Below are 136,756 nucleotides of genomic sequence, written 5' to 3'. Positions count from 1 at the left end.
ATGGATGATTGGGTGGATGAATGGATGGGTGGATGGATGGATGAATCAATGGGTGAATGGATGGATGGATAACTGGAAGATAGATAAATGAATGGATAAATGGATAGGAGGATAGAGGGGTGAATCAATAAGTAAGTGAGTGGATGGATGGATGGATGGATGGATGGATGGGTGGATGGGTGAGTGGATGGATGGATGGATAAATGGCTAGAAGGATAGATAAGTGAATGGATGGATGGGTAGGAGGATGGACGGGTGAATCAATGAGTGGGTGAGTGGATGGATGGATGAATGAGGCATGGGGTTCATTGGTGAATGTATGGCTTGTTGACTGTGGGTGGATGGCTAAATGGACCAGCGTCTTGGTGAAAAGGCAGATGGCCGGGCGGGTTGGTGAGTGAATCAGTGGGTAGTTGGATGGATGAATACATGGACAGACACGTTGGTGAACGGGTGGAATAGTGGGCATACAGGCGGGCAAAGGGACTTAAGTGGGATTATTTTGCACAGGTTACTGTACAGCCCCTAAGCTTTCTGGAACTCTCTTTCCTAGTATTTATTGTGCCTGCACAGGTGCTGTGCGAGGAAACCTCGGGCTGGCTCAGGGGCGACCAGGTTCTCTGCGGAGGAGGCACACGGGGTGGGGGGGAGGGAGGGGGACCTACAGGACGGTCTCAGGAGAAGCCGAAATAGCCACTGGACTTGGAGCCTGCACCAGGCACAGGCCTGGGGGGCGAAGAGCAGGATTCCAGGCACCGAGGGACCCTTGGAGGGGTAGGAAGCCCCTAGACCCAGCCGGGGCTCCTTCCTGAGGACCGGCTAACACCTGGAGCTGGCCCCCCACCTTCCAGGGCTCCAATGGCCTCTGCGCACCCCCACCGCCCCCAGCCCGTCCACGCTCTGCCCGCGCTGACCCTCCTCCCCTCCCTGACCCTGTCTGCGCCCACCCACCGGCCCCCAGTCCTTCTCTGTGCGGTTGCTGGAGGAGAGGGAGGCTCCGTGCGGGGTGCTGGGGTGCAGAGCCCGGCAGCACGAGCTGTCAGCGGCAGATCTCGGGGAGGGGCGCCTCCGCCCGAGGTCGATGGGAGCGGGGGCCCAGGCTGCGGTTTATACTGAATCCACGAAAATCACCAAAGCTTGAAAAGTGCTCGATACGCCATCGATCGCTCTCTGCTGATCGCAGCCGCGCGCAGCCGGCTGGAAGAAGGGCCCGCGTCCCCGCCCCCCGTGCGCCCCACGCGGGGCACCGCAGCGCACCTGCCCCGCCCACCCGGGCTCCAGCCCCGGGGCCAGGGGAGGGCATCCCCCTGCGGGGGGCAGACCCGGCTCCTCCTCCTCTGCCAAAAGCCCCCCAAACCACCCCCCAGGGCCCTCCGGGTTTGCTGTGTGGCCCTCGGCCTTCAAAATCCTTCCGCGGCTGTTGTGGGTGACATGGAATTAAGACAGACAACCTGGCTTGGGAAAACAGGGAGCATCCACGGCCGGGCTGTGTGACCCTGCGTGCGTCTCTTAACCTCTCTGGGCCTCCGTTGTCTTCTCTGTCAAATGGGTACGGTAACACAGGTAACCACGTCAGGAATTCTTGGCTTCCCTAGCGTCTCCCAGTTCTGCATTTTCTTCCATCTTTTGGGGGCCTCCCCTTTCCTTCTCAGCTGGGGGAAAGGGTTTCAGGCAGACGGAACAGCATGTGCAAAGGCTTGGAGGCTGGACACACATGGGGCATTCAGGCTGTGACCCCTCTTTGAAAGGACCATGAGCGAGGAGGGGTGAGGTTGGCGAGCACCTTCTAGCGCAGCTTGGGTTTTTAATCCCCCGGGGGTAATAGGGAGCCAGGGGAGGATTTGGAGTAACATAACTGGGTTAGCATTTTCCCCCTAAAGCTGTGCCTGGGGCCTGGCGGGGCCTGGCCTCATCCGCGCAACCCCCAGGTCCCAGTGGTCCCCACTTCCTGCCCTTCTCCCTGGCTGACACCACACTGGCTCCCAGGTCCTTTCAAGCCCAGATCTGAACTCGCCCCTCCCCTGCTCTAAGCCCTCCCATAGCTCCCCATCGCCAGTTCGGGTACCTTGGCCTGAGGCTCTACGCAGCCTGTGACCTGTCCAACTGCGCGTCTAGCCACACAGCCTGCCCTGCTCTGCCTCACGCTCTGGCACAGCCCAGCTGTTATCACTCATGTTCCCACCCCACCAGGCCCTCGTCCACCTGCCTGGGTTCCGCCCCCACCCAGCAGGCCTGCTAAGTCCCTCCTCGCCCTCCAAACCCCCACCGCAGCGCCCGCCCAGGCAGAGTCTCCCAGACGCCCCCCGCCCTGGGGCCTCCTCTGGGCCGTGTCTGCTTCTGTGTCCTCAGCCTGCGACTGGGGGGCCCTCTGGGGGGCTTGGCATCATCCTCCATGGGGTTGGGCATGTGGGGGTCAGCTGTGAGTTTCAGGATAAACAAACAGGTAGAAGGAGGAGGCAATGGTAGCAGAGATGGGAGGGGGGCTTTGGGGACAGAGAACCAGAACCTTCCTCCAACAGCCGGGGAAACTGAGGTCCAGCTGGGGGGTCCTGCCCCGCTCAGCTCTCTTTTGCTTTTGAGCCCAGCCCCCAGCCCTCACCCAGCATGAGCCCCCACCCCCTACCAGTTCCCGAGAGAGAGAAAAGCGAAGTGAGACCAGTGGCTTCCTTTCCCCACTCCTTTCACCGGAACCCTCCTTCTGGACTCTTCGGGGGGACTCCTCCCCTCAGGCGCCCTGGAGTCCCAGCCGCCACCCCGGGACCCCCATCTGACCTCTGCCGGAGCAGGGGCCGCCCCCTCCCCGTCCCTCCCGTCTTTCTCCCCAAAGGTCAGCAAGCTAATTCCGTTCCTGTGTCTCTCTCACACCTCGATGATTAATAATTGAAGAAAATGCATTTCTTCAGGGGCCCCGGATAAATCAGAAATAGCTACGGCCTCTAAATGCCGCCGGAGGGCTGGGGACGCCGGTGAGGAGGGGAAGCCCCGAGAGGGGGTGCGGCCTTCTGGGGGTCTAGCAGCCACAGTAATACTGAAGAATCGTTTCAAAATCATACAATGGCGGCAGCAGGATTCACTCACTGAGGACTCGATCTGCATCTCGGAGGCACTTGCTCAGGCTTTTGGAGTCGTCCATCTCACTGCCTTCATTTTATAGATGAGGAAACCGAGGCCCAAGTCCGGGGCAGTGAGTTGCCCAAGGTCGCACAGCTGGGATTCAAACTCAGGTGGGGCGCGTCCCACACCTGGGACTCTGCCCAGGACCCCTCCTGGCATCTTCCCTTCAATTGAGATCTCGAGGCACGGTCCCATGCGTGTGGGACCGGGGGTGTTTGACCCCACGTGGGGCTCGTTCACTGCCTAGGATCTGCTTCACGGAAACTGACGAGGTCGAAAGTCCCTGAGGTACGCCGGTGTTCACAACAGCGCAATTCACAACAGCAAAGGGTGGAAACAACCCGTGTCCATCAGCTGATGAGGGATCCACACAACGTATCCACCCACACACTGGAATATTATTAAGCCATGAAGAGGAGTGAAGCCCTGACACAGCCACACCGTGGACGGACCTTGAACACACGATGCTCAGTGAGAGAACCAGACACAGAAGGACACACGGTGTGTGATTTCATTGATGTGAGATGTCCAGAACAGGCACATCCACAGACAGAACGTGGGTTTGTGGTTGTCAGGGGCTGGGGGAGGGGATGGGGAGTGACTGCTGATGGGGACGGGGTTTTATTTTGGGGAGATGAAAGTGTTTTGGAACTAGGTAATGGTAGTGATTGCACAACCTCGAGTGTGTACTAAATACCACTGAATTGTACACTTTAAAATGGTGAATTTTAGGGCCGGCCCCGTGGCTTGGTGGTTAAGTGAGTGCGCTCCCCTGCTGGCGACCCGGGTTCGGATCCCGGGCGCGCACCAACGCACCGCTTCTCCGGCCATGCTGAGGCCGCGTCCCACATACAGCAACTAGAAGGATGTGCAGCTATGACATACAACTATCTACTGGGGCTTTGGGGGGAAAAAATAAATAAATAAAATCTTTAAAATGGTGAATTTTATGTTATATGAATTTCAGCTCAATTAAAAAGAAAAACATAAGACGAGGGCAGCCCTTCCCAGTCTCTGAGCATCTGTCTGTGTCTGGGGGATGCTGGCTTCCCACGAGGTGGGGTAACAAGCTTTCAATGCTCCTTGTCCAGTTTAAGACATACAAGGGTGGGAGTCTTTCTTACCCACGTTCTCAACCCCAGTTGATTTCAACCTGTCCCGCTTACCCTATGATATTTTGCCATTTGCCAGAACAAAATGTGCCAGGACTAACCTTGCTGCCCAAGCAATGGGGATTGATAAACAGTGGATGTCTCGTCCGTGGGTGGAATGCTGGGTGGCTGTTAAAGGCGATGGAGGAGGAGACATCATAATGACATACTCCATGTGATACAGTGAAAGTCACAGACTCACATGAGCCCCAGGCCTCTTTCAGCATTTTCCCAGGGTCCTAGCCCAGAGCCATTTATACCCAGCAATTCCTGGGACCCTGGAGAAGAGCATCCTCATATCCCCTCCCTCTATGCCCACTTGTGGTGAATTGACTAGTGTCCCCTCCAAAAACCATGTCCACCTGGAACCTCATAATGGGGACTTATTTGGAAATACAGTCTTTGCAGATGTAACCACGTTAAGATGAGGTCATCCTGCATCAGGGTGGCCCCTAAATCCAATAACTGGTGTCCTTATAAGAAGAGAAGAGGGAGGCCGGCCCCGTGGCATAGCGGTTAAGTGCACGTGCTCCGCTGCTGGCGGCCCGGGTTTGGAACCCCAGGCATGCACCGACGCACCACTTGTCAGGCCGCCATGCTGTGGCGGCGTCCCACATAAAGTGGAGGAAGATGGGCACGGATGTTAGCCCAGGGCCAGTCTTCCTCAGCAAAAAGAGGAGGATTGGCATGGATGTTATCTCAGGGCTGATCTTCCTCACAAAATAAAAAAGAGAGAGAGAGAAAGAAGAGGACACGCAGAGACAGAGAGAAGGTGGCGATGGGATGCGGTGAGGCAGGGATTGGGGTGATGCATCTATGGGAACGCCAAGGATTGCCGATAACTCTCAGAAGCTGGGAGAGGCGGGAAGGACCCTCCCCTGGAGCCTCCGGCGGGAGCATGGCCGTCACACCTTGATTTCAGACTTCTGGCCCCCAGAATCGGAGGAGAATAAATCTCTGTTTTAAGCCCTCCAGTTTGTGGTACTTTGTTACGCTGGCCCCAGGACACTCACCCACCACCAACCTTGGAAAAAGGAAGAGAAGCGCAGAGGAGTGCTAGGGGGGCTGGGCCTCTTATGTTTCCCACCGCATTCTCGCCTCCTCAGGACCCCTCATCCGACAGGCATTGCCCCTGTTTTTAAAGACGGGCGGCTCAGACAGGGCAGGTCAGCGGCTCAAAGCCACACAGCAGGCTGGGTGCAGGGTCGGAGGACCTTTGTGATGGCGGGGAGTGGGGGGATCAGGGGCCTCCAGGACAATCAAGGTCCAAGGAAGCATCAACAGACCCTGCATCTCCTCCCCGTGTGAGGTAGGGTTGTCCCCTCCTGCCCGGCCTCAGCGCCCCCCCATCTGAGGCTGACCGGCATCTGACCCAGGGTTCAAAGACCTCCATTTTTATGCCAGTCTCTGGAAAACCTCTTGGCTTTAAAACCAGACAACTCAGTGGAATGAGGAGGAGACAGGAGATGGAGGGAGGAGGGAACAAGTGAGAAAGAGTGAGGAGGGAAAAGGCTGGGAAGAAAACAGGAGAGAGCGGAGGAGGAGAAGGTGGGAAGCAAGAAGAGAAGGGCCTCTCTCATACTGGACATGCTAGCCTCGTTCCTCCTGTGTCCTCATCTGGAAAATGGGGACAGCTTACCCAATGCTGGGGATTTCGAAGACCCAGTGCATTAAATAATTTAGCCCAGGGCCTCGCTCACTGCATATGCTCCATAAATATTATGAAGACGGTGAATCCCAGGCAGAGCAAGGCGGGAAGGAGCGGGAGGAGTGGGGACCGCCCTGTCTCTGTAACAGCTGCAGTCTCTGAGCCGGTGACATTCCCCCCTCCCGGCCTCAGCATCCCATCTGAGAACAAAACATGGCTGATGCCCACTGAGATGTGACACCTCACTGAATCCTCACAAAAGCCCTGCAGGGCAGGTACCGTCTGTACCCTCCATTGTGGGGGGGAACCCCAAGGCTCAGAGAGACTCGCCCGCATGCCCGAGGCCACTCAGCTGGTGGGTGGTGGGCACAGGGTGCAAATTAGGGGAATTTGGCCCCTGCGTCCACCTCCGGGAGGAAGCCAGAAACCAGCTGACCCCTCGGCTGGGATGTTGGGAGATTTTAAGTGGATGGTCCAGCGAGCAGGCAGCTCTGGATGAATGTGCGCTGCCGCTGATGCTGTTGTTGTTATTATTATTAAAAGGAGCAGGAGGGGAGGTGATGGCGGGTGGCGGGGCACCCAGGCCCCTCCCTTAAGCCCTTCTCCGAGCTTATTAAGCGCCTCGGGCCGTGGCGATCGATGGCCACTGGGCGCCGGCTGCAGCATCCCTCCCGGCCCCGGGCCGCGCATGCGCCGGATTGATCGCAGCATCTCCGATCCATCGCCGCGCCGGCCCCGCCCCTCCTCCCCGGCCCGCGTTGCCCGGCAACCGCGGCTCGGCGCGCTCCCATTGGCCGGCGGCCGGCCGGGCTCCCGGGCGGCGCGTGGTCAGTTGGTCAGCGCGGCCGCGGCGTGGCCGGGGGCCTGGCTCCGGGCGCGGGTCGATGCCGCCTCCCATCTGACCTTTCCTGGCGCGGGGAGGGGGCTGCGGCCGGGAAGGGGGCCGGGGAGGATGGAGCAACCCGGTCCGTCTTGGAAAAAAGTTTATTGACCCGTTTCTTATCTCGGGGACGCACGGCTTCCTGCGGTGGGGGCGATGGAGGGGCCGGGGTGGGAGTGAGGAGGTGGCGAGGACCCCTCCAGCTCTCCCCGTCCCCGACATGCACACACGGGGCGCATCCACAAGCTGTACCTGGCCACCTCCCTGGGCTGGCTGGCCCCATTCCCTCGATGGGAGAACAAGGCTTGGAAGGGCTCAGCGGCTTGCCAAGTCACAGATTTATAAGGTGGAGGTGGGCCTGGTACCCAGAAAGTGTGGCCCAAGAGCCTCGGATTTTCTCTGCCATTCCTGGGTGACCACTACACCCCCCAAAGAAGGCCAGAACATTTATCCCGTGCTCACTGGGCTCCACCACTCGCTGCCTATAGCCCACGAGGCTGTGAGGAGGAACAGTGATTTAAATTAAAATGTCGTGCTGAAATCAAGGGCTCAGGGGTGTTGTGGGGTCTTCGGGCCTAAACAGCAGCCCCCTCTCACAGAAGTCCAAGGAGGCAGGACCCTGGCCAAGACTTCAGAAAAGACACTGGTGGTTTTGAAGGGGGTGTGGGGTGCCCTAAATCTTCCAGCTCAGTAAAAAAACCAAATCCCTAAGCCCCCGACGAGGGATTGGGCTTATTAAAATGAACAACTAGATTTTGTCAAAAGAGGGTCTACTGTGAAAATGCAGATGCTATAATAACATGGTAGAGTTTCCTGTGTGGGGAGAAAAATATTCCTTCTTTGAGGGTGAAAAACAGGATTGTGTGATTTTTAAAAAATTTTAGCATACATGATAGTTTTAATTTTTTTTCCCCCAAAGCCCCAGTAGATAGTTGTATGTCATAGCTGCACATCCTTCTAGTTGCTGTATGTGGGACGCGGCCTCAGCATGGCCGGAGAAGCGGTGCGTTGGTGCGCGCCCGGGATCCGAACCAGGGCTGCCAGCAGCGGAGCGCGCGCACTTAACCGCTAAGCCACAGGGCCAGCCCAACATGATAGTTTTAATATGCGTGCTGTGGCAAGTCCAGTGCTAAGAGATTTATTTAAATGGTCTCAATTAATCTCCCCCCACAACACCCCCAAATCGGCGAGGCTTTACAGAGGAGGAAATTCTCAAGGCAATTCTATAGAAAAGGACAAAACCATGGGCCACAGGCGCAGCCATCTAAAACCAGTCTGGTCCTTTTGCTCAGGTGTCCCGGCCTCTGTGCCCTGCACGGACAGGCGTTACAGAGCTGCCGTCTTCGGGTCACCCCCCGCCCTAAATGTGCGCATTCATTTTACTTTATTTTTCGCATAATGCTGCGCTCGAGTCTCCAGTCTCCTTCCCCGGCCTTTGCATTTCCAATTCTTAACAGCTGAGGAAGGTTGCATTGACTGGTGGATTGTGTGGTGGTTATTTTTGCAAGCAGATGCTGGAATTCAATTTTTATTTTAACCTGGTTATTGAGTGGGGAGGGGGAGGGAGGCGGAGGTTGGCCGATTGGCGCTCGAGATGAAAAAGCTGGATTTTATCAAGGGATGAGCTGTTCCAAAAATGGCTGCCTGGGTTTGTGAGGGATGGAGGGTTTGGGGGCAGCCCTGAAGGAGAGTGTGTGAGCGTGGGCGAGCATGCGACTCCGTGTGCGTGTTAGTGTCTGAGTGTGCGAGCGAAGGTGTGAGAGCATGGGCGTGTACATGTGCGTGTGAGTGTGTGCGTGGGTGCATGTGATTGGCTTACTTTGTGGGTGTGTGTGCGCGAGTGGGTGGTGCGAGGGCGTGAGGAGAGGGAGGGAGGCGAGGCTATATGTGATTGTGCGTAATTTCAGTGTGTGTGCAAGTGTGTAAGTGTGCAATGCATTAGTGTGTGAGCATGTGGTGTGGGTGCAGGCATATGTGTATTTTTGTGTGTGAGCATGTACGTGTATGTGTGCATGAGTGTGAGCACATGTGTATGGGTTCATACATATGATGCATGCCTGTGTATATTGGTGTGTGCCTATGAGCATGTGCACTGTTTTGCACACGTGTGAGGATACGCATGGGTGTTGCGTGTGTTCATGCGTGTGCACAGGTGTGTGCCGGTGTGCGTGAGGGTGCATGTCTGAACTTCCACCCCCGGACCTTCCTCTCTCGCCCAAGCTCGGCTCCCAACTTTCTGCGGCCGCTCTGGCCCTGCCTGGCCTCCCTGCTGTCACCACTCTGTCCTCGCCTCAGGGACTCTGGTTCATCCGCTCCCCTGCTGACCCTGCTCCTCAAGGCTCCCTTCATGCCACCTGCCAGGTCCTCCCAGGTCCGCCAGCCCCGGTGCCTCGCTTGGGAGAACATGCCGGCAACTCTACGTACGCACGCATCCCATAAGTGTTGGCCTTCCTTGGGCGGCTGGGGGCAGAGCCTGTGTCTTGAGCTTTGCTCTGTCCCCAGAGCCCAGGACAGAGCGACTGGAGGAGAATGTGACAGTCATAGGTGTGTGGCCCAGGCCGTATGTGGCCGGCACACTGGTGCCATTGCCGGCATGGAAGCCCCCTTTATAGATGGAGAGGCTGAGGCCCAAACAACAGCTCCCCCAACCCCAGGATGTGCCCGCCACCCCTCCGAGCACCCTCCCCAATGGGCATCAGGTGTCCTGGAATGCTGGCCCCGTTGGACGTGGCCAGGCGCATGGATTTCCAGAGCCGTCTCTCCATCTGGCAGCTTTATTAACCCAATTCGACCGATTGACTGACTGACGTGTTTGCTTATCGGCTCTCCCGCCTCTCCGGGGACCCGGGCCAGGTGCCCCCGCCTCCATCTCCACTGGCCCAAGAGGAGAGGGGACACCAGGACCCCCTCGCAGCCCCATCTCACACACACACTCACGATTACTGACACTTACACACTTTTAGTGATCAGGTCAATTTCAGTGGATCTTTCTGGAAGGCGGTGCGCCAACGTCTAACAAAATCAAAAAGACAAATTTAAAATTCTAGATTGGTGAGAACAAGAACTTTTACCTGTCACCTTCCCCGCTGAGTCCCGGGCCCCTTAAAACCATGCCCAGTGCATAGTAGACACTCAAAAAATGGTAAATAAATTTCCAGGGCCCCTGTGTCCCCCTGGAAATGTATCCCAGGGGTATACGTGCAAAAGTGTGGCAACGTTCTCATCAGAGTATGCTCTCAGCAACACTCTCCGTTCCAGCAAGAATCTGGAAACCATGTAAATACTCAACGTGGGATGCTGGTTAAACGAGTCACAGGCCACCCTCACCACAGGGCGCCACGCAGCTGCCCGAAAGAAGGGCGCTCTCCAGGGAGTGGCATCGAATATTCCTGAGATATATTCGGGGAAAAGGCTAGCGGCCCCAAAGGAGTTTGCAGCCCGCGTCCACACACGATCCTGCACGCGGACACGCACAGCGGCTTCATTCATAACCGCCCAGCCTGGAGCCGCCGAGACGCCCTGCCGTGGGGGATGGACAAACAGACCGTAGTCCGTCCAGACTATGGGACGTTATTCAACACTAAACAGAAATGAGGCTTCAAGCCACGAAAAGACACGGAGGAGACTTAAATGCATATGACTGAGTGAAGGAAGCCAGGCTGAGAAGGCTACACGCTGTGATTGCAACTACAGGACGTTCTGGAAAAGACGAAACTGTGGAGACACTAAAAAGATCCGTGGTTGCCAAGAGGTGGGGGGAGGTGAATAGTGGGGCACAGGGGATGTTTAGGGCAGTGACACTGCTCTGTGTGGCACTGTGACCGTGGATGTGTGATATGATGCAATTAAACCCACAGAACGCACAGCACAGAGGGAATCGTGATCTAAGTTGTGGACTTCAGTTCACGTGTGAATGTCCTGGGGCTGCCATAACAACGGACGTCAAACCCAGTGGCTTAAACAACAGAAGTTTATTGTCTCCGATTCTGGAGGCTGGAAGTCTGGGATCAAGGTGCCGGCGGGGCTGGTTCCTTCTGAGGCAGTGAGGGAGGGTCTGTCCCATGTCTCTCCAGCTTCTGGGGGTCGCTGGCAATCCTTGGTGTTCTGTGGCTTGTAGAAGCATCACGCCGATCTCTGCCTCTGTCTTCATATGGCCTCCTCCCTGCGTGTCTGTGTCCAAATGTCCCCTTCTTATAAGGACACCAGTGACATTAGATTATGACCCACCTAATGACCTCATCTTAGCTTGATCATCTGCAAAGACCCTGCTTCTAGGGTCCCATTCACAGGGCCTGGAGGTAACAACTTCAACATCCTTTGGGGGGACACAATTCAACTGGTGACAATGAATAACAATGTACTAATATTGGTTCATTGTGTAACAAATGCAACACACTGATGTTAATAATAGAAGAAACTGTGTATGGGGGTGGGTACAGGAATTCCCTAGACGCTGCTCAGTTTTTCTGTAAATCTAAAACTATTCTAAAAAGCAGAGTCTATTATTTAAAAAAAAAAAAAAAAAAGCAAGGTGCCCAGCAGTGAGTAGAGAAAGCTCACATTTGAGTAAAGAAATGAGACTGTCCGCCCATGCACGCTCGCCCCCTGTACAAACACGGACCCGGGGAACAGAGGTGCCGTGCAGACGGGGACGGGGCGGGGCAGGAGGGTGGGACGGAGAAGGGGTTATTCGTCACTGTATAACGGACGTGTTGCTGTTTCTCAATTCTGTCCCCAGTGCAGACATTACTTCCTCAGAAACAGGGGTAGAGCCCTATTTTGTAACTTGGCTTTTCTGAAATTGGCCTTCACCCTCCCGCCCGTCTCCTGTTCAGACGACTCTGTCCCACAGTCTCTCTCCCCCTGGGAGCCAGCTCTGTCCCCCGTGATCCCTGTCTGTGGCCCCCAGTCCTCCCAGCTCACCAGCGCCGGGCCGGCAGGAGGCGGGGTGGCTCATCTCTACATAACTCAGTTCTCCTACAAAATGAGAAAACCTCACCAGCTTATCCTGAAAACGGTGCTTGTTTTCATTTAAAAAAAATAAGAATCCAATCATACCCCATTTCTGCTTTAGCCCCTCCCCACAGGCCTTGCCTGATCCAGCCTCTCATAACCCCACGCTCCTCTGACCCCAAAGCCTTTGCCTCTGCTGTTCCCACTGCCTGGAATGCTGTTCCCACTTCACTTAATTAACGCCTGCTCCAACTACAGCTTTCAGGGCAAATGTCACCTTCTCGGGGAAGCCCCCAGGCCACCCGTCTGGCCCCCCTTACTCTGGATCATGCTTGAAGGTCTGGCACCCCCAGACTGGCAGCTCCCCGGCCTCCCGCCCCCAGCTCGAGGCCCAGCACATGGTAGGTGCCAGAAAGATCCTTGGGGCCATTGCACAAATGAGGCATAGTCTGTGGGATTAAAATAAATGGAGACTCGCAGCCGCGTGCAGCAGGAACTCAGCAAATGGGATCACACTGGAAAGGTTATTAGCAGCCGTCTGGAGCCCCCCCTTTCCTGAGCCCCCCAAGCCTGGGGGGCACAGAGGACCCTTTAAGGGTCCAACGCCACCTTTTTTTCTCGGCCCGCCAGGCACCCACCCACCTGAGTGAGGCTCAAGTAGCCCATTAAGCGATTTTTTCCCTCCACTTACAGCTCGCGGCATCGACAGGGGTACTCAATATCTGAGGGGCCGCTGGCCTTGGAAGAGAGCGATCGAGAACCATTGCAGCCGCCTCGATAAAATATTCCCTCTTGTCAGCGCCTCCCGCCCGCCGAGCCACGTGGCAGATGCCCTCCCCTAATGGGCCCGGGTCTCTCCCCTCCCGGCGGGTGAGACGCTGCACCCCCAGCCTTTCAAGCTCATCTCGGCTGAGATGCAAGGGTTGGGGGGTGGGTGGAAGGAGAGCTGTGCCCACCTCCCACCTGTCCAGGTTCTGGTGGGGTCACCTCCCCCGGGAAGTCCTCCCAGACCACTCGAGCCCTGGCCCCGGGTTCCTGCAGCCCTGATGGCCTCATGCTGTGGGGTGGGGGGCTGGGGTACATGGAGGGACTGGCTCATGTGGGGTCACACGGCCGTGTCCAGATATCGAGACTCTCATCTGTCCGTTCGTTCAACAGAAGGGGAGGCAGAGCTGGGTGCTGGTACTCACAGCCCTGAGGGGCCAACATGAGCAGGATGGGGTGGGGGCACAGGAGATGTTGGAGGGGGGACGAGACAGTGTGCAGGGCTGGAGGGAGGCCCGTCAGGATGCCATGGTGGCCAATGAGGGCGGACAGACCCAAGGGGACTGGACGGGGCTCGTCCAGCCTGCCTGGGGAGGGGGGACATGGGGTCTGACCCTTGTGGCATGGGAGGGGACTCCAATGGCCCGGCTGGGACGGAAGCCCCCTCCCCAGACCAGAAGCTCCAGTTCTGGCTTCAGCACCAAGAACAGCTCCCTGCTCCTCTCTGGAAGGCAAGGGGTCCCCACTAGTCAGAGCATCCCTAGCCAGGGACCCCACGACAGGTGCCCCCAGATAGACCCAACTGCCTCCTGGTGGGGCCGTGGGGGCCCCCCGGGACCTCCTAGGGCCTCAGTGTCCTCAATAAAAGAATAATGCCTCGCCCCGGGGTGGGGAGGATGGGGGAGCTGCAGAGGTCACCGCTGTTTGCAAACTACGAGTTCCTGGGCACTTCAGCATCTAGAACATCACAGGTCTTCACACAGAAGGGGCTGGGTGAGTGTCAGGGGAACGAATGAGTAAATGAATGGTTCCAAAATTTAAAATTTTGCTCTGCTTACAAAAAAGGAAACAGACCTAAGATGAATAGGGCTTTGCCCCTCCTCCCCAGACAGATTCCGGAATCTTCTCTCCAGGCCTAAGGGGCTAATGGGCAGAGGAGGCAAGGAGGGAAGAGGGCCTCCATGGGGGGGAGTCCCGCCCACGAAAAAATGAGCTGTGTTCATTGTCCAAATACTGATCTGCCGTGTGGGGCAAGACTGAGGTCCCGGAGGGCCAGCTCTGGCTCGGCTCTCGGGAAGACCCCAGGCTGGGGGGAAGATGGGGGGGACACTGGGTGGGCCAGAGGGAGGGCCCAGGGCTGAGGAGTCCCTCAGGGGGAGGGGAATGAGGGTGCTGGGGTTGGAGGGTGGGAAGGGCAGTGAGGGTTCTGTCTCAGAGGGGAGGGGAAGTTGTATAGAGGAGGGGGCATTGGAGCTGGGCTTTGCAGGTAGAGTAGGGGTTTTCTAGGGAGAGCAGAGGAACAAGGGAACAGCAGAAGCACAGGCCCATTTGGGGGAGCTGGGAGCGGCTCAGCTGGGGAGCACGCCTCCTTCCAGAGGAGAGGACGGAGGTGGATTGGGGGGCCAGGCTTGCAGCTGGAGGCCTGCCAGGGGCTCGGCCAGGACGGGGAGCAGGTGGGGGCGAATCCGAGGTGGGCTGGGGTGGGGGCCCTTGTCAGAGGGACCCACCGGGGGCAGAGCAAAGCCTCCCCGCCCCCCACTTGCCAGACATCAAACCCAGCCTCCCCCTCTTCCAGGTTATTAATTTTTCAGAGAAGAAAATGCTTTTTGTATTTTTTCCAGGCAAAATATTGATAATGGGCTTAAAGTGCCTATGCTGCTTTTGTGTGTCGAGAGGGCTCTTCCGTCCTGGTTCTGCAGAGGCTGCACAGCCCCCCCCACCCCGCAGCCCCCCATCGGCAGCCCCGTGCCTGGCTGCCAAGACGGGGCTCTGCAGAGACGCCGGGAGCGGGCGGGGAGGGTTTTGATCGGCAGAGCAGGTTGGCGCAGCCCGAGCCCCCCACCCCCGCCTCCACAAAGCCAGATACGCCCGCCCTGTGGCGGGTCGATGCTCCCTGCCAGGGGAGCTGGTGTGTCCGCCGCTCCAGGCTGAGTTAAGTCTTGGAGTTGTTTGAAATATGCCTTCCTTTCTCTCCTGGCGACAAGAAGCAGAAAGGTAGGGAGGTCGTTCATTTCTTCATTCATTCATCCATCCATCCATCCATCCATTCACTCATTCACTCACCCAGTTACTATGTACCTGCTGGCTGGGTGCTGGAGCCACAGGACCACCAGGGCTGACCCTGGCCCTGGCCTCCTCGGAGTTCACAGTCTGGCAGGAGGGAAGCGTATTAAGCAAAAAATTCCAGGGAAAAATATCACGACGAGTCATGAGAAAGCCCCTGTAAGAGAGACACGGAGCGTGACATGGGGAAACAGGGAGGGGCTGATGGAGTCTGGGGGACGGGGGGTTTCCCTGTGGCGGTGACACCAGCTGAGACCTGACCAGGAGGAGTGGCCTCTGCAAAGAGGGACAGTGAGGAGCTCGGCCTTCCTCTGGAGGGAGCAGCCCGTGCAAAGGCCCAGGGGCACAAAATAGCGGAATCTGCTCTCTCAGTGGTTCTCAAACGTAAGCGTTTGTCAGGATCCCCTGGAGGGCTCATTGAAGCCCAGATGGCCAGCCCCCACCTCTGGAGGCTCCCCACATATGGAGGCCCCTCACATCTGGGGGCACTGACTCAGCAGGTGGGGCCTGCATGCTGAGAGCCACTGTGCCAGGGAAAGAGCCAGTAGCTTGGTGAGATGAAGACACAGGCCAGGGCCGGCCCCGTGGCTTAGCGGTTGAGTGTGCGTGCTCCGCTACTGGAGGCCCGGGTTCGGATCCCGGGTGCACACCGATGCACCGCTTCTCCAGCCATGCTGAGGCCGCGTCCCACATACAGCAACTAGAAGGATGTGCAGCTATGACATACAACTATCCACTGGGGCTTTGGAGGAAAAAAAAGGAGGAGGATTGGCAATAGATGTTAGCTCAGAGCCAGTCTTCCTCAGCAAAAAAAAAAAAGAGGAGGATTAGCACAGATGTTAGCTCAGGGCTGGTCTTTCTCACACACACACAAAAAAAGACACGGGCCAAACCTGGGGGGCAGGCAAAGGGGGGTGCTGGAGCCAGACAACCCCAGAGCCCCTACTTACCCTCTGTGCACTCTGGGAGAGCTCACTTAAGCCTCCAGGCCTCGGTTTCCCCATCAGGAGAATGGGCGTGACAAGTTTCCTGCAACTGGGATGCAACAAGACAACTGAGGGCAAATGCTTAGCACAGAGCTTGGCACACAGTCAGTGCTCAATAAATGCGGGCACCAATGATGGCTGTGTGCACAATTGACTGAAGAGCAGATGGCCTTTCCTGAGTTGTCAGCAGATCCAAATGCAGAAAGCAAGTGCGTGTCACCCATGTATTAGTCAGCTATCACCACGTAACAAATCATCCCCAATCCACCAGCCTCGAACAACACGCATCTATTATCTCTTGGTTTCCATGGGGCAGGAGTCCGGGCATGGCTTAACGGGATCCTCTGCTCGGGTCCCGCCAGGCTGCAGTCAAGGTGAGCCAGGCTGAGCTCCTTTCTAGGTTCAAGGTCCTCTTCCAAGCTTACACGGTTGTCAAGTCCTTGTGGTTATAGGACTGAAGTCCCCGTTTCCTTTCTGGCTGTCCGCCAGGGGCCACTCTCAGTGACTAGAGCATGCCGGCTGTTTCTCAACATATGGCCCCCTTCATGGCCACAAAAGTGCAAGTGGCCATAGATAGGTACATACGTGCAAGTGTTTCTCTTTTTGCTTTGCCTGCTGGGGAGCTCAGAGCCAAAACTGTGGCGCACCTGTGGCGAGGGTGTAGAACCACCTGACGTCGGTTTTGCAGACAACTTCCCTTCTAGCTGCAGCTTCTCTCGACATCGCTTCTATCTTCTCTGGCCACCTTGCCTCTCTCTAACCCCCTCCACCCCAACCTTCTGGACCCCAAACAGGCTGATAAGGACAGAAGCTCCCGTCTGTCAGTGTTTGGGCACCATTCTAAGGGCTTTCCGTAAATTCTCTCATTTCATCCTTGCAAACCTCCTCCTCGTGCTGACGAGGGAAATGCGGCACAGGGAGGTTGTGAGAACCGGCCTGAGAACACCAGCTAGGAAATGGATTGGAGAATCTGGATTAAAGCTGGGCTCAATTCCAGGCGGTCAGGGGTGAGAGCTGGGGCTACACGCACCCTTAAATGAAAACACACACACAGGGGCAGCCTCTGAGCGCCTGAATCCGCCAGCATGGTAGCGACCTCCTCCCCTGATCTTGAACCCAGAGTTGGAAGGCGGGGCTGCCCGGGGCATAAATAACCATCTACACAGGCACCTCCACCTGTACATGGATCTGTGGCAGGACAGACAGTGCTGCTTCAAAGAAACTCGGTCACTCGGGCAGTGTGAAGTCCACGCGCCAGACCTGCCTGGGACCCCCTCCAGCCACCGGACCAGGGCCCAGCTCGGCCCCACACCCCTCCAAGAGGCCCCCAGAGGGAAGATGAGGGGCTCGGGGCCGAGGTGGCTGCCTCCTCGCACTACCCGCTTAGCTGTCATCATGACCTGGCCAGGCCCGACCCGACGCTTCACGTGCAGTGAACAGACCTCTGGGGCACGGGTCCATCCTGTGTATCTCCCGGCCTGAGCCGGGCGATGGGGACACCAGGGCCCCCCAAACTCTGTTTGTGCCTTCCAGGGACTCCTAGGGCGGGGAGAGAGGCGACAGACACAGGCAGAGCAGCCCGCAGTGCTGGGAGCAGAGAAGATCCTACAGGACATGGTGGGACCACAGTCGGACCCTGGAGGGGGTTGTCCTTGGAGTCCCCATCCCCCATCCAGCCACCTTCTGTCCCTGCCTCTCTGTGGCTTTGCTCAGCTCTGGGTTCTGAACACAGACCCGAGTTTGCACCCGGCCACCCCACGTCAGAACAACCACGCACCAGGGCCCAGTCCAGGCCCCTGGCTTGTATCCATTCACAATTATTCCACGTGATCCCCATTTTACAGAAGGGGAAACTGAGGCACGACAAATTGGGTGCGTCACCCAGAGTCCATCCACCGGGGGCCCGAGTCCACGCCCCAGTTCTGTGATCGTCAAGGTAGCCAGGGAGCTGGAGCCCCAGTTCGCTCACCCAGAAAATGGGGGTGATCACCGGGGCCTCACCTACCTGCCGGGTTGGGGAAGGGAGGTAAACTGAGGCAGCCACTCTGAGGATGCCTCAGGATGCTGAACCCAGGCGCCTCCATCCCGGCCCCAGTCATCTCTGCCCCATGGAGAGGAACCAGAAAAAGCCCCAGGCCTGGGAAGGTCGAGGAACATAAAATCAGAAGCTTGGTGCACAGAGGCAAACCCACAAGACCCCGGCTGGCGAACCCAAGGCCGCCTGAATCCGTCCGCCACGGCCCCGGGCCGCCTCCTCCAGAACCTCCTGGGAGGGGGTCTGCACTGTCCAGCTCACAGGGTTCCCCTGGGGGGAAGCGAGGAGCCTCCTCTGCCCTCCTCTCCGGCCTCCTCTGGGCTCCAGCTCCCCAGCATCAATCCTCTGGGCCCTGGCTTGGGTCCTTCCCGCTCAGTCCGGGGTGTGGACACGGCCTGGTGGCTGCACCTGTCACAAGCATTTTCTGAGCATCTGCCAGGTGCCCTCGAGTCTGCAGTGTGTGTTTTATGCCCATTGCACAGATGAGCAAAGCGAGCTCCCGAAAGGGGCAGTGACCTGGGTAGGGGGCAGCGGGGTTCGAATCCAGAACCCACCCTTGATCTTGCAGGGGTGACATCCGTGGCATCAAGGAGGCGCCCCGGGGGACGCTCCTCTTCATCCCTTGGCAACAAGGCACCCACCGGGGCCAGCTCCCCAGAGAGCAGCCAGCACGAGGCCCAGTCTCCCACCCGGGAAATGGGCGAGGGAAGGAAGTTGCCGTCGGAGGGGCTGAGTCAGCCGCGGCGGCTGAGCTGGGGCCCCACATCCACCCGCACCCCATCATTATTCTGCTTCTGGGATCTGAAAGGCTGATTTTCCCAGGCAGCTAAGAGGCACCGGCTCTGGGAGGTTCCCCACCCAGAAAATAAGCAAGGGGTGGACAGACGACCCTCAGCCCTCCCCACCCCCCCTTACTGTGGGGGCTGCGACCCCAGGGAGCCCCCGGTCCCCCAGGGCTGGCAGCCCCCCGGGGACCCTCCTGATGGGCCTGTGATGGAAGGACGCGTCCCTGTTTGTCACTCCGCCTGGCCCCCACCCTCCCGTCTCACCCCTCCAGGCAGAGGGCCGGTGAGGAGGGGCTGGAGCAGGCGCTCCCCTCAATTCCCCGGCAGACGCTGCCGCCCATGGGGGCCTGTCTTCTCACCTGCCGATGCCCGGGGAGTTCAGCAATAACAGAAATGTTGTGTTGTTTGTTTGTTTTAAGTGAGGAGGAGGGAGAGAGGGATGCCCAGCGATTCCCACAACAAAGTGCGGGATTTATTACGAGGCGATTACAGAGGGGGCCGTGGGGACTGCTCCCCGCCTGGGTGCTTGTTAGGGAGGGGGGCTAACCAGCGGTTACAGCTGTTCACAGCGGAGGGGAGGGCCAGGGAGGGGAGAGGGGAGGGAGGAGGGGGGAGATGAGCTTCAAGACCCACCCCTCCTTCCCAGTGGGAGAAACTGAGGCCGCTCTCAGCCTCCCGGGCTCCAGAGTGTGCAGGTGTCTGTGCTAGGCTCTGCGCATCCCCCGCCGGCCTGGGGGTTCCCCGAGGGTCAGGCTCGGGAGCTCAAGGTATGGAGCGCAGCATCTCTTTTCTAGGAGGAGCCCGCTGACCCTTCCCCTCCCGGATTCCTATAATGATTAACTGGCCAGGTGGGTCGCAGTCCCAGGAGGAAGATGCAGAGACTTGCGCCCAGATCTCCCCACACCTTCATCCCCCACTCCGGGCTGCCAGCGTAGGGGACCCCTCTCAAGTGCAGGTGGACTGTCCCTCCCCGTCTCCTGGCCATTGTCCCCCCCAAATGCCAGAGTCGGGGCATCCTGTGTTCCCGGGATTGTCCAAAGGGCTGGTTGGAAGGAGGGGCCCTGGGCAGGGGCGTTCTGCGTGGCTGGACCCCACGCCCCACAAATTCGGCCAGGGCTTTCCAGAGACCAACCCTATCGCTGGCTGGACACGCTGACGCATCCACAGAACACTCGCAAATTGGATGCACGCTGGGACTCAGCTCGAGGCACCCAGTCCTGCGGACCTGGGGTCAACTCACCAGCTTGGGGCCGCGGGCAAATTCTGGGACCCCCTCATGCCTCATTTCCTCATCTGAAAAATGGGGATAATTAGAGTCGCTCCCCCACAGTCTCACCTCCCCAAGCTCACAGCAGGGGGCAGGCACAACCCGGGTTCTGCTGGGTGCATCACCCCCCAGGGAATTGGGGACCCCCACCCCTGGGAAGGGAGGAAGTGGGTGGCTGTTGATTGAAGGATGGAGAAAAGAGTTTCCAGCCTCACAGTGACTCACCTGCTGAGCTCAGGAACAAATAGCCCTCCCTCCCCCCCACAGCACTGGGGGAGGGGCTGAGTCATTCCCCCCCACCGTATGTAAGACAACCCCCTTTGTGCAGACCCACGCTGGAGGGATTTGTTCTAAAGGCCGCCTGGGACCCTCTCCTGCTGGCCTCCCAGCTGAGGAGAGAAAACCCCACTCCCCCTTGGCCTGGCATTCAAGGCCTAGTCTGACACCCCACACACACACACTCCCGACCATTCCCAGCTTTATCTCATTGACTCATTCAACAAATATTTCCTTACTGAAGTCCTGTGAGGTCCCCAGGACTGGGCTCAGGCAACCTCCTGCCCCTGCTCTGCCTGCTTCTTCCCCAAATTATAAGGGGCCTTTTCAAGCCTTGACTCACCCACCTGACCCAAACTCCTACACATCCCACATAACCCAGGCTCAAGGTCCTCTCCTTGCTTGGGGAAGTCTGCTCTCCCCAGTTCAGTCCTGACACAGGGGAGTGAGCGAGTGTGTAGTCTGTCTCCCCCTCCACAAGCACAGAGGCTACACCGGGAGGGCAGGGGCTGAGGCCTCAGCTCTGGGGTGGAGGCCTCACAAGGAGGTTTGTTATATCAAGTGAATGGCCTAGCTCCTTCCTGAATCCTGGACTTGTAGATTCCGCCTGGTGGGGCTTTCACCCCTTGCCCCAGTCTCAGCTTCTCTCAAAGAGGTCTCTTGGGCGCCCTCGCCCCGGAGGTACAGGCAGGGAGACAGATGTAGAGGGCAGCAAGGGGGTGGGGGGTCAGCCTTGCCGGGATGGTGGGGACGAGCCTCCTCGGCCTCGGCCTCCCCTCCCTCCTTCCTGGCCGAGCGGAAAGGGCGCGGGTGTGTTCAGATAAATGGCGCGTTAATGGGGCGCCAGGCCAGGGCGAGGCTCCCCAGCCGGATGCCGCCCCGGGGAACCCACCTGGGGCGGAGGTGCGGGGTGGGGGTGGGGAGTGGAGACGTCGGACCCTCCCGGAGCGGGGGGGGGGGGGGGGGGCGGGGGGGCGGTCCTCGCTCCCAGCTCCGTGTCTGGAGAGTGGGCACTCCCCCAGGCCTGTCCTCCCCGCCCCTGTCGCCGCGTCCTGGGCTCTCGGGGCCCAGGGCCCGACACTCTGGGTGTCGCAGCCGGCGTGCAGGGCCAGCGGCCGCGACCCAGCCAAGGCGGCTCCTGGAGGCGCCCCGAGGGCAGCCTCGCCCGGATCCCCCAGCCTGTAGCCTCCGCGCACCGACCGCAGGCCGCCTTTCTGCAAGGAAGACAGCTTCGTGGATTAAATATATAGATATTTACATTTTTAATTGTCGAAGGAGCCTCCCTTTCCGGAAGGGCCAGAGGGCGCTCGGGGGGCAAGCGGGCGGGGGTCTCGCTCGGCCGCTGGGGCGCCGGGGCTTCGCGGCGAGGGTGACGCGTGGGCCCCTCCGGAACGCGGCGTCTGACGCGGGTTTCGTTGCGCCGGGGACGTCCGCGGCCTGCCGTGTGCGGGCCCCGCGCGGTCAGCCGAGTTGGGTCGCGGGGTGCCCTCGAGCTCCCCAGCCCGCCCTGTCCCCTCCCCATCCTCCGGGAGGCTGCAGCCCGCGCCCTGCCTGGCCTGGCCTCAGTTTCCCCGACTGCAAACTGGTGGACAGACCCGTAGTGGCGGGAGGGGGAGGTGATCTCGACGAAGTCGAGAGAGAAGGGGTCCGGGCTGGAGGTAGAGGGGCGCATTTGCGTCCCCAGCCCCTTCTGGCTGCGCCTCCATCTGGGCCTCACCGTATTTACAACCTCGGCGTCCGAGGCTCCAGCCTGCAGCTCGGCTCCGGGACCCGCGGCGCGTGGAGGAAGCGAAAGCCGGCGAGGGGGCGGGAGGATCCCCCAGCCCCTGCGTGTCACTCTCCGGATGGGGAAACTGAGGCGCAGGCCGTGCTGAGCAGGCCGAAGCCCCGCAGTCTGGGCGCCCCCGGTGCCTGCCCCTGCCCGGCCGCGACCACCCTCCCCCGAGTAGTAGACGCTGGGGAGTGTGGGGAATTCTCTCCGCTAACTGTGCCCCTCGAAATCCCAGGCTGGCGGAGGCCGAGCTGCGGTGGCGGGGGGGAGAGGACGCGGGGCCCCAGGGACACCCCCAGCCCCCGTGCCCGGCGCAAACATTCGCCGTGTTTGCCGAGCGCGCGGCGGGCGGCGCGGTCCGGGACCGATGAGTATTCGATGGAGCCGCGCGCGGCGGCGGGGGCGACGGAGCCCGGGCGGGCGCGGGGATCGATCGGGCGCAGCTGTCGCCAACACGCCCGCGGGAGCATCCACCCCGCGGGGCAGCGCGACCGGGCGCCCCCCGATCGCGGGCAGGAAGCTCGGCACGTCAGGCCCGCCAGGGGCGAAACCCCAACGTCGCGGCGCCCCAGGTTCGGAGTGTCCGCGCGCCCAACGTCGGAGAGTGGCAACTTCGGGCGCCGAGCGCGCAGCCCCGCCGGGGGGCCCTCGCCCGGCCGGAAAAGCCTAGCACCCGTCCCCCAAATTCTAAATAAAGTCCTCGGACCCCGCCGGAACGAAGGCGCAGGAGTCGGGCGGGAGGACTCCGGCCCGCCAGGTGCGCGCGGGCGCCCGCAGGTTTGGGGGCTGGAGGTGGGGCCGGTGGGGATCTCTTCACTCCGGCGGGGCTGGAGGGGAACATTAATCACCACTGTTTATTAAAATCTCGCTCTAATAAAAGGAGGGGTGCCCAGCGGCGGGTGATTTTCATTTCCATGGGGGACAAATCGAATCACAGAATCAGCCCCCGACGGTGGAGGGGCCTAGAGGAGGCCCAGAAAGGGGAAACTTTGGGTATATTCCTCCCCTCCCCCAATATTTTTAGCTGCGATGCGGGAGCCAGAACAGGGAAGGCTGCCTGTCTCAGAAGAGGGGAGGTGGAGGGGGCCGCTTACAGGGGAGATTTGAGCTTGGCGGGGGAGGTGATGGCCTTTGAAGCTGCAGAGATGACCCGGCCCCCAGGGCCAGCGAGGAGGAGGCCCGAATCCCAGCCTGTCCTGCCCAAGGCTCTCTGGACGCTTCCAGCCCCTGGGTTAGCGGGCCCTGAGGCTGTGCCTCTTGGCTTCTCCCAGGCCGGGACTGGGCACAGAGAGGGTGGGTGTCGGCCTGGGGGCAGCCCAGCGCATGCCAAAGGATCTTGAGGCGCAGACTCCGGCTCCAGAGGTCAAACTCCAATTTTCCTAGAGGGGATACTGAGGCCGGAGATCTTCCGTGACGTGGCCAAGGTCCCTGCAGGGGTGAGGATGGGGGGCACCCTGCCCCGCATCCAGCCCACCCCTCCCCCACCGGCAATTTGCCTAATGACCCAAGATCGATCAGGGCCTGAGCCGCCAGCCCGCCTCCTCGTGGCCGGCTCAATTCTATTTTACTAATTACTGAAAGGCTGCTGGTGGGGGAAGCCAGTTCCGGGGCTCCAAGGGGCCACCCTCCCTCTCTGGATACTTGTTTGTTCAATCTCCCAGTGGGAGCGAGGTCCCCATCCCTGGAGAAGTCCAAGTCCCGGGACTAAGGGGGTGGGGGTCTGCGTGCCCCTGGATACGTTTGGCCGAACCAGGCCAGGAGGCCCCTACCAGTCAGTGTGCAGAGCTTGGCGTGCCCTGGGGCAGCGCGGGGAGGGATCTTCTTCATCTCACAGCCCCTGGTCAGCCTCTTCCTTCAAAATGGATGCTTTCCCATCAGAAAAGCCACACATGCTTGTTATAAAAATGAAAATAGTCAAGCAGGAGGAAATACAGAATTCATGACCCCGACGCCCACGGAGCACCCCTCGGTTAACATTTGGGGGGGACTCCCTTCCACCCTTGTTCTCCCACCCACAAGATCCCCCAGCTGCCGCCTGATCAGAGCTCCTTGGGCCTGCGATGCAATCAATTGATTTTTAGATCCCACGATTATTTTTAATTATCTGTGATTGTTGGTGGGTGGGATTGGGGGGCCCAGGCGGGGGCTCAGCGCAGCCAGAACCTGCTTTCCAGACCCGGAACCTGCACGGGGAGGGGGACACTCAGGTGTCCGGACCTGCCCCTCTCTCCCAGCTCCGTTATCCCACCTGGAAGATGCGTGGAATGACAAACAACCTAAAATTACATATAAACCCTGGACATCCGGGAGGACGTGGACAGAACACAGGACCCAAGGCGGCGCCCAGCCGGCCGCCCCCCTCTACCTTGGGCCTGAGGCAGATGGAGAAGAAGGGTGTGACTCAACTCCCCTCAGGGTTGGGTGAGGAGGGTGTGTGTGCCTGGGAAACAGTAGGCAGCTACTAAATGCTGAGTCTGAAGCACAAAGCACTAACAGGGCCGCTCTTTAGCCCCATCCCACCCCAGGCCACTCTACTGTCAGATCCCCCAAGCTGGGGGTTGGGTCCTCCAGGCACCCCAAGTCCCTCGCCCTCAGAGACAGCCGCCCTCCCTCTCCGGCGATGGTGGTCAGCACGGAAGCGTCTCTGCTCTCAGCTGGCCAGACAGGAAGGCACCCTCCTCCCCATCACAGAAGGGGAGACTGAGGCACAGAAGGCCCTGGCGCAGAGTCGCGGTTCAGAGAGTCATCTCCCCGATACACAGCCACATCTGCAGGGGCCGGGCAGGTGGGGGTGGAGAGGGAGCTGCCAGACTGTTTGCAGGGAAGGGGGTGGCTTCCCAACAGGGTCTTCCGGGTCCTCCCCACTGAGATGGGGTGACCAGGGGCTGCAGCAGAGGCCTGGACAGCCCCACCCTCCCTCTACGCTTCTGGAAAATGGGCAAAGGTTACCCTGGGGCAGATGTCATGGGGGAGAAGCAAGGGGCGGGCTGATTTGGGGCTTCCCTCCGAACCAGACACTCTGGCCTTGCGATGGGGACCGGGCTGGCCACTCCGGAGCCCCCTCCCTGACCTTCGTCTTACCCCACTGGAGGGATCCACGGGAGTCCCTCTCACCCATTTCCCCCAGTTCCTGGGGATCACTGGTCCTCACCCGTCTCCAGGTGGTGAGGAAAAGGAACACCTTCGCTCCCCCCACCCAAAAGAGAAACTGGGCTGGAGGGTGGTTTGAAGCAGGGGCTCCTTGGGAAGCAGAGAGGATGTGTCCTCTGCCTGCCTGCTCTGGAGGGATCGTGGGTTCTTTAAAGGTCACCCCCAAGCTGGAGACGGAGGAAACTAGAAGGACCTGGGATTGGGAGGGGCGTTTGGCACCCCTGAGGCCAGGTGCTTCATTGTACAGCTGGGGAAACTGAGGCCCTGGTGCCCACACATGGGAGCAGACTCAGACAGGCCTGACCAAGCCTGGGGACCCCCCTTTCTGCACCACTCCCCCCAGAGAGGTCGTGTAGGGGGCTGGGACTCCCTGCCCACGCTTCGGTAGAGGGAGCTGAGCCTGCAGAGGGGCCAACGTCCTGGGGTCTGTGTGTGCGCCTGGGGGGAACAGGTGGATCACAGGCCCCCAAGCAGCCGCACTCCCACACACTCCCTGGAGATGGACCCAGGGGCGCCAGGCAGGGAAGTAACCTTGTGACCCTCCGGGGAGAGACACGGAATCGGAGGTGCAGAGACAATGCCCCCAGCTCCACCTCGGCGGAATCTGTCCTCGGACTCCCGTCTGTCGTCCCCGGGTACAGCCGGCCCCCGGGGGGCCCGGGAGGGCGCAGAGGCAGGGGACCCCAGAAGCCTCGAGTCTGGCCCACTCCGGCCTGCCTGGCGCTCGAGGGGGCCGGGGAGGGCGGAGAGAAAGCCGACGGGAGGCGGCGGCGAGGGGAGCGGGTGGGCGGGGGCGCTGACGTCAGACCCGGGCCCGGGCGCCGGCGGCCGCTCCCCCGCCACATCCTGGTGGCCGCGCTCGCAGCCGGGCCGGGCCGTGTGCCGCGCAGCCGGGCAGCCTCGCGCGCAGCCACCGGGGAGCGGGCGGGGGCCATGCGGCGGCTTTGAGCGCGCCGGGCCGGCGCCGAGGAGCGCGCGCGGCGGGCGGGCGGCCGAGCCAGCGAGGGGCCCGCGCGCGGCGGGCGAGCATGGAGCTGAGGCTGGAGAGCCTGGGGGGTCTGCACGGCGTGGCCCACGCGCAGGCGGGCGAGCTGCTGAGCCCGGGCCACGCGCGCTCGGCGGCGGCGCAGCACCGAGGCCTGGTGGCGCCCGGGCGCCCGGGCCTGGTGGCCGGCATGGCGAGCCTGCTGGACGGCGGCGGCGGCGGTGGGGGCGCCGGGGGCGCGGGCGGCGCAGGCGGCGCGGGCGGCGGCACCGACTTCCGCGGGGAGCTGGCGGGCCCGCTGCACCCGGCCATGGGCATGGCCTGCGAGGCTCCTGGCCTGGGCGGCACCTACACGACGCTCACGCCCCTGCAGCACCTGCCGCCCCTCGCGGCCGTGGCCGACAAGTTCCACCAGCACGCGGCGGCTGCGGCCGTGGCCGGGGCGCACAGCGGCCACCCCCACGCGCACCCGCACCCGGCGGCCGCGCCGCCCCCGCCGCCCCCTCCGCAGCGCCTGGCGGCCAGCGTGAGCGGCAGCTTCACCCTCATGCGCGACGAGCGCGCAGCGCTCGCCTCCGTGGGCCACCTCTACGGGCCCTACGGCAAGGAGCTGCCCGCCATGGGATCGCCGCTGTCGCCGCTGCCCAACGCGCTGCCGCCCGCGCTGCACGGCGCCCCGCAGCCCCCGCCGCCGCCGCCGCCCCCGCCGCTGGCCGCCTACGGCACGCCGAGTCACCTGGCCGGGGACAAGCTGCTGCCGCCCGCAGCCTTCGAGCCGCACGCCGCGCTGCTGGGGCGCGCCGAGGACGCGCTGGCCCGCGGGCTGCCCGGAGGCGGCGGCGGCGGCGGCGGCGCGGGCGGCGGGGGCACCGCGGGGCTGCTGGCGCCGCTGGGCGGGCTGGCGGCGGCCGGGACGCACGGGCCACACGCGGGCGGCGGCGGCGGCCCCGGGGCGGGCGCGGCGGCGGAGGAGATCAACACGAAGGAGGTGGCGCAGCGCATCACGGCGGAGCTGAAGCGTTACAGCATCCCGCAGGCGATCTTCGCGCAGCGCGTCCTGTGCCGCTCTCAGGGCACGCTCTCCGACCTGCTGCGCAACCCCAAGCCGTGGGGCAAGCTCAAGTCGGGCCGCGAGACCTTCCGCAGGATGTGGAAGTGGCTGCAGGAGCCCGAGTTCCAGCGCATGTCGGCGCTGCGCCTCGCAGGTAGGAGCGCGGCGCACACCGCCCGGCCCTGGGGCGCCGGCCTGGGGCTCCCCAGCACCAAGCAGGGCGGTAGCGGGGCGACCCGGCCCCCTCCCCATACCGCGGCGGCGCGCCCCGCCAGCTGGCTGGGGACTCCCTTGCAGGAGACTAGAGCGTGATCTGCGCCCCTGGCCATCTGTACCGTCGCGAGAAGGGGGAAAGGGATTGTGCCGCCTTCCCCCCATGGCCGCCCACCCGGCCCCTCTGGAACGGAGAGGGAGTCCCTGGGTCCTTTTAGACAGCTGGGAGGGTCCCCGAAGCGGCCTGCAGGGTCGCTCATTGTGTGTGTGATGGGGGGGGGGCGGCGGTGGGGGTGCTGTGCCCCAGACGCGCCGCTGCTGTCAGCTCGGGGTGCCACTCCCCCCTCCCGAACAGCCCCTCGCTGCGCCTCCAGCCCCGGGGCAGAGAGCCGGGACCGTGCACCGGGCGCCGGCGCCGTGGCGACCAGGGCCGGGCCCGCGCTCAGCCCCCGGGCCCCAGCGCGCGCTTCTTTGTAGCTCGGCCTCCACGATCGATAGCCCCCTCCCCCTCTCCGGCCGCTGGCAAAGGTCACCCGAGAACGGGCGGGGGAGGGGCGGCCCGGGGGACCCTCGGACCGCGCTGGCCCGGAGGCCTTCACACCCCGGCCGGCCCCGCGCGTTTGCTCCTGGCTCGGGCGCGCGCACCCCTGCGGCCTCGCTTCGTCGTCTCTCTCGGTTCCACCTCTCCTCTCTCTGTCGGGGCAAACTGACATCTATTTATTTTTCGCTTGCTTTCCGTTTTCCTACTGTTCCTCCTTATCTTTTCTCCTCTCTGTGGCTCTCTTTTCCCGTCTCTCTCTGCCTCTGTGTCTCTGTCTCTCTGGTTCACACTGACACAGGCCCCCACCCCCTGGGGACCCCACTCCCTCCTCCCTCCCTCCTCCCTCCCAGCTGACAACAGCTGGGTCCACACCTGCCCCAAGCCAGGTGGCCTTGCCAGGCCCCCTTCTTCTGGGTGGGTATGGGGCGCAGGAGAGCCCCTGACACTGTCACCTCGGCAGGCTTGGCTTGGGTGGGGGTGTCTTTCCCTGGCCACACTGGGGAGGGGGCTGCAGCCGCCCCAGCCGCGGGGACAATAGCTGCCGCGGGCGCCTGATCGATCGCTTCTCCGCGCACAGGGGCGAGCGGGGCTGGAGGGAGTGCGCTGGGGCTCAGACTAGTGCCGGGAGCAGGAGGCAGGGAGGGACGTGGGGGGCTTAGAGGAGGGTGTGCCGGTTGGGGGACTGAGAGGGGTCCTGTGTTCTTTCCTCTCCTCCTCCCCCAGGCGTACTGGACAACCCAGGGAGGCTGCAGTGACACACGGGCCTCAGTTTCCCCTTCTGCAGAGTGAGGTGCCTGGCTGAGGCTCCTGTGGCCTTCTTCGATTCTCCACTTTGGGAAACGGGGAAATAAATTCTCCTCCATATGTCACAGGTGACCAAGCACACAGAGAGGTCGTTGTGACATGTTGGAAATGGCGTTAGGAACCTGGACAGCTCTGTGTAAGGGCAGGCCCCGCTCTGTCCTGCTCCCCAGACACACGCAGGGACATGGGTGTGCTCGCAGGGGACACAGTCATAACAAACGGCCATGGCCGGCCGTGTGCAACATGGGTGACCTCAGGTAGGGAGCACACCCCACACGCTCTGGCCAACGGCGTGGCGCTGAGGCCTTTGACAATGAGTGGCATTCGTCAGACTTGGAGACACGTGGCCTTTGACCTATCGCCATAGCGGCCACCTTCCACCTCCTACCCCATGCATATATTTGGGGGGACTTTGTGTCCAGCATGGGTATACCCCAAAGAACACGCACCACTTTCCATTTCTCTGTCACCTTACGTAACTAAGATGGCCAGTTAGTGGTATTTGAATTACAAATTTCTTGGCCACCCGAAAGATGGGTCAGAGTGTCACAGAAGGACAAACCAAAGTGGAGAGGTCCCCGTGGTGAGTCGCCCAGCCCAGCCGGGCAGGATGTGGGGGCTTGCATAGTCGGGGCTTCCCTTCGGGATGCTAGTATAATTACAGGTGGGGAAACTGAGGCCAAGTTTGCATCCCAGCCCGGCTTCCCTGGCTTCTGTGGCTCTAGCGAGCAGCCTCAGGTCTCCGAGCCTCGGTTTCCCCTTTTGGGAAATGGGAGTCAGAACAGTGGCCGCTTCAGTGGCCCCAGGGCCTGGCACGAGCTGGAGTCCTGGGGACAATGACCAGGGACCACCAGCCTGTCCCCATCCTCCCCACCGCTGCCCACGCCGTGACCCTGCCAACCCGCCTGGTCCGCGCGCCGGGCCCTGGGCCCCCGCTGCACCTGGGGCGCGCTCGGAGCGCGTCTACACCGCGGGCTCGGCCTGGGATGTTAGAGGCCGCCGGGCCGAGGGCAGCGGGATAATTAGGCGCCGGCCGAGAGGCCTTTAGTTCCGGTCGCTGCGCAAATGAAAAGCGGTTAAGTGGCGGCAAATCGCGGCGCTTAGGGGGCGGCGGGGCGCGTCTCCCTCCCGAACGAGCCGAGCACGCGACCGCCCGAGGCGCCTCCAGGTGCCCGACCGGCTCCCCCTCCGCATGATGCAAGCCCGGCGGGAGAACTCGCCGCCCTCCCTCCTCCCCCGGCTCCGTCCCGGGCCCAGCGAAGCCGCCGGCTCTGCGCCCCAGTCCGGCCCGCGCGCCACGGGCTCCCCGCTCGGTCCCGTCCGAGTGTCCGCCCGGGCGCTGGGGTCAGGGAAGAGAAAGCGACGAGAGGGAGGAAGACTCACACGCAGAGACGGGGAGAGACACAGAGACAGGCAGGGAGAGACCGACGAAAACAGAGAGAGAAAGAAAATGGAGAGACCGAAGTGGAGAGAAAGACAGACAAACAGAAACAGAGAAAGACAGACAATAAGAGAAAGGGGGAGACTGACAGGGGCGGGGAGAGCTCCCTCACCGTGCCTGGGGCCACTCCGCCCGGGTCTCTCTGGCACCCATCCCTCCAGCTCTCCCCTCCTCCCCTTCCCGGATCTTTGTTTCTTCCAACCACCTGAGAAATCTGTCCAGGTAGACCTCAGGGTTCCCCACTCCGTCGCCGCACACCCGCCTGCTCTGCGTGCCTCGGTTTACCCATCTGTAAAATGTGTGTGCACTGGGGGATCCCGGTTCTGGGTCTGACAGTCTGAGGTTCTGGTAAGGCCCGTCCTGCAGCTCCCCAACCCCACTGCCAGCGGGGCCTCGCCCCACCCCACCCCACGCCACCCCAGGGCCCGCAGCTGCCCAGCCGCCTCCTCTTTGAAGCCCTCCCCGGCCGCGTCTCCAACAGTAATTACGGGAGAGGGGCGGGGGGAGGGGCCGGCGGGCTCCTCGGCTGGGCCGGGGCGGTCGATGAATTCGAATTACCGTCTCTAATTCATCAGCGACCCCCGGTCGATGGCTTTGGCCGTCCTCAAATATTGTTTAAATTGCAACTCCGGAGAAAAAGTGTTTTTTGTAACTGATCAGAAAAAATATATATAAAATAAAATATCAGAGGGAGGCGATGGAAGGAAGGGCCCTCTCCCCCTCCTCACCCACTGGGGAGCTTTGAGCCCAGCATCCCTGAGGGATGAGGGCAACCAGAGTACGGGGAAACTGAGGCAGGGAGGGAGCCTTTTATGGAACCAATTTTGTGATGCGGGCAGCGGTGCTGGCGGACTGCAGGGTTGGCGGTGGGTGGGCAGCAGTGGCCAGGGGCTGGGGGTGCTGATGGAAAGGGAAAACGCAAGCCAGCTCCCCCCACCTTGAAGACAGACCCCAGGGTGCCTGCTCCCCACCTCTCCTCCCACTCTGCAGCCACCATGCCAGACAGGAGGTGCATGGGGGGGGCGGTCCTGAGGCTGAAGGGACCCAGCCCACAAGGTCCAATCCGGGGGTCCAACTTGGAGGGATGGCTGTCCATCCCCCCACAAGCACTCAGGACAGCCCCCTGGACCAAAACCTCTGCACCTTCTGGAGGAACCTCACCTAGAACCACAAGAGGTCCATGCCTCTTACAGACCACTCCCCACATCCCAGCAGAGAACTAGAAGATGTGGGCCTCACCTGGGCTCCGTCGCTGACGACCGTTGGTGAGGTCTGAGCCTCAGTTTCCTCATCTGAGAAAGGGGCAGAATCAGGTGCCACCTGGCAGGCGCTGGCTGGGTTTATTATCAACCCTGCTCCCCCCACAGAGACCCTCAGTGCAATCACAGACCTGCACCTGAGGCCACATTGCTTAATCGCCTCCAGGCACCCTCTTCTCATCTTAGGGAGGAGACCTGGGGTCACCCCGAGGCAGCCTGTGTTCCGTGGGACCCACGGAGGCAGTCTGGGAGGGATCTAGGGTCTGGATGGGACGCTGTAGGCCCCCACAGGGATGCACGGAGTGGGGGAAAAGTGTCTGGGGCTGTGTGTGCCAGAGCCACGCGGGGCTGTGCACGGGGTCCAGGGTGAGCAGCTGCCTCCTTCCAGACCACAGGACCCAGGTCGGGGCAGCCCCAGCACCCTGCCCAGGGTCAATGATTCTGGTTGCCCCCATGCACAGGGGGAGGGAGAGGAGGGGCAGGCTCTGAGATAGGAGGGGCCAGCTGGGGTGCCCGAAGCCACCCCCCTCCTGGTTCAACCCCTAGGAATGAGAGATGGAATCATCCAGAATGGCCTTGTAAGCCGGCGTGGCACCCACTTTACGGAACCCCAAGCTGAGGCTGAGAAGAAGGAAGGCGGGCGCTCACCAAAGCCACAAGCCCAGAGTGAAGTGGCCCGGGTTCCCCAGCAGGAAATGGGGGCCGGGGTGCAGCCCCCTGACCCGGCTTAAGATGCTCAGGCTCCCACCTCCTGCAGAAATGGGGGCTGTTCCAGGCAGGTGGCCCAGAGAGGACAAAGGCTGGGAGTGGGGAGCTCAGTGGATTGAGATGAGGGACAGCGGAGTGGCTCTCAAGGTCACGGCACGCCCCAGCCCTCACGCAGCCTGGGGGACCCTGGGGCGAGTGGACGGTGGGGCTGGAGAGGCCTGCGCTTCTCTTCCGGCTCCTCCAGGGGCGACAGGATTATGGCCCCTTTGTGAACCCCCCGGGGACCACCAGAGACCCTCAGGGAGGGCATGTGGGGACCAGGTCCCAGCTTCCTCCGTCCGACTCCAAGCCACCAGGACCCCCGCTTCCATGCTATTCCTGGCGAACAGCCCCCTCCTGGACGCCGGCTCTCAGGGTGAGCCTGGGCCCATAATCCCTCCTTGCCTGAGTGACAGGATGGTCACCCCCACTTCACAGATGAGCACACAGGTGCTGGCCTTTGCTCCTTTATTCTTTTTTTTTTAATAATTTTATTTTATTTATTTTTCCCCCAAAGCCCCAACAGATAGTTGCATGTCATAGTTGCACATCATTCTAGCTGCTGTATGTGGGACGCGGCCTCAGCATGGCCGGAGAAGCGGTGGGTGCATCGGTGCGCGCCCGGGATCCGAACCCGGGCCGCCAGCAGCGGAGTGCGCGCACTTAACCGCTAAGCCATGGGGCCAGCCCTGCTCCTTTATTCTGAAGTCTCCTTGGCCTAAAACCCTGGAACTAACCAAGACCTGACCATTCTCCTCCCTAATCTCTCTCCCGTTCTCTGCTTCACCCCTATCAACCATCACCACTCTAGTCTGAGCGACCCACTTCCTCTAGTCTGGCCGCCTCTTCCTCCTTGCTGGTCTCCAGGCTCCCCGCCCACCCCTGGTGTCCTCCCCCCAGAAGCTGGAGGGGGCTTTTGAGGGTCACCTTGGAGCCCGTCCCTCCTCTGGTTAGTGTCCTGCCGTGTGACTCCCCAGAGCCCTTAAGACATAGAGGAAGCGCCCAGGATGCCCTGACTTTCTGTCCTGTGGGGATGGGGAAGGGGGCCCTTTGGCTCTGGGTGGAAACCCGAGGACAAAGGCTGGGAGGTGGGAAAGCCCAGAGCCACTGTAAAGAGTGCGTCCCGGCCCCTGCTGCCGGCATCTTTGTGTGTAGCCAAGAGCCGGCTTAACCAGGGGAGCACAAGCCGTTTTGAATCGTTTTTTGTTTTTTTTTTAAAGATTTTATTTATTTATTTTTTCCCCCAAAGCCCCAGCAGATAGTTGTATGTCATAGCTGCACATCCTTCTAGTTGCTGTATGTGGGACGCGGCCTCAGCATGGCCGGAGAAGCGGTGCGTCGGTGCACGCCCGGGATCCGAACCTGGGCCGCCAGCAGCGGAGCGCGTGCACTTAACCACTAAGCCACCAGGCCGGCCCTGAATCAAGTTTTTAATTAAATATGGCCCTTGATCAATAAGGAAGGCAGTGCTAGTGGAGGAGGGAAGAGGCTGGGCAGGAGCCAGGGATGGCCTGGGAGACCCACATGACCTCAGGCAGTGCCAGTGCACCTGCGGCCTCAGTTTCCCCTCTGCCAAACGGGTGTAGACATGAGTAGGGCTAGGAACTGGGGCCCACCTGCCACTGAGTCTCACCCCATGGGCAGATAGGGGGGTGGCTCAGTCCTGCCAAGTCACAGGCACAAAGCCACGGATTCACAGCAGATGGAGACAGGGACAAGGAGAGGCGTCCACGACTGGCCCAGGCTGTGGAGAGATGTGCAGGGGACGCAGGTGTAGACCAGCACAGGGACGTACAGTTGACACCCACATTCACCTAGGACAAGCGTGCAGACTCCGCCTCAGGACCCGCATCCGCCTTCGGCCCGGGTCTGGCGTATTCGAGGCGCACCGGGCGCGGGCGCATCAGGAAGAACATCCGTCTCCTCTGCTTAGGGGCTGGGGGTCATCCGTGCGCTCCCAGCTGGACCCGCCGACCACCTCTCCTCCGCATCCGGGCGGATGCTGTCCGCCCCTACTTCCTAGCTCTGGGGGATTGGGAGAGGGTCGCATCCGCCCACTGAGACGAGGGTGGGTGAATAGGGGTCAGAGTGCGGGGACAGCAGGGTCCGAGCGTCTCCAAGCGCCCTTGCGCATCCGCGCGCGCTGCGGAAGATGTGAGTGCCTCAGTTTCTCCCACTAGGCGGACGCCGCCCCGCAGTGCCTCGTCTGTCCTTGGGGGGATGGGGTGGGGTGGTGGTGCTCTGAACCCGAACGTATCCAGCGCGCGCCCGCCATCCGCAGCCTGGCGGGCCGTGCGCGCACGCAGCCGGTATAGGGAGACCCGGAGCCCAGCACTGCACACCCGCGGCCTTCGAGCCTCAGGGTACCAGCGCGCGCTCGACGGGAGAGCGCAGCCCCCAACAGGCTCCCGCATCCCACCTGTGGGAAATCACAGCCGCCTTTGGGCCCCTCCCTCCTGGCTGAACGCCCCGGGGCGCCGGCGGGCTTGGTGCGCTCGGAGCGGCGGGGTCGCATGGCCAGGAGCGCAGTCGGCGGAGCGCGGGGTCCTCGGGACGGACTGCGGGGGACGGGGGCGCTCAGGGAAGGATGAGCGGGGTGGCCGCTCAGGCCGGTGACCATGGACAAGTCGCTTTCCCCCCGCGCACCTCCGCTTCCCCAAATGGAGACAAGAATCTCCAGCCCAGCGAGGGCAAAGTGGATAAAGAGAAAGGCTCCAGCGCGCAGTTGGAGCGGAGCGACGACGCTCGGCAGCCTCGAGTGCTCTCTCCCTCCCCCTCCCTTTGTTCCCCTTTCTTAAAAAACATTGCATTATTTTTTAAATGGTTGACACTTTTGCCAGGTTCCAAATTTAAGTGGAACAAGAGGGCGTCCTCCATTCTCCTCCTTTCTGCAAACCACACTTTGTGTGTGTGTGTGAGGAAGATCAGCCCTGAGCTAATATCCGTGCTAATCCTCCTCTTTTTGCTGAGGAAGACCGGCTCTGAGCTAACATCTGTTGCCAATCCTCCTCCTTTTTTTCTTCCCCAAAGCCCCAGTGGATAGTTGTATGTCATAGTTGCACATCCTTCTAGTTGCTGTATGTGGGACGCGGCCTCAGCATGGCCCCAGAAGCGGTGCGTGTGTGCGCGCCCGGGATCTGAACCCCGGTCGCCAGCAGCGGAGCGCGCGCACTTAACCGCTCAGCCACCGGCTGGCCCCATGCAAACCACACTTTCTATTTCTCCTTCTAGAGAGAGGTTCCACTTAATCCAGCAGCTAGAAGTGCACGTTGTTTTTGTGAAAAAAAAAAACACGCAATGGAGAGGTCCCAGTGGAACCCGTGAGAACATTCCACATCAGGAAAGAGAGAGCCTGCTAGGTCATTTTTGCCGGCTGTGTAGTATTCATCCCTTTGGTCGTTTCCTTCTCTCTTCAACCACCTCCCCGCCCGGCGGACATTTAGGCTGTTTCAGACGGTTTGTGGTCACCCTCCGCGGCCGCAGGGAATACGTCAGGGACGGACCATGTTGCGTGTGAGTTTATCTGTGGATTAATTTCCCGATCATTGAGGTCCTGGGTCACTCCCCCTTTTCTGCACTGGCCTCTGCTCTTTTTCTTATCGCTGGTTCCTTTCCTGTCATCTTTTTCAAATCCATTTCCAATTGTCAGCTTCTGTGACTTCTTAACATTTTTTTAAAAAATAAAAGCCCTGTGCTTGCACGTGTGTGCGCGCGCGCGCGCGTGTGCTGGGGCGGTTTGCCCCCGTGAGAAGGTGCCTGAAGTGGGGGGCCTCTTCGTGGCTGAAGCTGCCCCTGGACCCGGGTTCCCCGCCACAGGCGCTGCGCCTTTCAGATGGGCCCCCAGGAGGGGCGGCCGGAGTCCACGTGGAAAGCACGTTTCCCTGATAAGACTTTGAAAGGCTCGGAACTAATTTGAAAATGCGGCCATTAAAATCCCATCAGGGGGAGCGGGGAGGGAGGAGGCAGGGGCCTCTCTGGAAGGCTGGGCACCGGACAAGGTGGTACGGGGGCAGGGAGCAGAGGTGCAGGCCGGGCGGGCTGGGAGGGGGGGAGGGGGCTGGGGGGGAGGGGGCCTAGTGGAGGGGCATCAGGAACACGTGACGACAGATGGAGGGCTGCTGAGGCCTCCGGGAGTCCTCCCTGGAGACGGCTCCGTGCCCCCCCACCCATGGGACCCCTGTCCCAGCTCCCTCAGTGGTGCAGGGTGTGGATAAAGAGGGTCCACGTGCGTTCTCCAGGTCCCCCTCAGAGTGACTCGCTGTGTGACCTTGGGCAAGTCCCCCACCATCTATGGGCTGGGGAGGCCATCGGGTGATGCTCAGGACAGCTCAGCCCAGTGGGGACGAGCCACCAGGCCGGGGGCGTTTATGTTCCCCACATCCAGGGCTGGGCAGGTGGTGGCCAGGGTGGGATGCGTCGCCAAGGAAACAGGTCATCATCCCAGCCGGAGACCAGGCTCCGTATCAATTGTCTGCTCATGGAAGCCGGAGCCAAGTGCAGGAGGTGGCCAGAGGGGAGGGGAGGGGACAGCCGGCTGCCGCTCTGGTTCCCACACGCGCACCCCACGCCCAGGTGGACAGACACTGTGGGGGGGTAGGTACAGGCGCATGGGTGGGGGGATGCAGACAAGAGTGGCTTGGTGGCACAGACAGTGAGACACAGAGGGACGAGGGCAATCACTGAGCTGCCCCCATCGCTGAATTCTGGGGCCATCGTCCAGCTGTTGTCCTTCCCTGTCACACCCAGCCTTCTTGGGATGGGGGTTCGCCTTCCTGGCGCCACTCTGGCTCGGGCCTCTTCTGTCTTCTTTCACTGTCCCCGACACCCGGGCTCGGTCTCCAGTCCGCCCTCCATGCCCAGGTCTGTCCCCACATGGAGGCCTCATGGACCCCAGCTGGGCTCACATCTTCCCCTGACAAACACCCCACCCATATGCACCTCCATCCCCCACCTCCAACCAGCAGCCCTGTTTTGGAACAAAGTCAGGCGTCACCGTCCAGGATCTGTGTGATGGTCAGAGGAACGTGTCTTCCGAGCCAGATGTGGCTCCGGGAGGTGGGGGCTGCGTCTGTCTTGTGCCCAGCTGTCCCCAGCCGCACTACGCACACAGTAGGTGCTAGATAAACATATGAAGGAAGGGAGGGAGGGACATATGGGTGGCAGGGTCCCCTTTGGCGTTCATTCAGAGCTTGCTTCACAGCCTGTCACCTCCACTCACAGACAAGGACATCAGGATCACGGGTCACTGTGTCCACTTGATAAACCAGGAAACCGATGTCCACAGAGTGTGTGCTCGAGGCCACTGTGGAGCCCAGGCCCAGCGTTCCCGCTGACGGGAATGGCGGGGGTCGGGTGGGCAGCCAGCCCGGGGTCAGGTAGGCAGACGGGAGCCGTCCTGGGGTCTGGATGGACACACTGGCTTCTGTGGGGCGCCAGCCACACTCGCTGTCACACCCAGCCAGCCACTGACGTCCTCAGTTCTTCACTCTGCGTCCTCCTGTTTTGCATCCACACTCGTGTCCCCTGCACGCCCACAGCCAGCTGCAAGCAGATGTTAGCGGAGGTCTGCTGGCCCCTGGGCCCCCCACCACCCATCACATCCTCTGGGCCTCTCCTCCTCTGCCCTCCAGGCCCCCCGCCTGTCACACGGGTGGCTCTTGCTGCCGTCGCAGGTTGTGCCTGTTACACGTGTGTGGTTTGATCGTACGTGGACGCCCCCCCCTCATTGTATCAGGCGCACCGCGCACACCACATGCCCGCACACTGCCCTCCACTGGCCAGGCGCTGCTGCAGCCCCACTCGGGCACACCCAGCGGAGGGGGACAGACGGACGCCTGTGTGGTTATCTCGCTTGAGGCCAGGGATGCTCCAGGACGGGCGCAACATCGGCACTCGTCCCCCCTGCCCCCGGCACCCAAGGCCACCCGCACAGCCGCTGACCAGCTCTTGGACCCGGGGGGAGACAGATGCCGCCACCTACTGGCGCCCCCCTTACATGCCCGACCACAGCGGGCCTCTGGGGGTGGGGGAGGGAGGAGGGGGAGAGGATGAAGAGGAACAGGAGGGGGGAAGGGGAGACAGAGCGGGGGAAGGAGGGAGAGGGTGGAGAGGAGAGGGAGAGGGGGATGGGGGAGGGGGAGGGGAAGGAGAAGAGGGGGTGGGGGAGGAGGGGGAAGGAGCCGGATGTCTATCAGAAGATGACTGGGGGGGCGTGAACAGGTGCGATCCCAGTGTCCTCCCTCCCGTGTAGACCCGATTCTCTTGGATCCACTGAGGGGTGATGGCTCCCTGGCTGACTCAGACAGGGTGCTCCCTGCTGAGGGCGCTCCCCGGGGACCCACTGCCCTGCCTAGCCTCCCAGGGCAGTGGCCAGCTGGGTGTCTCCCAGCAGGGTCTTCTAGTCTGGGCTGAGTCCCGTCGCTGCCCCATCACCCACACAGGGGGTCACCAGGGGCATCAGTCATTGGATAGATACACCCAGCCAGCAGCCTCCTGTGGACCCACAACAGAGGGGTCTCAGGCCAGGCCTGGCACCACGAGATTAGGGCTGGAGGTCACACAGGAGGCAGCTGGGGCTCTGCTGGGGGTGAAGGGAAGAGCTTCCTGGGGGAAGGGCCACTGCTGCTGGGCCTTGAGGGATGTGTAGGAGTTCTTTGGCGGGGGCAACCCAACTCCGTACTCCTGACCTCAGTTTCTCCATCCCTCCCCTCTCCAGGAAGATTCCAGGAGAGATGTGGAGGCTTGAGGCCTGCCCTGAGAGAGGGAGAAACCTCACAGTCACGCAGCAAGTGGGTCCAGAGCCAAGCTCGCCCCAGGGACCCCAGCTCGGACCTCATCCCAGCCCCACCATCGTATTCAGGACTTTCCTGGCTAAACCCCTTTCCACAGCCTGCAAGGCAGAGACCATGATTAAGCCCATGTTCCAGTTGAGGAGAGTGAGGCTCAGAGGGCCAACGCCACGCCATAATGAACAGGACAGTGAGGTCTGACTACCCTCTTGGGCCCCGGGAGGGGTCCTGGTGGCAGGGGGTGGTCTGCTGACCCCAGCAACTTTCTAGAAAGGCAGGAAGCAGGAGGAGAGAGGAGCAGGGGGTCTGAAAGGGAAGGGTTTTAATCTGGAACTTGAGAGTCCCCCGGGTCACCTCCCTTTGCCGCCACCTTGACATGGACCAGCGGCCCCGCCCCCCTACCTGGAGCCCGGGCCTGAGCTGGGGGGACGGCTGCCCTCTGCTGGTCACAGCGGGAACCGCGGGCCGGACCCCGCAGAGAGGCCCATTAGCGCGCTTGCTGAGCGCCCCGAGAGGGGGCTGACTTGGGAACCGGTCTCAGTCTCTTCTGGGTCCCCCGTGGTCTCCTCCCGGGGCCTCTGGGACCCTCCAGGAGCCAGCCCCAGACCCTCCTCATCCCTGGAGTCCAACGACTGAGCCGTGGGGGAGACGGGCTGGGGTTGGGGGGCACACCCGGATGTTCTAAGATCAGAACATCTAGGAATCAGCGGTTCTTATATCAGAGTCTCAGTCCCTGGGGTCATGGAGGGCGGACGGGAGAGAAATTTGAGGCCCAAACCGTTACCCAGCAGGGCCCCTGGGTAGAGTAGTTGAATCATCATAAATGCTATGGAGGGGCCGGCCCCCGTGGCTTGGTGGTTAAGTGCGCACGCTCCGCTGCTGGCGGCCGGGGTTCGGATCCCGGGCGCGCACCGACGCACTGCTTCTCGGGCCATGCTGAGGCTGAGTCCCACATACAGCAACTAGAAGGATGTGCAGCTATGACATACAACTATCTACTGGGGCTTTGGGGGGGGGGATAAATAAGTGCTATGGAAAAAAGAAAGGGGAGAGGGGGTGGGGGAAGAGAGGTTCAGCCTTAAATCGGGGGGTCAAGGTAGGCCTCACAGAGGAGATATTTGAGCAAAGACCAAACGGAGGGGAGGGAGCCATGAAGACATGTGCAGAGAGCAATGCAGGTGGAGGTGACAGCCAGTGCAAACGCCCTGAGGTTGGACCAGTGTGGTGGTGGCGGAGCGAGCTGAGTGAGGGGCGGTGGGGCGGTGGAAGGTGAGAGCAGAGAGGTGGCCGCGTGGGAGGTAGGAGGGGCTGGGTGAGATGGGGGCTTGGGCAGCTGCCGGGCACTGAAGAATGTTTGCAGGAGGCAGTGTCCCAGTTTTGCAAATGAGAGGATGAGGCCCTGCAAGGGGACTCCTCTGGGGTCCCAGAGCATGTCTGGTGGCCCACCCCAACAATCCACAAGCCCTGGCTCCTCCTCCCGCTGTCCTGCCCACTGTGGCTGGTGGTGAGGTTGGTGGCCACTCCTGGTCCCCCGATCACAGCGTGGGAGCCCTGGGGAGGGAACCGGGGCTGAGGCCCCCGTGCTGAGCACATGCAAGGTGAGCATGATGGGTTAGTAGGGAAGCTGAGGGTGCAGGAGGTGATGGAGGTGGAGATGATGGCAGTAGAATCGATATAGGTGGTGGAGGTGGGAGTAATGGAGGTGATGGTGGTAGAAGGGATACTAATGGTGGAGAAAGTGGTGATGGAGGAGGCGATGGAGGTGGAGGTGAGGATGGAGAAGGTGATGGAGTAGAAGGGATGCAGGTGGAGGAGGTGATGGTGGAGGAGGTGACGGAGGGTGAGGTGATGGTGGAGGGTATGATGAGGTAGAAGCGACACTGATGGTGAAGGAGGTGATGGTGGAGCAGGTGAGAGTGGAGGAGGTGACGGTGGAGGAGGTGACGGTGGAGGAGGTGATGGTGGAGGAGGTGATGGAGTAGAAGGGATGCAGGTGGAGGAGGTGATGGCAGAGGAGGTGATGGTGATAGAGTGATACAGATGGTGGGGGCGGAGGTGATGATGGAGGAGGTGATGGTGGAGGAGGCAATGGAGGTGGAGGTGCAGGTGGAGGAGGTGATGGTGGAGGAGGTGATGGAGTAGAAGGGATGCAGGTGGAGGAGGTGATGGCAGAGGAGGTGATGGTGATAGAGTGATACAGATGGTGGGGGCGGAGGTGATGATGGAGGAGGTGATGGTGGTGGAGGTGCAGGTGGAGGAGGTGATGGTGGAGGAGGTGATGGAGTAGAAGGGGTGCAGGTGGAGGAGGTGATGGTGGAGGAGGTGATGGAGTAGAAGGGGTGCAGGTGGGGGGGGGGATGGTGGGGGAGGTGATGGAGGAGAAGGGGTGCAGGTGGAGGAGGTGACGGTGGAGGAGGTGATGGAGTAGAAGGGGTGCAGGTGGAGGAGGTGACGGTGGAGGAGGTGATGGAGTAGAAGGGGTGCAGGTGGAGGAGGTGACGGTGGAGGAGGTGATGGAGTAGAAGGGGTGCAGGTGGAGGAGGTGACGGTGGAGGAGGTGATGGAGTAGAAGGGGTGCAGGTGGAGGAGGTGATGGTGGAGGAGGTGATGGTGATAGAGTGATACAGATGGTGGAGGAGGCGGAGGAGGTGATGGTGGAGGAGGTGATGGAGTAGAGGGGGTGCAGGTGGAGGAGGTGATGGGGGAGGAGGTGATGGTGATAGAGTGATACAGATGGTGGAGGAGGTGGAGGAGGTGATGGTGGAGGAGGTGATGGAGTAGAAGGGGTGCAGGTGGAGGAGGTGATGGTGGAGGAGGTGATGGAGTAGAAGGGGTGCAGGTGGAGGAGGTGCTGGTGGAGGCGGCGATGCAGGTGGAAGCCACAGTGGCGTCCCCCGTGGATCCTCGTGGAAGAGGTGCCATAGCGGTGGCGGCGCATTGTGAGGCTGGTGCTTGGTGCGGGTAAGTCCAGGGCTGGCGCCGGCCACCCTCCCCAGCCCGTCCCGGTCAGTCCCTCTCTCCCGTCAGTTTTCACTTCTGGACAAAGGGCTCATACCCAGGGCCTCTCCCCGCCTGGGGCTGCCGGAGCCTCACAGGGACCGCAGTGGCCTCCAGGGCTGGCGGGGTTGGTCCTGGGCCCCGGGAGGGATGCTGATAGGGGGAGGGTGGATGGTCACGGGCGCGCTGATGGGGGGGCTTTGCCTGCCCGCCCCACTGGCGCTCCCACCGCCGCCGCGGGCAGGGCCTCCAGGGCTGTGGGGGATGGACGGATGACAAAGCTGCCCGCGGCAACCAGCTCCGAATGGAGCCCGGATCGATTCGGGCTGCGAGAAGCTGTAATTAGATTGAACGCCAGGAAGGGGGGCCCGCGGAGCCTCTTTTTGCTGCGATCGACAAAATGCGAAGTTTCTTCACGACTCTGCCTTGCTCGGCCCCTCCCCCGCCTCTGCCTCGGGGGCCCCCACTGGGCACTTGACTGGAGAAGGGGAGGCGAATGGGAAAGAGGTGACCCCACATCCTCGCTCCCTCCCCCTCTGACTCTCCGAGTCAACCCCGGCTCCTGTCCTATCCTGCCCTGCCGGGACTCGCTGGGCACCCTTGGGCAAGTGGCTTACCTTCTCTGAGTCAATAAAGAGAAAAATCTCAGCCTTTTGGAATTATTCTAAGGATTAAAAGATAAGATACATGCGAAGCTCTTTCGAGCTTCCTGAGGAGGATTTATATCTCCGTGCTATAAATGTGTGCTGAATTCGTGAGTAAATTGCTAAGGGAATGAATGAATGAATGAGTGAATGAATAAATTGAAGATTACAACAGGTGGGCACGAAGGGCCTCCTTTGGAATGTAAAGGCCTGGGGCTGAGTTTTGACTCTCCCCCGGGACTCGATGCCTGAGACCCAGCTTTCCCTTTGAAAGAATGGGGGACCTGGCCCCCTGCTGTGACCTCACAGGGTGGCCAAGTTCCAAGGAGCTGGGAGGTCAAGTCAGTTCGCGTACTTCCTTCCAACATTTCCTTATGCAGATGAAATACGAACACGTGGTCTTGCTCCCTCATTTTGTACACAAAAGGCTGCCTGGTACCCTGTTCGTCCCCTAGGTTTTGCCTCACCGGCTTTCCACATCCACACCACACCCTCTCCCTCTGTCAGCTTCTCAATATAGTTACAAATACAGTCTTTTGCCTCGATAATATTCAGTCTTGACATTATTATGATTTCAGTAAATACCATCCACAGCTGAGCCGCAGAGAGTACTAGGATTCCATTTTCTTTCCTGTACGGCTCTTTGTTTTTCCAGGAGTTAATAGTTGCCAATCGCAAATTCTTCCCACACTCCGCCACAAAATGCAAAGGCAACTCAATACGATTTTCCACACATGTTAGGTCATCTCCTCTTCCCTTGGTTTTCCTGCTCCGATCTGGATGGGCTGCCCTCCATGTCCTTGCTGCCTTTGTCTCCCTGTCTTCCATGCCCTCCCCTCCTCATCACTTGGGGGACCCTTTTTCCCCTCTGCCAAGTTGAATCACATTTCCTGAATGCCACACCTTCCTTTTTTAATTTACTTCCCTGTTTTGATGGAACACATCCTCTAGTAGCTTTCTGAGAAAGGGTGCGTGGAAGTCAACTTTTGGAGACCTGGAATGTCTGACTATATCTTTGTTCCACCTTGCTGCCTGATGTTTGGCTGGGCGTACAGTTCTAGCTGAGCATGTTTCTCCTCAGAATTTTGAAGGCATTGCTCTGCTGTCTTCTGGTTTTTGAGAAGCCCAAAACCACTCTGATTCTTAGTCCTTCGTGGGACATCTGGGTTTCCTCTCTGGGAGCTTTTACGATCTTCTCTTTATTCTGAGTCTGAAATTTCACAAGGATGAGCCTCGGGGAGCATGTTCTTTCATTCACTGAGCTGACTCTCTCACGGGCTCTTTTAAACTGGACACTTGTGTCCTTCAACCCTGGATTTCTTTTTTTCATTGTTTATTTGATCATCTCTTCCTCTAGTTTGTATTCACAAAGTCTTTTTTTTTCTTTCTTTCTTTTTTTTTTTTTGGTGAGGAAGATCAGCCCTGAGCTAACATCCACGCTAATCCTCCTCTTTTTGCTGAGGAAGACCGGCTCTGAGCTAACATCTATTGCCAATCCTCCTCCTTTTTTTTCTTCCCCAAAGCCCCAGTAGATAGTTGTATGTCACAGTTGCACATCCTTCTAGTTGCTGTATGTGGGACGCGGCCTCAGCATGGCCGGAGAAGCGGTGCGTCGGTGCGCGCCCGGGATCCAAACCCAGGCCGCCAGTAGGGGGGCACACGCACTCAACCGCTAAGCCACGGGGCCGGCCCTCTTCCTCTAGTTTGGATTGTCTCTTGATCAGATGACAAACCTGCTCAATTCATCCTCTCACTTTATCATCTTTCTCTCATTTGCCGTCTCTGCATCTACTTTGTTCCATTTCCAGGGATATTTGCTTAACTTTGTGTTCTAATCCGTACATTGATTTTACTCCAGCTATGATATATGTAAATTCTAAGAGCATTGTCTTGCTCATTAATTGTCTTTTTTACTGAATAGCATCCAGTTCTTGTTTCGTGGATACAGTATTTCTCTCTTACCCCTCTGAGAATGTTAATTATAGCCTTGTCTGTTTCTTCTGAGTTCATCTTCCCCCTCTCTCCTCCTACCATTTTTCTCATTTGTTCTCTCTCTCTCATTAATGGCTTTTATAAAATGTCCAGTAACCTCTAGCCATCACCCTTATTTAATCATAAAACCTGAGGCAGCCAATTAGAAGTGCGTGAGTTCCAGGTCAGAGGGAGACAGCTAGTGAAGTGGTGCATCGGTTCACGTGTGAGAACCTGTTGTTCCCGAGAAATGAGCCACAGCCCAGGGAACATTCATTTATTTTTGCCGACGTGTGGACATTGATCTGGCATGCCGTCTGGTTCGGACTGTTCCGGAACCGAAAAAAGCCAGCTTGGTGTGTGGTCCCAGCAGGCCACCAGGGCTGGCAGCGGGATCTGCTGGTACAGCCTGCACTGCTGACTATGCTGGGGAAGTAACTGAGGCGTGGGGTTCACGGGGAGGCGGGATGGGCAGGCTCTCACTACCCGTAGCCCCTGACTGGTGTGTGGCCAAGAAATCGAGACTCTGCTAGAATTTGGCTGATGCCACCAGCCTCCCCCAGCCGCTGGGTGGAGGCAGCCAACCCGAGCTGATGAAGCCCATCTTTTCTGCCCACCGGCCCCCACTGCATTGAGGGAGGGCGTCCAGCCCTGTTCCACCACCTGGAGCTGCCTCTGTTTCTCCCTCCTGAGCCAGGTGGCCCTGGGACAGGGAGGGGTGGTCCCTCACCACACCCCCTCCTCCTTAGATCCTCCCAGCTCCCGTGGGCACCCGTGGGAGGCCATGTCTGGGTCTCAGCCTGCTGATGGGGGGCAGGCTTGGGTAGCAGCTCAGATATCAGAATCAGGCTGTGGACGCCAATGTCGGCCTGATGCAGGGTCTCTACGGTGGTCAGGCCTCAGAGGACAGCCCTGGGAAGGAGGCACGGACCGTCCCGCCCATCTGAGAACCCAGTTGCCCCATCATTTCAGGGGGAGGTTACTGGGGTTTGTGACGCACTCCAGGGGCCTGTTACTTAACTGCTTCTCACCCAGGTCCACACTGAGTCACACAACTCACATGCAGAGTTTCCACGTCATTTCCCTCCAGATCCCCCAGGTGTGGGCTGCAGAGGGAGGGGGAAGCCACCAGCACCAATTCTTGTACTCTGTGGGGTGGAGGCCTTTACGGGGGCCAGGGGTTTGGGGATATAAGGCTGGGGAGGGGGCTTGCCTGCAGGAGGTTGGGAAGGGTTGGTGCCCCATGCCTGTGGAGATGTGCTCACACTGTGTCCCCTTCTTTGTCCCCCCCAACCCCATCTCTGTCTCCCCACCCACTGTCTGCCCTCCCTCTCCTTCCTCTCTACCCCCTGCTTGCTGCCTTCTGGTCTCTTGCACGTCGCCCTTCCTGTTGACATTTCTGTGTCTCCCTGTCTCTCCTGGCCCTCTCCTCCTGCTGTCTCTCCCCATCTCGCCGCATTTCCCGCTATTTCTGTGTTTCCTGGTGTCTCCCTCCTCTCTCTGCCTTGGGCTGTGTCTCTCTCTCCCGCGTGGCCTGTCTCCTCCCGTCCGGCCGCGCGGTGGCGCTGTGTCCCGCTCGCCCGCGCGCCTGCGCACTGCCACTCGCCCGCAGCCTGCAAGCGGAAGGAGCAGGAGCAGCAGAAGGAGCGCGCGCTGCAGCCGAAGAAGCAGCGCCTGGTGTTCACCGACCTGCAGCGGCGCACGCTGATCGCCATCTTCAAGGAGAACAAGCGGCCGTCGAAGGAGATGCAGGTCACCATCTCGCAGCAGCTCGGCCTGGAGCTCAACACCGTCAGCAACTTCTTCATGAACGCGCGGCGCCGCTGCATGAACCGCTGGGCCGAGGAGCCCGGGGCGGCCCCCGGAGGCCCCGCCGGCGCCACCGCCGCCTTCTCCAAGGCCTGAGGCGCCCGGGCCCGCGCCCTGCCTGCCTCCACGGCCTGGGCGCTGCCCTCCCTCCCACGTCTCCCACCCCACCCTGCCGGCCCGGAGGCCCGCCCCAGGGGGCGCCTGGAGGGGGTGCAGTCCGGGCCCCCTACACCCAGGGCGGGGACGCAGCACACCCCCCTGCCCAAGTGCACAAAAAGGGCCCCCTCCTCCCTCCACCCCAACCCCCTCCAGGCCACAGGAAGCCCTCCACTCTCCCCAGCTGGGAGGGGGGTCACAGACAGGGGCTCCCCAGCTCCCTCTCAATTCAGGACGCCCAGGGGGCCTCGAGGAAAGCCAGGGCTCACCGTGTCGTCCCCGAAAGCGGGTCAAGAAGCACATACTAGAAAAATAATCCGGGTATTAAAAAAAAAAAATGGAATTTTAAGAATAACCCCTTCTTTGCCAGCCCCCGTGGAGGGAGCCTTCCTCCCCGTCGGTCCTCCCAGGCCAGGGACCCTTCCCCGAGAACTCAGCCCCTTCCAAAGTCGCCAAAGCCCACGTCGAGCTGGATCCTCCCAGTGTCCCCACCCACACTGACACCAACCCGGAACCCCCGGCAGAACCGCCCCCACAGCCAAGAACCCAGCTGCCCCTCCGGCGGCCAGGATTCCTTGTGCCAAGAATTGCCTGCCTTAACGTCTGGGGAGGGGGCCTGCAGCGCGACCGCCCAGCACCCACAGGCGAGCACCCTCTCCCACCCCGTCCCGGACCGACCGGAGGGGACGGCTCAAACATGCGGGTAAATTCCAGACGCCTCCCCTCCCCCAGCACACCTCTTGTCAGTTTTCTTCACCTTTAGGCACCTTGATGAACACGCAGGGAGAGACAGACCCCAGGAAACAGAAGAAAAGATCCCGATTCCACGGAGGCGCTACCCCGGAGTCCCCGTGTGCTGGGGTCACGGCGTGGCTTTCTGCTTGGAACCCTCTGGAACTCACCCACCACCTCCCATCGCTCAGGGGGTGCCGCACTGGGCCTGAAGGGGTGACAGGCTTGCCCCTCTCTCTCCATAGAGAGAAGAAGATGCTGGAGAAGGTGGAATCTGCTTGCTCCGTTTTTTTTTGCCAAAAAAATTGACCGGGGAAAGAAAGGGTCAGAAATGAAGATGAGCACCTCCCGGCCCCACCTCCCCTGCTCATCTCATCTCGTCCCGCCGGGTGCCCTCCAAGACTGGCCGGCAGCTGGATCCCAAGAGCCCGCCTCCCCGGGATTCAAGACCTGGAGACTAGAAGGAACTTTCCCCCCCACCCCAAAACCTCCCGTCCCTTCCACTGCCTCCCAGGGAGGTGGCGCCCCCCCCTTGAGAATGCAAAAGACGTTTCTAGGGAAATGCCCCTCCCCCTCCCCCAGGTAAAGGCTACCTCACTGAAGCGTTCGTGTCTGTGATTGGAAAAATCACACTTGATACCAAAGATTTCCCCAAGGACTTGTGCTGGAGGCTCCAGTTCCCTTGCCTCGGGCCGGGGTGGTGCAAAGGCCCGGCTTCTGGCCCTGCCCTCCAGGTCTGAGTCCCTGCGCAACCGTCCCCCACCAGAGAGAGAATGAGAGAGAGAGAGAGGAGAGAGGGAAAGAGATTAGTGAGGTCGATGAGTGCCTTTTTCTTGAACCAAAGATGTGTATGGAATGTTCTCGTGTTCTTATCGACTTGCTATTCTCCCGGCTTTTTAAGCAACTGGATTTGAGTGATGCTTCTAGAATCTTTGGATGTTGGGGCCGAATCCTAAGAGTCCCCATTCTCGCCCAGCAACCAACCCTTCCCCGCCAAACTCACACGTACACACGCATGTGTGCACACACATGCGCACGCACGCACACCGGCTGCCGTCCTTTCTGTGGTGCCCCCGGGCGCTGGGAGCTGGGGTCTGGGGAGGTGGCCCCTTCCTTCGGCCTCCCGCTGGCCAGAGCACCTGCTTGCAGGGGACCGGGCTTCTCCAACTGGGTGGGTCACTTGCCGTTTCCAGCATTCAAGCCCCAGGGGACAGAAGGCAAGGCCTCCGGTTCATTCCCTGTTGGAAAGTCAGAAATTAGCTTGGGATCCTTCTGGTTGTAGAACATTCTAGTTATGGTGAACTGTGGTCAGATTGGGTCAAGCCCCGTGGACACAGGTCACAGAAGAGTCCCCAGATTCCTGGGTCCCTTTCACACACATTTCATTTCATGTGCACACATGCTCACACACACCAGCTCCCCCCCCCCGGGGGCCCTCCCCCGACCCCTGCCCCCCTGCCCCGCCCCGCCAGTCCCCAACATGAAGCCGGTCGCCACACACCAAAGACCCTTCTCCACGCGGGGAATGACGCCTCCAGCACAGCTCCTTTGAGCCTTTGACAATTTTCTCTGAAATACCTCAAAATATTTAATGTATAGTTTATGTGATAAAAAAAAAAATCCTTAGCTAGTTTTTGGAATACGTGACTTGAAGCTTTATACCGTTAAATTATAATTTTGCAGAAGATGGTATGTCGTTTCTTTGGCGAGTTCCGTGGGAGACGTACTGAATGTCAGGCGGCCCAGGCTGGGGAGTCAGAGGCAAAAGGCAGAGGGGGCGCGAGCGAGAGAGCGAGCGAGACTGGGCGGGAGCTCGAAGGACGGCGGTTTACAGATTTCTTGTGGAAACGAATCTTTTAGGAGAGAGGGAGAGAGAGAGAGAGAGAAGTGTACCTTTCTGTACTCTGGCGTGTTCTGTTTCTCATTTTTTGGAGTCATGTCTTATAAGAGTATTTATTATTCTATGTGTTCTGTGTTCAGATGTAATTTAAGAAAAAAAAAAGGAAGAAAAATGAAAAAAAAAAGACACAATGGGATTTGAGTTGCTGCATGACTAATGTACTCTTTCTTGACGATAATGTACTCTGTAGATGGGGTGGGGGGTGGGGGGGCCGTGGGGTCGGAGCCCCAGAATTCCGTGTCGCATCCTTGTGTTTCATGCCCGGGCCTGTGTCCCTGCTTCATGCGCTGCTGTGTGTTCATTTCCCTCTTTGCGAGGATCTGTGTCCCTCTGGCCGGAGGGAGGCGGAGAGAGGGGAAGGAGGGATAGGCTGCAGGGCCTTAGCACCCAACCCGGGTCTCCACCTCCTGGTGCCCACATGCCACCTCCCTGTGCTGCCGGGTGGGGTCCCGGGCCTCCTGCCCCAGGTTTTTGGGCACCAGTGGGTATCACTGCCATCTTGGACGCCACCCTTCCCCCGGCCCGACCCGGTTGGTTTCACAGTAGCATGAATTCCCAAGTGTCTTGTTCAGAGGAGACAGACAATCAGCCAATTCGAGTCTTGTCGCCCAGGGCGGTGGGGGGCTGGGGCGTACCCCAATTTCCTGAGATCCCAAGGGCCCTCCTGAGGCCCCCCTCTCTGGGCAGGCACCCAGCTGAGTTCCACCAACCCCCGGGCTGGGCATGAATCCACCTGTCTGTCTGGCCTGGGAGGTGGGGCGATGCACACCCGTGGAGCCCTCTCTCCCCGCCCACGCTGGGACCCTAGAGAACAGAGGGGCCCCCCAGAATCATGAAAGGGGGCTCCGAGACAGTCTCCTTGCCTGAGACTCCACTTCTTCCACGAGGCCCCACGCTCCCCCCAGGGGAGAGCCCACTTTCCATGCCGGGCCCCAGGTAGGGGGATTGTGGTAGCCAGAGGGGGTCCCTTAAACGCTGGAGCACAGAGGCACCAGTGTGGAGGGTGGGCCTGGGGCCGCAGGCTCAACCCACCCAAAATGAGGGCGGGGGGGGTGGTCATGCTCCGGGGCCCCTCCCATCCAGCCCCTGCACCAGCTGGAACTTGGGCCATGTCACATTCTCTGCCCTTCAGATCCCAGGGCTTCTCCTGGTAGCCCCGCAGACACCCCCAAGGGCTGGTCTTTGGGGGGAGTCTCTCAGCCAGGGTGAGGGAGGGCCAAGAGGCCACCTGGACACCAGGGCTGCTTCCAGGGGAGACATTACGTGGGTCATCCAAAGCCCCCCAGTGCTAGAGGGAAAGGAAGCCCTCTCCGCCCCACCCTCAGGTGACAGGCTTAAACAATAAAAAAAAAAATCGTCATTGTTAACCATTGCTGTGCTGGATCTGTTGTTTTGTTTTTCTCCAATAAATTATTTTTGAGTCACTCACTTGAGCTTGTGTGTTGCCAATGGGGTGGGGGGAGGAGGGGGAGGAATGGGGCTCGCCCACCATGAAGATGGGGAGGGAGGACGGGGTCAAGGGAAAGGGGAGGCTGCCTCTCCCAGCCCACTCCTCTGCCCTCTTCCCTGGCCACGGCCCTCCCTGAGCCCCCAGCCTGAGGGGCTCCACCTTCCACAGGAACAGTTAAGAATCAGAGAGAAGAGCTCTGGGCCCTTGAGCCCAGCAAGCTCTAAGTGCGCCTCTTGTTGGAGGCGTCACTGCCCATTGCTCTCTGGAGCCTGAAGTGTAAGGCGGTTTAGTGGAGGGGCAGAAACGAAGGCAGCCTGGTGGGGGAAGAGGCCGGTTGGTGCCGGAAGTGGCCCTCATCTGCTGCCCTGGGAGGGACCCGCAGGCAGCTGTCGGCCGGGGGCGGCCAGGGCTGGTCAGCAGAATCTGCTCAGCACCTCCCTCTGTTTGGAGAGCGACAGAGCTTTATCGACGTTCTCTACCCCAAGAAAACAAAAACACAATAGACGCTTCCCCTGCAAATCCCCCACCGGGCCACTAGAGGTCAGTGTTTTGATTTTTAAAACCAGGAAAGACAGTTCCGTGAGGCACCGCAAAAGGAAGTACAGGAAATGAGTGAGCCTCTGAGTGCTCTGGGTCAGAGGAACCCCGGTTTATTAGAGAAAGAAAAGGACATGGAGCCCTTGTCTTTGGGGGCAGGTCTTGTGCTCACTGGTTGATGATGACTAAGCCTGGGCAGTCACTGCTCCTTGTGAGGCAAGGGCAGCTGCCCCCCCAGGTCAGGTGGAACTTGGCTCTCACTGGGCACCAGCTGCCCCTCCGAGGGCAAGGGCGCCACCTCCATGGGCTGCTCATCTGTGGATGATTCTCCCGTAGAGGGTGGCGTAGTTTCCACCAGGGTAGGATGGGTCTCATTGGGAAGTGACGCTGTCCCCTCCTTGGGGGACTTGAGCTCCTTTTGCCAGAAAGGCCAGATCTTCCAGGATGACCGTGAGACACTCCAAAAGGCCTTCTTCTCTTCCAGGGGTGCTGGCTGGCTCTCCAAAGACAGCTGGCCCAAAGGCGTTGGCTGACTCTCAGAAAGTGACAGCTGGCTTTCTCTGGGTGATGGTGGCATCTCCTGAAGAGAGAGTGGCCTCTTCCTGGTCAGTGTCAGACTCTTGGGATGAGAATATGGCCACTGCCCATACGAGAGTGACCTTTCCTGCTTTATGGGCAAATTCTCCTGGAAAGATCTGGGTTTCCAGTTAGTGCTGGGAGCCACGTTTCTGGTGAGAGACACTTGGTTATCCAGATAAGAGGATTGCACATCCACAGTGAAGGAGGAGCTCATCGTGGTGGCGGGCTGCGTGTCCTCGGAGGACACCTTCCCCCGGTGCTGGCGCCTCTTCCTCCCCAGGAATGACATCTTCCTGGAGAACCAGGGTGACTCCTTGATGCTCAAGGAGAGTTCTTCATCGGATGGGATCTTTTGATCAGCCAGCATGTCACTGTTGACCCCTGGTGTCTTCCACAGACTTGTGCCCTGCGTGATGAGGTCCGCGTAGCCCTCGCGGTGGGAGAAGGCATAGCTAGAGCGCCGGGTGCGTGACTCCCGGCGTAGGTAGGGCATCGGTTCCACGGTGATGATCTCCTCACTTGGGGCCTCCACCTCCTCCTGCACAGCAGCGGGGATGGCAAGGGTCAGCAGGCTCCCACACTGTGTTGATTGCTCTCAGGTCGCCTGCCCCCAGTGGGGGCCATTCAGAGGCCTTGGCCACCATTGACTGGCTAGGCTCTTCCCTACCCAAGTTGACCCAACTAGAGTCCTTCCCTGGGACTTAACTCTAGACCAGCCAATCAGAGTCGTCCTTCCCTGGGACAAACTCTAGGCCAGCCAATAAGACTCCTTCCAAACTGGGACAAACTCTGGGCCAGCCAATCAGAGTCCTTCCCTGGGACAAACGCTGGACCAGCCAACCAGAGTCCTTCCCTGGGACTTAACTCTGGACCAGCCACCGGGTGCCTTGGGCACCCTCTGGTCGCAAAGCCAGGGGAGGTGAGCCTGGAGCAGCTGTGTGTCCAGCCTGTGTGGCAGAAGGTGGCAGGTTTGCGGCCACGTCTTGGTCCACCATTCCAGTGAATTCTGGAGCCCAACCCAGCTGCAACCCATCCTTCTAGGTTTTGGTTATGTAAGCCAGTAAGTCCCCGCCCCCAACCTTTTTCAGTGGTGTAAAATAGACATCACATAAGAATTACCATTTTAACCATTTTTAAGTGCACAGCTCAATGGCATGAAGCACATTCACATTGTTGTGCACCCATCCCCCCAATCCATCTCCAGAACTTTCTCATCTTACCAAACTGAAACTCTGTTCCCAAGAAACACTGACTCCCCAGCGCCTCCCCCAGCCCCTGGCCCCACCATCTACTTTCTGTCTCTGTGGATGTGACTCCTCTAGGGGCCTCCTGTGAGGGGACCACACAATGTCTGTCCTTCTGTGTCTGGCTCATGTCACTGAGCATCATGTCCTCAAGGTCCATTCATGTTGGAGCAGGGGTCAGAATTTTTCCTTCCTCTTTAAGGCTGTGTAATATTCCCGTGTGTGGATGGACACATTGTGTGTATCCATTACCCCTCCACCCACACTGGTGTTGTTTCTCAGCTCCCCCTCTCCAGGTCATTTCTGTCATCTCGACCCCCAAGCCCTAGATGCTTCCTGGTGGAGGTGCCATGGGGTCAGGACTGGAACCAGGTTGGCCTTCTGAGTGCCCCCTGCTGTCTCTCTCCTGGGAAGTGCAGTTTCCCCCCTGGGGCCCTGGGGCCTGTCCTTTGGCTCCTGAGGGCGCTGGGTGTGCGTCTGGGTCTCCGCCCCCCTCCCCCCAGCCCCATGTCCCCTTGGAGTCCCAGCTCCCAGCACAGGCTCTGGCGGATGGGGTCCCGGGACCCCAGGCCCCCTCACCTTGGGGTGTGGCTTCTTGAGGGCTCGGTGAATGAGACGGAAGGCCAGCACAGGCAGCGTGTTCAACGACACGTTCAGCAGGATCACCAGCAGGATGGGAGGCTGGGACAGCACGTTGCGGTCAGCGTCTGGCGACAGGGCAGTGTCACGGCCCGGCCCGGAGTGGAGCCCCCCCAGAGCCTGCTCAGTGCCCCCACCTCCCGACGCCCCACCTCCTTCCCCTCCCTTTACCCCTGGGACACCCTGATGCAATTCCCCAAAGGCACCACCCGCTCTGCACGCCCGCCCTCCCTGCACCACCGAGGAGAGCAGGGCTCAGGGAGGGCAGGGCGGGCTCTCCGCCGTTGGCACGCCCATCTCCAGGGCCCGCCAGCCCATCCCCTGCCGGGGGCTCACACAGAAACGAGAAGGTCTTGGGGGAGATTTGGAAGGACCAGAAGTTCTGGGTGAGTGCAGTCATGACCACATAGAAACAGAAGCTGAGGACAATGGCCAGCACGAACAGGACCGTCCAGTATTTGATGATGAGGATGACCTGAGCGAGGAGGGAGGGGTAGGTGGGGGGGCGGGAACCCCAGGGCAGGGCTCCGTGGAGGAGGGTGAGGGCTGGGCCCTTGGGATTTATGAAGGGCAGCTGCTGAGGCCCCCAAGGAGGGGTGCCAGGTGGCGAGACCTCAGTGGCCGGTGGCCGAGGCCCCCTTACCTCCACAGTGATGGACAGCAGGCTCGATAGGGCCACAACCACAGCGAACGACTGATAGTCGCCGGAGATGACAGGCCCGCCTGAGTCTTGGCAGATCCACAGGGTCATGAAGAAGTTGACTAGGGAGGTGGCCGTGCCGTGGGCGATGGCTTGGAGAATGACTCCATAGTTGAAGAACTCGTCCTTCTGGCCCGCGATGTACAGCTCCGGCAACTCCAGACTCCGCTCAGCGCTCACGTCCTAGGGAGGGTGGGGGGAGTTGCAGGCTCTTGGGGTGGGGTCAGGGGTGGGAGATGGCCCCACCCCAGGCCCCCAGCAGGAGGAAGAGGGATAGACACAGGAGCATCTACAGCGAAGGGGGAGCCCAGGCCTTGAGCTGCTCACCTGCTCGAAAAGGCCAATGTAGAGAACCGGGAGGGTGGTGTAGAGAAGATTGAAGAGCGCCAGGAACCAGCCTTCATATAGAGGCTGGAGGGCGGGGCGGGGCAGGAGAACGTGGTCAGCCTTTGGGAGTCAGATGACCAGAAACAGAAACACGTGGCATCTTTACCTGAGGAGACCCACCCACACTAGCTGGGCCCCTGGGGAGGATTCCAGGCGAGTTGGAAAGTCACATTCTAATCAAGGTTGGGGCTGAGACCAGGGTTGGGTTAAGCGAGGCAGAGAGAAAAAGCATGGTCTAATCCTATTAAAACAGCACCTTTGAATCTGTCTTCACTGGGTGGCTTCACTAAAGAGCCAGGGAGGAGAAATGGCTCAAGAATGCGTTTTTAGATCGTTTTAGATTTAGGGAATCACTGACGGGTTAAAGAGTTGGAAGAGACCCCATGGACAAGTCACCCAACTCCCTTCCCGATGCGTGAATCCAGTGCAGTTAAGAGAATCTGGGTTTTGGTTCCGAAAACGACTTTATGTGCATCCTGGGGCTGAGCAAATAGGTAACAATCAAGAATTTTGCAAGAATCGAGTTTCTTGCTGTTGGAGAAAAGAGTTACAAATGAGTACGTGGAAAGGGCTAAGCTGAGCCTTGTTCCGCGGGACTGGCATCAGGGGTGTCGGTGGGAACTCATAGTTTTTAATATACACAAAGATAGAGGGATGGGTAGATACAGGCATAGATGGGTGTCTACACATGTTACTGTGTGTACGTTTCCCACCTCTGCCTACTGAGAGGGGAATGGCGCCCAGCAGCAGCGAGCACACCAAGCACTGAGAGCGTGGTGTCTGACCACCATTCTCTAGTGAAAAGAACCACAGCTCCTTACGGGAGTGGCTGACTGCAGGGTTTGGGCAGAGAACTTTTTGTAGCACCAGAAAGTGAGGATGTGCTCGGAGAAGAGCAGGCCCGTGTCAAGAGGACAAATTGAGGACAATCTGAACAACAGAATATAGACTAAAATAGACACCCATGAGTTCACACTGATAGGAATAAATAATTGAATAAGTAAATGGGGGAGAAGGAGCCATTCTTCCTACAAGAGAATTCCAATTAACGAATGTAGAAAGACTGGATGCAGAGGACCCCAGGATCAGGAACAAGGTGGGGAAGCCCACCTTTCCCATGGCTATTCCCATCGCTATTGGAAGTCCTAGCCAAAGCAATTAGTTAAGAAAAGGAAATAAAAGGCATTGAAATCGGAGAGGAAGAAGTGAAACTGTCTCTATTTGCAGAGGACCTGATCTTGTATGCAAGAAATCCCAAGGATCCACAAGAAAGCTACTACAGCCAATCAAGGAATCGGCAAACTTTCAGGGCACAGATCAACACCCACAGAACCACCTGTGTCTCTGTACAGCGTCAATGAACAGTCCCAAAAGAGAATTAAGAAAACAATTCCATCTATAGTAGCATCTAAAAGAATAAAATGTCTGGAAATAAAAAAGTTAAACGAACAATATGTACTTATCGAGGGTGCCTCTGTGGAGCTCCCTCTCAGATGCCTGGGCATTAGTGACGGGGCGCTCACTCCCTTGCACAGCTGTCTATTTTCAGACGATTCCCTTGCACACAGGGGAAATCATTGCCCTAGGACTCTTCTAAGACTCCAGAGAGGACATGCAGTCTTCACCATGATACCGTCCAGAGACTTGAGGCCAGGGACCAGCCCTCACAGTCTTGCACTCTCTGGGGTTCAAGCTCTCTTCTCCTCTAGAAGGACGTACATTTGGGCCATCTGCCCTGCCCTGGCTTCAAAGCTCCAATTTGCCAAATAGCCCTGAAAATGCTGGGTACAGAGCTGGGCAGAAACCATGCCCTCCCTTTCTCTGAACTCTGTACCTCTGTGAACGCAGCCATGTAACAGGCTGCCTTGCTCGGCGACCTCAGGCAAGCCCCGCCCCCTGAGGACCCCAGAGTGTGCGCATGCCTGCAGCCCTCCTGGAGGCTACCGCAGAGACACGGCACCCCCCGAGGGCCGTGCCCTCCCACGCACCTGGGCGCTGAAGCCGCTGTAGAAGGCGAACCAGACCTGGACCATCATGCTGGCCAGCGTCTTGTAGATGAAGTAGCGCAGGAACTTGCAGACGCGCAGGTAGGACCAGCGTCCGTGCACCAGCAGCAGCCGCTGCAGGAAGCAGAACTGGGCCAGCACGAAGTCGCTGTTCTGCACCGCCTGCATGCCCTCCTTACCCGCCAGCCCCACGCCGATGTCCGCGGCTGCAGGGGCACACGCAGCCCGTCGGCTCCGGCCCGCCCCCCGCCCGGCCCCCGCCGCAGGCCTCCCCCAGCCCTGCTGCCCACCACCCACTCTTGATCATGTTGACGTCGTTGGCGCCGTCCCCGATGGCCAGGGTCACCACGTGCTGGTATTTCTTGACCAGCGCCACGATCAAGGCCTTCTGCTTGGGCGTCGCCCGGCAGCAGATGACCGCCTGGCACCGCGAGGCCAGGTCCACGAAGGCGCGCTCCCGCCGCACCTCGGGGCTCTCGCGGGCGCGCGCGGTCTTGGCCTGCGGCGCCAGCCCGGTGCTCCTCAGCGGCATCCCGAGGGTCCGCCACATCAGCGACAGCCGCCGGGCCTGCAGGAAGTCGGTCCTCTGCTCGCCGGGCTCCTGCCAGGGCTCTTCCACGTCCGTGCTCACGCTGTGGACCAGCGCCCGCGGCTCCTTGCGCAGCGACAGCAGCAGCTGGTCCTGGCCGGCGGGAGGGGCGGGGGGGACCACTCTGCCTGCGCCCCTCCCCTCCGGTGACGCGCCCCCACCTGGCCGCTCCTCCCAGGCCGCCCCCCACCCCCAGGCTGGACTTGGCCCTCCCTGGGTCTGGCCGCTCTGAGAACCATCTCCTGGCGTGGCGTTCAGGGCTCTTGCGGCTCCTCCCAGCCCCTCCCAGGTGCCAGGGGGGCCCCGTGCGCCCCCATCGGTCACTGACCAGGAACTCGCCGTTAATGACCATGGCCATCTTGACCTGTGGCAGGAACGCGTTCTTCAGACACTGCTCGCCTCCCAGCAGGTTGTTGTTGCTCTCCCAGTAGGCCTCCAGGATCCGACTGCGGGGACCCAGCGGGGGCTCAGCCACGGCGGTGGGCACGGACGCCCTCCCACCCCCTCCCCAGCTGTGCCTCGGTTTCCCCCGGGAGTCCAGCCAGGTGGAGGTGAGCGCACTCTGCAGACCCCCAGGGCCACGGGTGCCCGCCCCGGCACTGGCTCATCCGCCCCCACGCTGCCTCTTACATTATCTCCTTCTCCTCCAGAATGAGCATGTCCTCTGAGAGCAGCCGGCAGGCAAAGCCGATGTTCACCGCCGTCTCTGCAAACCAGCCGGGCTCAGCACGTGGCAGCAGCCTGCCCAGGGCCACGCCCACTCTGCCGCAGAGACCCAGGCCCCGCCAATCACAGCAGCATGCCCCTCCCCCTGGCCCAGGCGATTGGCTCAGAGGAGGGCATGTGACCCAGGCCAGCCAATCAGAGCCAGCCCTGAGACTTTGGCTGCAGTTCTGAGTGAAGGGGTGTCCCTTCGGACTGGCTGGGGCTGGGCTGCTGGAGGGAGGTTAGTCTGGGGCCATGACCAAGGGGCCATAAGACCTACCATGCCAAGGGTCCATGGGCACTTTTAGGAACCCACAAAAATGATTTAGTGTCTTTCCAAATCAGAAGAAGAAAAAGAAAAGTGACTATAACCCACCCCGCATACTTGTCTTTATACCAATGCAGCTGTAAAATGTCATTTTAAATATTTTGTGTGTGTGCCTTGTGCCCACGGAAGTCTTAATGTGGCCCTGCTGGTACCCATGCCCAGTGAGGTCCTGGAGAACCTGCAGGGGTGGGGGTGAGTCAGAGCTCCTGGCCCACAGGACCTGAGGTTCCATGCTAGTTTTTTTTTCTTTTGGTGAGGAAGATTGGCCCTGAGCTAACATCTGTGCCAATATTCCTCTATTTTGTATGCAGGATGCTGCCACAGCATGGCTTGATGAGCGGTGTGTAGGGCCGCACACAGGATTGGAACCTGCAAACCCCAGAGTGCGCAAACTTAACCACTATGCCACTGGGCTGGCCCCTCCATGCCAGCTTTGCCCCTAAGTCACTGGGCAACCTCTGGCAAGTGCCCCGAGTTCTCTGAGCCCCGCTGGGCCACCTATCACGCAGGAGTACCAAGGGCCCCACCTCACAGGAAGCGCAGGCCCGCCCAAGGGAGGTGACCGGGGGACCCCAGCATTTTTCATTGTTCCAGTTTCTCCCTTCCCAGGGACAAGGTGGAGGACAATGCTGAAGCCACACATGTGGGAGGGGCGGAGGGTGGCGCTCTGGGCGGGTTATGAGCTCTCTCCCACCCGCCTCCCTGTCTCCGTGCTGCAGCGGCCGCCCAGGACCCACCTTGCTTGTCCCCTGTGAGTACCCACACTTTGATGTTTCCCTGCTTCAGACACTGGATGGTCTCGGGGACGCCATCCTGGAGTCTGTCCTCGATGGCTGTGGCTCCCAGCAGCTGAGGGGGCGTGGGGGGCACGGAATGGACTGAGCGAGGACCCGGCTCCCCGGCAGGGGTGGGGGGATTGCGGCCCCCTGGGGCTGGGCGGGGCGCTGGCGCCCCTCCCCCGCCTCTGCCCACCTGGAGGTTCTGCTCCATCTCCTCGTACACCTGGTGCAGGGCGTGGGCCCGGTTCTGCAGCAGGATGCTGGCCTCCTGGTGGCGCTGGCGCCACTCCTGGTACGCATCCTCGTCCACCTCCTTGTAGGCCAGGCACAGCGTCCGCAAGGTCTGCTCAGCAAAGGACTAGGGGCCGGTGGGCGGGCACCACGATGTCACCACCCTGCCTCCCGGGCTCTCCGCCAGCCACCGCGCCTCTCAGCCCTCTCTCTCCGCCTGGGCTCCCGGCCCTTGTCCCCACCCATGGTCTGGCCTCCCCGAGAGGCTGGGATCGCGAGCTGCCCCAGCTCCGAACCTGCCCTGTCCCAGCCAGGTGTCCAGTTCTGTTCTGCCTCCAGACCTTTGCACCTGCCATTCCCCCCCAGGAACACCCTCCCTAGGCTTCGCATGGCAATTTTTAACTATCCCGCAAGACCCTTGGAGGAGCCCTGTGGACCCCTCCCCAGGCAGGGCTTCCCTGGCCCCGGATCCTTCCCTCGGACCCCTCAGCTTAGGAAGGTCTGCCTCATTTTTCAAGGGGCGGAGGCCTCTGGGGGTGGGAAGGGAACAGGAAGGATCCTGTGGGACTCTCGCTCACCCCAGGGACGCCCATGGCTCCTACTTCCGTCCTGCGCCCCCACCCTGCCCAGGCTTTCTGCCCCAACGGGCGGCCCCAGGTCTCTCTCGCTTTTGTTCTTGACTGGCGGTGGGTCCCTGGGTGTCAGGAGCTCCAGACAGGCCTTTGTTTCTCCCATGCCTCAGTCTACCCATCTGTTCCATGGGGCAGCTGAGCCAAGCCATTTTGCCGAGCTCTTGGGCTCTGGGTCTTTATCTGACTGCACTTCCCCAGTTCTGAGTCAGAGACCTGACGCCTGGCTCCCCCACACCCCATTCCCCACTCCCAGCAGAGCAGGGCACTCTGGGAGGCCCCAGGTGGAGGGACACAGGACATTCTTTCCACAAACATCCCGGCCGCCAGGCTCCTGTGTTGGGTGATGCTGGGGACCCAGCAAAGCCCATGGGGATCCCCATAGGGTCAAGGCTGGGCCAGAGAGAGGGGGCTGGCATGACACAACAGCTCCATGTTAGGGTCGGGGCAGGAAAGGCTCCCTGGAGGGGGGGACCTCGTGGCTGAGCCCTGAGGCCCAAAAGATCCTGAGTGACAGAGCAGAGGAAGGCATTCCAAGCAGAGGGACGAGTGCGTGCAAAGGTCCTGAGGCATCACCTAAGCATGGGGAAACTGCAAGCCAGAAATGGGGGTCCCGGGGAACCCCCTGGGGGGCAAGAAGAGACCCAGCTACAGAAGCAGAAAGACACATCCTCAAACCCTGGGCTGAGGGGTTAGGGCTCTACCCACGGAGAGGAAAGATTTGAGGCAGGGAGGGCTGAGCGTGTCCTGGAACCCAGGCCTGGCTTGGGAAGGGGGCAGCGTCCAGGGCCAAAGCCCAACCACAAGGGATCCTTGTGTGACTTAGAAAAAGACACCCCCTCTGGGCGGGTGCAGCTTGAAGTTCAGCCCCCTCCCAGCCCATGTGTGTGGGGTTGTGCAGTGCGCAACCTGGCCAACTGTACGTGGCCACCCTGGGTACCGGAGGCCCCTTCTCTGCACACTCTCCTCCTCCGCCCTGTCCTCCTCTCTTTTGCCCTCGATCCCTGCCCCTCTGCCCTCCCTTCCCACAAGGACTCACGGCCAAGGCTTCCTCCGTGGTCCACTCCACTTCGCCTGTCACGTGCAAGCGCTCAAAGATGACCGTGTCGGCGCCTTTGGTGTAGAGGTAGATGGAGCCCTCGGGGTTCCGGACTGCGGAGGGAGAGGCCCAGCTGACCACACAGGCGCCCCTCCCCGCCTGCCTCCGCCTCAGGGTGAGGCGTCTGGGCACAGGCAGCCAGCGCCCCCACTCACCCAGCACCGACATCCGCTTGCGGACGCTGTTGAAGTCCATCATGGCCAGGACCTGGTACTTCCGCTCCTCGCCCAGCTCCAACACCGTGATGCTGTCCTGCGTGCGCGCCAGGAACACGTAGCCGAAGTTCCGGGCCGCCGTGACCAGCGCCTCCTCGTCGGGGGACGCCGCCTGGTACACGAGCTGGTCTGGCGGGGGGAGGGGACCGCGGGGCGGGGCGCGCTCGCTGAGGGCTCCGGCCAGTCAGGCCCCACCGCCCACCTGGTGGTCCCGCCTCCATCCCTTAGCACAGTGCAGGAAACGGCACGGGAGGCCCCACCAGGTACCTATGGCATGACGGTCTCTGGGGCCTGAGCAACCTCTCAGCCCCATACAGAAGGTGGGCGCTTGGGTCCCAGCCTGGATGACCTCCCCTCCCAGCTCCATGTCGGATCTTGAGCCCCGGGCCTGGACACCCTCTAGGTCCGGAAGAGGTGGGGTTGGGACACGGGCCCAAGCAGCCTCTAAGCGTCTCGGGGTTGGGCTGGGCCACTCTAAGGCCAGGAGACCGTCCCAGGAGCCCGGGGCGCGCATGGCCTCTCCGGCGGGCGGGGGCCCGCGGGCACTCACTGTTCTTGTCTTGCACCATGACCGTGTGGCAGACAGCCAGCAGCCGCCAGAACTCCCGCACCATCGCGTCCTGGTTGCCGCGCACGGCCTGCAGGAGCCCCGCATTGTGGAAGAATGACTTCCCGTTGGCAAACGTGTTCCAGAGGTAGGGGTTCTCCTGCGGGGCGGTGAGGGGACAGGCCGCTCTGGGTGGGCCGCTCCCCAGCCCCCCATCCGGTGCGGCAGGGCGGCTGGGCTCACCTTATGCGGGGTCTTCCTCTCCTCATCGGGGCCTGAGGAAAGACTCTACTTCAGGCCTCAGCTCCCAGGACCCACTCGGGGTCCCGCAGCCCCCACCCCCTGATCTCAGGCCTCCTGGAGCTGCCAGATGCAGCCAGACAAGCGGGAACTGGGGCTCCAGGCCCGACGCCCCCAGCAACCAAGGACCCCGGCCTCAGCTTTGCCTTCTGCACAAAGGAGAGAACGAGGCAGCCACGCCTCCCAGGGGGCCCAGGAGGGCAGCCCTGAGCGGGACCTGGCCCCACGGAACACGTTTTGTCTGATCTCCTCGTGGTGTCTTTTTAAAACCGGGATGTGGCCACCTACTTCGAAAAATTGGGTGATTTCACAGAAAAATCTGAGTCCGTAGCACTTCTATAAACATCAGAGGATGGGGCCCGGGGTGGGTGCTGCTCGCCACAGACCCCAGTGCTCCCTATCGCCCCCCCAGTCCCTGGCTGAGGTCGTGGGCCCATGTCCGCCTCTCGTGCTGGTGACCGCCCACCACACCTGATTACGACCCAGCTGGCTCCTCTGTCACCTCCTGCTCTGAACCGTGGCCCCTAGTCACAAACTACACGGGGGGATGGAGACCTACACCCGCCCCGATGCCCATTTTTGTGTGGCCTGCGAGCTCAGAATGGTTTTCACGTTTCCAAATGGCTGGGGGTAAACTATAGGAAGAGTGTTGTCCCGTGACACGTGAAAACGCTACAAAATTCGAAATTCAGCCTCCACGCGAGACGATGCTGCCCAAGAAGCCAGACGTACTGACTGGCTGGCCCTTCACAGGAAAAGTCTGCGGACCCCCAAGGGAGACGAGCCACACGGCTGCGGTGCTGGGGCTCTGATGTGAGCGGCAGTGCTGGGCGGGGGGCGGGGGGGGGCATCCAGGAGACCCAGAAGCCCCCCGGGGCCCCTCCTGCACCCCGGGGCCTGTCCTGGCTGTGGTGGGGAGGGCTGGGGGGCCGGGCGGGGCCCCGGGGGAGGGGCGCGGGGGGGCGGTCCCCACCGTAGATGACGCCGTTGATGCAGCATTTCTTGAAGGTCATGATGTTCTGGGTGAGCGTGCCCGTCTTGTCGGAGAAGATGTACTCCACCTGGCCCAGCTGGTCGTTGAGGCTGGTGCTGCGGGCCTTGGCTGGCGTGTCGTGCGGCTCGTAGTACATCTGCACGTCCCAGTTGATGAAGATGCTGTTCCCCAGGTAGATGAACTCGGCTCTGCAAAGGCAGCCGGGTCACGCCCTGGCCCGCCACCCGCGGAGGGGCGGGCGGGGGAGGCGGCGCGGGCACCCACATGATGAACATGGCCATGGGCACCATGACGCTGAGCAGGATGAGGAAGCCCCAGAAGATGAGGAAGGACTCGGCCGCCACGCTGGGCATATCGTTGGTGGGCAGGTAGTGGTGCTTGCCCTTCAACTCCTTTGCCTTGTACCAGAAGCCCAAGGTCAACCCCGCCGAGATCACTATCAGGGACAGGAAGATCTGCGGGGCGGACGGGAGATGGGGGGGCGAGCTGGGGACACGCTCAGCATGAAAGGACAAACACGGAGATGGGACCCCCCCCAGCTCTGGCTTCAGGACAGGGGGCCGGGGGAGCAAGCCAACTGTCCCAGGGGGAGGGGAACTCAAGGGGCTGTGCCAGGTCTTGCGGCTGCTCTTTTTCAAAATTACTATTACAATAACTTTAAAAGAGATAAAGTCAGTTGAGCAAAAAGGTAAGGATTGTTAAAAGTCAGTAGAGTAGGTGAGTATTTTATTATCTCCTGGGGTTCTGGAAAATGTCAGGATCAAAATTTATCCTATAAAAACTTTTTTTTTTAATCGTTATTTTAAGAGAAGATTCTCTGGCCCAAAGACCTGTCTGTGGAATCAGGCTGCACATTTTGCAGAGGAAGGAAACTGAGGCCTGCAGGACGACAGCGAGGCTTCTGTCTGTGGGTGTTCTGCCCCAGAACAGGGACTCTGGACAGCTTACCAGGACCACCAGCCTGTTCATCATGTGGTCTATCTTGGTTCTCTTCAGATGGATCGTGCCACAGTTCTTCATGATCTTTGTGTCAAAACCTGCAGGGTTTATATCCTTCCATCCACCCACCCATCCACCTACCCATCCATCCACCAACCCATCCATCCATGTATCCATCCATCCATCCATCCACCCATCCACCCACCCACCCATCCACCTACCCATCCATCCACCAACACATCCATCCATTCATCCACCCATCCTTCCATCCATCCACCCATCCTTCCATTCATCTACCCATCCTTCCACCCACCCATCCATCCATGTATCCATCCATCCATCCATCTACCCACCCATCCATCCACTCATCCCTCCATCCATCCATCCATCCATCCACCCATCCTTCCAGTCATCCACCCATCCACCCAGCCAGCCAGCCAGCCAGCCAGCCACCCATCCATCCACCCATCCACCCTTCCATCTACCCATCCATCCCCCCACCCACCCACCCATCCACCCCATCCTTCATCCCCCATCACCCCATACCCCACCCACACCCCCACCCATTCATCTACCTGCCCAGCCACCCCTCCTTCCATCTACATACAAGCACCCCACTTTTTCCAGCCAAAACAAGGATGCTGGCTCAACACGTCCATTTCTACAGTTTGAGAACCCAGGGTCCAGAGAAGCCACACCATGCGACAGATGCTTATGGCAGACGCATGCAGCAGCCAGGCCTGGTTTTGTGACTTCTTGCCAATGACTTCAGGGTTCTCACCCACCCCCACCCTCTGACTGGGACAGCTCATACTCCAGGGGCCCCGGAGGGGCTGTACCGGCATAGATGACCAGTCCGTAGCAGGTGTCTGTGTTTCGGATCTTGCAGCCACGCAGGAGGATGTTGCCGCTGTCCAGGGGATATTTCTTGCCGGTCCATTCCAGGCACCCGACGAAGTGGTGCATCCGGCTGTTGGGTTCCTCACACACCACCTTGCCTGTGGGCAACCGGGCGGTCAGGGAGCCGAGGGCGTGGCTGGGCTCAGGCCGCCCCGCTCCAATGTGGTGGGGGGTGGGCTCAGGGAACATTCCTGTCACCCTCTGGCTCCAGCCACCCTCATGGCCCCACACAGCCCCAAACTTCCCTTCTGGCACCTCCACCCCCACCACAGAGCCTCCTGGATGCTCCAGCGCTGGCCCCTCCTGGCATCAGGGCCTTTGTGTATGCTGTTCCCTGTGCCAGGACTCACACCTCCTCAGGAAAGCCCTCCCTGATCCTCCACCAGATCAGTTTGCCCCCCATCCAGCCCCTTCCTCATGGTTACAATCCAGGGATGTCACTAGACATCTGTTCCGCCATGAGAGCAGGCCCCTGCCTCATCTCAGTTGCGCTGGGACCCCAGGGAGCACACAGTAGGTGCTCTATACATGTGTGAGGAGGGAAAGAAGGAAGGGATGCCTGCAGGCAGGAGACTCATCCAGCACCCCGAAACCACAAGGGACAAATGCAGGGCACAGTGTAGGGTTTTCCAGAAGACAGCAGGGGTGGGGCCGTTCCTACTGGGCCCTGGGGCCCGTCCACCATTGCTCACCAGCAGGATAGCGGGGGCCCTGCTTCCGCTTGAGAAAATGGGCTCGGGGTGCAAAGGTCTGCCCAGGGCAGTGCCCAGCAAGGGCTAAAATGACAACAGGGTGCAGCTGGGACCCCGGAAGGGAGAGAGCTGGTGGGCCCCAGGGTTCTTGAACGACCCTCGCCTGCTCCGCGCCATTCCTTCTCAGGGACTGAGTTTGTCCTGAATGTGGAAATGGGATGGATGGTGGGCAGAGGAGCCCTGGGGGAAACTCATGCTGCTCGCCACCTCTCTGAACCTCAGTCTCCTCCTCTAAAAAGTGGGGCCACGCCTTGCAGGAATGCTGAGGCAGCTGGGTCAGGTCAGGGCTCAGAGAGGGCCGTCGGACAGGTGTGGCCGCCGTCCAGGCAAGCGAGGCCTTTCCCCAGCTATTTGAACAGTCACGCAACTAGCATGTGGATGTCGGGAGCCAAGGGGCTCTATTCCGAGAGAAAGATTCTGCTGCAGAGCTGAGTAGAGTAACTTGCCTTTGCAACAAGACAGGAAAAATAATAACAGTAAAGGATCCCCTTACTGGGCCACGGCAAATGGTAACTGTAGCCACAGGTGTGAGACATCTCCAGGCAGAAAATAAGAAACCGAGAGGGGTGGGATGGCTCCTTGGCCCCAGGTCTTTTCCTGCCATGCCTGCAAATTGTTGGCCCGTGTACACAGGCTGCCTTTTCAGTTAAGCCACCAGAAGTGTTTGCTTCAATGTGGTCGTGTTTTAAAAATAAAATGTAGCTCCTGATAAAACCCACAGCAGGTTTTGTAACAACAATAACAGAAAATACCCCGACTAACACAGATTCAGGGGACATGAAATGGGCCTGGGATAAGACAGCCTGTTAAAAGCTATCCTGACCCCGAAGGTCCGAGAATGAATGAGATAAAGAACAATCAGTGAGGGGCCAGCCCGGTGGCACAGCAGTTAAGTGCGTGCGCTCCGCTGCGGTGGCCCAGGGTTCGGATTCCGGGCGCGCACCGATGCACCACTTGTCAAGCCATGCTGTGGCAGCGTCCCATATAAAGCGGAGGAAGATGGGCACAGATGTTAGCTCAGGGCCAGTCTTCCTCAGCAAAAAAAAAAAAAAAGAGGAAGACTGTCGACAGATGTTAGCTCAGGGCTGATCTTCCTCACAAAAAAAAAAGAACAGTCAGTGAGAACTGACCATGCCCGTCTGGGTAGACGTCACTGAACACTCCCCACCACACCCCATTACCAACCCCAAACCCAGCGAGGCGGGTGACTTTCGTGCCCACTGCATAGCAGGGTGTATGGAAGCCCAGATGTGTGGACAGGACAGCTGCCTCCTGCTCTCCGCCTCTCACCGTGGAAGGACGCCATGTTCCTTACACTGGTCAGCTCGTGGTGGGTGATCATCGGCGCCTGCCTGAACTTCAAGTTGGTTTCCCTGGTGACGAGAAGGGGAGCGAGGGGTAAGGTGGGGACAGACAGCGCCCAGGCAAGGCACCTCCAGCCCTCTTCCAGAGTCACTCAAACATTTTCCCCGAGCACCTACTATGCGCAACTGCCAATCAGGAGGCTGAGGCCCAGAGAGGGAGAGGGCCTTGCCCAAGGTCACACAGGGCATTTGCAAAAGGGCTGAGGCCAGACCCTAGGCCTTCCTGCTTTCCGGGTGGTGGGGCCTGGCACACAGTAGGGCCTCTAGAAATGTTGGTGCAAAGAAAGCCGGTCCCTTCCTCTGGTTTAGCCTTATTGCCCCTGCTAGCCTGTAGGTGCCCCGTGAATGCTCCTGGGGCGAATGACCATAACATCTGAGTGGGCTTGGCTGTTGGGGAAAGCTCGCACCCGGCCCCCAAACTCCTAGTGACGCTCCGTGCCTCACCCGTCGATGTCGGCCGTCTCCACGTAGCACAGGCTGCTGGGCTCCGTGCTGGCCAGCAAGAGCAGGTCGGCCTGCAGTGGGGAGGGGGGTCGGGAGGGAGGAGACGGCATTGCAGGAGGCACAGGGAGGAAGACAGCGGGCGGGCGGCCCTCCCCCCGGAGCGGGCGTTCGGGGCGCTGACCGGGACGATGCTGTCTCTGTGCAGACAGACCACGTCCCCCACGCACAGATGCTTCCATTTCCTCCACTGGAAGCTGCGGGGAGCGGGGCGCAGGCGTGAGAGGGGGCCCTCTCAGGCCCAGCCGTGGGACCCCCGCCCCCTCACCGCCCCCCCCCCCCCCGCCCCGAGCTGGAAGAGCTGGGGCTTTGCTTCTGGAATGTTCCCACCCGCAGGTCTCTGCCGGGACTCGGCCTTCCCTCCCCTCCCCTTCAGCTGAGCTCGCAGCCCTGCGAGGGTTAACAATGGGGGCCTCAGCCTCTGCCCCCATCACAGCGCCCACTGCAGGCCTGGCAGACAGCAGGCGCCCCATCAATGCTGGCCTGGGTCCCTGTCAGACCCAACCAGGATGTCCGGGAGCACGGAAGGTGCTGGACACTCTGCTGGACACCCCTCCCCGCCGTGTCCGGCCCCGGCCGTGCTGGAGCCCCCCCACCGCTCCAGGATGGACCCCCCGCCCCCCGGCCGCTGTGGCCTCACCTCCTCCCCACCAGGATCTGGCAGGGCCTGTTGTTGATGATTCTATCGCTCCTGTGTCGCCCCTGGGCCGACAGGGTGCGTCAGAGAGAGGGCACGGCCCCCCACGCCGCCTGGTAATGGCGCAGCGCGAGCCCCACCAGCCGCATCTGTCCAGGGACCCCGGCAGGAGGGCCGCCAGGCCAACTGCTGTCGGCAGGAGCAGAGGGCAGATTCCACCTGCCACCCGTGTGGCCGCCAAGACCACCCGGCCGGGGGGCCTGCAGGCATCTGCCCCTTGTGGCCGCAAGAGAGTGTGGATGACACAGCCCACCAGGGCCGCCCACGCTGACCCCCTACAGCCCGGCCCTCTCCCGGCACCTGGGGGGACCACCCTGACCCCAGTCCCCACCCCGGCCACCCCCACCCCACTTACGATGTCGTCCACCAGTTCTCGGGTGGCCCGGATGACCAGGAGGCACACAAGCGGGACAAAGAGCGTAAACCAGGGCAGCGTGGAGATCTCGGGGATGCTCTAACACGGAGGGGGGTCACGCTGGCCCCTGTCCACCTGCCCCCCGGCTGCCTCCTCCTGCCCTCCCACCCGGCACGCCTGGCCCCTCAGCCTAGCAGGCTGTGTCCCTCCTGCTGACCACCCGGGCCCGGGGCCAGCCGTCTCCCTGCACGAGCCTCAGGACAACTGCCCTTGGTCCCTCTCCCCGCCCGGAACTTCTCCCCCACGCCTCGTCTCCCTCCTGTGCCCAGCTCCCGTGTCACCTCCTCCAGGAAGCCCTCCTAACCCCAGGGCCTTGGCTCTCTCTGTTCCCCTTCCCTGTAGCCCTATCCCTCCCGGTCACCCTTCAGGTCCGAGCTCCATCGTCTCCTCCTCCAGGGGCCCCCTAGACCAGCCTGGTCCCCCGTGTGGTTTAATGACAGTCACCCCCACCAGCCCCTGAGCCACCTGAACAGGGGTGTCAGGGCCACCGCCAGGTCCCCAGTGCCCAGACAGGACCTGCACACAGTAGGTGCTCACTAAGTGTCCACTGGACTGATGGAAAAAAGCAGAGCATGTGACTTTACTCAGAACAAAAAGGAGATGCTGGGCGGGGGCGAGGGGGTTCTGGAAACTGCCCACTCGCTGAGAAAGGGAGGTGCCCAGGCCAGACGCCTGCCCCCTGGCCTGGACCGCCCAGCAGGTCCCAAGAACCTGCCCTTGACCCCTCCTTCCTCCTCACCCTCTGGGGTCACCTCGGCCAGCTGGGGTCAAGGGGGCCATCCATCCTGGAGAAGGGGTGCGCCCTCCTCGGACCCAGAGGAGCCATTCACACTCCTTCACTACTCAGCATATATTAAGCACCTCCTGTGTGCCAGGCCCCGGGCTGGGCAGTGGGGACCCGGCCATGAAGGCGCTCCCAGTGTGCGGGGAGCCGGACATTGGCCCCGTAACCACAAAGACCAACACACGGTGAAACCACCCTGGGTCTACAGAGCCAGGTGGCGAGGGGGCTCTGAGAGGGCTTCCTGGAGGAGGCGACGGGAGCAGGCGACAGGATGGTGTGAGCCTGGGCGCTGACCCCCGGGGCTGCCCCACCCTGCCCCACCTGGAGGACGATGATAAGAAGGAAGTAGAGGTTGGACACTTGGCGAAACTGCTCGTACAGGTTCAAGGGCAGGAAGGAGAAGACATTGTACTTGGCCGTGTGGATAACATTGGTCTGGAACGAGAGCCAACATGCGTGTGCCCACCCTGCCCCGCCCCGGCCTCGCCCCGCCCTCGACCACCCCAGCCTTAACTGAGCATCTACTGAATTCGAGGCTTTGATCCAGCATTTACTGAGCGCCCACTGAATGCAAAGCCTTGAGCCAGCATTTATTGAGTGCCTGCTGAATGCAAAGCCTCGAGCCAGCATCAATTATCGACTGAATGCAAGGTCTTGAGCCAGCTTTAATGAGTGCCAGCTGAATGCAAGGCCTCAGGCCAGCATTTACGAAGCAGGCCAGCGTTTACCCAGCGCCTGCTGAATGCAAAGCCTTGAGTCAGCATTAATTGAGCACCTGCTGGGTGCAAAGACTCCTTGAGCTGACCTGTGACCCCGGAATTTCCCCAAATGAGACACATGCCAGGTGATTTTAGGCAGAGCCCGATGGACAAGCTGTACCTTAAAGGTTTCTTATTAACTTATTTTTGGGAAGTAGGGTGGGGCGAAGGAGACGCTGGAAACGCCAGTACGAACTGGGGATTCGGCTAGAACGGGGGCTCCAGTTCCCGTGATTAAATCGAAATATCGAGTGGATACAGCACAGGCGGAGCTCGTGTGCCCCCCAAGCAAACCCCTGCAGGCGGACCCCAGCAGGGCTGCGGGGGCGGGGCGGGGGGCCTGCCCACCTTGTACTTGCGCCTCTGCCAGCACAGGAAGCCCTTCTCCTTGAACTGGTTGTTGTAGGCCCGGCTGTTGGCCTTCACCTCCCAGGTGAACCCTGGAGGCGGAGAGAGCGGGCGTCACGTGGGGTGGCGGACAAACACGCTAAGGACACCCCAGAGGAGGGCTAATGGGCCCCGGGGGACCAGGCACGGGGGATGCTCGCCGCCCGGGGTGCGGGAGCCGGTAAACAAACAGAAAGGCCCCCACCCCAACCCACCCCCGGGCCAATCCCTAGGCTCAGCGAACAGGCCCTGGGAGGCCCATTCACGCCCACTCCTTCTACAGAGCGGGTAAACTGAGGCACGCCCCCGGCCTGGGCAGCCCAGACAGTTCTGGGCTCGCAGCCCCCAAGTCCTGAGTCTACCTTTCAGGCACAAGGTTTGGGACTATTCCTAACCCAACGAGAACCCACGCTGGGCCAGTCAAACGGGTTTTGGGGGGGTCTCGCCCCGCAGCCCGCCCTCGGCCCCAGGACACGCACCTGAGTTCTTCTCTTCCTCCTCAAGGTCTTCTCGGTAGGCGAGGCTGCCCATGCCGGCGGGCCTGTTGGGGAGAGGGGCCCAAGGTCACACCAGTGGCCCAGCCCTCGCCGGGTGTTGTCCATTACTCTGCCTCCAGGAGCTCCCGGCCAGAGAGGAGGCGCTCTCTAAAGCGTCACCTCCCACGTCCATATGCTGCCCCCTCCCTGGGCTCAGAAGGTTCAGCCACTGGCTGTGTGTCCTTCCTGAACATCCTCAGGCCCAATGGGGCCCGGGCTGACCCCCAAACCCACAACAGCCCCATGTCCCCCGGTCCACCCCAGTGAGCAATCTGAGGTTGCCTCACCTCCCCCCATTACGGCTGGTCCCTTAGGATGAAGGATTCTACCTCTGTCCATTGCCCCCCACCCCACCCCACCCCGCCGGCCATCCTCAGTCTAGGCTCCCATCGCCTCCCGGGTCTCCCTGCTGCCCCCTCCTGCCCCAATCTCCAAGTGGCACACAATGCCCAGCCCGGTTAGGTGCCCAATCAATGTTTGTTGACTGACTAAATGGAACCCCAGGATTATACTTTATATCTCGAAGGCCAACCTGCAGATCTGAGCGTGGTGGGGGAGACGGAGGCAGACACACCTTCCACAGAGCCTGGAACATTCCCACCAGCTAGTTCATGGTCACTCCTGGTCCTCCGGTGCCAGGAATTTGAGCCTCACCATGGGGCCCTCCCCATAACCCCCACCCCCAGCACTCAGCAGCTCCCTCCTCTCCAAGCCCCGGCTGTTCCCTCTGCCAGGAGCACTCTTCCTGCAGGCCTCCTCACCCTTCTGGCCTCAGCTCATACTTCTCAGACCGTCCAGGATTGTGCGGACGCCGCCTCTGGGCTCCTCCTCTGCCTGGGGTGTCCCCCATCCCGGTTCTGAGCACCCTCTCTCCCCTGCTTCTTTCCCTGTCTGGGCCGCTGGCTGAATTCAGAACCGCCCGGGGCAGGGACGATGGCGTCTGAGTCACCGGTGACCCCAGTGGGGCAGGGCCTGATTCAGGGCCAGCTCTGACGCTCCCGGGGACCTGAGCTGGCTGGTGCCCATTCTCCAGATGAGGGAAAGTGAGGCTCAGCCAGTGGGACCTAGAGCCGGGGAGACCCAGCGGGGACAGGTGGGGCTGGAGGGGACGCTGAGACGGCCAGAATCCACCCACCCCCCGTTTTTCTGGGACAGGGACCCGCCCCCAGTGTTGCCTCCTCCTCACTCTCACTCGGCTCACCGGAACGCCCCATTAACCCCCGGGGAGCCCCAGCATTCCCGCGGCTGCGGCTGCGCGGGGTTCGAGGCCCAGGCCCGACCGCGTCCACAGGACACTCCTGGGGACCCTGCCCCGCGCGATCCTCTAGGGGGCGTCCCCTCCGTCGCCGCGGCGACCTCCCGCCCTCGGGCCGGGCAGGGTCCAGAGAGGGTGTGCGGCCGCCCGGGACGCACAGCCTCGGAGCGCCGCCGCTCACCTGCGCGGGCCGGGGCGGGCGGGGCCGGGCTGCCGGGGGCGGTCCGCGGGCGTCCAGGGCGGTGGACGTGGTGGAGCTGTTAGCCCGGGGCCAACGGGCCTGGAAAGGGCGGCGCGGGCGCGGGGCGGCGCGGGGGCGGGGCGGAAGGCCGGCTGGGGCGGGGTCAGATCCGGAGGCGGAACCTGGGGCGGGGCCGGGGGGCGGGGCCAGTGTCGAGGGCGGGCCCAAGGGGCGGGGTCAGACCGGGAGGCGGGGCCAGGGCAGAGGGCGAGCCCAAGGGGCCGGGTCTGAGCAGGAGGCGGAGCCTATGGGCGTGGCCAGGGCAGAAAGCGGGTCCGAGGGACGGGATCAGAGCGGGAGGCGGGGCTGAAGGGCGGGGTCAGCGCGGGAGGCCGGGTCGAGGGCGGGTCCAGGACAAGGGACTGGGCCAGAGCAGGAGGTAGCGCCGAGGGGCGGGGTCAGAGCAGGAGGCGGGGCCTAGGGGCAGGGCGGGGCCAGGTCAGAAGGCGGGGCCTAGGGGCGGGGTCAGAGCAGGAGGCAGGGCCCAGGGGCGGCACGGGGCCGAGTAAGAAGGCGCGGGCAAGGGGCGGGGTCAGAACAGGAGGCAGGGTCTAGGGGTGGGGTCATAGCGGGAGGCGGCCCGAGGGGCGGGATGGGGCCGGGCCAAAGGATGGGGCCGGGGCAGAAGGCTGGGCCCGAAGGGCGGCATGAGGCTGAGGGCGGCCCCGGGGCAGAAGGCGGGGTCGAGCGGGGCCTTGGAGAGGGCAAGGATAGCGGCAGGGCGAAGGTGGGGCCTCAGGGGGCGGGACTAAGAAGTCAAGACGGGCCGGGGCTGGGCGGGGTCTTACAGAGAAGGCCAGGGTAGGGGCGGGGCCAGGGCAGAAGCAGAGCCTGGGGCCAAGATCTGCGGTTAGCCTTGCAGCGGGGGCTGGGGCTGGGGCTGGGATGGATCGGAGGTCAGGTCTTTACACAGCAGGGCAGGATGAAGGGACCTCAATAAGGGAAGGGCATTAAGGGGCCCGTCATTTAAGGGCGGGACCTTGTAAATCGGGTCCTGAGTAGGGTGGGCTCTGGGCGCTTTCCCCACCGTCACCACCCTTCCCCCTAACCTTGGGGTCCCTCCCTCTGGCCCAGCCCCGACCCAACAGACCGTTGCCTGTGTCTCACTCTGTGCCCTAGCCTCCCCTCCCCGCCTGGGGCTAGGGCCCCCCTCTAGCCTCACCTATGAACAAATGTTGGGTGAATTAATAAAAGAATGAATGGATGCGGGTCCTGAGGACGGCACGCAAGGTCTGACCCAACCCCCCATCAGAGCAGCAACCTCCCACTCACATTTCTTTGGAGCCCGGGTCTGCACACCTTGCTTGGCTTCTGGGGGGCACCAGGTAAACCTCTCCTTTCACTCATTCACTCAACAAACGTTTCATCCAGCCCCACCCAGAGATTAATGAGCAAGCCCCTGGGGAGCAGGGCTGGAACAAATTGTTCCAACAGCCTTTAGGGGAGACCTCACTGGGTGCAGTCGTGAGGTGGGAGTCAGGGGACCCAATTTCCTCCCTGGGATGGTATCAGTGGGCAGAGCAGCTTCCTGAGCAGCAAGAAATAGGTTTGCAAAGGCCCATTGGGTTGGCAAGCTGAAAGTGTGTACACCTCCAGAGCTGGGGAGGTCTGTCCCCAACCGCCCACAGCCTCCTTGGGGCACTCTTGTGCTCTGGGGGACAGAGAGCAGACACCACTCAGAAACAGGGCTTCTGTGAAGCTGCCTGCACCGTTTATTTACAAAACAACTCCTTGTTTACAGAAGAGGCGGGGGCAAGTCAACTGGTCACAAGAACAGCCCCTAGAGGGGCGCAACGGCAGGGGCCCCCCAGGACCCGGAGAGGGAACTCGGTTCTCCCCTGCAGCCCTGGCTGCCATGTCCTCAGCCCGGGACCCTGCCCTCTCAGCCTTTAGCAGAATCCCGAGTGACAGGGTGGCGTGGGCCTCCTCCAGCCTTTGTGCTCAGGCATCTGGACCTGGGGCCCCCCAGCATCTCCCACTCCACGAACCTCTTTGTGGCTTCCCTTTTTACTTTAAATAAATTAAAAGTGGGGACCTGAACAGCCCTGGCCGTCGCACCCCCACAAGCCAGAACAACACTGGGTGTGCGCAATGGGCCAGCGGCTGCCCTTCCCTTCCGCAGTAGCTCCTCAGACCCGCGGCGCAGTGGCTGTCCAGGGCTCCTCACTCCCGGACCCTCCTCGGGTGGGCACGGCAGTGAGCAAAGCCAGCTCCACTCACAGCACCCCAAGGGGGCCGGAAGGGTGACCCAAATTGAGGCCCCCGGGGCTGTGGGTCTGCTGGGAACACTGCGTCCCCAGGGCAGATGGCAGGGCCCCGGGGCAGCCCAGGCGCCGAAGCTGGTTTTCCGGACAGTGAACTAAGTCCCATTCCTGCTTCCCCGGTTACAGGGACAGAGTGTGTCCTAACCTGGCACCAAGAACACCACCAGACGCCAGGAGATCTAAAATCCATACAAACATTTATTCTGTCCCTGCCCGGGGCTGGGGGAGAGGGCTCAGGGCCCTGTGGGGCTGCGGCCTTTACAGACAGCCCCTCTGAGGGCGGGCCCTGGCGGGAAGACCTGCGGCCTGGGGGCTGGCGGGGGGCTGGCTTGGTTTCCAGAGGTCTCAGAGCCAAGGCGGGTTGGGGGCGGCCCTCCCACCTGTGCAGGCCCAGGCCGGGCTGGACTCTTGGGTCCTGGTGGCTGCCGAGGCGCCGGCTGACCGCTCCCGGCTGCACCCCAGCCCCTAGGAGGGCAGGCAGCACCAGGGTAACTGCTCCTCCGGGTGCGGGAAGACAACTGTGCGAGTCATCAGGTTTAAATTAAAAATAATAAAAATAATAATACAAAATAAAAAAAGACAACCCCTGTCTCAAACCGCCCGCGACAAGCCTGCCCGGCCCGCCCCCGCCCCCGCCGCTGAGAAGGGGCAGGGGCAGGCGGCCTCGCTGCCGGGTGCTTGAACGGGCCGGCCTCAGCCTCGGGCAGCAGCAGTCTACGGGGACAGAGGTCTGGAGCAGGGCGCGGGCAGGGCATGGAGGTGGCGGGGGCTCGGGGCTCCAGGCTCGGCGTCGGGCGCTCTCCTCCCGGCTCTCGGGGGGCGCCGTGGACAGGGTTAGCTCTCGAGATTTATTGCACTGTTTTGGAAGGGGCCTGGGGCTAAGGACGGGCAGGGCTGTGGGAGAGGCGGCGGGCGGGCAGCGGGCGGGCGGCGGTCACCGCTTGGTCTTGGCGTCTTCTCGGATCTTCCAGATCACCAGATGCATGCAGGCGCTGGCGTCCTCGCTGGAGCTGTGCCCGTCCACTGCGGAGCAGGCGACGTGTGAGGGTGGGCGAGCCCACGGTCCCGCGCCCACTGCCCCCACAGTCCCCCAGGCCTCACCGTTGTCCTGGATGATCTGTCTGAGGTAGTCGGCCATGAGATTCCGCAGGGAGCGCTTGTAGGGGAGGCCCAGGCGGTGCGGGAAGAGCACAGACGTGTCCACCACGGTGCTGTGGATGACCTGGGGGCGGACGGCCGTCAGGGCCCTGGACCCAGGGCCTAGGGCGGCTGGGATGCACAGGTGCCCAGGGAGTCCCTGAGTGGCATGGCCCAGGAGGGAGATGAGGAACGCCCAGTCACTGACCCCAGAGCTCCCTCCCCAGCTGAGGGCACCAGGGCCACGACAGCCACCTCCGCCCTCTGAGGACCCTTAGCAAGGTGAGCGTGGGGCGGGCGGGGCACCTTCAGGGCCAGCAGGTCGCTCTCTAGGCTGTGTCCGATGAGGATGGTGTCGGCGCTGAACATGCTCAGCAGGACGGCCTGGACATCCCGCAGCGAGATGCTCGTGTCAGTGAGGTCAGCCTCGGTCACCCCCGAAAACCTGGGCGGGAGGAACAGGGGCCTTAGCGTGGCAGCGGAGGACACCAGGGGTCCCCAACCCAGGAGCTGGGCAGGGGACCGATAGGGGTGGGGTCTGACTGGGGGCCGGGCCGCACCTGGTGTTATAGTCAACGATCTCGTTGTCTGGCTTGACAAAAGTGTCGTAAACGACCTGCATGTCTGTGTCCACCACGGTGACGCGCGTCAGCTCCAGGCCGTACGTGGTGTAGGACTGTGGGGCCGGGAGGACACGCCTCAGACACGGCGGCCCTCCCTCTCCCTCCACGCGCACCACAGACCTGACACTGCAAGCCCAATGCTCATGACAAGGCCACTCTGGTCCCCAGTCCCTGTGGGCAGAGGTGCTGGCCCCATGCTCTGGGGGGCAGAGCGGGTGTGAACCCAGGGCACCCTCTCCTAAAGCTGGCACTACGCCTGCTACGCCCACACGGCCCCAAGTGCCAAGGGGGCCCTGGCTTGCAGGCAAGTCCTGAGTCAACTTGGCTGTGTCGTGCAGCATGCACGGCCTGTCAGGCCACATGGTACAGTGTCAGGCCGCGTGATACAGCATGCACAACGTGTCAGGCCACATGGTACAGTGTGTGTCGCATGTGTCAGGCCACGTGGTACAGCGTGCGTGGTATGTCAGGCCGTGTGGTACAGCATGTGTGGTGGGTGTCAGGCCACATGGTACAGCATGCGTGGTGGGTGTCAGGCTGCGTGGTACAGTGTGTGTGTCAGGCTGCGTGGTACAGTGTGCATGGTGTATGTCAGGCCGCATGGTACAGCATGCGTGGTGCGTGTTCAGGCCGCATGGTACAGCATGCGTGGTGCGTGTTCAGGCCGCGTGGTACAGTGTGCATGGTGTGTGTTCAGGCCGTGTGGTACAGTGTGCGTGGTGTGTGTTCAGGCCGCGTGGTACAGCGTGCATGGCGTGTGTCAAGGGGTGAAGAGCGAGCATCTACTTGGTGAGAGAAGAGAAGCTCTTTCTGAGCAGATGCCCGCAGGCTGTGAAATGTGCCTCAGGGCTACAGACATAAGTTGACCCCCAAGGGAGACTAGGACCTGGCTGTTGTTCACGGCTCTTCATCTGCTCTTTCTCCTAAAACCTCCACTGGCTCAAAGCTTTTGGTGGAGGAGCTGGGACAGCCCCAGCAAGCAGCAACACCCCTCCAGGGGCAACAAGTACTCACTGCGCACTGGAGTCAGAGCCGGGCCGACTCACCATTTCACAGTCGAGGGCGTAGATTCCCGGGTGACCATCTTCCGAAAGTTCTTTATCAAAGGTCTTCACAAACCCTTCGAGGTTTTCCTTCCGGCCGTCCTGCACATGTTGCTGAGGGTGGGGAGGGAAAGGGAGGTAAGGGCAGCAGGCTCGGCAGGGGGCGGGGGCGGGGGGAAGGGACCTCAGGAAAAGCCACAAGGCCAGGCTCAGGGGCCAGGCAGCTGCTTGAGGTGTTCACAGACGGTCCTGCTCTTTCCAAGGCCACCAGACAAGGCAGATAAATCAAAGGACGGGAAGAGGGCAGCTCAGGGGAGCCCAGCCACACCTCAGCTCCCGACGGGACGAGGCAGCAGCAAGCAGGGCCCAGGAGACCTACCTTGGCGACCTGACACCCGGTGGAGCCGATGGCAGCCGAGCAGCACGTGTACTGAGTCTCCCAGCCACCAGCCACTGAAAGGGAGAGGGCGTCAGCGGCAGTCCCGCCCCACGCCCGGCCGGCCCCACGCCTCCCACAGGAAGTGACCGACACCGGGTTTGCCTTTCCCGGAGGGGCGCCGGGCCCCACGAGGGGGCAAGGATGCAGGGCAGCAGCAGACCCCAACCCTGTGCAGGCCCCTCCCCGGGTCGGCCGTGAGGACACACCAGACGTGGACCCCAGGGAGGCCCGCCCACAGGAGCGCTGAGCCAGGGGGAGACCCTCAGGCTGCCCAGCCGGCGGGCAGCCCGAGGAGGCCCATGCGCTCCCGGGAGTGGGAACACGGTAACTAAATGACAGCACCAGCTGCAGGCCAGGACGAGCCCCGGGCTCCCGCTGTGCAAACGCCCACGTCTTTCTGCAAGCGCCCAGACGCAGAGGAAGGGCGCGTGGGGGCAACGGGGCCGGGGGGCCTCCCTTTATCTGCACTTGCACACTGTTACAGGAAGGCTTTGTACTCCTTTTGTCATAGAGAACCACGAAGGAAAGAAAATTAAGTGGTTCAGATGGAGAGAGCAGCGCCAGCCCAGTCCATCGCCCAGGACTCAGGAGGAAGGGGGCGGCCGCGCCTCACCTCGGTTCCGGCGGAGCCGCCCCCAGTGGTAGTAACACTCCTCATCGCGCACACAGCGGCCTGAGGAGGCCACGAGGTACTCGGTGCCACAGCGGCAGCAGATTCTGCAGGAGGCTGTGGGGACAGGTGGACAGGAGGAGGCGTGAGGCGTCAGGCCGGCCGCCAAGCCACGAACCTCTCTCTGCGTCTGCACCCGCTCACCCATGCTGTTCCCTCTGCCCAGACGGCCTTCCCCGCGGGAAGCAACTCACAGTCCTTGGGCTTCTTCTCGTCGGCCGTGAAGAGGACAGCGCCCCCCGGGCGCTCGGGGTGCGAGAAAGGGTAGCCGTTCTCCTTCAGCTGGTCCTCGGTGAGCAGGTACTCCCTGAGGCGGCTGTACAGGGCAGCCCCTGGGGACACCGGGAGAGGCGGTCAGCCCACAGAGGCTGGGCCAGGCCGAGGGCAGGCCTGGCCCGATGCTGCTGGGCGTGGGGACGCCTCTCCTCCTCTAGGGGAGCAGCGGGCGGAGGGAGCCAGGGGTTGGGGGGCATGGACGGCAGGGCCAGACCGTGGAGGAACCAGCCTCACCTTTCAGATCCTCCACCCGGGGGCTGCTTGGGCGGCTGAGCGAGAAGCTGGTCTTGGCAGCCAATTTGCCCCCCAGCACCGCCTCGTGGGACACGACCCTCCGGCCACCGCTTTCTGGAAGGGAGGGCGTGGAGAGTCAACTAGAAGCCTGACCTCATGCGACCTTCACAGCCAACTCGCCCCCACCTTAACTCTCAGGACCAGCAGGCCTTCGGCTGCCTGGAACCCCCGGATGTCCCCCCGAAGGCGTTCTCACCCCTCGTAGGGGAAGGGAAAGAATTTAAGTCGAGCTCTAACGGCCTCCTTGGGCTCTGCGAGAAGCCCGTCTGGAGTGGGGGGGGGGGGACGGGGCAGGGTGCCCGAGGCGAGAACGGGAAAAGCCGACGCCGCCTAATGCACCCTTCAAGAGCAGTCGTGAAGCGTCCTCGCCCGGCGCATCCCAAGCTTAATGCGCTGAGCAGCCCCAGCCGCGCCTCACACTTTGAAGAGGCCGCCCCATTAGCGGGCGCCCCGGCTCTCGAGAGCCCGGCTCACAGAGGAGGGTGGTTAATAGCGAGGAGAGGCTGTTCCGAGGGCGCGGGGCCGACGCCGTCTCCCACGGCAGCTGACGGCCGGGCCAGCACGCGCGGGGCCTTTTGTCTGAGGCTCTCAGGGCTCAGAACGGCAAACACGCCGCCCCGCTCCTGCAGCCCGGGGGCGGCCCCGCCTAAGGGTGTCAGAGCAGCCTCTGGCCCTCTGCTGGAGGCCCAGGCCAGAATCTTCTAGAGGCAGCCCCCAGGCCGCCCCTGCCCGACTCACTGTGGAGAGCAGGCGCAGCGCTGGGGCCCAGGCCCCGTAGCTTCTTGAGGGTGTTCACAGCCACGCTCAGGTAGATGTTCTTGCTGGGGCTGCGGTCGTAGGCCACCTTCTCCTCGTTCAGTGCCTGGGGACAGACGCTGCTCAGCCTGTGGCCCGGGGCCCAGGAGCCCAGGAGCCCACCCATGTCTGTCACAGCAGCCCGGGGGCGGCGGACCGGGGAGACATCCCAGGACATGGTGCAGCCCCTCAGCCTGGCCCCCGCCCCCCGCCGCCACCTCCCGGGAGCACGCACCTTCTCTATGGCTTCCTGGTTCGAAGAGCAGAATTTGAGACACTCCTCGATAAACAGGTTGAGATACCGCTGGCGGATGACAGTGGGGACCTTGCCCCCGAACTCTTTTGGGATAATGGGCTTCTTTAAACTCTAGAGGGGACACAGAATCACAGAGGGTGGCACGCCCCGCCTGGTCCTCTGATTTTCTCAGACCCCACGGGACATACCACGCACAGGGTGGACCCTGCCGGAAACTCGGGGCTTTAGTGACTATGAGAGCTCGCCACTGGCTTGTTGGTGCCAACGGGTGACCACATTGGTGTTGACAAGAGAGGAAACTGAGGGCAGGGGGAGGGGCACATGGAACTCTGCTCTCTGCCCAGTGCTTCTGTAAACTAAAGCTGCTCTAAAAAATAAAAATCTAGGGGCCAGTCTGGTGGCACAGTGGTTAAGTTCGTGCTCTGCTTCAGCAGCCCAGGGTTCGTAGGTTTGGATCCCAGGCGCAGACCAACGCACTGCTCGTCAAGCCATGCTGTGGCAGCCTCCCATATAAAGCAGAGGAAGATGGGCACGAGTGTTAGCCCAGGGCCAATCTTCCTCAGCAAAAAAAAAATAAAAATAAAAAAATAAAAATCTATTAATTAAAAGAAAAACAACTGTGGGAGTGGGAAGAGGGAAAAGAAAGCTTGTGCTGCTGGGTGTGTGGGTGGGCTGGGGGCGCAGTTACCTGTAAGGAGGGGCTGTGCGCCACACGCTTGGGGGTGACGGTGGTGGTGGTCTTGGACGCCATGCCCGACAACGTGCGGGTCTTCAGGGGCTGGCTGCCCGGCTCGGGGCCATTGAGGGGCTGGCTACTGCTGGCCTCGAGGGTCCTCTTGGCACCTGTGGGGGCTGGCGGGGCAGCGGGGGCGTGAGCGCAGGAGGAGAGCACGCCCATCACCGAGCTGCAGAGCACCAGGCAGCCGCGGTCATTCAGCGTCAGCAGGACGCGCATCTCGGAGCACAGGGGGAAGGGCTGGGGTCGGGGACGCGGGCTGTGGAATGACATTAGGCTCTATCTGCTTTCGGGCAAGTCCATCGAGCGGGGGGACACAAAGACGGGGCTCCAGAGGCCGGCTCAGGCAAGGCCGCCGCAGGGAGGATCCGGCGAGTGACGGGGGACGTGGGCAGCCTCTGCCGCATGTTCCAGCCCCCGACGCCGAGGCATTGACGTCTGAGGGAGGAAAGGCCCTGGCTCCCGGGCTGAGGACCGGAGGGCACGGGACAGCCCGGCCTGGGCACTGTGACCAGCCACCTGCCCGCAGCTGCCCCTGTGTTCTGCCTCCCCCTTTGATGACATCACAAACCAGACAGTCTCCCCACAGAGCACTGGGGGCGGGGACCATGGTGCCCACAGGCCACTTGCGGCCTGTCCTATGCCAGGATCGGCCTCGTGGCCACGCAGGAAGAAAGGGAGCCACCCACTGGGCAGAATGCGGCCTTTGCAAGGATGGAAGGACAGGTTCTAGGCCCATTTGGACACAGAGTGAACGGAAAGCAAGCACAAAGGAACGGACAGGACTCCTAAGATTCGAGGAGAGTCCCCTGCGGCTCGGGAGCGCCACCCATCTAAGAATGCTGGACTTCCCACAGGCCACCTCGTCCTGAGCAGGTCAGAGATGACCATGGCAGGGGCGGTCCCAAGCCACTGGCCATGAACTGGACACCCCAAGTGCCAAAGGGGCAGGCTCGCGAGAGTGCGTGTGGCTCAGGGTCATCCCCCTCCCTGAGGCTGAACCGCTGCTGACGCCCACAGCCCACGCCTCTCCTGCCGGGGTCTCACTCAGGCGCCCGAGAGGGAGGGATCAGGACCGGAGAGCTTCTCCTGAAGAAGGTTCTGGGCCAGGGAAAACCCGGGGAGAGCTGCAGATGCCTGTACTTGCAAGACCACCGTGTGGGGCGCCCTCTGGGGCCCTGGGGGCCCAAACAACTGAGCACTCGAGCACGGGAGCAAGGGTGCCCCGGGAGCTGGTCAGATGGCCCCCAGCCCAAGGGAAGCCGAACATGCATCTGAACACGTCCTCCCGGAGCCGCTGGCAGCCCTGGCCTCTGTTACACCGCCTCAGCTCCAGACGCACCAACGCACAGACGCCGCCACTGGGTGTCCCGCCCACGGCACTGCTGCGGAGTGCCCAGCTTCCAGACAAGGGCAAGTGGGGAAAAGTGTCCCCGGGAGCGGGACCAGGAGGAAGCACCCAGCCCCTCCCAAGGCCAGCTCCCGTCCCTGTCCCCGGCCCCGTCCCCACCGCCTCCAGCCCAGTGCCCACAGGCTGCCGGCCCCCGTAGCCCAGCAGCCCGGGGGAGGCAGGCACACAGAGCCCAGGGCGGCAAGGACAGAGAGGGACAGCCCCAGGGAGACTCTGGGTCAGGGCCTCGGGCAGGCAGGAGGCCAGCCAAGAAGAGGCTCCAGGTCTGGGGGCCAGAATAAGACACCCCTCAGTTTCTCCCCGGCCAACACCAAAGCCAGGAGAGGCCCAGAGCCGCCGGGCGCCGTGCCAGGCCTGCCTCAGCCTCCCACTGACTGGGGAGACTCTCACGCCCAGTTTACAGACGAGCACACCGAGACCCAGCCGGGCCCCCTCGCCTGCCCTGGGACTCACCTGCAGCCAGGCGGGGGTTGGGGACGTGGGCGATCCTCTTCTTCTCGCCAGGGGCCGAGATGTGGACGGAGGACGCCTTCTCAGCTGGCCGCTGGGCAGCCTGGAGCCAGCTGGCCGACTCCCTCTGCGCCTGCTGGGCCCGCCGGTAGCACACCTCCTGGGCGGTCGGGGGCCGGGCGGGGGGTGCCGGGCCTCTCCTCACAGGCTCCGCCTGGACGATGACAAATTTCGGGACCTGGCTGTATGTCGGGGGCACCCAGAGCAGGCCACTCAGGGCGGCAGGCTGACAGTAGGGCGATGGGCGGTACGACAGGGCCTCCAACGTTGGGGTTGGGGTTGGGCAGGCCACCCCCCCATGCCTTCTTCTGAGCTCGCGGGTGACCCCGTGGGAACCAGCTCAGCATGTTGGTCCTCAAATTCATGCTGCCTCGCTGTCCCGGGGAGCCTGCGCCTGGCTTCTGAGCGCCCAGACCATGCCCTCAGCCTCGATACAGGCACAGGGCAGGCAGGAATCCCAGGGCCCTCTGATTAGATTGGCCCACCAATCCAATCCTGCTTGATCCCATCTCCTGTGGACTCCAGATTCCGGAATCCCAGCCCTCCTCCGTGGAGAGGTCGGTGACTGGATCAAGTGCAGCTCCCGGCTGCTCAGCCTGGAGCCCGGTCCTCTGGCCCAGCCTTCCCTGTGCTAACTCTCTGACCACCCCCACAGTGACCTGACGACTGTGTGTCTCCAGGCCACAGGGGAGAAAACCAGGACTCAGAGAGGTCGGGCCACTTGCCCAAAATCACACAGTGCACGTCAAGCTGGAATTGGGACGGGGCAGTGTGACCCTGCTGGAGGGCTCTGTCACTCAGGCCGCCCCTCCTCTCACTCCCCCTGCTCCGTGCCCCGCCCCCCTCACTGAGCATACCACGAAGACCTGACTCGGGCCCCAGCCACTTCTCTACCAGGACACAGGGAGTGCCGGGGACACATCTGCCAAAGGAATTCATCAGCGAAGGACCACGGGGACCTCATTTCTGCACTTGGGGGCCTGTCTGCCTCCTGCCAGCCTCTACCCAGGACCCAGAGCAGACCCTTACCTCCTTGCCTTGCTTGGAAAGATGAGAAATTCTCCTCTTCTGCCCAGGGAACAGAGTGGTCAGACCCGAATGGCCCTTGTCCTCGATCTTCTCTTCCTTGGGGGGCTGAAACACACACCTGTCCCTCAACAAGGCTCCTCCCCTGACCTCGCCATCCCACACCTATCTGTGGGCTCCTCTCCCCCTGGTCTGGGCACGGGGAGGCTGTGTAACTCCCAGGCCCGAGAGGGCATGGGGGGCAGGCAGTAGGGTGGCTCGAGGGCGGGGCTCCCGGCCCCCCCAGCCGAGGCTCCCCAACGCTGAGAGTCCTGAGCCCACCTCCCAGGCCTCCCTGATGGCCAGTTCTGCAGATGTGCCTCAGCCCTGCACTCGCCACGCCAGGACCACCTGCCTCCTGCTCCCCTCCCTCGTGCAGGGCAGGGGCTCAGAAAGGTGGGGAGGGAGGGGATGGAGGCAACACCTCAGGGCCCTGAAGGGCGGGGTGCTGAGGGACCCAGGAGCCCACGGTCCAACCCTGTGACCCGCCCCCAAGAGAAGCTGCAGGTTTCGTGCCAGTCTCCACACATCCTTTGTTTAAAGCGAGCTCCCTCTGGTGGCCAATGTGGAGACACTGGACAGAGAGACCCAGACAGGTCGGGGCTGGCCAAGGTTTGGGAGGGAGGACGAAGGAGGGAGGGGAGGGAAGAGAAGCCGGGGCGGGGAGGAGAAGAAGAGGGGGAGACAGGGGCAGAGAGCAGCTGGGGGGGGGGGGGCAGGACAGCGGGGTCCTGATACCCCTGTGCCAGAAGGCTCTCTGATCGCTGCTGCAGGAACCCCGCCGGGTGGGCCGGAAGCCAGGGTCCTCTTTCTGGACAGGGTGCAGGGGGGCAGCAGGCAGCCACCAAGGGTCCCTGAATTTTGGACGAGTCAAGAGGCTGACACTGAGCGAGCTGCCTCCATTGCCGGCCAGCGCTGAGCTCCAGTCACAGGGACCCTCCGGGGACAGAGCCCGGAGCCTCACCTGCCGGGCCAGCCGGCCCTTGTCCTCCGTCTTCACGCTGGTGGACTCGTTGAAGATGCGCAGGCACTCCTCCATGGGGTCGGAGTCGAAGTCGATCTCCTTCTCCAGGGCGGCGTAGTCCACGTCCGAGCCCGCCCCCGAGGACGAGGAGGAGGAGGACAAGGCCGGCGAGGGGGGCGGGGAGGCCTTGAGGCGCTTGGGCGGCCCCCCCGCAGCGGAGAGGCCCAGGCTGGAGTCCGAGTCGGAGTCCGAGTCGGAGGTGGAGCTGAGGCTGGGGGGGGCGGGGGGCCGGAGTCCGGTCTCCGCGGGCCCCGGCTCCTCATCCTCGCTCTCGTCCCCGAAGAGGTCGACGTGGCTCAAGGCCCGCCTCGGCGGCTTGGGGGCGTCCCGGGAGGCGCCCTCGTCCAGCGAGCGAGCCTTGCGCTCCCCTAGCTTGCCCGCTGGGCTCTTCCCGCCCGTCCTGTCCGGCAGCTGGGGGGCGCCCCCTGGCGTGGGACTGGGCCGCGGCCGGTCTTTCCCTGAGCTGGCCACCGAGGTGGCCAGAGATGGCTTCTTCTTGGTCCCTTGGGGCCGCTCCGCCCTGTGCCGGGGGCTGCCGGCCTGCGGGCCCCTCTTGTCCGCACAGGGCTTCTCGGCCAGCCTCGCGCGCTCTCCCTCCTTACCCCCATTTGTCTTCCGGACACCGTCCTTGTGGCCGGGGGCCGGCGGCGCCCCCCTTGTCTTCTTCTTGGGTCTTCCCTCCTTGGGGTTGCTGCGGTCCTGGGAGGCCCTGGCCGGGGAGCTGGGCTTGGCCAGGGGCGGCTCGCCCGGGCCCTTGGGGGGCTGCCCCAGGTCCCCCACGTCGTACTGCACAGCCATCTCCTTGGTCTCCCGCAGGCCGCCCTCTTCGGGCTCCTGGCCCCCCCTGGAGCCCGGCTCCCCAGGGGCCTTGCTCTCGGCGCCCACCTGGGCTCTCGGGGGGCTGCAGGTGGCGGGCCCGTCACCTGGAGCCACGGCGGCGTCGTCGTCGGAGTCGGAGAACCTGGCCTCGCAGCCGCCGGGGGGGTGGCAGGGCTTCTTGAGTGCGGGAGTGCGGGGCTCACGGGCCCGGGGGCCCCGGGGCCGCTTGGGGGCCCTGTCGTCCCGGGAGCTGGCCCTGCCGAGCAGCCGGGCAGAGAAGTTGGACAGCGGGTCGTACTCCAGGTCCGTGGACGGCCTGGAGTCGTCCACCACGTACTTGCCGCTGGGGACGGGGCGGCTGTGGCGCCGGGGCTGGCTCACGGCCTTGGGGACGTACTCCAGGGCGCCGCCACCCCCTCCGCCGTGGCCCGGAGCCCGGGCCAGAGACGCCAGCGAGTACTTGCTGCCCGGCTCAGCAGGAGCAGCCAGGGGGGTGGGCTGGTAGCCGGCATCAGGGCTCAACAGGCTGCGGCCGCCAGGATTGTAGTCGAAGGACAGCGGGAAGGCGTCCTCGTCCAGGCCGGCGCTGCAGGCAGCGGGCCCGCGGGGCGCCAGGGCAGGGGCCTCGGCGGAGCCACGCTCGCGGGCCGTCTCCAGCAGCTCCTGGTACCGCCGCTGCTCCAGCTCCACCTCGGAGCGCACGGCCTCGATGGCTTGGTTGACCAGCTCCAGCTCCAGGATGTCCGAGCGGGTCTCGTCCCCTCCGCCCAGGGCGCCATTCTCCCTCTGCACCGGGGGCTTGGGCAGCTCAGGGTTGTAGGGGTCATAGCCAAGCCCTGCAACAGGAAGAGGGGGAAACAGCCGTAAGCAGGCCTGCAGAGGCCACGGCCACAGCCTCATCCCGGGCCGCGACCCCTGGGGCTGCAGGCAAGAGCGGAGGACCAGCCTTCCAGAACCTACTAGGGGCCAGGCCTCCACCGACCCCCATCGGGGTTCTGCAGCATGTCAAGGTTTCCAGAGCGGCCCTCCACACAGGCCCTGCCCCGCAGACGCTGACAGGTGGGGTGAGGGGCGCAGCACCTGGGCCCCAGAGAAGGCCACTTAGCCGGGGACTTGCTGGTCCTCCAGGGACTTCCCAGGGTGGCTGGTGGAATTTGCATGACAACCAGAGGGGGTGGAGACTACAGACAGGACCCTGAGATCCTGGGGGTGGGGCGAGATGGCAGTGGGCTTCCCACTGGGCCAGGCCCAGACAGAAGCCACGCCAAGCTGCTTCCTCCAGTCGGGGGGAGCTGGGAGGATGCCTGCAGAGGGCCTGACACGCAGGCAGGGCAGAGGGCACAGAGACACTCGACAGGGGATGGGGGTGTGCGTGGAGCTCCCCAGTTCAGGGCACGGGGGTGGGAGGGGAGCAGAGGGCGGGGCCCGACACACCCCACCCAGCTCAGTCTGCTGCATGCAGGGCTCTGCCGGCGAAGGCGCCTTCAGGACTCCATCCCACACACTTTCTCGTCCGTAGGCGAGTCCACCCGGTCGTGCATGTGCCAGCGAGAGAGCAGAAACCACTGAAGCACCCACTGCTAAGGAGCACCGGGTGGACGAAGGACACCCACACGACACTTGGAAGGGAAAACGAGAGAACCCCAACCATGGTAGCAGTCCATGGGCGTAGAAAACCAAAGCCGTCGTACGTTCAAAGAACGTGCAACAGCCCGAAAACCCCACCGAGTGGGTGGAGGGCAAAGTGTGTGTTCTTTTAGTGTCTCTATCCATCTGAAGGGTTTCCCCCCGAGGGCAGCAGGGGACAGGTCACTCATGTCATTTACCTGGTTCTAGGGCATGTTCTGCGAGACCAGCACAACCCCAATAACCCCAATACTACCAATGTCGGCCCAAAACCCACAGAAGACCCTCGCTTACGGACAGAGGTGAAGAAATTCTAAATAAAATGCAAGCAAATCAGGCCCAGCGTCCCCAGCAAGGCGTAATACGCCACATTCAAATATCCCAGAGTTTAAAGAGCTCCTCACTAGAACATCCATCAGACGTGATTCTGTGACACCGCTACAGAAACAGGCGATAGACTGGACACCCTGTGGTCGGCAGAGTAAGACCCGAGTCTCCCTGGAGCCTCGGGAAGGACCAGCCCTGCCCACAACGTGGGTCTAGCCCAGGGGGCCACTGTGGATCTCTGACCTCAGGACTGTCAGAGGACAGATCCGTGCTGTCGTAAGGCACCCAGTGTGTGGGGACTGGCTATAGCAGCCCCAGGCAACGCATGCCGCATCATTCAGCAAGGCCACACAGTGGAAAACCGCGAGGCTGCTGCCTTCAGGTGACAAGGAGTTGCGCAGGGGACAGTGCTCGGCCTGGGTTGCCGGGCGCAAGGGATGGAGGGAGGGTTCATCGTAGGCGTGCTGCCTGGCTTTTAACTTGGAACCTATTTCTAGATCGTACTTAGAAAGGAGAAAGTTAGCCCCGTGGCTTGGCGGTTAAGTGCGCGCGCTCCGCTACTGGCGGCCCGGGTTCGAACCCCGGGCGTGCACCGAGGCACCGCTTCTCCGGCCATGCTGAGGCCACGTCCCACATACAGCAACTAGAAGGATGTGCAACTATGATATACAGCTATCTACTGGGGCTTTGGGGAAAAAAAAGGAGGAGGATTGGCAATAGATGTTAGCTCAGAGCCGGTCTTCCTCAGCAAAAAGAGGAGGATTAGCACGGATGTTAGCTCAGGGCTGATCTTCCTCACAGAAAAAAAAAAAAAAAAAAAAAGAAAGGAGAAAGGAAGCGCATGTCTGCGCCTGGGAGCACCGAGGACACGCCAGGGCTGTGGGTGTAGGTGGGGTGTCGGGGTGCCGGGGGCTCTCCTTGTGGGGCATTTACACAGCACCAGGCCAGTGCCAAAGCAGTGCTGGGGAACAGTCATTTCACGGCCCCCCATCTCACTGCCGAGGATGCCAGGGCGCAGTTGGGGGGAAACCTGGGGTCAGGACACATGGCCACCCCAGGTGAGGCTGGAAATCCCAGCAACAGCATTGAAGGCCAGCCTCCCAGCCCACCTGACGCATGACAGGTCCAAGGGCACCAATGGCAGACCCACCCTGACCCGCCACCCGCTAGTGAAGAGAGGGAAACCGCTAGTGAAGAGAGGGAAACCGATGCCCTCCCCTTCCCTCCCCTCCACCCCAAGCCCTGGGGCCCAGACCCCAAGGCAGGGAGGGAGGGAGCAGGCTGCAAAGGCTCGGGGACCACAGGCGGAGGGGAGGAGGGGCTGACCAAGTGTCCAGGTGGGAGGGAGGTGGCCCCGTTTCCTAACTTGGAGCCATCCTGGCCGCTGTTTGTTTTCTCAGGGCCATTACACCTGCCCACCCGCTCCGGCCCCCAGGCAGCCCAGGAGCCCCGCCACCCCGTTTGTCAGGTAGAAAGGGTGGGTGCACTCGGGGGCCAAGCCGCTCGGACCCTCAAGGGGGTGCCCAGCCCGAGCACCAAGCCCCTTGACCTGAGCATCCAGAAGCCTATCAACGTGGGACATTTTCAGTCCCAGGCGGCAGTTCCTCCCAGACCCCACCCCACTACACCAAAAAGCAAAAGAAACCGCCCTACATGGTCGGTTTGAAGAGGTCAGGGTCCAGAGCCTGTTCCTCTGGGGCCTCAGCCCCCCACAGTACCGTAAGGTACTATAAGGCTAGGTTACCAGCCTGGAGGACTCTGGACTGTTCTAGAAGCTATGAGCACAGAGGCCAGGAGCTCGGCTGTAGCCCCACAGCTTAGAAGTGAGCGCACGGTGCGGGGCGGGGGCGGGGGGGGCGGGCAGGCGGGCCCCCTGAGCCCCGTCAAGGTTCCCTGAGGCTTCTAGGGGGGAAGAGACCAATGCAGAAGGTCCCTGTTCACGCCACCGAGCCCCTGCCCCACCCTGCCTCGGAGCACCGGGTCCCTGGGGCCCTGTGGAAACTGGAGAAGATCCTCCAGAAAATGTGTGCAAGCTGCCCGGTGCCCTGGGAGCCCTGTCCGCTCAACTGTGGGGGCGCGTCGGCAGGTGGGTGGGGCAGGTGACCCTCAAGAGGTTGGGAAAAGGCCATCGCCCTGGAAGATGTCCTCCGATTCCCGGGGAGTTAATGTGGATGGAGGCGAACGGGTGCTCTCTGGGGGCTGGCACCAGGTACACATGCGTTTGGTAAACAAGATTAATTGGGTTGTTTCTGGGAAAACGGATGACTGTAAAAGCCCCCCGAGGCCCAGCTGTGGGAGCTACACTTTTAGGAGAAGTGAGACCCCTGGGCCTCCTTCCTGCACCCCTTCCAGGGCGAGGAAGGGCTGAGTGCTGCCCAGCTCCTGCCCAGCTCCAGGGACACCCACAAGGCGAAGGGCCTGCCTGGCGGTCACTTGAGCGATGCCCCTTAGGAAGACCCTTCCCTGTCCCCACGGCCCACCCGGGCCCAGCCTTCCCCTGACCGGCCCATGCTGGGTTCCGTGCAGGCAGCGGCCGCACACCCACCAGGACCCGCTCGGCTGAAGGAGGGAGCCAGCTCCCTCTCCCGGCCCCGGCCACAGGGGCGGCTCTCCCAGGGACCCCGTCCTCACACCCTCTGCCCACCAGCTTCTGGGGCAGGCGTCCAGCACAGCGGAGACCAAGCCTACTTCCCCGCCTCCACCAGGGGAGGCCAAACCCCCAGGTCCAGGGCTGGGGGACGCTGAGTTCGAGAACCCGTAGGGGGCCCACGAAGGGCAGAATGACAAACAACACAGGGCGGTGGTCCCTCCCGAGTCCTGGGCGGCCATCTCCAATCCCTTGGAACCTTCCCTCTGCCCAGAAACGCCCCCACCCGCACCCGGCTCCTCTCCGCTCCCCTCGCACCCTCAGGAACCGCTCAGATGCTCCAGCTGCACGTGGAATTCACGACGAGCGACGACGACAAGACCACTGGGCAGGGGAGGTGCGCAACCCCACTGTGACCTTCCTCACTCCCTCTCCCGGGACCCCCACATGAGCTGGATGAGGCACTCAGAGGCCTTCCGTGTCAGCCCCCTTCACAGACGAGGAGACCGCGTCTTGGCCAGGTCCAGCAGCTTCCCAAGCCCCACACGGCCGGTGAGAGTCTGTCCAACGCCAAACCCTGGGTCCTCTCCCGCCCACAGGAGCCCCAGCACTGCTCCCGAGGGACTGGCCGTCGCTCCCGGCTCTCCTCCTCCTCCGCTGCCCAAGGCCCAAAGGTGATAAGCACCCAACTACACAGCGGTCCCCCTCCCCTGATAAGACTCGCTCCTCCAACCCAGGTGGTGGTCAAGGCCTGCGACCCTGCGCAGGGGCGGTGGGGACACGGGAGGGAGACAGACAGTCCCTGCCGCACGAGATAAGCAGGACACTGGGGCCAGTCACGGTGGGGCGACTAGACCCCCCCCGGGGCCTGGGGGCCGCCTGGGTGGCAGACGCCTTGACAGTGGAGAAGGAGACGACATTCCCATGGGCGTGGTGCTGGAACAGACGCCGGCTAACGGCCTCTCCCAGCTCGGCCGAACGCAGGGCGGGAGGCCACCTGGGCTCACCGGGTCAGAGCACCCCCGACTTCGGGCTTTCATGGAAGTGGGCTTGGGTGGGCACTGCTCCTGAAGGCCTCCTGCCGAGGAGGGCAGAGCAGTACCCAAGGCCCTCGGGGGGCCCGCCTTCACTCCTTCCCTCCAGGCCCAGAGTCTCCGCTCCTGCGGGCCTCCCCTCCACCCCCGAGGCGGGACGGCCTCAAGCCCTGGTCCTCAACATCTGGGTACCCCACTGGACAGCCCAGGAGCCCAAAGCCCAGGGGTGAAGGCACCTGGCCATACACTCATTCTGGACCAGAGGGGAGAGCCCTGCTGCTGCCTGGAGCACCCCAGACAGCTGGAGACAGAACCGGGGTGGCTACCGGGAGGGGTACTCAAGGGCACACGTGGAGGGGCGTCCGAGACGTGCCCGCTGCTGTGGCTGGGGGCCTCCTCCCCACCTTGTGGGTCCTCCTCCATCTCCAGGACAGGATGACAAGGCTGGAGGACCCGGGACCCTGGCAGGAGGCTCAGACCCCGGCCTCCCCTCACAACCCCCCACCCCCACCTCAAGCTTCCTCTCAGCTCTAAAGGGCCCAGTGCAAGGCCAGGGCTGCGGGACAGGGGCACCACACAGCTGGCTCCGGGAGAGAAAGGAGAGAGGGCCCCAGGCAGACCCCCTCCGCACCCCGGTAGCCGCCTTGGGCATCCTCCGGCACACAGCCGCCGGGCGCCCTCCCTCCGAAGCCCAGTCTCAGGAGGACCAGGCCGACACTGCCCTGGAAACACCCACAGCCTGACACCGAGCAGCAGGATCGGGACCGCGACGGGAGCTCCGCCATGCTTCCCAAATACAGGGACGCGTGGAGCGAGGACGAAACTGCAAAGGAAAACACGGGAACACACAGCCCAGAGCAAACACTCGAAGGGTGTGGACCGGAGGGACCGGCTGCGGCGGCAACAACAGGCACCTGGGGGTGCAGGGGAGACGGCCTCTCTCCTCGCACTCGGCCAGCCTCGCAGACTGTCCGTGGCGGCGGGAGTCGCTGTCCCAGTCTGAACAAAGACATTTTCAAAAGAGAGTTCTCTCCCCCTTTCTGGCCCCAGGGTGTTTCCAATTCCCCAAACACGTCTTCCAGCGGGCGTTTCTGGGGTCCCCTTCCTCCACAAAACAGCCTTCCTGGGAGGCCCCCAGCACAGAGGCCCCCCCACGTGGAGCAGCACCTTGGGGAAGTTCCGAGTGAAGCCGGGGGGGCGGAGCGGGGGGGCGCAGGCCCAGCCGGTGAGACAAACGCTGCGCCCCTCACAGCCATTCCCGGACGTGGGGCCGAGGCGAGCGGAGAGCCAGCCGCGTCCCCTAAGAAAAAGCCCTCACACTGGGTCACACGTGAGCATCAGTGGCTTTTATTACTTGACCCTGCAGAGAGGTGCTGCGGAGGGGGTGACGGAGGGCTGGCCTTCCAGGTGGACCAGTCCCATCCCACATTCGCATCTGTGCTAGCTTCCCACCCAGAGCAGGAGAAGGGGCCAGGAGGCCTCCGTCTCAGTGACTCCTCCAGGCAGCCCTCCCAGATCCTCCCCTCGGAACCAGGGGAATGAAGTGCTCGGGCGGTACAGCGCTGGGACACGGGCGCACGGGGATGGGGCAGCTGGCTGGGCCCGGGGGTTTCCGCTCCCGTCTCCTGAAATGGTGCCCACTCCTGGTCTTTGAGGGCCCTCCGGCCACTCTGCCAGCGGAGGAGGCACGGGTCTTCCCAGACAAGTGATTGTGATATGTGACCATCTGCTGGGCAGGGATGATGCTGCCTCTTGGACACACAGGGACAAGCAGCACCAGAGTGTGCCTGGAGTGAACACAGTCCCAGTGCCCCTGGGACACGCCCTCCCCATCACCTTCCACCCTGCCTCCTCCTGTCCCCTGCGGTCCAGCAGCTCAACACGTTGACCCCTGGCTCTCCTCTGCACGCCAGCCTAGACCGAGCTGGCCAGCACAGACGCCTGCACAGGTCTGTGGAACAAATGAGTGAATGAATAAATGAAATACCGACCGAGAGCCCCGGCCCCTCGATGCCTCACGGACGCAGGCCTCTGTGGTGTTCAGAAGACAGGCCCTGCAGGGCAGACAGCTCCCAGCAGCCACAGGGGCAGGTTAACTGGCTCCGAGTCCCCCATCTCCCGGCTTTGGTGGACCAGCCAGAGCACGGCGGCTCTCCCAGGGCTGTGCTAGGGAAAGACCAGTGACAAGTCAGTGTGACAACAAGGACCCCTGGTGGGCCCACTGGGGGTGGCAGCAACGCTGGGGGGCAGCCTCTCCTTCCCCCTCTTATGCCCCTCCAAGCCACAGAGCATGAGAACATTCCAGGCCTTTCACTGTGCTGTCTCCCTGCCCAAAATCCTGGATTGCCGCCCCCCATCCCATCCCACTTCCAGCCACCGGGCAAACTCCTACTCATCCTTCAAAGCCCAGCTCAGTAACCGCTTGCTTGGGGATCCTCGCCTGACTCCCCTGCAAACACAGGTGCCAACTGCTCTCTCTCTGGACTCCGGCCCCTATCTATGCTGCCCAACAGCCCTTCTTCACTTCCAGAGCCCCCTGCGTGGCCCACAGACACGTACTGGATTCAGAGCCGGAAGAGGCCTGGAGGCCCCCAGGCCAGCTCCTGACTTGACAGACAACACTGAGGCCCGGGTGTCTGCGTGTCCAGGCCGAGGCCACGGCTTATGAGCGGCCACATTCCACCCCCCAGAGCACCCAGGTGCTGGACACCCCCATCAGCTTCCTGTCCTGTTCTCCTCCACCAAACCAAAGCAACAAGCAGGAGGGCAGATCCCCCAGAAATGCTCTGGGCTTTCAGTCCTGCCGGCCACCCACGCAGCCTGCTGCGGACGGGCACCCCACACAGCCGCTTCCAGAAAACCTCAGCGCCCAGAGGAAGCCGCTGGCCCCATCACCCTACAACCACCAGCACACGTGCCTGCTTCCTCAAAGGGCGCAGGCCGACCCTGTGGGAACGTCCCAGGACCCAGCCATCACGAAGGAGGACGATGGGTGGCCAGGACACCCCACTGACACCCGGGCCCCCGAGTCTGCCTTGAGCAGCTCCCGTGAGTGGCACCTCCTCCCGCACCTTCCATCTCTTCAGTGTTCCCCTCTCTGCCGTGAATCAGATCCTACCAACCAGTCTACCCACACGCACGGACGGCTCACGGAACAGCAGCCCGAACGCCTGTGCACCCACCGCTCTGCTCGTCACTAGAGGTGATGCTGTGAAGGCGATTCTGAGGGGGCGGGTGGGGGAGGACGGCAGAACAGAGAGAACGTTTCTGCAGCACAGCCGCATGAGACAGAGGAGGCCGCACCGTTTGTTGAGGGCCCCCATGACCACCCTGTCTTGCAGACACGATAACTGAGGCCGAGGCGGTAACACTGACCGGCTGGAGGCCAGGCCAGCCCCGTCCCCGGCCGGGCTCTCTGCACAACAGAAAGCGAAGCCCACGCGCCTTCATCTGGGATTCCGCTCCACCCGCAGGGGCTGAGAGCCAGCCGTGGCGCCTGCACCTCTCCTCGGGAGCCCCTGGAGGACTCGGGAGGTGGGAGGCCCACTCAAGCACCCCACACGGGTCCCCTGAGCTCCTCCCAGACGGCTGTCCCCGCTGGCCCCCCCTTGTCTCTGGGCCCCGAGGCGCTGGGAGCAGGTGGTGCTATTCAGGGTTTGTCTCTCTTCCCTGACGGCCTCGGCCAGCTTTCCCATCCCATCCGGAGGACACATACAGCCCAGCTGCTGGGACACTGACCACGTTCCTCAGTCTCGCTGGGACCACTGACATTCGGGGCCGCATAAATCTGTGTGTCTAGAGGAAAGGGGCCATCCTGGGCACTGTGGGGTGTGGAGCAGCATCCCCGGCCCCCAGCCACTCGATGTCAGGAGCACCCCCAGTGTGACAACCACAGATGTCCCCAGACATCGCCCAGTATCCCCTGGGGGGCAGGATCACCCCCATGGAGACCCACTGCTCTACTGATGGGCACTAGGCACAGAATCCTAAAATGTCAAAATAGCTTTATGCACAAACACACCCCTATTTCAGTGGCCCCAGCCCGAATCGGGCAAGGCAGGTTTTTAAAGCTGTCCAGGCCGTCCGGAGGGGCCGCCAGATGTGGGGACAGAGACCTGGGGACAGCCTGGCGCCTCACTGGGGACTGTGGAGCCTCAGACAACAGAATCCAACTTAATCGGTATGGCAGTACCACAACCACAGTAAAAAGACACAAAGCCTTTTATTGTGAAGGCTGGCGGAGGCATGGCAAGCCGGCAGATGCGGGACGCGGGGCGATTCACAGAACATTTTTCTTTTGAGTTTCTGGTATTCTCCAATGTTTTAAAATAAACGCTACTCTGAGTCCCAGAAGAAAGTGTTTTGAACAGAGGCAACGTGTGCAGGCTTCCGCCAGCTGTGACGCTGCCCCCGGAGAGCAGGGCTGCTTCTGCGCCGGGCGGAACCACAAACAGAAACCTGGGTTCTTTTCACACCGTGCGCGCGGTCGTGTAAGAGGTGAAGTCAGTGCCAGTGACATTTACAAAGAGAGGACCGCTTTGAAAATCCACCCCACCTTCCCCCCATCCCAGCCTCACAGAAACACTGAGAACAATAGAACAAAAGAACCACCCACCCGTCGTGGTGAAGGCTCCTCAAGCTTCAATCCCGAGCCGGGTGGCCCTGGCTCCTGGGGGGCGGGAGCCGCACCGGGATGCACAGCTCTCTGGGAGGGGCAGGGAGGGGATGCTAAAAAAGACAGTAGAGTGGCCCCAGCAAGCAACAGCCTAGCACCAGGGGTTTCAACCAGGGCGGTCCTGCCTCCAGGGGACACTGGGCCATGTCTGGGGACGTCTGTGGTTGTCTCACTGGGGGTGCTCCTGGCATCAAGTGGGTGGGGCCAGGGATGCTGCTCAACCCCCCACAGCGCCCAGGCCGGCCCCAATGTCCACAGTTTCCACTATTCCTCCAACCACCTTCAGAAGCTCCCACCCAGACGAAGTGGGAGGCCCTGCCTGGCCCCAGCGAAGGCCACACTGTCCACCAACTAGCAGAAACACTGCTGGGTGCTTGCACGCCCTGCCAGGCCTGCAGGCGCAGAAGCCAACAGTGCTCTCTGCTGGGGCTGCCTCCCACTGCCAGTTCTCGCCCTGGAAGGCGAGGGAGACAAGCAGCACTGCGCTGTTGCCGAGAAGCTGTCGGCCGAGGCACGCACGCTTCTGTTCCATCTCTGAAGGAACCATCATGGGGCAGTGGGACCTCACCCCCCTGTGAAACCCACTGGCACCCAGCCCATGCACAAAGAGCTGAGGCCTGCTCAGTGCAGCCATACGTCGGGGCCGCCTATCACTGTGGCTGCTCCCCTCCCGCTCCAACTCAGCTCGCAGAGGCAATAAAGGAAAACCCTCCCTTTGTGGGGAGCGCTCGGTTCTCTGGCTCTTTCCTCCCTTCCCCGCCTGACGTTCCCGGCTCAGAGCTCCCCTGGAGAAGCAAGGCTTGCTCTCAGGATTCCAGACCCCAAAGGGCAGCGAGGGCCTCCTCTGAGGCCCAGGAGGGCAGGGTGCCCAGGGAGCCACTGCTGCCACGGCCACTGCCACACAGCTGGGGCCACTCCTGCCTTCCATCAGGAGCCAGGCCTTCCCGTCAGCCTGTCCTCAGGTTCCAGTGCTCAAGCCCCGCAGCTCTGTCTTCCCCGGGCCTCACTGGTACCTGCTGCCCCAGGGCAGAGCGTGAGCCCAATGGGCACCTGCGCCCAGGTGTGTGGGACCCCCAGGTGCTGGGCAGCAGGAGTCAGGAGGTGGTAAGCCAGGTAAGGGCCTGACCACCCGAGTCACGCGTGTCCCCCACTCACCAGCCATGCATACACAGGCAAGAGACTTCCCATCTCTGGGCCTCAGTTTCCTCATCTGTAAAATGGGGGCAATCATCCCTACCACTGTTTGAGGGTCACAGACGGAGAGCCTGCCCGAGGGTGTGTGGCGGTAACTGGGCACCACCACGACCCAGTTTGGAGGTGGACATCCTGGAGCACTCAAAGGAGGCTGGATGGAACAACATCTCTGCCTGGTTCCCACAGGGGCCTCAGGCTTTGCTGGAAGGCCCAGGAGGCCATCGGCCCACGCCTGGAGGGACTGGGCCACACAGGAGCCCCCGAGTCCCACCGGCAGGCTGCTCCCATCCAGCACCTTAACACTCCTGCCAGCTGCTTACCAACGAGCCCAGGCAGACCTGGCCCAGCCCACCCTTGCCAGAGCATCACTGCTCAGGCCGTGCACATCCTGTCACAAGTGGACCTGGACAAAGCCTGGACTGCTGCAGCCTCTTCAAGCCCAAGAGGAAACCAGGCTGTCAAAATCTGGGGGTGGGGGGCTGAAATGGGGAGGAGGTCACCACAAAGGAGGAAAGTGAGGGTCAGAGAGGCCCCACAGCAAGAAAGAGGCTGAGCTGGATCTGACCCTGCTTTCTGCAGGGATAGGCGGCCTTCTACCAGAAGGTACCCAGAGACCTTCCCCCCAGAGACAGAAAGAAGACCACTTAACTCTCACCCGCAAAATGAAAACACAGATGGACTGGGGTAAGGGGCAGGCAGCTGCAGGCTTCCCACAGGAAAGTGCGGCAGACAGGACTACCAGAATGGGCTCCCAGAAACGATCCTTTGGGAGACTAACTGGCCATTTGTGACGTAGAAAAAAACTGAAAGAATGACCTGGCGTGAAAGGAACAGGTGAGAAGAGAAATCAGCGCTCCAGAGTTGGGAAGAAAGACGGCAACGCTGGCACTCAAAGACAAGTCAGAAAGTCAGCGGTACAAGGGAGTGGTCCTGGTCTGTTTGTGCCAACGGTGAGGAACCTGGAAGTCAGGGGGCTCTCTGCAGAACACCACACACGATGCCGATAAGTAAGCAAATGCAGTCCAGAAACTGCGCTTTAAGAGGAGAAAACCGACCACAGAAGCTGGTGTCCTGCCTCCGAGAAGCCTCCCACACACAGGCCCTTCCTGCCAACTCCCGGCCTCCACCAGGGGTAGGGGCAAGGTCCAACCTGACACTAAGTACCCGTGGGCATCTGTTTTCCCTCCTCAACGGTGGGTTCCTGAGAGCCAGGCTCGCACCTTACACGGCTCTGAACCCTCCGTGCCTGGCACAGGTGTGGAGCCAGACAATGAATGCTCGCGCCTGGCCCGCTGCAAACAGTCGGCTGCAGGTGCCGGTGGTCTAAGCAAATTTCTGGGGGAAACCTGAGAAAATTCTACCTTAATTTCTTTTTCTAGCAAAATGGGAAAACAAACCTGTTATTTAATCCTAGCGGGAGCGCTCCTCTTGTGAAGTAAGAAGGTTCTGAGATAAGAATCGCTGTTTTACCGGCAAAGCAAGAGAGGACGTTTGAAACTGAGCCCAAATGAGGAAATCTGGGTCTGACAGAAAGGGAGAGCCAGCCCTGAAGGGCAGAGGTCACCAGTGGGAGCCTGAATTTCCCTCGGGAAGAATGACACCACACTTACACCTCCCTCCAAGCCTTTCCTTGTGATGCCCCTGTTTCCCCGACTCTCCACGTCTCAGCTCAAATCCCACACGCCAGACAAGAAGCGCTGCTTGACGCCTCGCAGCTCTCACGAAACTACCATGACACTGACAGTCACCACTATGATGGATGGGCAGTCCACTAAAGCAGGGCGTTCCTGGGAAGCCTATCCCCCCCCCGTCGCAGTCAAGTGCGTTTGACGTACTCCCCCCTCCAGCCGCGTCTGACCCTCGGCTGAACACACAGTGGGGGCTCCTAAGTAAGACCCTTCTGACTCCACTATGAGAGACAGTCGTGGCCAGGACCAGAGGCGCGGCCGGGGGAAGCGGCGAGGAAATAAACAGGGGCGGCGACAGCACTGGGGGTCGGGGGGCGGCGAGAATGGTGCCCCCAGGAGCTGGGGCGCAAATGACAGGAGTCCCGGGCCTGCCCGCCAGTGTCAGCGCGCTCGGCCTGCGTTCAACGCTCCACCCTCGCGACAGCTCTAGGAGGACATGTCCTCCCGTTGTTTACATTCTACGCCTGCAGAAACGGAGGCTCACAGAGGCCCTGCGACTCGCACCGGGCCCCCCGGGGGGGGGTCCCGGTCCCAGCTGCAGGGACGTCGCCCGCGAGCGTGCGGGGCGGCGCTGGGCCGGGAACGGGGGGCTGGGGAGCCCCGGCGGGGGAGTCTAGGCCCGGGCCGGGGAGCCGAGAACCGGGCGGGGGGGCAGGTATTACCTGCTGCGGGGGGCGCCGCTCCGCCGCCGCCGCCGGGCGCGCCCGGACCCCGGGCCCCGCGGTGCCGGAAGTGGCAGTAGGGCCGCCGGCAGGGTCCCCCGGGCGCCCCAGCCCAATAGGGGCAGTCGATGGCCCGGAAGAAGCCGGTGGAGCGTAGCATGGTCCGTCCCGCGGCGGGGCCCCGGCCCGGAGCCGCCCGGGCCCCAGGGCCCCTCACTGGCGCCGCGGTCGCCGCCGCCCGCGCCTCACGGACCCCGCCGCCGCCATCTTGCTCCGAGGCCCCCGGAGGCCCCCGGGACGCCGCCGCAAGGGACCCCGGGAGAGGCTGCCCGCAGCGCGCCTGATCAGAAACGCCTGCTCCCGCGGGACCGAGGCGGGTCGCGGGCCAGTGGGCCGCGACAGGCGGCCGCGAGAGGAGGAGTGGAGGGCGCGGGCTTCCGTGCTTGCGCCCTCCGGGAGCCGCACCGGCGCCGCCGCCCAGCCCTCCCCGGCGGCAGCCCGAACATCTTGGGCCCCAGGCCCCTGAGGCACCTGGGCTGTCCACGGCGCGCCTGACCAAAAAAAAACCCCTCAGGGCCCGGCTACGGCTCATTTGCATTTAATTTGCGTTTTATTAGCATGTCGCCCTAGAGCGCCCTCTGCTGGACTAGGCGAGTCCCGCGGGCGCGTCGTACCTGTACCGAGGAACGCGCCTCAATTACCTGGTTCACGCTCTAAAACTCAGCTCCGCCCTGGTATACAGTTGGCTCTCAATAAGTGCTTCATTTCTCCCACCTGAACTCTTGTCAGCAGCCGACTCCTCAGGTCCACAGGAGGCGTCCTATTCTCGATCACTTATTTGTTCACCCAATATTGAGCGCCTCCTGTATACCAGGCCCTGCCCTCCATGCTAAGCTGAACCGTACTGCATTTATCGTTCATCAGATGACGGCCATTTGGGTTGTTTGCGCCTTTTGTCTACTGTGAATTGTGCTGCTGTGAACATGCACGTATGTGTATCTGAGTACCAGCTTCGTTTCAGTCCTAGTTTTTAAAATGTCGATTTGTTTGCAATTCCCAACCTCTCTCGGTGAACAGTTGGCCACTTTGGGTCCCCCGGCTGGCAAGTGCCAAGGAGCCCCATGTGGGGGGGCGGGGGGACCTGTGCAGATCACCGACCCCTCTCCCAACCCACCTCTCTCCTTACCCGAGCCTCCTGGCCCGGTCAGCATTGGGGCCTGAGACCCCTCGCTCAGGGGTCTCTCAGTGCCTCTCCACCAAGCAGGAGGGTGGGCTCCTGAGGATGCTAGTAAGACGAAGTGGGGTCATCTCCGAGTTTGCACATCGTAAGTGCTCCATCCATGCTCGCTGGCCTTGGTTATTCACTCGACAAATATTTACCAAATATGTGCCAAAGTGCTGGAAACATAGGTGAAGAAAGCCAAGATCCCCACCCTGGTGGAGTGGCGCTCTAGATGGGGGAGACAGACAAGCCACAGCAAATAAGTAAATGAGACAGCACGATGCAAGGCAGAAAGTGCTGGGGGTCGGGGAACAGAACAGGGTAGGGGGCTGGGAGAAGGGGTGGTCCATGTAGTCATAGGGGAAGGTGGGATCCGAGCAGTTCTGAGGAAGGTACAGAGGGAGCCAAGCAGGCATATAGGGGAAAAGCATTCCAGGTGGAGGGCACAGCCCATACAAAGGCCCTGGGGCAGGCCAGGCTTGTGGTGTTAGAGGAACATCGAGGAGGCCGGAGCAGAATGAGGGAGGGGGAGAGAGGGAGGAGGTGAGGGCAGGGAGGGGTCGGGGCAGGAGTGGGAACATCCCGGATCTGGAGTTGACAGCGAGGTCCAGCTGATGATGGACTTGGGGTATCACAGGCACACGAGGAGGTGAGTGTGCCAGCAGCACGGAGATATGGGGACCTGAGCCTGGGGAGAGGGGGATGAATCCGGGAGGGTCAGGGGTCCCCAGGCCGCATGCGTTGCGTCCAGCAGGCAGGACGGGACATCTTCCAGCTGCGGGAGTGTTTCCAAGAGAAAGGAGAGGGGCTGTGCGCGTGGACCCCAAGTTCCAGAAAGTCTGCGGCAAAGGGGCAGTGAAGCCGGCCAGAGCTGTAGTGGACAGGGGTCCAGGCAGCGATATCTGTGGGCTTGCGGGGCAGAATCCAGTAGAAAAGGCGAAGCAGGAGCGAGGGGGATGCAACAGGGAGGCCGTCTAGGAGCAGAGGCGAGGGCCGCCTTCCCAGGTTGGGGGCTACCTTGGTGGCCGCAAGCGCAGGACCCTGGGGACGGGTCGGCGGGAGCTGGCGCGGGCGGTGCAACACCAGGGGCGGCCACCAGATGGCGAGGCCTCCGCCTTCCCTGGAGCGGGAGGCAGGGCAGCCCCGGGGGAGGGTCTACGCTCCCCCCACCGCAGCCCCACCGGCCTTCGGGGCTCTGGAGACGGCTGGAATCTGGGGTGCATTTTTCCTAGGAAGGGGTTCAAAACTCTCACCAGCTTCTCAATGCTCCAAGGGGCCCCTCGCCTCCTCCGCACCAGCCTCCTCCCAATCGGGAGCTGGCATACAGTAGGCGTCCTATACATGACCGGCCGGACCACTGAGCACAGGAGCCTGGCGGGACACGGACGGCGGGGTGGGGAACGGCCGAGGGTCCAGAGGACCCTCCAAAGAGGAACCCTGTCGCGCCCGCGAGAGGCCCCGAGGGGCGCAGGCACCTCCTGCCCCCGCCCCACCCCCGCGCCGGAAGGAGGCGGGCGGCGGACGCCCCCGGGTGCGGTGTCACCGCGCCTGGTTGCCGGGTGACGGGGCGGGAAGGCGGGCGGGGGGCGCAGCTGCGCGAGGCGTGGGTGACACTGGGCGGCAGCGCGCGCCGCTGCGGGCGGCCCCCCCTCCTGCCTTAGGGCTGGGGGCGTGGGTATTATTTTGTGTCCCGGCCAGTGGGGCCTTGCCAAGACCCCCACGAGGTCCCCAGATTCACTAGCCCACTGCCTGAGTTTTCCCAGGAGGAGGCTGGTGCCCTGGGGTCCACATTGGCAAGTGGGGCAGAAGGGCTCAGAGGGCGCACCGGCTGGGGACCGGCGATGGAAAAAACCACGCGGGCACTGGAATCAGGTTTAAAAAAGGGCTTGTTTTAATTAATTAAATACAAGGATGAGGCCAGGCAGGGCAGCGGGAGGGGCGCCACCCGAAAGCACAACTCCCTTGGGGCCCCCTCCCCCCCCCACACACACCCTCGAGAGGCCACAGCTAAATGGCTGAAACCAGGTGCCAGTGACCACTGGCCCCTTGGGGGAGGCGGGGCGCGGGGCTCTCCAGGCTCCCGGACGCTGGAGAGGGACGGGGGCGGGGCGCGCGTTCTCAGCTTCCTGGGCCCGCCTGGGGACCCACCGTCCTACGCCTGCGGACAAGAGCCGGCCCGGGCTGGGACAACCAAGGAGACATCCAGGCAGACACAAAGAAAGCGTGGCCCCAGCCTGCGCCCCCCCCCACCCCCCCAGGACTAAGGCATCTGACCAACGCTGCTGGAGAGGATTTGCCGTCAGGTGGACCAGCCCCGCAGGACGCGCCCGGAGGCAGAGCCGGAAGACCCTCCCCAGCCCAGCTACCACAGGGATCCCGTCACCCCATGGCCCCCTCCCTAGGACCCCGGACATCCCTGGATCTTGCCAGGCCAAGTCCAGCTCCACGCCATCGCCATCCAAGCCCCCCAGTCCTCAGTGGGGAGACAGAAAGGATCTGGGAACAGGTGAAGGAGCCACCAACTTTCTGCAGCCAACGATGAGGGACAGGCCCCTTCAGGGTCCCAAGACAGGGAGCCTGGGTCCCTTCCCCTTCCAGGGCGGGGGTCCTCAGTCCAAAATGAAGTCCAACGGAAGCCACAGCCGGAAGACACGAGGAGAGAACGTGGCGTCGACCCCTCCCCGCCCAAGACCAACTCATGGAGACCCCGCCCCCCCACACCCCCTGAGGACGACGGACCACCCACGGGGGTCCGGATCAAGAAAGAGATTAGCGCCTGAAAAAATATTCTACCCGGTCCAAAAAAACGAGCTCTCCCAGAGGGTCCGGGATTCAGCCCTTCCGCCTCGCCTCCCGGTGGGCCGGACCTCAACCGCTGCTCCAGGGGCTTCGGTCACCCACATGCAGGGCGGAGAGGGGGCGCATTTCTCCCAATGGCTGTCGTGGTCCCCAACCAGAGGGACTGATTGTCACATGATGCTGTGGAAGGCGAAAAGCAGGGACCCTACCCCGGCAGGAGCAGGGAGACGGGCGTGGCGCCAGCTCCCCGAAGTCTTTCTCACTCTCACACTCACACACCCACCCAGGGGGGCAGCGCGGCCCCCCAGGCCAGCAGAGACAGCAGAAAATAAATAAGCCGGCATACCGCTCCCATCCTGCGACAGCCGCCACTTTCCAAAGTGAGTCAAACGCTCTTTGGAAGAACCCTGCTCTCTCTCCCTCCCCCAAGTCTCAGAAGCAAAACGTGGACCCCTATGGAAACCCGACCACCCCCCCCCGCCCCCCCCCCCCCGCTGGGGAGCTGGGCGGCCCCTCCCGGGGGCAGTGGGGCAGAACCTGTGGACACCTGAGATTGAGTACCCGAGAGGGGGCGGCCGGGCCGCACCCCATTTCCCTGAACGTCTCCAATGGCTTTCGGTGGGGTGAGGGGCCCCCGCGGGGTTGGGGGTGGGGACAGGCAGGGGCCTCGACAACCCCTGGTTCATCTATGGCTATTTGCACGCTTCATCCCAACCTGGAGGGAGGGGCCTGGGGGCCGAGTCTGAGCGCTGGTTAAGGGGCGCCTGTTGTGTCCCCTTCCCAAGACCCATACCCATCCCCCCAAAGCAGGGAGGTGGGGAAGGGGGAAGGGGAGCGCCCGCCAGCCACCCGCCTGGGGTCTCTGTTTAACAGATGGGAAGAGTTATCGATCATGGCTATTTACAGATGCGGGCTCCAGCCACCCCTCCGAGGCCCGGCTGACCCAAGTCCAGTCTCAGGCCCCCTCCTTGGTTTCTGGAGGGAGACAGGGGCATCTTCGGGGCCCTCGGGGGAACGCTGGAAGGGGCCGGGCTGGCCATGGCTCCCAGCCCGGCCCCAGGCCCTAGAGAGCAGGCGTGTTGCTGGTGTTCCAAGCCCGGGCCCAGCGGGGGCGCGCTCAGGGCGGGCTGGACCGGGGCCCTACAGGCCGGCGGGGGCCGGGCTGGGCGCGGGGCTGGGCGCTGGGCTGCCCGCCAGGCTGCAGGGCAGAGAGTCGCTGGGCGAGGAGCTGCGGGCGCCCGGGCGCCGGAGCAGTTCCGGGCGGAAGCCGGGGTGGCGGCGCGCGTGTTTGGTCAGGTGGTCGCTGCGGGTGAAGCGCTTGGAGCAGAGCGGGCAGGGGAAGCGCTTCTCGCCAGTGTGCGTCCGGTGGTGGCGGGCCAGCTCGTCGGAGCGCGCGAACTTCTTGTCGCAGCCCGGCCAGTCGCAGGCAAAGGGGCGCTCACCTGGATGGAGGAGGCAGAGGACAGACGGACAGCGGTCAGTGGGGAGGGGGTGGGGGGAGACAGAAAGAGGGGGACATCCCATCAGATCCCAAAAGTCATTTGTCTCACGCCCCACCTCGCCCTAGAGGCTGAATTCTGGGTGTGAATTTAAAACGTGTAAATGCGCAAAGCGACCCCCCCCCCCCCCCCGCTCATTTCACGAACCCCTAATGAATATTCTCGTCCCGTATTACCTAGGGTCTTGTAGTAATCACTGTGAGCATTTCCGTTGGTTAGCAGAACCTACAGACGCTGAGTTCTACCAGCAACCCCCCCCCATGGCCCCACCTCGGTGATGAGGGTCTCCTAGTGTATTTGTCACACACACGTGCATGCTCCGAGCACACGCTAGGTTTTTTGGATGGGCTTCTCGTTATGTTAACGGGCCGTGCTGTCCCCACCCCCGCAGAGCTCCTTTGTACCCCTCCTGTGGGGCATTCCACAGCCTCCCGGGGGTTGGTGACCCCAGTTAACCCCGTCCTTTTGGGAATGACCACCCGGGGTGCACAGTGAGGGGCGCGGTCTGGGCAGCTTCCCGTGCCCGACTGCTTTGCTGACCCTCGTGGCCCTCCAATGGGCAAAGGAACATGTGGAGAGCTCCCCCGGCCACCTGCAGCCCCGCAGAATCAGGCGCAGCGGCCCCACAGGCCGGTCACGGCGCGCTCGGAGGCTGGGGAGGGGCAGGGACTGCCGCCCGGCGGCTGACCGCGGGGCGAGGAGCGCGCTGCCGCCGGGAAGGGGCGGGGCCCGGAGGCCGGAGCTGCTGGACTCGCCCCGCCCCCGCGGCACGGACGGCACTGGGGAGGAGCGGGCCGCCACCCTGCGACTTCCTCCGCAGACCCCTCCCACCGCCAGGCCGGCCTCGCCCATCCTGCCCCCGCCGGCCGCCGCCATCCCGGCCCGCCTGGCCCCACCCCCCCAGCCCGTCTGGGTCTGTGCACCAGATCGGTGCCGCCCCACCCCCCCCATCTAACCGGGCCGAGCGCCCCAGCATGTGTTGTCAGCGTCTCCCCGGCCGACCCGGGGCACCAAGAGCCCCACCCTTACTCTCGGCCCACCCTGGACCCCCACGACGCCCCAGGCAAAGGGGCCGCGCGCATGCCGGAGCTTGCGCCCTTCCGGGCCCTGCGCCGGGTACCTGGGACCCTGGAACCCTCGGGCGTTGTCTCGCCCGATGTCCAGGAGTTTCGAAGGATGTGTGGATAGAATGTGGACAGGCGGGCCGGGGCGCCTGGGCTACACCCCTCGTGGCACTGATGGAGCCCCGCGTAGGAAGGGAGCCGGCCGGACCGGGCCGGGGGGCCACAGCGGGGTCAGGGTGGTCACCCCATGGGTTACAGGCTTGGGGGCCCTCGCCGGGCACCGGGGGCTGCAGTGACTCAGGGAACACGCCCACCAGTGGGGAGTAGGGGGAGACAGAAAGGGGTCCTCGGCCATGGATCGGAGAAGCGCCCCCCAACGCCGGACCGGCGGGGGGGCGGGGAGGTGATGCAGAGGTGACCAGGAACCAGCGAGAGGGACCAAAGGGGAGACTCGCAGCCGTGGGGGGACAGGGCCTGGCTTCCCAGGGGGACCCAGTGAGTGACCTCTGTGCTCTGAAAGCTCACGGCTTGCCCTGGGGACGGGGGGGGGGGGGGGGGGGGGGGACACACACCAGTGAACTTTAGAGGAGTTCCTGCCATCACCAGATGCCCAGGAAAGAGCTAGACTAAAACCTCCCCTCCCCCATCCCTTCCTCCTGGCCACACCCGGCCACCCCCAGCACGACAGAAGAGGGGGATCAGACCCTAGCAGGCCCCTCCAAGCTTTCTTGTGAGATACCTGTCAATCATGCTCACAGCTGGGGGAGGGCAGGTCCCAGGAGGCTGTGAACCCAAGTGGGCTGGTGCCACCTCCCCCGGGGGGTGGGGGGGCCGGTCACAGGCCACAACTAGGCGAGAGCAGCTGTCCCCAAGACCACAGGCGACCCCAAATCCCTGGGGCTGCCCCCTCCACACCCCATGCATCCCCCAGAACAATCCAGAAGGCAGGACCAGCAAAAGCTCAGGGAGGAGTCCCAACAAGGATTAGGGGGCTCAGAACAGCCCTGGATGGGACCCCCCACCCCACTCCGACTGCGACCACTCAGATCTGACAGCTCCCCAGGGCCGCAGTCTGGGGGAGGGGAGTCCGGTTACGGGGGCGGGGCTGCCGGCTTTAGACCAGACCCGGGGCCTGGGGGAGCGACGCCCCTCCGAGGGGCATGCGGTCCTGTCGCCATCTTGCAGGGCGCAGACGGGGAGAAGCAGAAGGGAAGGGGGGGCCACCCCACTGCTGTGGCGCCCCACAGTCGGCTCACTTCCCCATTTAGGGCGGCGGGGCTGGCCCCCCCCTCCAGTCCGCCCCGCAGTTCCACTTTGCAACGAGCTTGCAAGAGTGGTGCCAGCGCCCGCTGGGGCAGGACGCAGGCAGCCGCCGGGAACACAGCTGCCGCACGTAGCTCGGCGGCGGCGGGGACATCCGCAGCCCCAGCCGGCCCCGCTCACGTGGTCCCGCTCCCGCCGGGGGCCGGGGGGCCGGGCAGGGGTCGCCTGGCGGGTCTGGCCGCCTGCCGGCCCCGCCCCACGCGCCGTTGCCGGGGAGCGCACGTGCACACGTGGGTGGCTGGTACCGCGCTGCGAGGCTTCCCGCCCCCACAACGCTGGACGAATGCCTGCAGAATGCCAGGCTCTGCCACCCTGAGTCCACTGGCCGGGAAGGGGGTAACAGTCGGGGGCTCAGAGCCGGCGCAGCCACCCGGCTGCTCCAGGTTACCTGGCTGGGCCGGGCGCTGGAGGACGCTGTGGGCGGGGCCGCGGTGGACTTGACCCTCTGACTTGGGCTGGGCCCGGGTGAGTTCGGGACAGCAGGCTGCCGTGCTGCCTTACAGACTCAGAAAAATGGAGTGGAGGCGAGCCTGGAGGTGGTACCGTGTGCCAGGCCCGGGTCAGCCTCTCGGCCTTCAGGGGAAGCGCCCCACCTCCCTGGGCAGGGCCAGGGGCCAAGGGCCGTGGGGCTGACAGCTAAGCTGCACCGTGACCTCCTGAGGTCATCCCTAGGGGTGGAGAGGGAAGTATGGCCGGCAGCTGGCCCTTGCACAAATGGTCACCTACTAGGTGGATTGCCCGGGGGAGGGGCACAAGGGGGCAACTCGGGAAAGAAAGGGAAGGCTGGGGCTGCAGTAGATGGGGGGAGCAGCAGGGAGCTTCCCAAAGCACAGTTTTGGAGATGTAACAAATAAGGATGGAAAATCGATGGTGAGGCCTGGAGGGCAGTGGGTGCCCCTGAGGCTGGCCGTTCTAATGGCTTTACAAAGACCAGCCTGTGGGAGGATCATATGCTTCATGGTCTCAAGTATCTCCTGGGCCCTGGCTGCCCCCCAACCCCAGGCTTACCACCCTCCCCGGCCCCACTACTCTTGTAGGATTCCCCTTTCAATGATTCTGCTGTTGCCACCAAAAGCTTAGGCAGGTGTCTCCCTGGCCATCTCAACCCCTCACCTCCTCACATGGTACCTGGCAGCAAATCCAGTTGGCGCCCCCTTCAGAATCTCTCCAGACTCCACCCTGCCTCTCCTGGCTCCAGCCCCCAGGTTACGCCTGGACTGATGCACTAGCCCATCAGCTTGTGCCTGGGCCGCCCAGGGCTGCCCCCTCAGTAAGTCAAAGCCCCAAGCTTTACCGTGGCCCCGCGCCCTCTGACCTTCCCACCCTCCCTCGGCTCCTCACACACCCTTTCCCACTGCCTGGACCCTCTCTCCGGTCACTTCTGTCCCTTCTCTGCTCAGCATCACCCCTCAGAGTGATCTCTCCTTACCCCCCACCGTCCCCTCTCTCGGCTTTTCTATCCTTGTGTTCAGCATCTCCCGGGTGTGATATCTGTCCCCCCACCAAAGTGTAAAGCCCAGGACAGAGGCCTGGCATGCCGTGGGTGCTTAATACATCTGTGGAAAGAGCCCACGGGCCTGGAGTGCCAAGCTCAGACTTTCAGCTGCTGCAGCAGTTAATGTGTTGGTTCGTCATCTCGTTGTGTTCCCTCACCCAAGTAGGAGCTGTCACTACCCCCTTTTATTTAAAAGCCCTGCCACCTGCAACCCCTTGTCCCTCCTCCCTCCCCAAGGACCCTGGCTCACTTCCCCACCGACATTGGTATCTTCGGCAAGAGAGCTCTTGGTGCCTGGGGGTGTAGAGGCACAGCTCCCACGGGTCCCCCAAGCACGTGTGTTCTGGAGACTGCTGTTCTGGCAACAGCACTGGGCCAGGGCGGCCCACCCAGCCCTCCCTCCCTCCCCAGGAGGCGGGCTCCCGGGGCTGGTATCATTTAGCAACTCCCGGGCCATCTGGGCCACCTTTATCAGGAGCCTGGGTGGGGGGTGGTTATCGCCCCCTGCAATGTTGGGGGCCGTTCCCCACCCCCCCAGCCGGGACACGGGCACCTGCAGCCAGTTCCAGCTGCTCTCTGCACCCTGCCTGCTGGAGTGAGGGGCCTAGGTGGGGAGGCAGTCACTCTGGGTAGCCGCTGGAGGCTCACAGGCTACCCCCACCCCCTCAGGCCTGGCACTACCCCACCCAGCACCCCCCCCCAGATAAGCCACCAGTCTCCTGAGCCCCACCTGACCCTAAGGAAGATCACAGCTCTGCCTGGGGGTGGGGCTGGGGTCTGCCAATCACTCATACAGCCCTGGGGGGCAGGGGGTGGCTACTTCCCCTGCAGGCCTCAGTTTCCCCATCTGCCTCTACTCCTGGTGTCCTCTTCAGCAAAGAATATCACCACCATTCCCCCAACCCCTCAGGCTGCTCGGTCAGAAACCTGGGGGTCACCCAGACCTCCTCCTGCACCCCACGTCCTCGGGCTTTTCTCTCCCACCCAATTCACCCATGGTCCACCTCTCTCCCTCCCGCGTAGGGCCGCCCTCCTCAACCCCTCTCCCCGGTCCTAATCCTTTCTCCATAAACGGATTTTCCTCGGCAGGATTTTCCTCTGCAAAGCTGGGCCTGCCTCCCTGCCCACCCCCACCCTGCCCTTGGGATTAAGTAGAACCCTTCACCTGCTTTGCCCCCTCCTCGCTTCACACCACCACTTCATGTTCAGTACCCACGCCCCACAGCCCCTGCAGCCAGAGTGCAGCCCCCTCTCCAGGGACACAGCCCTCCCCTCCCCACCCACTCCACGCTATCTGCTGAGAGGCCTCTCCCTCCAGGAAGCCTTTCCTCCATCACCGCTGCTGTCACAGCCCCCCAAGGTTCCACAGTCGCAGGGAACAGGAACTGGGTGGTCCCCACAGCACCTTGCACCTAGTGGATGCTCAGCTAATATTCCTGACATTTAAATAGACAAGAATTTAAAGTAAAACAAGTCTTCAACTGGGGGTGATCCTGCAACCCCCAGGGGACACTACGTGATGCCCGGGGACATTTGTCATTGTCACAGCTAGAGAATGTTCCTAGCATCAAGTGAGTGGGGATGCTGCTTAACACCCCACAGTGCCCCAGACGGCTACCCCAGAGAATGACTTGGCCCCAGCGTCCACAATGCCCAGAGGGGCAGACCCTGACCTAGAAGCTTCGCTTCCAGGCCTGAGCTCTTTCTAGGGGAGAGGGAGCCCGAGTCCCCCAGGAGGCACACGGCAGACCGCGTGCTCGGCACTGGGGGCTCTGGGGCGGGGGAGCAGTCCGGAGATGAGGGAGGTTGGGAGAGCAAGGAGTACACAGCCAGCCTCTCCTCCCGCCCCCGCCCCATCTCCCTGCTCTCTCCCTCTCTGTATCCACGGCAACCGTGTCAACATCTCCTGCAGCTTCCAAAGTCCTTCCACGCCCCACGCAGGAGAGCGCCAGGGGCTGCAGGCCACACACAGGGGATGACAGGACAGCCCTCCCTGCTGGCTTTTGGGGCTAGGGGGCCCTGTGAAAAGACCCCATGGTCCCTCCCCGCCGCGCCACGCCCCTGCACCAAATGGAGCAGGGATGATGTGGGTACCACACCTGACTCCTGTGTGGCTCCTGCTCTGGATGTCGCTCGGTTTGCTCATCTGTAAAACGGGGCTAAGCCAAGACCGGTGTTTCCTTTACAAACGAGAACAGTCCTTGAACAGGGTTGGGCGGAGCAGGACTCTCTCACGAGGGCCCTCGGGTGACAGCTCAAGGGACAGCTGAGTCTAATTACTGCTCCTCATCAGATCTGTCCCCAAGCCTGTCCCCAGCAATGGGCAACACCGAGCAAGCCTTAGGACACCAGGAACAAGCATGGCTTCCCCACCCCCAAAAACAGACACGATAGCAACTGCCCCCTCCCACAGTGGCCAGAAAAACCAAAACGCCTTTACACAGACCCTGGCAGGGCTTGGGAGTCCTGGGGTCGCAGAGACACCGGACAAGCAGCATTAAACACACAGATGTCCAAAACCCTCAGGGAAGGGAACCAAGGGTGCCTGGGTTGGGGACTTCCACTCTCGGGAGCAGCCAGGAGGTCCAGGAGCTGCACCCCCCCAGTCCCCACGTCGTCATTATAAAGGGGGCTTCGGGACAGGACATCCAGAGCCACAGTTCCCACTGGGGTGGGGGATCCACCAGAAGTGGCGCCGTGCCCTCCCCACCATCTGCACCCACCACTGGGCACCCCAACTCAGCCTCACGGGCCCCAGTTTCTCGTTAAAAAACAGAGATGGCAACACTGACATCCTGGTCCTGGCGAGGAATTCTTTCTCCCCCACTGCCTGGGGGCCTGTGGAAGCTCTGAAGGACCCCAGGACACTCTGGGGAGGCGTCTCTTGAGAACTATGGTGGGAGGTGGCCTGACCACCCCCTTCACTCGACCGGGGAAGTCAGACAGGGTCTGGGGACACCAAACCAAACCACTGCACCAGGGGGTCCGAAAGGCTCACGGAGGCCACGCCCGAGCAAGTACCTCAGGCTGGAGGTGGAGCCCAGGGAGGAGTGACAAAGACAAGGTCCCACGTCAGCCCTGCACTGTTCAGAAGGGCCCGCTCCCCTGGACCCCAGCCCACCGCCCAGAGAGGCACCTGCCCTCTGACCCCCATATAAAAGTGCCTCTCTGTTTTCACAAACCCACCGATGTCCCTCTCGCAGAGACACTTGGACCCCGCTACCTTGAAAACGAGGTAACACCCAGTGATCACTAAAGGGAGAATGGTGGCTCCTGGAAGGAAACGTAGACCCCCCGCCAAGTCCTGTCCTGGCTGTGTGCACCAGTGGGCAGAGCCTCCAGGTCCCGAGAATGAGCGAGAAGAGGGATGACTGCCCAGGGGGAGGGTGCCAGCATCTGTCTGGCATTCGAGGCCCTGCCATCAGCCAGGGGCCGCCCGCCCCGTGTCTCTGCCACACCACTAGGGCCAACTCTGCTCTCCTGTGCCCTCTCCATATGCTCCCGTGAAGGGAACACATCACCTGACCCATGCTGAAGCACCCTGTTGTCCGAGACCCCCAGGATGACCCTCAGAGAGAGGCAGGGTTTGTATTCCCCTTACATAGACGAGAACACTAAAACTAGAACAAATAGACCGTGTACTAGAAAGTGCCAGAGCCATGACACCAAATCCACGTGCACCCTCACAGCCTGCCCCCAGGCGCCCACCTGCTCCCCTGCCCTTCCCAGGTCGGAAGACCGCCAACATTCAAACCCAGGCTGCCCACCTTCCCCTGCCCCCAGCCCAAACTCCCAGCTTGGAGAGCATTCTCAAGAGTTCACAGTGGGAACCCAGAAGAAGGAGAAAACTCACAGGAAAACAAGTAGAAAGCGACACAGGGAAAAGGTTACCAGTGCCCCCTGCCTCCCGGCTCCCCTAGCCGCCCCCCCACGCCACGCTAGGCTGTGAGAGGTGACAGTGGCACCAAACTCTCACCAACTGACTCTACGCATCTTCCCCAGCAGCTCCCGCAACAGGTGAAGGAAACCAACACCAGGGGAAGCATGGTGAGGACCTGACTCCATCAGTGGTCCCCTCCTCCCCAAACTCAGGCCCCAAGCCACACGCCCAGCCCCGCCCTCCGCCTTATTAAAACACAGGAAAGAAGGAAACAAAACGTGCCGGGCACCCTCACCCTGGCCCCGCGCCAGGCGCTCCGCCGCCCTCCGTGGTGAATCCTCATGGCCACCCCGGAGGCGGCGATGCGGCTCCTCCTCCCTCTCCATAAATAAGAAACTGAGGCAACGAAAGGGAAGAAACGCAAATCTAAGATTCCGATGCTCCGACCACGGTGCCCACCACCCAAATCCGAACGCAACAAAAAAGAGAAACGAGGCAGGGGAGGGGGACCGCCCGGGACCCCCCGATCCCGCCCGCGGACCCGCCGCGCCGCGCGCCCCGCGAGCCCTTGCCGCTGCGCCCGCCATCCGCGCGCCGCCCGACCGCGTGGCCGCCACGCCCCCTGCGCGCGCCCCACCCACCGAGGCCCCGCCCTCCCGGCAGGCGCGGCGGCGGGCCGGGCGCGCCCCCCTCCCCGCCCCCCACGCGCCACGCAGTTTCGGGGTCCCAGCGGGGGAGGGGGCGCAGAAGGCCGCCCCCACGCTGGCCGGGCTCACCTGTGTGCGTCCGCAGGTGCGACTTGAGGTGCGACGACTTGTAGTACGCCTTGGCGCAGCCCAGGAAGGGACAGCGGTGGCTCTTGGCGGCGGCGGGCGCGGCACCGGGGGCGCGGCCGGAGGACGGGGACGAGGCGGCCGAGGAGGAGGAGGCGGGCGAGGCGCCCCCCGGGGCGGCGCCGGGCCCGCCGCGCAGGTCGGCCAGGATGCTGGCGGCCAGCAGGTGGGGCGCGGCGGCGGCGCCTGGGCCCGGGCTGGGGGCGCCGGGGGTCGGCGGCGGCGGCCCCGGGGCCCGGGCGGGGCGGCCTCGCGGCGCGGCGCGCGCACATCCAGGCCGGCCGTGGGGCCCGCGCCCTCGGGGCCCGGCCGCCCGCGGTGCACCACGGCGCCCGAGGAGATGGCCATGAGCACGTCGGCGGCGAAGTAATCCACGCACGCCACGGCCGCCGACATGCCGGGCAAGGGCGCGCGGCGCGGGCCGAGCGGGCGGAGCAGAGGCGGCGGGAGCGGCGCCCGTCCGGCCGGCGGCGACTGCTCGAGTGCGGGAGGCGGAGGAGGAGGAGGCCGGCGCGCGCCGCCGCCCCCGCCGCCCGCGCTCAGCCGCCCGCCCCGCCTGACGCGCCCTGCCGCACCGGAGCCCGCGGGGGCGGCCGCGGCCCGCCCCGCCCGGAGGACGCCCCCTCGGGGCGCGCGGCCACGCCCCCCGCCCGGCGCGCCTTCCACTGCCCTGTGAGCCGCGAGCTGCCGCCAGGGGCGGGGCCCGGGCCGGAGGAGCCGCCCTCCCCGGCGCGCCCACTCCGGCCTCGGAGCGCGACCCCGCCACCCGCCACCGGCCCCGAGCGCGCCTTCCCCACGCGGGGGCGCCAGGCAGGGAAGCCTTCTTCCTCCTCGCGCGCCCCTCCCTCTGCGGCGCGGCCGCCTGTCCCCTTCCCGGAGCGCCCCTTCCCCAAGCCAGGAAGCTCCGCCCCGTCCCCGGTACGGCCCACCCTCCAGAGCGCGCTCCGCCCCATCCCGGCACGCCCCTCCCTCTCTCCCTGGAGCGGCTCCGCCCCCTCCTGGCGCACCCCTCCCTTGTCGGCGCGCGCCCCGCCTCCTCACGGGCGCGCCCACCCCACGCCGGGGCGCGCGGCCGGCGAGAGCTCGCGCCTTCCCCGGCCGCTTCCACCCCGTCCCCGGGCGCGCCCCCGTTCGCGATGGGGAAGGGCTCCGCTCCCCACGTGGCCGGGTGGGGGTGCGGAAGCAGCCAGCCCCGCCCCCCGGCCACGTGCGTGACCCTTCCCCCTCTCCTCTTCCTCTGCCTGCGGCTCTGCTTGACCGCGCGCCCCTGCGTCCCCTTGCCCCCTTCTCTGGGAGGCCTCCTGGCCGCTTTCGGAGCCCCGCGCGGCCTCCCCGGCCTAGACACCGGTCGCCCCAAGGCTGGCACGGGAAGGGTGGGGCGCCCTGCCCCGCAGGGTCGAGCGAGCCTGCGCTCGTTCCTCTTTTTGAGCCCCATTCAGGAGCCACTCCTGCGCGCCTCGGTAGGGGTGGGGAGGGCCGGGGTAGCGGGGTCGGGAAGAGGTGCCGTGCTGGGTGGGTTCGCAAAGGGCTGGACTCGGGGCGCGTCGGCGAGGCAGAGCATCCAGGCCCTGCCGGGAGAGGAGGGTCGGGGACATTCCTCTCCGGCGCCGGGCAGGGATCCTTAGGTCTCGGACGGAGACAGTGGGGCCTTTCCAAGCGCCCGAGGACGTTCAGGCCAAGTTGTTTAATAGCGGCGAAAACGTTGGGGATACAGATAGCCAGGGTCCGCTAAACCCACAGGCCCAAGGCGGCGGGCGCGCGGAAGTGGGGCGACGAGGAGGCCCCCTCCGTTGCGACCACGCCCCCGCCCCTTCCTAAACCGGCCGTGGGGGCTGTGCAGTGACTAGAGCGGCCTCCAGGGGGCGGGGCTGCTTGGGCCTTTATGAGTGCCAGTCACTTATGTTTGCTGGGTGACCCGCCCTGGACTGGCTGTGGGCAGCGGCCGTGACCCTGGCTCCAGCCCCATCTCGGGACTCTATCCTCACTCTCCTCACCTGGCACCCGGCTAACTGACCTGACCCGGCTCGGCTGCTCTGCCCCAAGCATTGTCCCCTAGGTCCCCCCCCATCCCCTAGGCCCCACCGTCCTTGGTGGTGCCAGCTTGTGCCAGCCCCCTCTGGGGCCCCAGCGATGCTCTGTATGCCCGTGGCTGAACAGGCGAGAAGGAAGGGGGCATGGAGGATTGACTGCAGGCTACAGAGATGAAGTGTGGGCTAGGGCAGGTTCCCTTTGACAAATAGGCCCACTGACCCAGGCTGTGGGCTCTGAGGGCCCCCTCTGGGCAACCACTATCCAGAGGGGCACTTTGTGGGTGCTTGCCACCAGCATTCCTGCCGGCCTGTGCCTTTGAAGATCAAAGAAGTGGACAGCCTGGGCAGGCTCCCAGCCCCCCATCTCAGCAGCCCTGGGGGCCTCAGACCCCCAGCCCCCACACCCACTGGTGCTGCCCAGTGCCCATGGCCCAGCCTCTCCAAATCCAGACAAGGAAGGAAGCGCCTTGCAGCTTCTCCCATCAAGCTCACACTAGGTGCTCACGACCAGCAGGATGAGAACGAGATCAAGACCCTTGGTTGCTTCTACTGATGTTTATTGGGTCAAGAGTGGCCTCCCAACAATGGCCTGCTCCGGAGAGGCTCACAGTCTAAGCAGGGCAGCTGGGAGTCCCATAACGGCACAGGTGGGCGGGCACGGCCCTGACCTGGGGCTGTAGCCGGGCCTGAAGTGGAGGAACCCCCAGCTGGTGTGGTAGGGGGCAGCAAAAGGCAGCCCCAGGGACACCAGCGATGGCTGAGGAAGGGGCCTTCTTCCCACAGGCAGGAGCGGGGAGCGGTGGCAAAGCAGGGATCTGGACCACTGTCCTGACTGTGGCCGCCAGGCTGCTGGCCTGGGACAGGACTGCTGTCGGAGCCTCAAGTGTGCGCCTCTCCCGGCAGTCATCAGGGTCTCAGGACCCGTGGCCTTCATCTGTGGGACACGTTCACATCCTGACCCCCAGCATATACATAAGTCTCGGAGCCCAAGGACGATCCTGTCGGTCCTCTCTGACCCCGTAGTCAGCTTGGCTTCGTGCTTTGTCACTCTGTCCTCACTACGGACCTTCAGGAGTCGTTCCCATTCCAGAGATGAAGAAATCAAGGCTGGGAGAGGGCCGAGAAGCAGCCTGCCGGCGCACAGAACCAACAGGCAGCCAAGGTTTTGGCGAAAATACCCACAGAGGCGGCCTGAGCTTAGTCAAGGCCAGGACTCACAGGAAGGTCAGTGCCTCCTTTGTCCAGACTTGGGAAACAGGGTTCCATCTCTCCCCTTCCCTGACGGCACCAGGGGTTCAGAGGGGCTCTTGCTGAGCCACAGGGCCCAAAGAGCAGAGCTGGGGGGGCACAGCAGACACAGCCAGGTGTGGAGGGGGAGGGGGCTCAGAGGGGCAGGAGCGCACGGTCAGTCTCCCCGGGTGCACTGGGGGAGGCTACATAAAGTGGGGTGCCTCCATAGCGTGGATGCCACGGGCTGTGCACACACAGGGAAGGTGCCCACGTAGGTCAGGTCAGAGTCCAGGCCCCAGTGTCTACTTGTGTCTGGAGGTGGCTATGTGCTTAGACGTGCTAGAATAGCCAGATCTTCTTGAAAGACAGTGAAGCCTTTACTTTTTGTTAATGTACTTTCTATACAATTCAACTTTTTTTTTTTTTTTGTGAGATCAGCCCTGTACTAACATCTGCCAATCCTTCTCTTTTTTTGCTGAGGAAGACTGGCCCTGGGCTAACATCCATGCCCATTTTCCTCCACTTTATATGGGACGCCGCCACAGCATGGCCTGACAAGCGGTGCGTCGGTGCGCGCCCGGGATCCGAACCGGCAAACCCCGGGCCGAGGCAGCGAAGCATGCGCACTAAACCGCTTGCGCCACGGGGCCGGCCCTCAACTTTTTTTTCAACCTATGTGTATTTATTACTTTTATTTTCTTTAAATGTCAACAGCTTATCTAAGGAGTGCAATATGGGCCATGCATCCTTCTTTCTTTTTTACACTTGTATGTATGAAAAGTCATTTTCTGAAAGCGCCCTCTTTGGCGTGGGCTGGACTCAGGGACTCTCTTCCCAAGCGCAGAGCAGGGAAAGGGGAGGCCGGCAGCCTGCGGTGGGGAAGCCAGAGGGCCCCACCTGAGCCAGGCGGCCAGTCAACCTCGGGGTGATGTCGTGTGCATGTTGGGGACCCCTGATGGGGCGTGACCAGAAGGGCACCTCACGGGGGCCGGCCCGGTGGCCGGCCTGGTGGCGCAAGCGGTTAAGTGTGTGCGCTCCGCTGCGGCGACCCGGGGTTCGCCGGTTCGGATCCTGGGCGCGCACCGACGCACCGCTTGTCAAGCCATGCTGTGGTGGCGTCCCATATAAAGTGGAGAAAGATGGGCACGGATGTTAGTCCAGGGCCAGTCTTCCTCAGCAAAAAGAGGAGGATTGGCAGATGTTAGTACAGGGCTGATCTTCCTCACAAATAAAGAAATAAAGCACAAACATTAAAAAAAAAAAAAAAAAGGGCACCTCACCTCGGCACGTTCTTCCCCAAACCCACAACCCTGGTCTGATCACAAGAAAACAGACAAGCCAGATCCAGGGATGTTTTACAAAATACCCGACCGTCCCCCAAACCGTCAAGGTCACGAAAAACAAGACAAAAGTGTTGGAGATTTGAAGAGACTAAGGAGACAGGATGACTGAAGGCCAGGGGGGGACCCTGGGTGGGATCTGGAACAGAAAAGGGCGTTACTGGAAAAACATGATGGGAGACACGTAGAGTGTGGCTTATAGGAATGGACACAAGTTCACTTCTGGGTTTTGACAAGATGTTAACACAAGGGCCACTGGGTGAAGGGCAGTCAGGACTCTGTACTGTCTTTGCAACTTTTCTGTAAACCCCAAGTTATCCCAGGATGAAAATTTTAAAACGTGAAGAGGGAAGGTGGGAGTCATTGAATAATAATGACCGAGTTAAGAGAGCAGCGGCTCCCTCTGGTTGGGGGCACCGCACGAGTTTACATTCTCCTTACTTTGTACGTTGCTGATCGAAACTGTAATGCTGTACCCTGGGACCCGCAATTCCACTCCTAAAAAGGTGCCCAGGAAACATCCGGAAGGAAGGAAGGAAGTCTGCATATTGTTGCGATGTTTGTGACGGGGAACTAGAAGGCACCTACATGTCGGTCACTGAGGGAGGAGGACGTGGCCATGGGAGCCCGGACACAGGCTACAGGGTCAGTGGGAGAAGCGAGCTCCAGCTCCCAGGATTCGGGCTGTGAATTCTCTGTGTTGTCACCTGTGTTTGCAGCCAGTTCGGCCAGCCTGGCCACGGGGCTTACCTCTGGAGGGGCCTGCGGGGACCTGGGGACAGAGGAGGAACGAGAGGAGATGTGGGGGGTGAGGAGGAGGTGGACCAGCCCCTCAGGGTCACGCCAGGCAGCACGCGCCCGTGTCTGCCACCTGCCTGGCATTGGGCATTCAGGGGTGTGACCCCTGACCTCTCCGTGACGGTCCTGCTCGCTGCTCTCAAACAAGATACAAACAACCGCCCCTCTGGAGCCTGTGGTCCAGCAGAGCGTTTTTAAAAATTGATGCACATTTCGTGTTCTCCTCTGTAGTGCATCTGTGTTTATCTCTGATGTACTTACCGTGGCCGGGCGACCCGGCTGGTCCGTCATGCACAGGAGGGTGAGCAGCCGAGAGCTCGAGGTGGGACGACGCACACTGGCCAGGCCGGGGTGCAGCCGGCCCCAGTCCAGGCCTCGCCAGACGATGGGCACCTGGCTGACTTCCTCTGCTTGGCGGACAACGAGGCCAGTGCTGACACACACGCCACACAGGAAGCACGAGGCCCTGCTCAGAGCTGCTTCTCTGGGAGGCGGGAGGGGCAGAATCTGGCCCTGACGGGTGTTCCCTCGACTCCTTTCACGTGGGAATTCCCTCCCCCGCTCCTTTGCATCCTCTGCTCCTCGGCTGCCCAGGACCCCTGGGAAGCACGCTTGAGATGGCCACTTGCAAGTGGGGTTTTATCTGCTAGGCCTCCAGGCCACCTCTCGCAGGCCGTGCTGCTCTGGTCTCCACCTGATCTGCTGAAGGACAGAAAAAGCCCTCTTCAGGACCGTCTCCTCCCCTAACAGTGAGGTGGCACTCTGCTAGGTGAGGTGGGCTTCACAGACAGCACCCCGGCTCAGCTCCTCCCAGCCGAGTGAATGACCGCAGCCAGACCCTGACCCCTCCAGGCCCACCTGCACGTGCTATGGACACACAGGTGGCGCTGGGGTCTGGCTGTCCAGCGGGGGCACACCTGTGTCCCGAGACTGAGCACCACGGGAGCCCAGCTGGATCCCAAGGCTTTTTCTCTGGGGGCAGCTTGGCCTGAGCCATGTCCCCTGTAGGTGGGGACACTGGGGATAGCGACCCCAGCAGCCCAGAGTTGTCATGAAGATCCACCTGGCACATCGCGGGAGCTCCAAAATGTGAGGAACGGGGACCCTGATGCTGGGTTGGTGCCCGCGTCTGATGGAACCCCACAGCTAACAGGCTGGACCTGCACCCTGACCAGGAACCAGACAGACAAGCGCCTGCCCTGGGGGGTCGCGAATGCCTTAGAGCAGGGGGCTCGGGACCCTGAGGGGTGGCACCACTGGAGACCCCATCTCAGATCTGGGCCCTCCGGACAATCGCTCCTCACACGGCCACGGGGGGCGGAGGAGGGGACAGAACCCCCACCCTCTTCTGGAACCTCAGGGGGCCCCCAGTCCACGCAGAGACGGGCAGAGCCAGCAGGGTGGGTTGTACGAGCTCAGTTTAATGGGATGATCCGTGAAGCAGGGTCACAGAGGAAGGGAGGGAGGATGGACGGACTGTTCTCGGGCCCCGGGACCCCACGTGAAGTCCAGTCTGGGCTCGACGGTCATCAGGGTCCCAGGGGAGAAGCCCTGGGGTGAGCGGCATTCTCACGGCCCCAGACCCGACCCTGGGGAGGGCACCGTGCCCGGCAGAAGCAGGCTGTCCCCACAGCCCATGCTGTCCCTGCTGAAGCCACACCCCGGGCAGGCTGTCCCCTGGGGTCTCTGGGTGCCAGGGCGTGCCCAGGCCACGGAACAGAGCCCAGCATCTGCTCCTGGGACCCCAGGGCCACGTCTGAGGTGTGCCGGGTCAGGTGTCCTGGGGAGGATGGAAGGTTCTGGCAAGCCATGGGGGGCCCTGCCCAGGAGGCGCATGCTCAGGTCCCCACTGGGCAGCAGGAGAGCGCTGCCGGGTGTGAACATATGTGTCCTGGAAAATTCACAAAATGGAGAACCGAAAGTTGGCCCTTCTCCCACGGGCCGTACCAAGCAGAAGGGTGGGGGGGGGTGCATCCTGGAATGTACCACTGGGTTCCCCATCACAGCCCCTTCCCGGCTCCCTCAGTCCAGAGGCAGAGTGTGGGCCTCAGAGGCATGGGGTATGGAGAGAGGGGAGTCCCTGCAGATGGGCAGAGCCCACGGGCCAGGGGAGCCAGGGCGCCAGTGGTCCACAGGGGCCTGCCTTAGTTTATCCTCATGTGCAATGGGCAGGCAGGCACAGGGTTGAGAAAGGCAGGGGTGTGAGTCATGTCAGCTTCAGAAAAGCCGCTGCCTCAACCACGGTCTACACCTCAAAGTGTGAATATCCGAGGGGGGGCCACCTACTTCAGTTTTCAGAACATTTATCACCGAGTGTCTCGTGAACTAGTTCAAGTCATCAACTACTCATTACAAGATGACAATTTTCTCTTGACTTTAATGAGGGGAGACGGGGCCTCTGGACACTCACTCAGTAAAGAAGACAGCGGGGTTCGGGCTAACGGGGACCATGCAGAGTCTAGAAACAGACCCAGATGCACGTGAGGGCTCAGCACTCGATAAAGACGGCACTTCTGTCATGAAAGAACGGCTTTTTCGGGAGATGGAGTTGGGGCAAACGACTGGCAAACAGCAGTTTTGGTTTCTGCCTCACTCCTTACCAGAAGTACTTTCTAGAATTAGACCAGAAATTTAAATATATGCTTAAAAAAGAAACCATTACATTTCCAGAAGAAAACATCAAATGTTTTATAATCTTGGAGCCGAGAAGGTATTTCCAAGCATGACACAAGATACAGAAGCCATAAATGAAAAAATAATGACAGCGATTTTAAATGCCTGGCAAAAATGAATAAATACAAACAAAAAAAAACCCCACAATCTAAGTTAAAGACAAAGGACAGATTGGAAAAAAACATCTTTAACAACGGGCTAGTTTCCTTAATACGTAAAGTGCTCCAGGAAAACAATAACACTGACGAGCCAATAGAAAAATGGGCGAAAAATACGAAATACAACTGGCTTTTAAATATACAGGTTTATAATAAATTTTTCCAGTTTCAAAATGATTATATTAGTGGTAGAATTGATCAACATAAAAATAAATCTGACAAAAGCATTGAGATGTTCCATTATACTTCTAGGAAACATAAAGTTACAATGAAATACAATTTAACGCCTACCAGGTCCGCAAGATCAAGCATTGATTGGCAGCAGGGGAAACCAGCCCCCTCCTTTGTAGGGGACAGGCAGCTTGCTACGACCTGCTCAGAGATCACTTACTCATTCAGAGATCTACAGAAAGCCCTCTGACCCAGCACTTCTGCACTAAGGAATTTAGCCTACAGACATTTTCCTACTTGGGTACAGAGACATTTGTACGGGGATAGTCAATCCAGCACTGCTTGTTTCAAAAGACTGGAAAGAACCTAAATTTCTACCAACGGGAAGTGGGATAAATAAATTATAGTACTAATAAAATATGGTGCAGTCATTCAAACGAATGAGCCCAATCTGTATTTGGGAAGGTGGAGAACGCTCTCCACGCTAAATTAGGCTCATGTATAAACACGTGAGATGTACACGCATAGATATTCTTTGCCCACACGTGAGAAACTGGTTTATTTCTTCCCCGGGGAGGGGAACCAGGCCTTGGAGGTCACGGGTGGGAAGGACACTGAGTTTTCACCCAATACCTTTTCACACTCTGATTCCCACCCCCCCCAAACCCCCAGTAGATAGTTGTGTGTCATAGCTGCACATCTTTCTAGTTGCTGTATGTGGGACGCGGCCTCAGCATGGCCGGAGAAGCGGTGCGTGGGTGGGTGCGCGCCGGGGATCCGAAGCCGGGCCGCCAGTAGCGGAGCGCGCGCACTTAACCGCTAAGCCACGGGGCTGGCCCCACACACTCTGAATTTCTTAACAGGTGTATCTGAAAACATTTTTGTTCAGTTCTGAGCAGTTGCTTTGAAGTTGCTGGACTGCGCAGCCCCGGTTCTCACGGAACTTATATTCTGATGGGGTGAAAATACAACCTGATCTGTGAGAAGCGCAGGGCAGGGGATCAGTGGGAGCACAAAGCAGCAGGGTCAGAAGGGGGCGGCTTCAGGGCAGAAACACCGTAGCAAGAGACAGCGAGGAATTCAGACGTGTTTAGGAACGTTAGCCACGCTGGGGGGGCGTCGGCACAAGACCGGGATGGAATGAGGGCGTGTCAGTCACAACGACCGGCCTGTGCAAAGGCCCTGTGGTGGGAGGAGCAGATGAGAGCTAGAACCACAGGCGTCCTCTGCTCCAGTGAGTATGCACTCACGTCCAGCTCTGCTTCAAAACGTCCTGAATTTTCAAAACTGTCCCTAGACTCCCAGCAAGAGGGGCCCGTGGAACCGGGGAGGGACGAAGACACCAGCAGCTCCAGCGCCCACTCCCAGGCCAGGGCACTCCCCTGTGTTACAGAAGCGTGGGTCAGCCCAGAGGCCGGCCTGTGCACGGCGGCGGGGGGGCCCCGGGTGGTGACCTCCCGTGTGACACGGCGACAGCAGCAGCACAGCCATGCGGCCCGCCCTCCAGGAGCTCTCCGAGCACCCGAGTGCCAGTTCCCAGCTGCGAACAACAGAAAGCTCCGGGCACAGGCCCCGGGGCCGAGCCCGGCCGGACTGCCGCGGCCCGCTGACCGGCGTCCACACCGAGACCCACGCTGCGGCGGGCGCGGGGAGCTGCGCGCGCCCCGACCCGGGCGGCCCATTGCGCACACGCGGAGGCCGCGGCGCGCGGGAAGCGGGGACCGTCAGGAGCGGCGCGGGGCCAGGGGCCGGCCCGGCGGGGCGCGAGCCGCCGCCACTTACCGCCGAGCCGCGGCCTCCTCCACGCTCCACCGCCCGCCGCCCGCGCTTCCCGGCGCCGCACGTCACTTCCGCTTCCGCCCTGGCCGCCGCCGCGCACGTGACGCCAGCTCCCGGCGGCCGCGCCCCCTCGGAGTCGACCCCGCCCCCAGGCCGAAGCACCGCCCCCTCTTAAAGGGGCCGCGGACGCCCATGAGGTCTCGGACTAGGGCAAGGCGAAGGCAGCTCCGGGCCCTCGCCCCGCCACCGCCTGGTGCCGCGACACACGCCGAGCCGCCGCCTGACCCGGAGGTGCACGACAGGCCACCGGACCTCGCGACCTTCCCTGCCCTAGAGCTCTGCCCCTGGAGGTCGCAGGGGGCACTCCGGGGACTGATAGGGGAGGCCTGATCCCAGTCCCGCCTTCAAGGGCACCCTGGGCAGAGAACACAACTCAAAGGCCCCGAGGGGTGTTGCGGGTGCGCTCCCTTGACCCCAGCCCCAGGGTTAGCCCCTTTTCCTAAGGAGACCCCACGGGGCCCTCGGACCTGCCACGGCCCGTCAGGACCCTCTCTGCAGGGGGGCCGAGGACTAGCAGGACGGGAAGGGCAACCCTCCTTATCTATCGTGGAGCGAAAGGGGGCCTCGCTGGGGCCCGAGGGCAGGCCGAGCCCAGACGCGCTCGGCCAGAACCCGAGGGTTGTCTTGGACAGGGAGCCACCACCCTCCCGGGAGGCGCGCCCGATGAAGGCAGGCAAGGTCCTGGGTTCGAATGCTGCCCGCGCGTCCATCACCACCCAAGCTACCAGCAGCCTCGGGGCGAACCCCAACCCCTCTCTTCCACAGGAGAGCACACACGAGCCATGAGAGGGAAGAGAGGAATCCTAAAATTTTAAATCTTTAATTTCTGTTTCCACGTTTTTCCTTCGTTTTGCTTCCAAAAGGAAAGGAGAGCGTAGCTCCGTCGCCTGTACATTGTCCACGGCCCCTGGGTCGGGGCAGGTCCCAGCCCCTGCGCGCCGGCTGCCTGGGGGTCCTGGGGCGCCCGGGGTTTCACATGCAGCCCCCGGGGCCGGGGCGGGGCGAGGTCCGGGCGCCGCCTTATTGCTGAGGTCCGGCGCGGCGCGGCCGCTCGGCTAGGCGCGCTGGCTGGGCAGCTCCTGGGAGATGAAGCGGCGCAGGCGCTCCAGGTACTGGCTGTACAGCTCGATGTCGTTGTGCCCGGCGCCCTCCACCCACAGCGGCTCCACGGCCTTGGGGCAGCGCTCGTAGAGCGCCAGCCCGTGCGAGAAGTCGATCACCTCGTCCTCCGTGCCGTGGATGATAAGCACCGGCGACGTGATCTTGGACACCTTCTCGATGCTGCGGGGCGGGGCGCGTCAGGCCTCCGCGCCCCGCCCCCGCCGAGGCCCCGCCCCCGCCCCGCCCCGCCCCCGGGCCCGCCCGCGCTCACTTGGGGAACGCGTCGAAGCAGTAAGTCTTCTTGGTGTCGGGGAAGGCGACGCGCATGCCCGAGGTGAGCGGGGAGTGCAGCACCACCGCGGCGCACTCGTAGCGCGAGGCCAGGTCCACGGTGGGCACCGTGCCGATGCTCTGCCCGTACAGGACGATGCTGTCCGGGCTGATGCCATACCTGGGGGCGGGGGCGGGCTCAGCGGGGCCGCCCGCGCGCACACCCCGCCCACCGCCCACCCTGCTCGGGGCACGCCCCCCTTCTCCGCGCACAGCCTCCAGGCAGTAGGATCGCACCCAGGGGCTCCCCTGCCGCCCAACAACGAGGCAGTCCGCTCAGTAGGGAGGCAGGGCCCGGGCAGGTGGGAGGAGAGCTGGCCCTACGCTCAGTTTCTCCAACAGTACCCACTTGGCTCGTGTGGAGTGCACCTGCTGAGGGCTTCAGGGCCGCCCTGTGGCTCCTTGGGGCAGAGTAGACCCTGGGGCCTCTCCTGCTCACCCCGCGCCCCCAGCCCTACACACACTTGACCAGGGTCACACCCAGAACCTGCTTGGGGCCTTCCTGTCTCTGTGTCCAGACTAGAAAGGCCTTCCTGGTCACACTGGGAGGAGGGCCTGTCTTCCTTGCTGCACCCCCACCCACCCACCCACCCCCTTCGCTGTGCGGACTCGTGGCAGCTGTGTCCCCTGATGTCTCAGCCAATTAGGTGCTGAGTACCACACAGGTGAGCAGGAAGAGGGGCTGCTGTGGTGAGGTGGGTGGGCACCACTTCTTCCCCGGGCACCTTCCCTACACAGTGGCCAGGTCCTGGGCCTCCTGGGCACCAACTCCCACCTTTGGGCCCCAGTCCCAGCCCCTTCCCACACTGCCATCCCGCATACACCTCCGCTAGCACCCCCAACCCCAGCATGGCTGATCCTGCCCCAAGCCAGCTCCACGGCCCCCACATGCCTGTTCCTGACGGCACAGGAACCCACTTGCCACCCTGCCCATGCAAGAGGCCTCCAAGGCTCTCCTCCCACATATCTACGACCCCCATCCCAAGAAGATGCCCCTCTCCTGGTGGACAGGGGCCAGGGCAGGTCTGTGGCTCACCTGGGCAACCCACCAGGGCAGCCAGACTCCACCTCCCTGGCCACCCAGGGGCCATCCACACCTGGCACTCCAGGTTAACCACTGCCAGCTCCCAGGCCCTTGGGGATGCCACCGGGCCTTGTGCCAACCTAGCACTCCCCCCCCCCCCGTCCATGGGCTGCCATGGCCACGGCTGTGCTGAGTGCCAGCCCAGCCCTATCACCTGGACGTCCACACCTGGACCAACGAGACAGGTGCCGAATGGAGCTGCTCTCCTTCCCCAGGCTCCCAGCCCCCAGTCACCACTTGGGCCCAAGCTTCCCTCACTCCCACCAACTCCCCCAGCTGCTGGGCTGAGGGACCAGGGCTCTGGAGGACGATGCTGGACAGATGGACAAATGGACAGAGCTCGGAGCCCTCAGCCCACAGCTGGGTGTGCTTCTGCCAGTGACCACCCCCCACCCCCGCCACCAGGCGGGCAGGAAGGGCTGAGACAGCCGAGGGCGGGCACATACTTGCACCAGGACAGGTCCCTGGAGCCAGGGCGGTGCCAGGGCACCCACTCCCGGGACCCACAGCAGGACTGCCTGGTGCGTCACCCCAGCAACCTGGGCCCCGCCTCCCCAGGGCAGGCTGACTTTGGTCCCTGCAGGAGTGGGTGGAGCCGGCTGGCCAGGCAGGGCTGATATGGGCAGCCCCCAGCAGGCAGCGGGCAGCACCAGGTGGGCCTCCTTCTAGAGCAGTGCTGGGCACAGGGCCACGGTTGGCAAACGCTGGCTCAGATGGAGCGAATGTGCTTCAGTGAGTGAGCACTGAGGGAGGGGGCCGCCCAGGATCTGGATTGCCACCACGGTGGGGCCCAGAGAGAGAGGCATGGTGGCCCTGTCTGAGTCAAGCTCGCAGGTGTGTGCTGGGGGCCCACACCCAGGAGGACCTAGCCTCTGCTCGCTGACCTCCACTGATCACCAGGGCCGTGCTGTGCACCAAGCTGCCCTACAGAACCCTCCAGAACCCTCCCTGCCCAGAGGAGCCCCACACCCACCCTCCACCCCCAGGATGAGGCCAAGCTCCACAGCCACACGTGCCTCCCAGGCCAGCCCCTAGAACCCTGATGCAGCAGCCCGGCTCCCCCCACACCCCAAGTGCTCCCTCGGCCTCAGGGTTCCCAGAGTCCTTTCCCACGGCCCTCACACACCATGTCCTGGGGCCGCGTCCTCTGCCCACCCTCCCTCCAGGCAGAGCCTCCACTCCCCTGGGGACAGCCCCAGCCCCTGTCCCCACCTCTGCCCAGGCTCGGGGCTCCCAGGAGGGAGGATGGGCCCACGCCCAGGGAGGTTTGAGGGCTGCCCGCCCCGCCCCCTGCACACCAAGCGTGCCGGTCACCACGCGGAGGGGACACGGGTCAGGCCTCACCCTCTGGCCCAGTGTGGCCGCTGACCACCTCCCTCTCCTTCAGGGCCACCCACCAGGACTCGGCCCGCACTTCCTCCTGCCCCAGGGAGTCCCTGGGTGGGCGCTTTCCAATCCACCCAGTTTCCCAGGGTCTGGTCACCCCAGGTGACCCTCCCCCAGCAGGACGCTCACCTGGTGCGCAGGGCCTGCCAGGCGGCGTCGATGTCGGCGTAGAGGTTCTTCTCAGAGGGCCGGCCCGAGCTGGCGCCGTAGCCCGAGTAGTCGTAGGAAAAGACGTTGCAGTTGATGCGCGTGCCCAGGCCGATGTAGAAGCTGCTCATCTGGCCCAGGTCCACCGCGTTGCCGTGCGAGAAGAGGACCGTGTACCTGCGGGCGGGGCGCAGGTCAGGGGGCGAGGGAGGAGGGGCGGTTCACACCCCCCAGGACGGGGCAGGAGTACTGACGAGCGGCACCGGCCGCCTGTGCGCAGTGGCCCAGCTCCTCCCGGCTGTGTGATCTTGGGCAGGGGACGGCCAGTGGAGCCTCAGGCTTCCCCCCTGTGAAAGGGGGCTACAGGGACCATCGGTCACATTCTCAGCACAGGGTGGACCCACAGCGTGACCTGGGCAAGCTGCAGTGACCACCACGTGTCCGCTCTGGGCAGCGGCTGCCTTTCTTCTGGAATCATTCCTTTTAGAGGGACTCTGACAGCCCCTGAGGATGGCAGGGGCATATGCCTGCTTCCTGGAACCTTCCAGGATGAGACGGCGGCTTCTTCATAGGCAGGGCTGTCCCCTCTATTCTTGACAGCGGGCCCCGCCCCCGCCTCCACAAGCAAATAAAGCCCATCCCTGTTCACAGCGATGCGGCCCTTCCTGCCCCTACAGAAGACGGCCACAGCACTCGCCTCATGCACTGTGGCGGCCCTGGAGGCCGCCAGCGCAACAGGACCTGCCCCAGGTCACACCGAGAGCAGGCAACGTGGCTGGACCCTAGCCACTGGCCGCCGGCGTCTCTTCCTCCAGCCCCGCCCGGCAGAAAGGTACAGCTCGCCCTTTGGACTCAGATCTGGAGTCAGAACCCTGCCTGGTCCGAAGGCAGAAGCATCTGGAAGGCCCCACCATGGGCTCAGGGAAGAGCTGTCTGCCTCCAGGCCCCAAGGGTGCCCCATTCAGAGAGTCAGACTCGGTCTGAGCCCTAGCCAGGCCTCAGATACCAGGCCCCAAGCACCCAGAGACCGTCCCTGGGCAGGGGAACACCGAGACCCTGAGGCAGGCGGCTCCCGGACGAGCAGGTGGCATGACGCGGCCACTGGGAGCCACCTCCCTGAGCCCTGGGGTGCTCATCTGCACGACGGGGCTGCAGGTGGAAAGGCACCCAGCATCAAGGGCCCAGGACAGTTCCACGGCAGCCGTGAACGAGAAGAATCCATAGGGCGCCTGCACCACCCCCTCCAGGGGCCACCACCGGCCAAACGGGAGCCCTGAGGACAGAGCGAATCCCGGGTGGGGAGCCTCCCGGGTCCCCCATCCCCCACTCAGCCCCTCCCCGCTCTGGCTGGCATTTGCGAGGCTCACCTGGCGCCAGGCACGCAGCGCACGTACATGCAGGAGATGCGGTTGCCCCGGCTGCTCTTGGTCAGGAAGACCTCGACGGTGTCCAGCTCGCGCTGGCTGTACTGGAAGTCAGCGCGCTCCATCAGATGGAGCTTCCAGCGCCCCGGGGTGCCAGCGGACGCCCGCAGGGTCCCCGACGGGGCCGCCCCCGCCCCGCCGGGCCCCGGCTCGGGCTCGGGCACCAGCGAGTAGGTGGGCTCGGGCGGCAGGAAGGCGAGCTTGGCGGCGATGCGGCCAGGGCAAGGCGGGCAGCAGAAGAGGCAGCAGAGCTCGGTCACGGACAGGCCGTTCATGGCGGGCGCGAGGCCCCGGGGCGGGCCGCACCCAGCAGGGGAGGGGTGGGGGTGCTCCGAGACGTGGGCGGGGGGGAGGGCCACCCCCGGCCAGCGCCCCAGACGAGAGCCCCGTTAGGAGGCGGCAGCCCAGCCCCATCGCGGTCCAAGCCGAGCCCTCGGGAGCCTTGCAGCCTCGCGTCTCCACGTCGTGCAAAGGAAAACCCTGTGGGGAACAGCAGATACAGGGTCCCTCGGGGCACCACCGGGAGGCGGGGGACCCCACCTTGTCCATCCCGAGCCTTGTGGCCTTCCCAACGGCCCAGTCCACCCTCTCCTGCCCAGACTGCTCCCCCCCGCCGCCCCATGGACTTGGGGGCCCAGCCCACCCTCCACGGGGACCACACACCTCCAGGGGGACCTTAATGGGACCCAAAGGTGACCAGGCCCCCCTGCCGCCACCCTGCTTCAGCCTGCAGTCACCACCTCTTGCCATTTAAGCCCATTTGTCAGCCCAGCCTCGGCCTGCAGGCTGTGCGGGGCGATCAGACCCCCAGCCCACCCAGCTCTCCCCCGACAGCCCCTGCTCCCAGCCCAGGAAAACTCTGTCACCCCCCATGCCTCTGTGCACACGGCTGGCCCATCTCCGTGCTATCCTTCAAGGATTCGTCTGCCACCCGCGGGTGACACGGAACAGCGGAGGCAAGGACAGGCTGCTGCCTGATGGGAGGGACCCAAGAGGGCGCTCACAGGGGCCGGCCCCGCGGACGGGCAGGACTGCGATGTCCGGAGACAGAGGAGCCAGACAGAGGAAATACAACAAACAAAGGCTCGGGTAACAAAAGCAGGATACATCTCGGGGCTCGGAAGGCCTACTGAGTGTGGACAATGGCGCGCCCCTGTGCTTGGGGCCAGGCCCGGGGGGTCCCGGGAGCCACGGCTCCTTCTCCAACTCTGCCAGCCTGGGGGTCTGTGACCTTGGGTGAGTGGCTTACCCTGCAGGGCTCAGGTGCCTCATCTCCCAGTGCAGACACCACCCACCTCACGGGGGAGTAAATGAGATGAGGGGCTTAGTGATGGGTGGAGGGGGGCATGGTGCAGAGTGGAACTCAAACGTTCTTTTTTCAGAACATCATGAAATGTTGTGTTAAATAGACTGCAGCTAACTTGCTAAAGCAACTACAATCATCTACAGAGCTGCCAACGGAGAGTCTAGAAGGAAATTCAAAGGTTTGAGAAGAACCTGTGCGCTTAGTGCGTTCTCCCCACAGACTGGAACGAGCGCAGGAGACACACAGACACACACCTCCGCCTGAGTAGCAGGGCACCTTGCTCAGTTTTGGGGCCACAGTGTTTGAAAGCCACTGGGCCAGGGACACGTGGATTCAGAGCAGTCCGAGGCCCAGAAACACACCTGCTCCCTCCGGACCTGTGATGTGAGACCGAGGGCTGGAGAGAGCCACCTCCCGCAGGCACCAGATTCGGGCCACACAGAGGGTAGCAGGAGAAAGCGGTGAAAGCCCAAGTGGGGACGTGGCCAGCTCCCAGGAGTCCCCCAGCTCCCGGGCTGGGTGTGCACTTTCTGTGCAGAGGGGAGAGTCCATCATACTGGTTCTGAGACACAAGCGGGTTTGCCCCCTGGACACTTGCCGATGTCTGGGGACACTGCTGGTTGTGACAACTGGGGAAGGGAGCTACTGGCATCGAGAGGGTAGAGGCCAGGGATGCTGCTCAACCCCCCACAACACCGAGGACGCCTGGGAGGACGCCGAGGAAAGAATTATCTGTCCCCAAATGCCAACCAAACTGAAGTTGCTCCAACAGATTCTCAAAGCGGTCCTGGCCCCAAGAGGTGACACTCCATGGCGCTAGGCGGGGTGGGGGTCTGGAGTTCAGGCAGCACAGTGAAAGTAGTTTTAAGAGGAAGGCCTGGCTGAGAGCGGGCAGGTAGGAGGCCCCCAGGAACCTGGAGGATGAGGAGCACACCAAGGTGGACTGGCGCCACTGACCAAGCCAGAAACCGGGAAGTCATCCTTGACTCCTTCCTCCACCCTCAGACCCGCCCATCACGAGGGCCTGCTGGCTCTACCTCTCCCTCCCACCAACACCTGGGCCCCACCTCTGTCACCTTTCACCTAGACCGATGTGGCAGTCTCCTTCCTTGCTGGTCCCTGCTTGGCCACCATCACCCCACTCCAGGACGTTCTCCCCCCAGCAGCCGAAGGATCTTGTCACAACACAAATCTGATCGCCCACCTCCCTTCTGGTGGCCCACTATTTTCAGGATAGAGATCAAATCCCTCGCCACAGCCGCCCCACCCAGGGCCAACCTCTCCAGCCTCACTCATCCTGTACCCCACGCCCCCTCGCTCTCCCCCTCGCTCTCCCCAGACGAACCACCACACTGTGCCCTCCTGCCTCTGAGCCGGAGCCCATGCAGTTCCCCTGCCGGGGACCTCCCATCTCACTAGGTGGTCCTTGCCCCCGTGTCCTGTCCACCCTTCAGATCTCCCTTCCAGCATCCTTGGAGAGGCCTTCCAGAGCGGGTCAGGTTCCCCTATACACACTCTCATGGTTCCAGGTCCATCTCCGCAGCGCTCACCACAGCTTGTATTTACGTGTTTAATCATACCTTCCCCCCAACCAAAGAGAAACTCCATGAGGACAGGATCCTATCTGTTCTTGCTCAACAAACACTGGCTGAACACATGGGCAAAAGACAAGTGGCAAAGAAGAACAAAGGAAGCTACAGCCCCCCAGGTTTGACAGGGAAGGGGGACAGTCTCTTCTCGGGCCACATACACCTGGGACCTCCCGCTGTCATTTATGGGTGTCACTGAGTGAGCCCCTAGAGCCGGGCCTTGGGCCGGGCAGTGCACACCCCAGATGCCTCGCTCACTGGGGACACACCACTGGCACCCCGAGCCCCGGCGGTTCCGTCCACAAGCACACACTGAGCACTCTGCTGCCAGGCCCCGTGCGGGCTGGCGGTGTTACAAAAGTGAACAAGGAACCAGGCAACTGCAATGCTCTAAGACGACCTAAATACAGACTGTGACGGCACCTCACCCAGGCAGTCAGGGTGGGAAGCCGCCTGGAAGACAGGGCAGTCTGAGAGGTGCAGGGACAGTGGCTGGGGGACAGGGAACACGGCAGAGGAGAGAGCATGGGCAAAACCCCAGAGGTGACAGCGCGGTCCACGAACTGCGGGTCCCCAGCTAAAGCGGACACTGGGAGGAAGAAGTGAGCAGAGGGATCCCAGAGGGAGCCAGGGCCGGGTCAGGCCGCGCCCGTTGAGTTTGGACTTCATCCTGGGGGACACGGGGAGTCTCAGGCCAGGGATGGACACCATGGATTAGGGGCAGTGGGATGTTCCCTGGCTGCAGCCTGGAGATCGGGCTGCAGCGGAGGCCGGGAAGCCTGCCCCGGTGTCCCAGCCGCCCGGAGGGCGCCTGCGAAGGGGCAGAGGCGTCTGGGAGACGTTTAGGAAGCCGGGCTCGGCTACGGACGGCTGCGGCGGGCCCGGGTGTCGGGCGGGGATGGAGTCCGCGGTCGGACGGCGCACTTGCGGGCCGGGGGCGCGTCCCCGGGAGAATGGGCGCCCACCCCACGTCGGAGGGCTGCATGGACCGGGACAGGCCTCTGCCGGAGTCGGAGACGCTGGCCCGCGCTCCCGGCCCCGCGCCCGGGGCCCTCCGACCGGGAGTGCGGGGTCCCGGGGGCGTCCGACCCGGCTGCCCCGGCCTCGAGGCCCGGCCCGGCTCCTCAAACCGCCGGGGGTGGCACCGAGGCCGCGCCGCGCCGCCGCGCCCGCCCCTGCCCAGCACTCACCGCCGCGGCCCGCGCCCCTCGGCCCCGGGGCCGCGCTCCATGGCTCCCGGCCGCCCGCCCGTGCGTCCGGCCGCCCCTCTGCGCCCGAGCCCGGCCTCCTGCGCCGCCGCCGCCGCCGCTCCCCCGCGGGCGGAAGTGAGCCTCGCTCCCGCCGCCGCCCCGGAAGTGACGCGCAGGCGCGCGTAGGGGCCGGAGCGGCCGGGGGGCGGGGCTGGGGGTGGGGGCGTGGCCGAGCGTGGGAGCGGGGCCAAGCTGTGGTTGGCAGGGCCGGGGTTGGGGGCGTGGCTGGCCAGCTGGTGGGGCGAGGCCAGGCTGGGTGTGGGGCGGGGCTAGCGTGGGTGGGCGGGTCCTGGCGCGGTGGGCGGGGCCCGAGTTCGGGATTTCCAGCATCGGTTTTCAGGAGCGGAGACTCACGATCATTCATTTATTCTTTCGCTCATTCCAGGACCGGGATTAGGGTGAGGCGAGTGAGGCACTTGCCCCGGAAACCAAATTTACAGAGGCACCAAGAAATTCAGTGATCAAGATAAGAAGTATTTTAATACATATTAAAAAAAAGTCTTATTGGAACCGGGACCCTGACAAGAGGCAAGATCGTGCAAGGAAGTGCAGGGTCGGATCTTGCCTTTATTTAAAATCTTGATATTCTGTTCAGCATCGATTCTTTCGCACTCGTTTCGGCTTTTTAAATATTGCATTACGTATTATGAATCTCGGTAGTTCGGCATCCCTTTACTGTGCCTGAGGGAAGCACCTCGCCCTCCTCACCCTAGTCCTGCAGGCTCAGCTCAGCCTGCAGGGACCCGGGAACCTCTTCGAGAGGGTGGTCAGGGCAGGCCTTTCTGAGGAGGTGACAGGGACACAGCCAAGAAGACTGCAGAGTCCAGTAGTGCCCAGCCTGGAGGCAGGATTGTAAATTAGATGGCCAGCCTTGCCCTTCCAGGCTTGTAAGTTTCCTCCTGTTTGCATGCCTTTTCCAGCTCAAAATCCTCCCACCCCCTACAGGCAGCCCCAGCCCCCTGTCCTCCCCAGGGACTCTAATTTTAGCTTCATTTACAGAAACAAGCCTGCGCTCTGGGCTCCTTGGCCAGCCCTCCCCCCAGGCCCCATTCCTGGGGTCAGCTGCCAGAACAGGACTGAAGCTCAGGAATGGAGACTGCCCAGGGGTGGTTTCCAGCCAGTTTCCTCTGGTCCCCTGCCTGGGGCTCAGCCACCACCTCCCCCAACTGTGTGCCAGGGGGCTGCCGAGGGGCGCCCCAGAGTCCCCCTGCCTTGGCTGTTCCCCTTAAGGCTCCCAGGGTCAGCTCAAGTTCTCCTGGAGTCCAAAAGTCATAGCCAGGCCAGGCTCCTGCCAATTTCCTTGTGACTTCTTTGGGAGCAGGAAGAGGCCTGTCTGCAGCCTCCTTCCTCCAGCCCCGTCTTGCCCTCCAGCCCCTCTCCCCCTGGGGTGGAAAGGCACCAGAAAGGCCAGCTCCACCTGACCTATGTGCCCCGAGGGGAACATTGCAGACATGGTGAAGGGGAAGTGGGCCTAGGAGGTGGAGGTGAGGCTCAATTCCTAGCCAAATGTCACATTGCAAACGATAAAGTCACAGCTGTAAACCTCCCAGTGTCTCAGAAGGTCAGCCACTCCTTTCTCCTCCCCTCCCAAAGGCCCTGGGTGACCTCTCACCCCTTTTCCCCTTGCTCTCTCTACCCCAATCACGCCAGCCTTGCTGAGTTTGTTCCTACCTCAGGGCCTTTGCACTAGCTGTGCCTCCTCCCTGGAGTACCCTGCCCCCAGAGACACATGGCCGGCACCTCCTCATCTTCAGGCATCCACTCAGACGTCACCTCCTCAGAGAGCCCTCCCTGACTACTCCCAACCAAAGTCTCTACCACACACACCCCTGTCCCATCACCCCCTTTCTTTCCATCATAGAACTTACCACCTGCCGTCAATTTATTGTGTGGTTTCACAGTTTATCACTTGTCTTCCCCATATTCCATGAGCTCCTCAGGGCAGGGACTCAGGCTCTCGTCCACCATATTCCTGCCTGCCCCTGTGCTGCCTGATTAATCTGTGGATGCATAACACACGGAGTGAGGGTGATTCCCCAATCCATGGCCTGGCCTTTGTAGGGTGGAGGGAGGCTCCATGAAGACCGCAGGCCATCTGGACACTGTGTTTCTCCTCTCCTGACCCGAGAGGCTCAGCCTGTCCGAAAAATCACTTGGCCACAGGAATCCACAGTCTTAAAAACGCTCCCACCCTGGCGCCATGAATTCCAGCCCCTCGCTGTCCAATATGGAAGCCATTAGCTGCACGTGGCTATTTAAATTTAAATGAATTGATTAAAAGTCAATAACATTTATTTATTTATATTTTTTTTGTGAGGAAGTTCGGCCCTGAGCTAACATCCGATGCCAATCCTCCTCTTTTTGCCGAGGAAGACTGGCCCTGGGCTAATATCCACGCCCATCTTCCTCCACTTTATACGGGACACCGCCACAGCATGGCTTGACAAGCGGTGCATCGGTGCGCGTCCGGGATCCGAACCTGCGAACCCCTGGCCGGCGAAGCAGAGCGCGCGCTTAACCGCTTGCGCCAGCAGGCCGGCCCGAAAGTCAATAACATTTAAATTTCACGTCTTCAGTTGCAGCGGCCCTATTTCAAGTGCTCAAGAGCCACGCATGGCTGATGGCTCCCATACTGGACAACACAGATGCAGAACGTGTCCATCACCTGGAAAGATCTAGACAGCACCGGTTGAGAGGGTGAGCTCCACCAGGAAAGCGATCTGTGTCTGCTTTGTCCCCCATGTGTCCCCAGTGCGCAGCTCAGGGCCTAGCATTCAGCAAGTGCTCAAGAAATGTTGATGGAAGGAAGGGAAGGAGGGAAGGGGATAAGGAGGGAAGAATTCTCCTTCTAAGGATCTAAGTAAATAATGTGAAATGAAGACAGCAAGTTCTGTCCATGGAGGCTCATCCCTGCCTTATTTATAACAGTGACAACAGAAAAACGTCCTCAAAGTACAGCAAAAGGAGAATGGATAAAAAGATTATGGTCAGCCCTTCGTGAAAAAAAAATGCAGCCTGGGGTATGGAGACCAATAGAAGCC

At 62.2% G+C, this 136,756-nt stretch overlaps 5 protein-coding genes and 1 long non-coding RNA gene across 7 annotated transcripts; 1 reads left to right on the top strand and 5 right to left on the bottom strand.

Moving 5' to 3' along the window:
• The first annotated feature begins 26,048 nt into the window (after positions 1 to 26,048).
• ONECUT3 (one cut homeobox 3) lies at positions 26,049 to 48,777 on the top strand. The gene is made up of 2 exons (XM_087425834.1): positions 26,049 to 27,254; positions 46,118 to 48,777. The coding sequence occupies exons 1-2, from the start codon at positions 26,093 to 26,095 to the stop codon at positions 46,408 to 46,410; spliced, it is 1,455 nt and encodes a 484-aa protein (XP_087281960.1). The 5' UTR covers positions 26,049 to 26,092; the 3' UTR covers positions 46,411 to 48,777.
• Positions 48,778 to 51,070: 2,293 nt separating this feature from the next.
• Positions 51,071 to 72,611, bottom strand: ATP8B3 (ATPase phospholipid transporting 8B3). 2 transcript variants are annotated; one of them, XM_087425832.1, is made up of 28 exons: positions 72,530 to 72,611; positions 71,037 to 71,098; positions 70,519 to 70,610; positions 69,734 to 69,847; positions 68,569 to 68,667; positions 68,157 to 68,218; positions 67,641 to 67,713; positions 67,460 to 67,530; positions 66,942 to 67,024; positions 64,839 to 64,997; positions 64,009 to 64,097; positions 63,325 to 63,515; positions 63,040 to 63,248; positions 62,010 to 62,041; positions 61,770 to 61,926; positions 61,160 to 61,348; positions 60,945 to 61,057; positions 59,239 to 59,403; positions 59,004 to 59,115; positions 57,864 to 57,939; positions 57,562 to 57,679; positions 56,942 to 57,326; positions 56,627 to 56,850; positions 54,579 to 54,662; positions 54,195 to 54,434; positions 53,888 to 54,026; positions 53,492 to 53,619; positions 51,071 to 52,206 (listed from the first exon to the last, which is right to left on the bottom strand). In XM_087425832.1, the coding sequence occupies exons 2-28, from the start codon at positions 71,086 to 71,088 to the stop codon at positions 51,289 to 51,291; spliced, it is 4,374 nt and encodes a 1,457-aa protein (XP_087281958.1). In that variant the 5' UTR covers positions 71,089 to 71,098; positions 72,530 to 72,611; the 3' UTR covers positions 51,071 to 51,288. The 2 variants fall into 2 exon arrangements, with proteins under 2 accessions (XP_087281958.1, XP_087281959.1); XM_087425833.1 differs by lacking the exon at positions 72,530 to 72,611 and adding an exon at positions 71,626 to 71,683.
• A 2,422-nt stretch (positions 72,612 to 75,033) lies between these two features.
• Positions 75,034 to 99,971, bottom strand: REXO1 (RNA exonuclease 1 homolog). Its single transcript, XM_087425831.1, has 16 exons — positions 99,745 to 99,971; positions 85,073 to 86,787; positions 84,073 to 84,177; positions 82,987 to 83,197; positions 81,075 to 81,238; positions 80,366 to 80,497; positions 80,074 to 80,197; positions 79,276 to 79,389; positions 78,960 to 79,097; positions 78,709 to 78,822; positions 78,036 to 78,109; positions 77,660 to 77,770; positions 76,551 to 76,666; positions 76,297 to 76,435; positions 75,955 to 76,075; positions 75,034 to 75,876 (listed from the first exon to the last, which is right to left on the bottom strand). Exons 1-16 carry the CDS (start codon positions 99,902 to 99,904, stop codon positions 75,788 to 75,790), a joined length of 3,627 nt encoding a protein of 1,208 aa, XP_087281957.1. The 5' UTR covers positions 99,905 to 99,971; the 3' UTR covers positions 75,034 to 75,787.
• A 4,280-nt stretch (positions 99,972 to 104,251) lies between these two features.
• KLF16 (KLF transcription factor 16) lies at positions 104,252 to 120,329 on the bottom strand. The gene is given in 6 exon segments (XM_087425955.1): positions 104,252 to 105,207; positions 113,803 to 114,093; positions 114,096 to 115,196; positions 119,210 to 119,231; positions 119,519 to 119,741; positions 120,175 to 120,329. Coding segments are annotated over 6 exon segments (2,094 nt in total). The 3' UTR covers positions 104,252 to 104,905.
• Positions 120,330 to 120,658: 329 nt separating this feature from the next.
• On the bottom strand, positions 120,659 to 124,130 carry LOC147912210 (uncharacterized). Its single transcript, XR_015550245.1, has 2 exons — positions 121,668 to 124,130; positions 120,659 to 121,148 (listed from the first exon to the last, which is right to left on the bottom strand). It is a non-coding gene; the product is annotated as an uncharacterized LOC147912210 (long non-coding RNA).
• A 769-nt stretch (positions 124,131 to 124,899) lies between these two features.
• On the bottom strand, positions 124,900 to 133,774 carry ABHD17A (abhydrolase domain containing 17A, depalmitoylase). The gene is made up of 5 exons (XM_087425830.1): positions 133,656 to 133,774; positions 129,514 to 130,050; positions 128,129 to 128,323; positions 125,471 to 125,650; positions 124,900 to 125,379 (listed from the first exon to the last, which is right to left on the bottom strand). Exons 2-5 carry the CDS (start codon positions 129,843 to 129,845, stop codon positions 125,154 to 125,156), a joined length of 933 nt encoding a protein of 310 aa, XP_087281956.1. The 5' UTR covers positions 129,846 to 130,050; positions 133,656 to 133,774; the 3' UTR covers positions 124,900 to 125,153.
• Positions 133,775 to 136,756: the final 2,982 nt, after the last annotated feature.

Source organism: Ceratotherium simum, chromosome 39 (genome assembly GCF_057802395.1).
Source record: "Ceratotherium simum simum isolate JZ-2026a chromosome 39, ASM5780239v1, whole genome shotgun sequence".
In the NCBI taxonomy this organism is placed as follows: domain Eukaryota; kingdom Metazoa; phylum Chordata; class Mammalia; order Perissodactyla; family Rhinocerotidae; genus Ceratotherium; species Ceratotherium simum.
This window is presented reverse-complemented; position numbering and strand designations above follow the sequence as displayed.

Excerpts from the sequence above, each read along its gene's own strand:
- ONECUT3 (XM_087425834.1), top strand. The coding sequence starts at position 26,093 with ATGGAGCTGAGGCTGGAGAGCCTGGGGGGTCTGCACGGCGTGGCCCAC. Across the intron at positions 27,255-46,117 it reads GTCGGCGCTGCGCCTCGCAG|CCTGCAAGCGGAAGGAGCAG; the intron begins GTAGGAGCGCGG and ends ACTCGCCCGCAG.
- ATP8B3 (XM_087425832.1), bottom strand. The coding sequence starts at position 71,088 with ATGGGCAGCCTCGCCTACCGAGAAGACCTTGAGGAGGAAGAGAAGAAC. Across the intron at positions 61,058-61,159 it reads CAAGCGGATGTCGGTGCTGG|TCCGGAACCCCGAGGGCTCC; the intron begins GTGAGTGGGGGC and ends CTCCCTCCGCAG. Across the intron at positions 57,940-59,003 it reads ACTCACAGGGGACAAGCAAG|AGACGGCGGTGAACATCGGC; the intron begins GTGGGTCCTGGG and ends GCTGGTTTGCAG.
- REXO1 (XM_087425831.1), bottom strand. The coding sequence starts at position 99,904 with ATGCTACGCTCCACCGGCTTCTTCCGGGCCATCGACTGCCCCTATTGG. Across the intron at positions 84,178-85,072 it reads AGGGCCGGCTGGCCCGGCAG|CCCCCCAAGGAAGAGAAGAT; the intron begins GTGAGGCTCCGG and ends TGTGTGTTTCAG. Across the intron at positions 81,239-82,986 it reads CAACCCCCGCCTGGCTGCAG|CCCCCACAGGTGCCAAGAGG; the intron begins GTGAGTCCCAGG and ends CTGCCCCGCCAG.
- ABHD17A (XM_087425830.1), bottom strand. The coding sequence starts at position 129,845 with ATGAACGGCCTGTCCGTGACCGAGCTCTGCTGCCTCTTCTGCTGCCCG. Across the intron at positions 125,651-128,128 it reads TGGCAGGCCCTGCGCACCAG|GTATGGCATCAGCCCGGACA; the intron begins GTGAGCGTCCTG and ends CCCCGCCCCCAG. Across the intron at positions 125,380-125,470 it reads TGCTTCGACGCGTTCCCCAA|CATCGAGAAGGTGTCCAAGA; the intron begins GTGAGCGCGGGC and ends CCCGCCCCGCAG.